Raw genomic sequence first — 117,371 nt, forward strand, 5'->3', positions numbered from 1 at the left:
GAGATGATGGTAGCGGGGCCTAGGGGCAGAGGCAGCAGCATCAGTGTCGGAGGAGGGGCCGCAGTGGGGACCGGAGCCTCTCCTGCCGGCAGCAGTGCAGGAAGCCAGAGGCCTGTGCTGCAGTTCTTCACTAAACTGCGGCGCCATGCTAGTCTGGAGGGGGCCAGTCCCTACTTCAAGATCAAGAAATGGAAGCTGGACAGCAGCCAGAGAGCCTCAAGTCTGGACACCAGAGGTAATGGATACTTGATAGAGTGAGGTGTGTTTCTGGTAAATTATTTTTAGAGACTATCTGTGCCAGTGCAGCAGGGAAGTGATTTGTTCTTTGTGGTTCTTTGTAATAATCGTAAGTGGGAAAATAAAGCTTAACTGTTGTGTACTGTTTCTATGTATTTATATGTATAGTATTTTTAGCAACCTTCTCTCATGGTAAACAGACAATAGTTAAGCAGGGGGCTCCAGCAACCAACTGTGAGATGCCTCTTGACTGATACACACACACGAAACAGATGGCCCAGTGACGCAAAGTTTGATCGTTCCAAGTCAATTTGATTCCCTGAGTGAATCCTCCCTGCCGATCCCCTTCATCCTGTATATACACACTTCTCCATTCGCTAGCCCAGGCTCACTTCTCCTCTCATAAGAGACCGAAAAAGATCCCCAAATCCCCCTCAGAAACCTCAACAGTTGATGGAAGCTTTTCCCAGAATTAAGTGTCACTTCACTGCTGCCTGCTGTTACCCAACTGGTATAACTAACTGGTATAACTCTCTCCCCACGTCCGCCATGGGCCAGGTTCCCCAAAGAGGAGACAGTTCCAGCGCCAGCGAGCTGCCAGCGAGAGCATGGACCAGGATGACAACGACGCACACCACATAGACCTCATCCAGTACATTGCCCGCACCCAGGACATCACCTACTGTCCCAGCCAGCCCACTACACGCCTCCTCTCACCTCCATCCACACCACCCCCCTCCCTCGGCAGGTATCTTTAATTCCCTTGCCATTCATCCTGTCCACTGCTTTGCTGCCTTGCATTCATTTCTTTCCTGTAGCTAGAAAACTAGAATGATATATATATATATATATGTGTGTGTGTATATATATATGTATATATGTGTGTATGTATATATATATATATATATATACATATATATGCATGTATGTATGTATGTATGTATGTATGTATGTATGTATGTATGTACGTATGTATTTAGAAGGGTAAAGCTCTAAGTGCCAATTCTCGATCACTTTGACTTAACATAAAAGTGTACTTTAATAACCTGACTGAAACACTATTGCTAAAAAACATGCCAGATGGACAGTGATACAGTGATACACTGCTACAAATAAAAACTGACTTTGTGAAGAAAATTTAATTGTAAGTCACTGAAAAGTATAGAAAATAATTTTCTTGCATTTACTTGCACTTACTATAGTTTAACCACAGTCTGATCCTTATTTAACAAGATCACTGTAAACAAGATGCTTTTCAAAACCAATTTCATGACTTTAAGCCAGATGCAGGGGATTCCCAGAGTGCACTTTTTTTTTTGAGAGTGGAGTGGAGAATTGGGACACAGGGTTTATATTTGGCATAGGAAACCATTCCATCGCTGACATGATCTGACAATGTCATGAAGTTCACCACAGTGCAACAGTCACCATGATTTTGTTGCTTTAAGACAGCGACTATAGCGGAATATTATGCTATGCAACAAAAATAACCAATCTGCCTAAGTTCTTTCTTATATAAGCATTTATTTTCCTTCACTGAATATTAAACTAAATCAGCATTTCCTGTGTATGTTTGCAAATGTTTGTTGTTGAAATTAATATCAATTTCCTGAAAGCTGCCGTGACCCGAGAAATGTAATGATCCTCATGGTCATTTCCAAGTCATGTTATGCTCCATACATTCTGCATTCTTTAAATTTGCTGTTTAAAGAAGAACACTTTTCTGATAATTTTCTGAGCACACATGGCATCACTATTCAGCTGACTTCAGTGTAAGGACATGCCACAGCAGCCATTGCAAGTCATGACAATCATTCTGTGCACTGTGAACAGAGCTGTGTCTCAGATGAATGTGATACTTAGGGCAATGCTCTGACATTGACACTTGTTTTGTATGCTTCTGTGTCTCTCCCCTTCCCTCTTTCCTTATTTCTTTCATTTTATCTTCTTTCTCCTTCCTTGTGTGCACACTATAGGGTAGAGGTAGAGGTGTTGGTGGAGCCCAGCTGCAGCTATAGTGGACCAGGGGTGATTGGCCTATCCCCTGATCCCCAAGATGAAGCACTGTCCCTGGCAAAGAGGGAATGTGTTGACCCCTTGGACCCCCTAGATCCCCAGGACCCCCAGTCACTTTACAGAGACATCTGGATGTTACGTGCAACACTGGAACAGTCCGCTGCCTCTGACCAGAGCAGCAACAATGACAGGAACTCTGTCTGCAGCGATGCTGAGAGTGTGTGTTCGCTGGGCGGACGCACAGAGGCGGACAGAGGAGGGCTCCCTAGCTACCCATCCCAGGATTTAGGGGATGAGACAGAGGGTGGAGAGGATGAGAAGGATTTTTTGGTGTACGTGGATGAAAAGTTGGGGGTGAAGGCGGCAAAAAAGAGGAAACAGGAAACCACAGAATCAGAGCGAGGGGGCAGTGAGGGAGAAACAGGGTCTCGTAAATTGCTGCAGATGGACAGCGGCTATGCATCGATAGAGGCTCCATCTCGTGGTCCAGAAGACTTGCGGCTGTTTGGGAGCAGCAGCCCCAGTGGCAGCCCAAAGGACAGAACAGCCCACGAGAAAAGGCACCACTTCACCAACGCAGGGCGAACTGGCACTATCGGGGAGAGCTTTGAGTCTCATCTCTTTGAGGAGGGGCCGGAAGATGAGCTGCTATTGGGCGCCAGTGGAGGAGTTTCCATAGAAACTGGTGCTGATTCACTGAGCTGGTTCCCATACGGTCAGATGCTCACACCTCGAGAGGCTGCACAGCCCTCACCTCAACCTCCTAGCCTGCACCGGAGAGACTATAGCATAGATGAGAAGACAGACGCACTCTTCCACGAATTCCTCCGCCACGACCCTCAATTTGATCAACAGGAGTCGCCGCTGAGGAAGCACCGGTCCCGAATCCACCTTCGCAAGCAGTGGCAGCGGCACAAGCAGTGGAGCGACCCTGGTGTCAGACACTTTCAGTCCTCTTTTGAGCGACAACGAACCCCGCTACGGAGGGGTGACAGTGTAAACTACCCACTGGACACAAGCTACCACAGCACGCTCCCCCGCATTGTTAGCGCACCTGATGAGGAGACCAGTGACGCCAGCGCTCCTGAAACTCCGAAGGTAGAGCCTACAACTACCAAGGATGGAGGTAAGGAGAGAGAGCAGGGTGTCACTGCCAGAGACACTGAGGACCGCGCCTCATCTTCTTCCCCACCTCTGGTTGAGCATCCCTTCCCTCAGGAGGACAGCAAACAGTCTGGACTCCCACCCGAGCCCCTGGATGTGCGCTCACCCCCTCCTCAGCTGCCCGACTCATCAGGCTATGGCCCGCAAACCATCACAGCAGAGCTCACAGACAAACTGACTGCTAACCTGGAAGACAGGCTGTACATGGGCCTCCGCAGGACCAAGGATACAGCAACTGAGTGTGTGTCGGTGACGGCCACACACGCTTCTCCAGACCACAGCCCAGTGTAGCAGGGCTCCAGTCGTCCTGTTCGTCACCTTCACTCCTGCTGATACACACTTTTCTTTCTGTTTGGTTTGCCTTGCCTCAGTTTGAATGTGTCTCTGTATACATCTTGAATGGTATGATCCAGACCCATAAAAAAGACCGGGGAGTATGCTTTAAATCAGTTCCTAGTTAAACAATTATTCCAAGTTAAACATAGTTAATTCAGTGGCAATGCGACCAGTCTCTCCTTGTGCTTGTTGGCATTATAAAGCTGGTCAATCTTGCCAATTTTTGCATTGATGAAGAAAGATACAATACAAAATAATTTTGGACACAGCTAACATATCACAGTCTAAAGTCATGAGGTTTTAATAATGTTTTTTCACATTTATTTGTTTTTATGTGCCTGTAGTCTATTTGTTGTCTATTTTGGTGTGTCTGTCAGTTCAGTGTTTGCTCTCCAGTAAGAAACATTGAAGCTAACAGCCAGTTTAGTCGCTACACTTGTTGATCCACTGTGAAACCAGGTGCTATTAGACAAGTGGGCTGCTACAGATCTGGACAACAGTTACATGTTCCTACCAGGCCTAGGATAATGTATTATGGGAAAATAGGTACTTTTATAACTATTCGTGGGTTAACAGATAGAATACCATACTTAATCTATGAAAGCTATCTTTCTGTAGGCCTATTTCAGAAGAGTTATTCAGACTGGTTGTTTAGATCAGTGGTTCCCAATTTGTCAGGTGGGTCGCCAGATGATTAATGAATATGAAATAATGTAACTCCCTAGCTATGTTGGAGAATGCAATCCCTGCAGGGATTGCAAGTAGACATTGCTTCATTTTAAGCCAGAATGGTTGGAAACCACTAGTTTAAATAGATGGACATGAATATCACAGAGAAATGTCTGACTGGTCAAATGCTTGTCAGTTACTGTATGTGTTTGTTTATTATTTTGTTTTTTATTCATGAGTTGTAATATATTTTTGTATGTCTACATTGCTTAAATGACAATGAAAAGTGACATTGTGGCAGGTTTGAAACAACTAAAAGGACAGGTTCTGCACCAAACAGACTCTTTCTCAGTCACAGATATGAAAGTAATTTACAACTACACAAGCTATGAATGTAATCTGCGCATCACTGACATGACCTCTGTCCTGACATGGAGAACAAACTCAGTTTGAGTTTTGTGCACAAGCCATGAGGTGGGCAGTTACATGAAAGCCGTTAGACAGGATGGCTGCCCTCACAGACATTTAGTGTTTATTTAATTTATAAGACAGGCATGCTTTCTTATGCATGGGGCTCAGCAGAAAAGACTTTATTTGTCCGAATCTGACAATTCTTGTTTTTCCCTCTTCTTCCTCTTCGTCTCCTGAGAAAGTTGACAGTGCAATAGATGCTTCCCTTGGGGGCTGAGGACTTCGCTTCCTGCTAGCTTATGAAACCACACTGAACAAAGATGTTATTTGTAGTTAAATCCACTTGTCCCCTGTGTGATTAAAACAAACCAGTGCTGCCATTCAAAATAAACAACATCTGCAGATTTTGTCCTGTGGGCAAAGAATGCAAGTAATGGCCAGCCTGTTGAAGAATTATGGAGAAAATCCATTTTTGCTCTTAGACCTCTGCTTTTACATCCTCAGCAGTAGCAGCAGGTTGATTGTAACCCAGTTCTGCTGATAAAGTGTCGTTCTCAGAGGGGCTGCCGGGCTCTCCATCTCTCCCACGTGTAGTGAGGGGAGCCACTGCAGAAGATGGTGCTGAATATTAATCATAACTAGAGAGGGGAAGTCCTCCTTTCATCCGCTGTCTCCCTTGCCTCTTTCTTTGAGGCTGTTACATTGCAGCAAATTGAAAGAAGCAAATACAAAATCAGAGAAAAAAACCATTATCCTCCTCTCTTTGTTTGGGTGATGATGATGATGCTCCTTTTCCAGCCCAGATTAGATCTTTCTCTGCTGTGTGACACAAGCCTCTCATGTGGCTAAGTGGAATCTGAGGCACAAGCTACGATCCTCATTAGGAGAACAATGGATGGAGATCAAAGGAGGTGAGCTGAAATAAGGAATAGAGAGGATAGTGATTTTTTTGCTCTGTCTTTCATATTTGACTCTACACACACATACAAACATTCAGAGCTCATTATGTCACCATGAAGACAAAATGTGCCCTGTTCAATCAAATGACAATCTTTTCATGACAGCGCTAATCAGCGGAAAAAATAAATAAAATATCAGCAATCCCCCTCTCAGTTATGATGAATGACGCGTCCTTGATGTAATCCTTAATAATTAGTCAGCAAATTTTGACAGTTCTGGTGAAAGGGGAAGACGGCTGCATTACCCTAGAAAAAAGCCAAAATGTCTCAGAGCTGAGTCAATACGAGATGACGACAGTACCATAACCACAAAAATTCAAAGAAAATGGCCATAAATTTGTACAAAAATAAAACTTTTCTGTGTATACAAGCACAATGTCACAGGAGCTAGACTAAATTGATTTCCTTTATTAGGTTTAGACAGATACTGTGTAACTGGGGACACTGTGGTTATTGGTGTTTGTATAATAACCGGTAGCCTGTCAAATGCATTGATGCATAGCTGTGTGTAGGTCTGCATGAGAGTTAACATTTTAGTACAAATATTCATATTTTCTCAGATTTACGGTACAAAATTTCAATTCCATAGTTAATGCTCATTTGTTTAAGGCAGAAGCTCAACTATTGGTATGACTAGAGATTTTGTATTCTATGGAAAGGTAACATTTTCTATGACGCCCATGTCTATAATGCATTATAAACATATTTATAATGTGTTATAAATTGCTTATAGCACTGTATACATTTAGTTATAAGCACTCATACATATTCATAATGCTTTGTAACAATAATCACAACACATTATAAAGCATTTTATAATGACATATAAGGTATCATAATACTTCATAACTGTTGGTCACACATTTTTTGCAAGGATCATAATGTATTAAAAATTCACATTGTTGTAGTACATTATAATAATTGTATAATGTATTATAATCAATGATTTAATGCATTATAATAAGTTACTCTAAGTGGTCACTGGGTGCTTTAAGTGAAGTAACCAGGTATAATACATTACAAGCTGGTTATAAGTCACAATAAGTGGTCATTGTTTGCTTTAAATGCAGTCTAATAAAATCATAAAATCTATGCAAGAACAACATAAAATGTTGTAAAATTAATGTATTGGTTTAATAGGTCATAACAGACAATGGATTATGTTTTCTAATTTTACATAACTTTTTGATGATGAACAACTGAATGATGGAAATTTCACTAATGTAATTTTCCCCAAACTACAGGCTCAAGTGACTCAATTTTTAATAATTAATACCTAAAACAATATCAACTTTACCTGTCACAGTACATTTTACTTTTATGTAAATGTTTGTTCAACAAAAATGACCTGGTAAGTGATAAGTGATTATAATACATTATATATATTATTTTGTCCATAAGTGACCAGCAGTTATTAAGCATTGATACTTGATCTTATAAGTCATTATAACATGCTTTTTAATGTGTTATGATTATTGCTATAAACTATTATTAATATGTATAATTATACAATGCTATAAGAAGATTATAATTCATTATATGTATGTTTATATTGGGTGTCACAGGAAGTGTAACCGTATTCACTTTTAAGAGTCATGCTACGATGCTGTAACTGATGAGATTTTGTGAGATTTATCTCTTTGAGAGTAGAAGTATTTCTGTATTCCTTGCTTGTTAGTAAATTGCAGAATTTCTCAAGAAAAAAAAGAAAAAAAGACGAGCTTTCTAAACAACTTTGCTTTCTATTGAGCCTTGAGGGACCAAATTATCAAAAAAGTGTTATTTTAGGGTTGTTTTCCAATCTGTGAATAAATGGATTAAACAAAAACGGTCCTAACTTGCCTTATTTCAAGGGTATGGTTGGTTATCAAGGCGTGGGAACAGATCCCAGTTAAGTTTCCCTCTCATGAATCTCATTTCATTTTTATATATATATATATATTATATTGATTTTTTGCCTCTTCTCATCACCTCCTCCAAATTAATTGGAGAGAAAAGACAAATCCAGCTTGTGATCTACAGAGGGAACATCTCAAATGTCTGCATTGTTTTTCACACATTATAATCTATTCCCTGTCCTACACCCAAGTTTAGAGGAGAGCACACGGTAAACTATAGCAGTATGGCACTGCTTTATCCTGTCTGTTGCTTGTTTTGATGTCAATCAGAGTGGGAGACACACACTCACAATGTAGAAATCTAAATGGGATCACACTGTGAGCTAAATGATTCAAACAGAGAGAAAAGACAGCTATGGACAGAACTTCCCAAATTCGATATTTGAACATTCAACAAAACGACGAGACTGCCATGCCAGTGGCATACTGGTGCTTGCTTATGTTTACCATGTTTACTATCTTACTGTTTCCCTGGGCCTGCGTCGGTTTCCTCCAGATGTTCCAGCTTCCCCTATCAACCAAAAACATACAGGTTAGGTTAACTGGCAACTCTAAATTGCCTGTAGGTATGAATGTGAGTGTCTGTCTTCATGTGTTAGCCCTGTGACTGGCTGGTGACCAGTACCTTGCCTCTCACCCAGCACCCCACAGTTCCCTCATAAAAGGATAAGCAGTAAAGCTAATGAATGAATGAATGAATGGACAAAGTATTAAAATTAAAATTTGATTTAATGATGGAACTAGATGAGAAATCAGGGCACAGTGATTACAATGGATCCATAGGGGGACATGAATGTCCGATTAATCCAGTGGTTCACTAGATGGAAGAAAACCTGTTTGGTCAGATTCATTTTCTGGGTGCTACCAATGTCCCTACCAAATATGATGGCGATCCATCAGTTAGTTGTCGAGACATTTTATAAGCGAAAAATGTAGACCTGCCGATGGCACTAGAGATGGCCACATGCTAAAAACAATGATGCAATATTCTAGTTTTCTGTTAACCAACGAGCAGAATTGAATTCACAATTGTAATCAGCAAGGTATAATACCTAACAAAAGCTGCAATGACTGCTGGAGGCACAGCTATGTATAAACGTGGGTGTGAGTGCTGCTGTATGTAAAAGAAGACACCATTGCATTGATCTCAAACACTCTCCATCAAACTTGGGGAGGCAAAGAAGTGGTGGGCACGGATTGATCCCAATTAATGCAAAGCCTGATTCTTCCTGTGCAGGAACAGGCTTGTCACAGTAGAAGCCATAGATCGCCATTGCAGATTCTGTGATACTGCCAACCCACCAATCAAAAAGATATATCATAGTCAAGGTGAAGAGAACTGCGGAGTTGCTGGATAAGATAGAGGAGACGGCAGGGAAGAGAGCAGGGACTGCTGCTCCTAATGCAGTAAAGAAATAACAGTCAGGAGTCTTGCATTGATCAAGGATTGAACTGAAAATATGTCAGAGTCACATGTGATTCCACCAGTTGTACTCTTGTGACAAATATACCTTAGTAAAAATAATTATTGATGTTATGTCTCGTCAAATTTGTTAATGTCTTGTCTTGTGTCATGTGTTGGTCCTTTATGTTTTAATTTAGTCAAGTCACTCATGTCCCGTCCTGTCATGCACTTCCTGTTTTATTTTGTACTCACCTTTTCCCTCTTGTTTCAGATCCTGACTTCCTCCCTTTGTGTGCCTTCCCTCCGCTGTGATTGTCAACCCCGCCCCTGATTGGTTCCACCTGTGTCCCCTTACCTCATGTTCAAATAGTCCTTGTCTCCCTTGTCTTGTGTCAGTTTGTTTTGTCCTGTCAGCGTCAGCGTCTTGCAGCCCGAGAAGCCTTGATTCATTCTGTCCTCCAAGTGAGCGTTTTTTGTTCCCCTTTTTCATCCTCCTTGAGAGCGTTTTTTGTTTAATAAATTTCCTTCAAGTTAAGCGTTTGAGTCCTCCTTCCTGTCTGAGGTCGTTACAGAACAAACTGACCAACAATGGACTCAGCTGACTTGAAGAATCTCCAAACCTCCATGGCTGCACAGGTCACAAAGATCCATCAGCATGCAACGCAGCTAAGCACCGTCGGCCGGGGTGTGGAGGAACTGTCCAAGCGTCAGGAGGATTTTCAAGCCTCAGTCACTTCCCAGGTTAACCACCTGGCGGGTCAACTACACCAAGTCCTTTTGCGCCTAGGCGCAGCCCCCCCGGCGACACCACCGGCAGAGAATCCAGCTGCGGCACCTACTGGACCAGTTGCCCCCATATCCCTGCAGTTGGCCCCCCCTGAGAAGTTCTCTGGAAACTCAGGTGACTGTAGAACCTTTCTAGTCCAGTGCGACCTGCACTTTAAGCTCAAACCAGCAGCTTTTGAGTCAGACCAGGCTAAAGTTGCCTTCATTGTGTCCCATTTAACGGGCCGAGCCGCCGCTTGGGCCACGGCCGAATGGTCCAGAGACTCTAATATCTGTCAGTCACTCGCAGATTTCCAAGATAATTTAAGTCAAATATTTGATCACTCCTCACCTGCCAGAGATGCTTCTCGGGTCCTCATGCAGCTCAAACAGCGCCAGCGCCAAGTGGTTGATTATGCCATTGAGTTCCGCACTGTGGCCGCAGATAGTGGGTGGAACACACCCGCACTAATAGATGCTTTTATGAATGGTCTTACTGAGCCCATAAAAGATCATTTAGCACCTTTAGAGCTCCCCCAGGACCTGGAAGCCACCATCGCCATGGCTATTCGGGTGGACAACAGGCTCAGAGAAAGGGAGAGGGAGCGGCGTCGGACTGCAGGTCACGAAGGTTACTCTGTGGGATTCCAACCTTCAAGGGCCACTTCGTCTCCCATGCCAGGAGGTGTTGGGAGAATGCTGCCTCCCCAAGAGCCACAGGAACCTATGCAGCTGGGGGGAACCAAAATCACTGCAGAGGAGAGACAGCGTCGTCTGCAAGAGGGATGCTGCTTCTACTGTGGCCAGCCAGGCCATCAACTTGCCACCTGTCCGGGAAAAGGTCGAGCTCACCAGCCATGAGGAGGGCGCTGGTGAGCAGGCTTACCTCCGCCTTTCCTCCTCGTCAACTGACACAGGTAGAATTCTCCCTCAACAACCATACAGTTACTCATGGGGTTTTAATTGACTCTGGGGCAGACGAAAGTCTCATGGACTGGAGCTTAGCTCGACAGAACCAGGTTAAGACTATTCCTCTGACCCATCCGGTAACTGCCAGTGCCTTGGATGGTCGTCGACTGTTTAGAGTGACTCATTGTACTGAACCCGTTCAGGTGACTTTCAAAGACGACCACACCGAGGTTATGCAGTTTCATTTGTTTAACTCGGCACAGCATCCACTGATTTTGGGGTTTCCGTGGCTTAAAAAACATAACCCTCACATAGATTGGCGCTCAGGGGAAATCAAGGGGTGGGGAGGAGACTGTGCACACTCATGTAAAGTTATTCAGGTGAGGCAGACCAACATCCCTGAGAGCCCAGGAAGTGAACGCAGCAGGGGCATTGACACTGACTGTCCAGATTTATGTAATGTACCTTCATGCTATCATGACTTAAAAGATGTGTTTAACAAGAGGAAGGCCATGTCTCTCCCTCCTCATCGACCTTTTGACTGTGCCGTTGACCTGTTACCTGGTGCCCCCATCCCCAAGGGGCGTCTCTACTCCATCTCTGGGCCGGAAAGAGCGGCCATGGATGAATACCTAACCTCTTCACTGAAGGCCGGAATAATCCGACCCTCCTCCTCTCCAGCTGGTGCAGGTTTCTTTTTTGTGGGTAAGAAAGACGGTTCACTCAGGCCATGCATTGACTATAGCCCTCTTAATGACATCACCGTAAAGAACCGTTACCCGCTTCCGTTAATTGCATCTGCTTTTGAATTGCTCCAAAAGGCCACCGTCTTCACCAAGTTAGACCTCAGGAATGCTTATCACCTCATCAGGATAAGAGAAGGAGACGAATGGAAGACGGGCTTTAACACTCCTAATGGTCATTACGAGTACCTGGTCATGCCTTTTGGGCTATGCAATGCTCCAGCTGTTTTCCAAGCATTTGTGAATGATGTTCTGAGAGAGTTTTTGAACATTTTTGTGTTTGTGTACATCGACGATATTCTAATTTTTTCACCAGATAAGGAGTCACATGTGCTTCATGTTCGTCAAGTCCTTCAGAAGCTGTTGGAGAACCAGCTCTATGTCAAAGGTGAAAAGTGTGACTTCCATGCAGCTACTGTCAGCTTCCTGGGCTACATTATCACGGCCAACAAGGTACAGATGGACCCAGCAAAGGTCAGTGCGGTGGCTAATTGGCCAACTCCGGACACCAGGAAAAAGGTACAACAGTTCCTGGGATTTGCCAATTTTTATAGAAAGTTTATTCGTAACTTCAGCTCTGTTGCTGCACCACTGCATGCACTCACCTCCTCCAAGATACTTTTTCAGTGGACCCCCCAAGCCGAGAAAGCCTTTCGGTGCCTCAAGGAAAGGTTCACCACAGCTCCTGTGCTCACGGTTCCGGACCCCCAGCGGCAGTTCATGGTGGAGGTTGATGCGTCCAATCAGGGCATTGGGGCAGTGTTATCCCAGAGGTCCGCCGAAGACAACAGGGTGCATCCATGCGCCTATTTGTCACGTAAGTTGACACCTGCAGAAAAAAATTATGATGTGGGAAACAAGGAACTGTTGGCTGTCAAGGCAGCTCTAGATGAGTGGAGGCACTGGTTGGAGGGGGCAGAACAACCTTTTATAGTCTGGACCGACCATAAGAACCTTGAATACATCAGGAAAGCTAAAAGGCTCAATTCACGTCAGGCTAGATGGACCTTGTTCTTTAACAGGTTCAACTTCACACTGTCTTTTCGCCCAGGCTCACAAAATACTAAACCAGATGCTCTATCCCGTCTTCATGACCCTGAACCTGTTGCCAAAGAACCCGAAACAATCCTTCCACTGAACCGTGTGGTTGGAGCGGTGTCATGGCAGATAGAATCAGAGGTGAAGCAGGCTAATGATGTGAGCCCAGCACCAAGTGAGTGTCCACAAAACCGTTTGTTTGTCCCTCTGTCATTACGCTCCAAGGTAATCCACTGGGCTCACACGTCCATGCTCACATGTCATCCAGGCGTCAAGCGAACCATCTATGTAATCAAGCAGCGGTTCTGGTGGCCGACCATGGAAAGGGAGGTCTCAGAATATGTGGCGGCCTGCCCCGTGTGCGCACGAAATAAAGCCTCACCTCGGGCCCAAATAGGCCTGCTGCACCCGCTGCCAGTCCCTCAAAGACCATGGTCCCACATCTCCATGGATTTTGTAACAGGACTGCCGCTGTCGAAGGGTAATACGACCATCCTGACAGTGGTCGATCGCTTCTCCAAGATGGCGCACTTCATCCCTCTTATCAAGTTACCCTCTGCCAAAGAGACTGCAGAGGTCATGATGATTAATGTGTTCAGGATCCATGGTTTTCCCAGTGATATTGTTTCAGATAGAGGGCCGCAGTTCATCTCCAGCTTCTGGAAGGAGTTTTGCCGGCTCCTTGGTGCCACGGTGAGCATGTCCTCCGGGTATCACCCACAGTCGAACGGGCAGACTGAGCGCCTCAACCAGGAGCTCGAGACGTGCCTAAGATGCCTTGTCTCCCAAAACCAAACCACCTGGAGCGACCACCTCGTCTGGGTGGAATATGCCCACAACACCCTTCCCTCATCTGCCACAGGTCTCTCACCTTTCCAGTGTGTCAACGGCTACCAGCCTCCCCTGTTCCCTGCCAATGAGAAGGAGGTCACGGTCCCCTCCGCTCATGCCATGGTCAGACGCTGTCAGCGGATTTGGGCCGGTGCTCGGCGGGCCCTCCTCCGGAGCTCAGCTCGGATGAAGGCAGCTGCAGATAGACACAGACAGCCAGCTCCTCCCTACAGGGCTGGCCAGAGGGTGTGGTTAGCCACCAAGGACTTGCCCCTTCATGTCGACTCCAGGAAGTTGGCTCCCAGGTTTGTGGGTCCATTTCCCATATCAAAAGTCATTAACCCTGTGTCTGTGCGTCTACGCCTTCCCAGGTCCTTGAGGGTCCACCCCACATTCCACGTCAGCAAGATCAAGCCGGTCAGGGAAAGTGCTCTGGTGCCTGCCGCCGCCCCCCCTCCGCCCCCCCGGATTGTCGGTGGCGGGCCTGTGTATACTGTTAAGAAGCTCCTGGCGGTTCGTAACCGTGGCCGTGGGAAACAGTTTTTGGTGGACTGGGAAGGTTATGGTCCAGAGGAGCGTTCATGGATCCCTTCACGTTTTGTTGTGGACAAGGGTATGGTCAGGGACTTTTATGCCCACTCTGGGAGTCCTGGGCCGTCAGGAGTCGGCCCTAGAAGGGGGGGTACTGTTATGTCTCGTCAAATTTGTTAATGTCTTGTCTTGTGTCATGTGTTGGTCCTTTATGTTTTAATTTAGTCAAGTCACTCATGTCCCGTCCTGTCATGCACTTCCTGTTTTATTTTGTACTCACCTTTTCCCTCTTGTTTCAGATCCTGACTTCCTCCCTTTGTGTGCCTTCCCTCCGCTGTGATTGTCAACCCCGCCCCTGATTGGTTCCACCTGTGTCCCCTTACCTCATGTTCAAATAGTCCTTGTCTCCCTTGTCTTGTGTCAGTTTGTTTTGTCCTGTCAGCGTCTTGCAGCCCGAGAAGCCTTGATTCATTCTGTCCTCCAAGTGAGCGTTTTTTGTTCCCCTTTTTCATCCTCCTTGAGAGCGTTTTTTGTTTAATAAATTTCCTTCAAGTTAAGCGTTTGAGTCCTCCTTCCTGTCTGAGGTCGTTACAATTGATAATTAAAAATAATGACTAAAATCAATGGCAAACAGTAACAAGGCAAAACAATAATCATGAGAGATTCTTATATAAACACAAACTGAGACAATAAACGTCTGTGTTTCTCTGCATCACTCCAGGTGATTTAATCATTTACAAAAATAACATTTTCATAACAGCAAATGAAATAACTCTTAGTTTGCTGATTTAATACACATCACTTGTGATGTGATGTGAGTAAATAATGCAGTCTAAACAAGCCACATTCATTCAGTGAAAGTGGGTGGGGTGAGTGCGAAGCTTTGGGAAATCTGGCATTGAGCTTTTCTGAAAGAAGGGGGACTGCTATGGTTTCTGTGTTTCACCCTTTTGCATCACCCTGAGCCTTACTCACTGTGTTCATTATCCACCACAGCCAATCACTGAGCCAGACGCCTGAGTAGTCAGCCAGTTGGGAGTTTGTGGAGGGGTTTCCTCTATGTGCGGGTACGTCATCATCTGAGCAGAGTTGCAAATCCACTCTTTGAGGCTGTCCGCATATCTACTTCGAAGTCTCTGTCAAGAATAGCAACCCAAAGGGGGAAGAAAACCTCCTTGCATCCTTTGTGTTATCACATAGTAAAAATAATGATCACATTTACATTTTGCTGATGCAAAGTGGGCCCTAACAGACCCCCATTCACAATGTGCTTTTTGGTCATTTGAGTACTTGCACATTGCACCACTAAAATACAATATCAACTAGCTCCTGGTTTATTATGCAATTAGCTCAAATGTCAAAAAAGTGTCAAATTATTTTAGTTTATATTGTACTCATATGTTGCATTTTCAGAAATAACGTTGCATTTTATCAAAAAAGGTGAGCAAAATATAATGGAGATGCCATCTACTGTGAGCTGCATGTTCTTTGTTGATGATAACTTGGATGCATTTGGATGAGGAGTTACTTTGTATGCATCCCTATGGAAACATAGATTGCTGTGGTGATTCAAATTGTGACCGTGCATTGCTGGATTTCTCGTTGACATTTAAAACTGGTTATGATTTGTAGCCAGTGGAAGAGTTTTGCTGGGAACAACTGACAAGTGGCAAAAAATGAATACAGATGTTGGGAGTTTTTCTTTCTCTTAATCAGTGGTATGTTGCAGCTGCCATAATTTGGAGTTTGGATAATGGAGTTTGCTGCAGTTCCTTAGAAGTCCCATTACTGAGTAAAAACTGTTACTCAGGCTACTCCATTCACAACTAAACTGTTACTCAAATAGTGATGGAGACGGTGTTCCCTGTTTTGTGCCCTTGCTTCACACACTCGCCCACACATGGCACATTTAAGTTCCACCTTACAAACGTGAATGAACAAACATTTGCCTCCGCAATCCCCACTCCCTTCCAACTCCACCTCTCCTCCTGCTCTGTCTCCGACATAAGACGACTGTCACGGAGACGCTCAGTATTCAGGGATGTTTCTGAAAGGAAAACCCCCCTGCCTCCCTCCCTGTCACTTCCTCCTCACCACCACAGCCACCACCTGCTCCTCTGTTCCCCCTCTGCCCACGCATTCCCCTCCTCCCCCCGCCCCTCTCTCACTGGATTGCCTTTTAACAGAGCAGCTCCAGGCGCTGTTCGAATGTGCGAGAGATGCCGATGACTCACCGGCCTCCTCTTTGCTCACGAAGATGATTATGTGGCTAAATAAATGTGATGCCAAAAAGCTGATAAGTGTGAAATAATGTTGACTGAGCAGACTTTAGCTGTGTGTTAGACGGCTATAAAGCTAAAAAGGGTTTTACTATGACACTGGTTTTTGTGAGAGATTAGGATGTCACAGGCAGCTGAATTATTGCAATATTTTGTATTTTTCTTATTATAATGCAGAAAATAGAAGCGGAAGGCAATTCAATTTCATATAAAAATGAATAGGAGTAATATGTCTCTTCTATTAGACCTGTAGTGGCTGTGTGTGTCTGTGTAGATATACACATAGATGGCCAGATGAGATGGGATGGTTTTTCATTATTTTACAAGACAAATAAAGGGAAGGGAGAGTCTATTAAAGCACCTAAATGAGTTCTAAAGAAAAGAGGGGAAAGAAGTACAAATTAAGATGGTGATGGAGGGTAAAGAGATAGAGAGAGGAAAAAAACAAGTACACAAGATGAGCAAGATAGCTGGAGAGGCACAGATAGGGTTGCCGCAGATGAATGGGCCTGTATCAGTCAGAGACAAAAAGAGAGTAAAGAAAGTAAAGATAAAAAGAGCAGGAAAAAACCCTAGAAAGCTGATCATACAGCATCTCCTTCCCACGCAGTCTGCCTACGCTCCCTCTCTCTACGCCTCCTCCTCATTCTCCTCCTCCACATTTTCCTCTTCTCCCTCTTCAGAATTCAGCTCTATCCATCCCTCCTTCCCTTCCTTCCTTTCTCAGCTGCGTCATCCAGCTCTTCATTGTGTGTGCGCCCCCACCCTCCTCCCACCTCTCTAGGGAACAGAGCAGAACTCTCCACTTCTCAGCCTTGCTATTACATGCAAACCAAAGCTTTTGGGCTATTTGTTACTTCATGATGGTTTGAAGGACAAAAACGCACCCACGCGCATTCAGACATAATTCCCCACATGAGAGAGTTATCAGTTATTTATTAACCAGTGTTTAAAATCCCTTTAACCGCAGTCATGTGTTTCATTAAAGCTTGGTGAAAGATCCTGTCCAGGCTTTCAAGGATTTCAATGTCATCCTCGTGTTAACTGCCTGCTGATGACAGAAATAGTATTTGTGAGGCAATATTTGTGGCCATATTTGTATAATATGTGTTGTTGGGGGATTCCTCACCTGCCCAGTGTCTGTGCCCTGAGGTGTAGTTACTGTGGATAGAGTCTCCATCTCACTCTTATTAACCTGAGGGCCCAGCTTGAGTTTAGATAACCCCTGTGACCATATGGATCCAGACAATCCTCCTTAAGCCAACCTAGGGAGAGAGGTGGGTCAGCAGTGAGGTAAATTAAAGACAAGAGTGACTCACTGCATCTTGATACATGCTATCCAAAACATCAACACTTATGTCAACACTACCACAGGAATGTGACTGGAGAGTTACGATTCAAATGAAATACAAAGACAATACTTGTCCATGTCAAATAGGGCCTTAGGAAGTGAGTGGGATGAGCAATGTTGTTAAAGAATTGGCTCATAATAAATTACCTTCACATGCTAGTGGTGTGACTGTAAGGATGACTATATTGCACAGGTGGCTGATTGCTCAGAGAGTCTGTCCATCACTTTGGTCTATTCTGAAATATCTCCACTACCGCAGTGCCACTGTTGCCTTTTTTGATGCCCTGACCATGTAGTACCACCATGAGGTTAATATTTTTTGTCTAAACAAAGGAGCTAAAAACATCATATATTTGCCATTGAATAGAGAGTCATGTACAGATGCTCTACCAAAGTGGCTGACATCATAAAAGTGGGAAAGATGTCGTCCAGAGTATCCGACCTGCTTGAAGACACAGCAGATCTCAGACAGAGGAACTGGATTCCTATATAAATAGAGACAGATCAGATCTTTATGGAAAATCATGTGGATGGCAGTATTGAAAGCCTCTCCTCAGTCCTGCAGCCATCTTCAGGATTCTTCATTGTTATCCGGACACCTGCTGTGGGACAGTCTTCCTCAGAGTCTCTAGTCTGCAAAGAGGAACCAGCTTTGTCATTGCAGGGTGTAGACTCCAGCTCTGCTATCTGAAAGAGGCACTGTACATCATGTCACAGCTCAAGAGACCATCCGACCTCCCATGTTTTTGCCAGTAACGCTGTGGACATTAGAGTACAGCAACAGGACTCTGAGGCAAGCGGGCCTTTTGCTGCTTGAGCTCCTCAGATTGAGGATTCTGCACACAAAACCGTTTTTTCAAAGGATTTCAAGAAATATTAAAGGTTACATTTCTGGAGATGTGCCTGAAGTATGGCTCTACCTTGCTGAGATCCTTAACCCTGTGCTAGATAAGGGAGTCATCTCCATGGCAGAGCTCTTTGGAAAAATTAAGACTTTTGTGCCTTCTGGATCAGCTGGTATGCTGCTGGGTAATATCCTCACTGTGTTGTCCCGCTGCTTTACACAGAAGAAAGTCAAAGTCATGTGGAAAAACACTGGAGTCAAATGGGAAGATTTCCGTCACAGCAGACACCATATGAAAAAGTTTAAGCCTGAATGGAAGTAAAAGTATACTGACGGAGAGAAGGCTGACTATAACAATCTGTTGAGTTATACTTCCTCCACCAACAAAAACACCAAGAGATAGACTTTAAAACTTAATTACATTCCTGAAAACAGGTGCAAAGCATACGGCAGAAATCAACTCCAACCATAAAAGCTCTTTTTTCACTTTTTCAAATTGATCAAAGCTGTGTGACAATTAAGTGACAGTGAAATGTTTGATAATTCATTTCTAAAACAGGGTTTATCGCCTATGTTGCTTTAAACTTGTAAAGTCCTAACATGGGAAAACAGGACATAACTTCCTGTAATGACAAACAAAAAAAGATCTGCTTTATACAAACTATGCCTTCCAAGAAGTAACACGTGTTCTTGGAAGAAAATTAGTGTTAGCGTTCCTCTTTTTTACCTTCCCCTTCTTCTTACACCACCCGTCTCCTTCACAGTGTGCTTTTCAGCTGTGGGTTTACTGATTAGCCTGATCCATGAATAAGTAATCAAAGCGAGAGCAGCGACATTCTGCTCGCCCTTATCATCAACCTACTTTATCATACATCACACACACACACACACACACACACACACACACACACACACACACACACACACACACACACACAATTTTGATTCCCTTTTACTTGGGTTGGCTTTCTTTATGTTGAGTTTAAGGATCATTGGGGGAAACCTTGAATGACTGCAAAACAGAACTTGAGTCAGGTTCTCTACTGGTCTGACGAAACTTACAACAGTCAGAGTAACAAAGAGAGTTGGAGGGATGGAAAGTGTGTGTTTGTGGAGAGGGAGTTTGAGGAGGGGGGCAGAGGGACAGTGAGATGGAAAAAAGAGAGGAAACATACAGTCAGTGTGAGTGTGACTAAACTGACTGCAGCAGAATGAGTCACCCTGTTGCTATGGCAACCTAAAGACACGCTCTCCTCTAATGTGCGATTTAAACGGCTGGTGGAGCAGCGGCATAACGGGTGGAGAAAATGTACGTTTCCGAAAATCACTGAGGGAAAGGGTTGTAGAGGGCAGTGTGCGGATGCACACAGTGAGCATAAATGCCTCTGTATCAAAAAAGGTGAAAAGGTATTAACAAAAACAAAGACAAAATGCTCAGCAACCACACCTCTCGCTCTCTCTCTCTGTCTCTCAGCACTGCAGTATGAAACCCAGCGGCTTCTTTTCCACTGTAGTGGACTGCTATGTGTGGGTGTTAAGCTTGAATGCCCTTGGTAAGTAAAAGCCTTGGTAAAGTCTGGCCTCCCACCACAAAACTAAAACCCCTTTAGACTTCATTAGAAGGCAATGCTTTTATTATTCCAGTAATTCATGTGATCTTTCTGTGATGTGTAGCAACTGGAAATCTTCCTAGTATACATTTCCATTCACTTTCAAGTGAATTTACAACAATAAAACTTCTGTCACCAAACCTGTCAACAGAGATGTATCTGAATTGAGTTGTGTTAAAATACTAAGTGTCCTTACTTCATGTGGAAGGGAAGCACTTCAATTTCCCACCACACCAACATTCCGGTCTGACATACTCAACCTACAATTAATTGTCAGTAGAAAATAAATGCAGCCGTTACCTTCTCCATGTGCTATCATTGTGGCAGTGGAAAAAACACAGAAGTAAGGGGAGAGAAGAATGATGGTCCTCATGTTTAATTTAATTGGGTCCTGTGTGGACACAGTCACAGTTCCAGGCAACTCATTGAGCTCTACTATGGAAAAATAAATGTTCCAATTCAAACACTAACACAATAAAACAAGATAGGCTAATAAATAAATAGACATAATTTCCCCTGCGACCCCAAAGACAGGTCTGACTTCAAGAGAAGTAGGTTTTATACTGTTCTGCTATGAGACAAACATGTAATAATGGGGGAATAAAAGGATTATTCTCTTTAACTTCCGACTGCTTGGAACACGCTGACAGCGTCTGTGATTGAGGAGACTTGACTATAAACGGCTCCAAAGAGGCTGTTACATCTTAGCCTTTAGTCACCTTGTTTGACTCACCAAGAAGTCAACGCAATATGAGTGGGAAGATGAAAACATTTGTTTCATAAAAATGACAAAGGGCAAAACTTTGTCACAACTACTTCAGTTAAATCTAAAAGTTTTTCAAAAAACCTGAAATCGCTGCTCCACTCAGTATATCAAAAGATCCAAAGCTAATTTGCTTTTATTGAATATAAAACCCAAACTGATTTATTTTTTTATATAATCAATTCTGCATCAAGCATAAATTCAGCAAAGGATCATGTGAGATCATGCATATTGATTCTGTATTCAGTCATGAATGAACAATGTGAGTGTGTGTATCTGGATGTCTACATGTGTGTATATATGTGTGTGTGTGTGTGTGTGTGTTTGTGTGTGTGTGTGTGTGTGTGTGTGTGTGTGTGTGTGTGTGTGTGTGTGTGTGTGTGTGTGTGTGTGTGTGTGTGTGTGTGTGTGTGTGCATGCATGCGTGTGTTGGCTTACTATGGGGCTGACAGCGGCACCATGCTGCAATTAGCCAAACAAGAGACAATGACATATTGAGCACTGCTAGCACCTTCTGTTAGTCAGCCTGCAAATCCGTCTTCAGGCCAGAGCTGCCGACACAACTACAGTATCATCCTGAAAAGCATCACACACTATTTCATGTTCTGGCAGGTCAAACCTTAAGAAAACTAAGCTCGACATTGCTGAGTTCATTCTAGAAAGTGCTTAAACAACATTTTTTACAATAATGCATTTTTGGAAGAAATTACTTCATTCATGAGTCTGTAATTTTCTAGTAATTTCCAAATTATTTCTTGGAAAGTTTCATGGAAAGAAGTATGTAATTTGGTACTAATTATAGGGGAAGTGCAGACAGTGTTTAATTGCTACATTTCTAATTAGTTGATTCAAAGTCATTACTAGTGTGAACAGTCTTTTAGTCAGTGCACAGCATGCCTGCTGAACATGTGAAATTTGTTTACAGTCAAGCATATACATTCACATATATTAAGTATAAAGTTTCCAAAAATGAATAAATAATGCATGAATTGTGGGAATTGGGCTTTCAAGGAAATTAAGTAACAAATAATTGCCTTGGATTTCTTTCCAGGAAACTTCCATGGTAATTATTAGGAAATTATAGACCCATAAGATAAAAAGTGTTTAGCATTTTATTCATACAGATAATTATTTTCAGTCCCAAGATTTGAAATAATAATGATAGATTGTGAAGATGGTGAACAATTGCATTCAAACTTCAAGTCCTAAGGGTTAGCACCCACTGAGGGCAGTAACCTTATGCAAATGAGGAGGAAATTCAACAGCAAGTGATGCAGTGAAACTGACGAAGTGGCTTGATGGTGGACTAGAGGAAGAGGAGATGTTTGTGGAGGAGGACAAAATAATTGTTGCCATTTTCGGAATTCCCCTCTTATACAACCCTTCCCTACCAGATTACATGAAAAGGACAAAAGAAATGCTTTTGCACAAAGCAAATTGTCAGAGAAAACAATGGGTTGTTTCCCACATACTGTATTTTGTTAGAGCTTGTAGACATGTGGCTGTTCTGGCACAAACACATTATGCCTCTTTGTATTTTTAAGTCATACTGTCTGATGCAGCCACATCAAGTTTACTAGGAAAATACTGTAGGAAGGAAGAGGCAAAAAAATTTGAGAGCATCACTTCCCCAACACTTGTAAATGTTACAGATTTTCATTATCGGGCTATCATCATGCTTGCTCTTGTACCACCTAACCCTGCCATGATGTAGTGCCTCATCACATCGGAGAAAAAAAACATTTTCCTAAAGGAGCCCCTCTATGAGTCTGTGACGAGCACAAAAGGTGGCTCAGTGAGAGGAAACAAAAGTGTGGCGTGGAAGATTAGAGAAAATTGGAGATAGTACAAGATTTAAGTGAAGAGCGATGAAAACGAGCAGAGGAGTCAGGGATAACTGAAATGGGACAGATGAGGTATATTTGCTGAGTTTGATACAGATGAGTGAGACATGAATGAGATAGCTGAATAAGAGTGGGGAGACACATATTCAGAGACTTAATCTGCTGTATTTATCCCTGAAAAATCTGGCACAAACAGCAAGTCTAGACAGCATTAAACAAATAAGGTCATGTTATGTAACAGTCACCCTTGATGTTGTGTTCATATTTAATGCATCCTATTTCCTTCTGAATTGCTCCCAAATGTTCTCTCACCACTCATGTTTTACATGTTTAAGATATTTTAATTGGTGTAGAACAAAGTAACACTTCTCTAACTGCTCAAACCTGACAGAGAGAAATAATAAACTAATTTTGTTAATTATACATGTGTACTACAGCAACTATTTTAAAATTAGCATTTGTGCAATGATCATACATCAGAAAGCTTAATTCTGCATAAAAGGGATTACAACTAAACCAAAATTATATGCTCATTTGATAATGAAAATATATATACAGTTTACTTTTTTAAATACACATTTAATAAACAGCTTTGTTAAAAATTTAACAGCAGTGTTTACTTGCACTCACATCCCTCACAGCCCTGTCTGTGGCCTTGTCCTCTCATGACTCTCTAGGCCAAGGCCATACGCAACACTTACTTGGGGGTGAATGACATCATTCTCCCCAGAGAAGGCTCGTCTTCTTCCTCACAAAAAAACAAACATCCAGAAGAACGGACAGAGCAAGAAAAATAAAAGCTTATTCTAATAATTCACTTGTGCTTCATGACAATATTTGATTTTCACTTCCTTCGTAAACATGATTTCACCACACAGTCTAGATTTATATGTTATCAGTTATATGTTATTAGTCAGCAGCAGAGGCAGAGATAGTATGCCGATATGACCCTTTGACAGCTTGTTAGCAGATAAGAAACAAGCTCACAGGTCTATAAAGGAAACTGACAAATGCGGGACAAAGATGTGTGTTGATGAGTATGTGTTGTGCAGGCGCTCAGTGACACACACAAAAAAAGGGGGGGGGGGGGGGGGAGGTGGGGTCGTGATTAGTGTCTTCTCATTATGGAGTGTGCCCTTTCACACATTTCAATGAGTCCACTCATCATGACACACACACAAACACACAAAGTAATGGTGCGTCTCTGGTTTTAATTAGGGCCTGGTGGAAACAGTTTGCACCTGTTCATATTCACCCTCCCCACTACTATGAATATTAAGTTTATTATTCATTAATATAAAAATACAACTTCAACTGTAGAGGTGAATCTTAACTGTATAGTTAGACCCCATCAAAAATCCCTGCATCAAAAATGACTTTTTAGTGTGGACACCCAAGCTAAATGTTTAGCCTCATGTTTAGCCTGATTTAACAAACCTTTCAGCACCTACCATACCTAAATATTAGCTGATGAACTGGCCACAAAAAAATGTGAAAACGTCCCTCTTACCTCATTCAGCCACCTGTGACAAAACACAGAAACATATTGCTTAATTTAAAAAAATTATGCAACAAAAAGTTGGGGTTTCAACTTGGTTCAAATGGAGTCACAAAAGAAACAGGGACGGTCTATAAGAGGTGGTTTCATAATGGTTACGTTCACTGTCACTATAATACTCCATGTGTCCTCAGTAGGTGGCTTACTCCTGCTAAGATTATGTATCGTCCAGGAGACAAAAATGGCCCACATGTCCTTCCTGTTCTCTGCCAGAAATATTGAATAGCACAGCCCACTACATGTAACACACAGCATCCTCTCCGTAAGAGCGCTGAGCAATGTTTGGAGATGGAGGGATGAAGACCTTTTGTTTTGTAACACCTCATAGAGCAAGAGTGATGCCAGCTGAGCCACAGGAGCATGAGGTAGGTAGCTGTGACTCTTTGTGTGTGTGTGTGTGTGTGTGTGTGTGTGTGTGTGTGTGTGTGTGTGTGTGTGTGTGTGTGTGTGTGTGTGTGTGTGTGAAGGCTTTTTTATAACCTAACTGTGTGAAGTAGTATGTGTGTATGCGTGGGCACAAGTGTGGAAGGTGTGAGTGTAGTGAAGAGTGTACGATGCGTGGGAGGTGCATGTGTGTGCTTGTGTGTACTGTAGGTCGAGATGTACACACGGGTAAATGTTGGCTTCTTTGCGCTGTTGTCACATGTACTGCCCATGTTTGCTTGCCTTGTTAGCATTCTGCTCTCATAATCGCCAATATACATTATTTCCAGAAATGAGTTTTCCTTCCTTTTTTTCCTGCGACTAAGAGCTGTTCAAAGAGTTCAACAATCAACAGAAAATGGTTGTAGGAGAGGGATTTTTGAGGTGTAATGCTCTACCCAGGGCTTCAAGTTTAGAAACCAAAAAAAATCTTGAATCATAAATGGCCCTTACAGACAGTGTGCTATATGACAGGATTTCTCAACATTTTCTGGCCTATTTTAGATCTCAATTACCAACAATGATGCCAACAATCACAGCTGTCAAGTGCTCAAATTGATTGTTAGTAAGATTCATTTTTGGATTCTATTTTTAATATATATACATACATATTTAATTATTTATTGTGTCCTTCTGATTGAGCAAAGGCTTTTACATCTAGTTAACAATATACTGACACGTTTTATGTTGTTGTTGTAACATAATAAACTTTTAAGGATTACATCTATTTTTTAAGAACTGTGTCAGTTTTTCCTGGAGGACAAATTATATAATCATGTCACTGTCTCTAAACGACCTTCTTTTCTAGTTACTTATCAGCCGACATATAGGACAGCACCCATATAACTATAATAAGCCAATATTAACCATACAAGTTTAAATATACAGTATCATATACGGTACCAATTTTAGAAATATGTTGCATAGTGCTAAAAAAAAAAACTGTTATGCATACCAATGTTCCAGCATTTGGTTCTTACTACTGAATATCGCTTAGAGTGGCATTCTTCCTGATTGCCATATTAACCCTGCAAGGCTTGCATCTGTGGCCCAGTGAACATATTCCACTTGAAGAGGTGAGGTGCTTTTGCTGCTAGTCATTAATACTGCATAGGCTCCAGCATGGTGCCTCCGCTCATTGTAAGTCGCCCTTAATGTTCATATTTACACTGAGAGGAGTAATTAATTCTGCAGACCCATCTGCCCTTTTGCTTGTTTAAATATTTATATACAGCAGTCAGTCCTTTTTCAGTTACCATTTATTCTCAGCCAGTGTCGCCACATTTTGCCTGGCACTATATGGAAGCAGCTACGGCAGCGAGATTGATTTAATTCTCTCGAATAATTCATTGCTGTTGATGACCTGAGAGAGGTAGGCGAAGGAGGCTCGTTAATCAACTTGTCGAACAGTCGTCTGTGATATATACAAAAAGAAAAAAGCAGCTGCATGTATAAAGAGTTGCAATGTGAAGAAATGTTGGCAGGCACAGCTACAGTGATAGTAGTATCCACATGAATGTGCCAGTTTTCACATTTGACTGATTCATTTTCTCCACAATGCAGTGAATCACAGTCACATGGCTTAAGCACTGTCACATGGCACTCAATTTTGAAAGACAGAATCAAAACTTTCCCTCCTCTGTTTGGTTTTATTTATCTGTTTCTGAAAGGTTTCACGTAATAGTGGCAACGGATACACTTCAGTCTTTTGTTTCCATGGTAACTGATGCCAGCATGAGCATCAGCTCTTGTGTAGTCAAGAGTATTTAAAGGGCTAGCTTGCAGAAAGACAGACTGGGAAGTTGGAGGTATAAAGATGCATTTTAAGTCTGACTACTAATGAAAATACTTAGTCTCTAGAAATAGAAAATATTCAGACACATGATGCTTCCTTGTTGGATCTGAAAACTTTTTAGCTTTTTCAAAGCAATAACACTGGTTTAATTTTTTTTCTTCTTTTTTTTACATTTGAGGCACGGGACCCCTCACATAGGCTGCATCACTATATATGTGTGTAATCTCTGCATGCGGTTTGATGAGAACAGCTCTGATGGCAATTCACTGTGTGCTGCCAAGAAATCCATTTCAATAAAACATGCAGGGCAAACACATAAGGTAATGATGAGAAGTTCAAACAAATGTGTTTCATTTCAACACAATACAGACACGACAAAAAAGGAGCCAAAAACACAAAGCTCAATGCAAATGACACCAAACAAAAGCTTGCCACTAATTGTGTACCCACTTCCCCAAAAAACTACTAAAGGCGTTGTTGCATTTCATCTAAAATGTAATCTGCACTTTTTTTTTTTTTTAGAGCACTTTCTCTCAGTCGTGTATGAAGGTTGGATGAAACGGAAGTATGAAAGAGCTGAATTGCTGCTTCAGAGGCGAACAGAAGAATGATTACTTCTTATGCTGTGCAATGTTTTGTATCAAGAAGGGTCATATTCAAGCATCCCGGAACAATTGGAAACAGCCACTATTTTCAGTGTAATTTAAAGCCACATTCTGTACTCTTCTCAGAATCCAGTCAAACAACTGTGTAATGATTTTCCATCAAGCTTTTCAGCAGTTTTGAACATATTTTGCAAAGGATTACGTTACCTTTTTATATTTATTTTCGTAAACTAATCATCATGTTTTCTATTATACTTTCAGCATACCCCAGGGGGAAAATGTGTTTCATAAAGTACTGACGGATGACCCTTTGGTGGTAAAATGGTGCAACCAAAATAAAAAGGAAGCCCTCACAGGAGAGAGAGAGACTCAATTTACACCTGTGACTCATATCTAGTTCACATCTACAGCTGACATTGCTAGATCATATTTACAGTTGGAGGTAACATACATTCCTGAAACAGACTGAAATAGGACTTCTTCCTCTTATAGAAATGCAGATTCCAAGTGACTCCCTAGCATTAATTTATGCTGCAGTGTTTCTGAACACCTGCAGAATCGCATGTGATTTCTACATCATTGGATTTAAAAACAGCATATTGAGAAGGTCAAGAGGGAACTCTACCTTAAAGCAGGTCTGAGCTACAGTCTAGAAGCTGTATTGCTGCATTTTACTTTCCCAGGGTCCTCATGAATGGCTTCAAGGGTCCAAAATGGCTGTGATGTATCTGAAACAAGAATAGCATGCATCAACTCTAATCAATTCTCTTTGACTTATATGTAATTCCTATAACCTCATGCAACAGAATCTCAATGATTCAATTAAAATAATATCTCACTTTTGCAAAGAACAAAATAACATAAACACCTCTGATAAAGCTCAAAAAGTTATTTTTATTCAGACTGTGAGTGGTGATGAATCAAATCAAATGTTTGTTCTGCTGTAAATGTGAATGTATTGCAATGTGTCATTCAGACAGTGCCAGGAAAGTGTCAGCGTATTTTTTTGATTATTGTTCCTCTTTTCCTCCACACTTTTTTGTGTTTGTTATGTATCATCATGACTTTAGAGACTTTTCCCCTTGCCACATAGCATAATTTCACTGTGTGCACGACTGATGCACTGGCAATTCACAGTTCTCGCCACAGTAAGTAATGGCTGCCTGCCTACAGTAAGTGAGTCATATCAAGTTGAATACCAATTAGCAGTACGGAAGGTGGCAGCTTTAAATGAAGTCTGACAAACGTTGTTTTTATAAGTGACTCAAGGCAGCATAAGGCAACCTGAAGTGTAAAGACAGCAGATGGTTGCTGCGGCGGTGATCAGGACACAGCTGGAGTTCATGGTTAGTAATGCAAAAACAGACTTCACAAAAGAATTCATTCAAATTAAATAGTTGAATGTTGCTTTTGAGCCGTTGACTTGATTTATTTAAAGTCCCCCTCCACTTGTTTCTTCAGCTGAATGTTTGAGCTTCGTGCAGAACAACTGCTGTACAACTTGACATCAGAAGGAACTTGACATATTTTCACATTCATCCGGTGAAGGGGGAAAGTTTATCTGTGCTCACTGAAAATCTCAGTTTAAGGTGAGCATGACTTATGACATCACAACTAGTTCAGAGCTAATCGTGGTCCAATATTCAACTAATAAAAGTGTGATGTGGAAACCTGAAGCCTCCAGTGCACAGTATTATAAATACAAGTATTATAAATCAGACTTGAGACAGTTCAATTTAGGCAGAGAAGGCTCTCTGAAGTCTGATACCATCAAGTAAAGATCAGTCAATAGCTGCCTCTAACATACATTGCCTGTGATCAGCAGCAGATTCCTCAGCCATATGTGTTTGTGAACAATGCTCTCACTGTGCAAGTGCTGCAAACAATTTAGCTGCTTGCAAATCTAACAGAGACATGAAAAACCGTTGAACTGAGTGCTTCTCTTGTTTACAGTAATTGTATAATGAAAATACAGTAGCAATCTTTAATGCAGAGTCATAAAGTCATTAGGTATAGAAGAGCATGATTCACTGGTAACTTTTTTCTCAGGAAAGATATCTGGCATTTCCTGCATCCCCCACACTTAACAGTCTATCACCACATAACACAGTTAAAGCAATTACCAGTTCACATATTGCAGTGAGCATACTGAAACTATTGGCTGAGGCAATCTCAGTTCCAGTCATCAGCCATTAAAAAGAAAATGAGATACTTTCATTATCCCATATGACAATAACTTGACACATATTATATTTGTTGTCCCATATTTTGGATATATTGATGTTAATATACTGACTAAATAGCGGCATCAACATATCTGCACAATTACCATTATTTGGTTACTTGGACTGTTCAATTTTGGATAAACTGCAACCAGTTACAAGCCTTGACTCTCTCCGAGAAACCCTGACAAAGGAAATAAAGGTGTGTTTTAATTATATATCTATGTGGAAAGTGTCAAGATGTTTGCTAAAAGTCTGCTATCAAGATGAAAGACACGTCAGACAAGTCTTCATGAATGCCGGAGCATGGAGGAGATGTACATCGGTTGATATTCAAACCCACTTGGGAAAAGCACTCTGACACCTGGGGACACCCTTAGTCACGACCACGTCCGTGTCCTGCTCTGGTTGCAAAGTGAGAGTGGAAAGAGAGGGCTCAAGAGAGCGGAAAGGATGACATGGGGGCAGAAAGGGAGGGCCGGGAGGAAGGGAGGGCGAAAGGTGAAGAGGGAGGGAGTGCTGTTGTACGAGCAGCGCGTGTGCCGACATTAACCGTCCCCATTAATGAACCGCTTGTGGGGACTTCACATAGGCACAGGAAGGAAGGCAGGAAAGGAGAGAGTGAGGGTGAGGTGAAAGTGGAGGAGGAAGAAAGTTGTGTGCACGGGGACAGATGGGGTGATTCTATCAAGCCTCGTCACTTTTCCTGCCCTCATTGCCGGTTCAATCAGTAACACACATTAGGAGTAAATTGAGTGGATAGATGATGCAGCTGCTTTCAGCCGGACTGAGGCAGACAGAGCAATTACCACTACTGAGCCCTGTTTAGCCAAGTGACGTACACACCAACACTATGACTTGAGATAGGGCAGAGGCAGGACAGAAATGAAAGCAGGGGTGTTTCTTTTTCCTCAAATGATTTGATATCAGTGATGGCAAACAATAATAAGTGCTTTCTCGTATCTTCTGTACAGAGACGTAGACTTCATATTGTCAGATGGTCAAGAGTGCAAGTTCTGTCACCTGTGAAATGATGGATGTTATATCTCTGTGCCCACAGAATATGTCATTGGGGAGGATGGGTATGCTGCAAGAAATGAAGAGTAAAATGCAAATGAAGTGAATCCAGTTACTGGTGTGACTCTGCAATCAAAAGGGGAACAGCTGAAATGTCAGCAGTCATTCCTCGGAGCAGACACTGAACACTTTGACAGACATCACATGTGTAGGACATGACACATGTGTCTGAGACATAACAAAAACAAATTGAATTTAGGTCTGCTTTAATGTCCAAAATTAAGGGCAAATTACCTTTTTGATAAATGAGGCCATATGGTGACTTCAGGAGGCTGCAGAAAAGTAACAAACACTGACTGAAAGAATGGATAGAAGATTGAGAGGCGGGTACACGGCGCCCCCCTCTGATCATTTTCATTAATTGCAAATAAAAGTACAGCATAGACTCCAAGTACTGCAGTATGTAGCAACTCCATAACATTTCCATGTTACTGTTAAGTATTGAATGAAGTGTACATGAATTGCAGCTTGGAATATCGTTACACGGTTGAATAAAAGCATGCGGGAATAATGTCAAACATGGGCATTTTCAGCACAAGCTAAAATAAATGTAATAGCATAGTTTGGTCAGAAAATGAAGGACATCAACTGTAACAAGGTATGTTATAACTTACGTGGTCAGTGCAAGCAATTCAGAATAAGTGGCTTCTAAATGAGTCCCTAAATAATATAGATAACGCTGCATTTACCACAATGTTTGTATGCAGTAATGCAATTGAAGCTAACTTACGTTCTGTAGTTATTTTACATGTAAATGGTGTAGAAGAGGCGTTACCATAGCTACGTGGCTAACGTCAATGTTACTTAACGCAGGTGACTTCAACTTCAATTAACTGAGCTAACTAAGTTACCTTCCTTATTTGAAAGAGCTGTTGATATTTGCTGAACTAAATTGCTGTTTGTCCATCTTTTATTGCCTTTTACACTGTGGAAATATATTCAGCAGAGTAGTATTTGCATTTCTCTGTTTCAAGTCTTCCCATGCTGACATAATAACATCTCAATGCAATGACAATAAAGACAATTCAAAATGGTACAAACAAACCCAGCATTAGCACAACTTTTCAGGACGTCAGCTTCCTCCACAAGATGGCAGTGTTGTTTTTCGGCTTGTCTGGTGAATGTACAGTATGAGCAAAGCAGTAGTCCAACACCTGCCCTGTCAGAGATGCACTCTCTCTATTTCACATTAGACACAGTCAACTAGGGGTTTCTTCAATTTCATGCTACCCGTCAAAGTCCTGCCACATGAAAAGAGACTAATATTTCTCAAAGATGGGACACAGTTAGCTTCACCCTAATAAAGATCATATATTTGATATGCTCTAAAGTCCCCACCATGCTGTATTCATTTGTTTGGCTCGGCAGTGATGATCCAAACCATATGAGCAGCTGAGTAGAACTGCAGAGACCCGGTGAAGAGGCAGGCCACCCACAGCCTTCTCTCGTTGCTCTGTTTCGTTTTTCCTCCCCTCCTAGGTCAGGCAGCATTCCTTCGGGGCCTTGGGGATCTCCGCTGAAGAAGGCAACATCATTCAGAAAGACTCAGATACTACAACATATGCTACCTTCATTTTCCCCCAACGATCAAAAGGGAACATACAAAAAAAGCAGTGACAGACAGATGGGCAGACTCACATTACTTTACCTTGCCATTAGTGCATACTTTGCAATGTCAAGGGGTGAACGGGTGCAGGAAGAGAGAAGAGTAGCAGTGTGCCCTTGAGCAATATATCAAACTCAATAAACAAGACTATGTTAGAGCTTATCAAGAACATTCATGTCTCCCCCCTCATTATTAGTCTATGATCAAACACAGACAGCCACAGCAAGTAAGAAAGACAGACAGACACAAAACACTGTGGATATGTACACAGTATCCGTCAACTTCAGGGAAAAGTGTGTTTGTTTAATACCATTCAATTTTTTAAAAAGCAACTCAGAAGAATCTGCACTATTATCTTGTTGGATCAGTAGATCTGCACCTTTACTCTCACTCCTCCCCTCACCTCTGTTTGATTGTAACCACAACTGTAGAGTGAAATATCAGCATTCATTGATAAACCCAGACAGTCAACAAACTTGATGATAACATTGGAAAGGACTGTAGCTGTGGATATTTTTAGACACTTGATGTCAATATGAAATAGCAAACATGTCCAGAAACCTTTTTAAAATAACCGTAGAAGTTTACCACTTTGTTGTGGTGGTCCTTTCCTTCCTCAGCATTTACACTACAAAGACGTGCCATTTAGGGTCCCTGCTGGACCAGGTCACTTCAAAAGATTATTGTTTGTAAGACAATAATGAGGTAAGAAATACATTCAAAGCAAATCATTTCTACAGGCTGTTTTCCTTCCAAACATACAACATATAGAAAGAAAGCTACCGTGATCAAACATGACATGACATCACATGAGCTGTGCCACATTAAAGCAGGAGACGAGACAATACAGAACACAACATTCAGGACCAGATTGTAATGACTATTTTTAAGTTTTGTCTCACAGATTAGGCAATAAAGTATTTTCCCAGATGCTTGAACAGCTAAACTTAAATCAACCAACTGCATTAATAAACTGTAACTGTATCTCACAACACTAACAGTGAGAACAACTTAATTTAAAGTTGAATAAAGAGAAAGCTGACCTAAAACTAACTAACTCAGGACTTAATTAGCCTTTAATTAGTGAAATATGGTGTGAAAATGTTTTTGTGAGGTCATATAAGTGCCCAGCGTCTGGCGCTTGAGGGCATGGATCATTTCCCGACTCTGGAAATTGAGTCAGAGTCAAACTGTGTCCTGTCCTGGCTTATTACTGGCTGAGAGGATCGCCCATCCCAGCAGCATAATTCCATCTGGGCTAAATATTTATACAGAGGGGGAACGACATCACTTATCCACAACACATTCATTCACATAAGGGAGAGCTACTTCCAGAGAAGTTAGAGTGATCTAATCCGTTGCTTAAGGAACATTGCGTCTCACTGATATTTGCCTAAGTTTTGTACTAACCAGAGTGCACAATGAGCTTTTTGAATCCTTTTTTTGGCCTGATTCTCACTTTGTTTCAGTTTGGGAGGAATCCTGCTAGTGGTGAGTGGACTTTTTTTGCACTTTGAAAACATATGACCAAGCTCTGTCATGCCTTTAAAATAACTGCATGAATCATCTCGCTGTTATCATAATGATGAGGTTTTGTTCAGAATTTGTAGTTATGTATTATCTTTATCCTATACTTAAAAATAGAGAGCCTAGCCTTCTGTTTTGCACAAATATGTTTTCTAAAAAGTACAAAATAATTGAGGAATAACCTCACTTATTAACAACAACAGACAGGTGCTATTTATTAGCATTTTATGATAGAAAAAAAACAATACTTTACAATTTTATAACCAACTATTATATGATGTCTCAGTGGATGTTGGCCAGAAGAAGCCAGTAACTCAGAATGATGTAATACACATGTGTTTACTAAAAGTTCAAGTATGAATCATTTAAAAGGTTAATATTTATTTGAGTAACTTCTTTTATGTATATTTATGCTGTTATCTCTAGCTGGGATGTGCTGGCTACAGCAGAGTCAAGACCAAAGGTGCAACATGGTGCTGATGAGAGGGGTGACCAGAGAGGAGTGCTGTGCTGGGGGACGCCTGGACACAGCGTGGTCCAACACTAGTCTGCCCATGAATGAGGTCAGCCTGCTGGGTTTCCTGGGAATCGTCTCCTGTAAACCCTGCAAAGGTAAACAAACAAACCTTATAAAAAACGAATTAAGTTGAAACTTGGATGTATCTCAAGTAGAAGCAGTTAGTTACTTGTGGATTGTTTTGATTTATCACTGCAGGGAACAGCATTAGTCATTGCATCTAACCCAAAAGTAAGTGCTTTACTAAACTCCTTCAAACCTTCATTGAAAATCTTAATAGTCAGACATTCAGCCTCTGTGAAGCTCCATTTGAATTAACGTTACACAAATATTTTAGCAAATTCATGCTGCTACTGCCAAGTGGTTGTTTTAAGGTAAGTACTAGATATACATGTAAAAAAAGTGAGTGTCTTTTTAAGATAGAAACTCACTACTGTTGTATCCTTGACAAACTTAAAACTTAAAATAATAATTAATAAATTGGCTATTCCGTACACAAAATAACACATATTTCCTGGAGATTTAGTGAAAGTTAATTGGAACCATGCAATTTTTCAATTAAGTTATTTACACAATGAGTTCCCGATGCAGCTTTTTAACACAATGCAGACGTGGATTGCGGAGAATCGTTCCACATAACTCCACCCAGCTGTCCTGAGAAGCTTCCTCCTTCTGGAATCTCTGCAAGGTTCATTCAAGTTCACTTGCAGATAAATTCTGTTTTCATAAACAGCAATTGCACTATGTGATCATAGGCCAAACATGTGAATTAATCCATTTTGTTAAGTTCCAGTAAAAACTCAGCTACAGGCATTTTTAGGAAAACATATCTGACCGCAGGCCCAGGTTTTTCTGGCCTCATCAAGTGGCTCAGAGAAACAGAAATGTGGGTTGTATTTAGATAAACTTGAAATAAGCAGAGAGACCACAGGCAAAGGTAGCCTACAGCGCTGTAAATGACTTTGTATTCATATGAAGGTAAACTCTAATCATAGAGCACAAACACAGCCACATCTTAGATAATAACATGTCCATTGCTAAAACAAACATCTGTATGTGACGGCAAATAAATGAATTTGTTAGAGTCGAATAAATTATTCTTGTTTTTCAATTCTACAGCACTATCATCCATCTCTTCCCCCCCTTCCATTGTGCGTGAACATTTTTTCCAAGCTATTTAAAAAAAGGAGCCCTGTTTGCTTCCATGGGCAAAATAAGAAAATAAATTCTTGCAGACTCGGGAGTAAATGTCTGCCACGTGCCCAGGAGTCTGGGACTCATAATGTGCAACAGTGGACCTCTGTGGGAGGAAAACATCAGTATCATGAATGTCACGTAAATAAAAGCTTAAAGGTGGCTCATCAGTTCAGAGAAAAATCTCAAATGACACAGTACTCCCACAGCATTACAAGACTACAGTCTGTGTTCAGACATCCCCTTATTGGGAGAAACAGAGGGGAGAAAGAGACAAAATGTATACACTAGACAGCAAGAGACAAAGTGAGAGATGAAAAGTAAGCAGAAGATAGAGCAGAAGAGTCAGAGATAAAAAAGCTATGAAATAAAACAGGATATTGAAGTGCTGGTAGAGACAGGAAATAAGAAATAAGTTCCTGACAGTTTACTGGACTGAGAGCTGATGAACTCTAAAGACTCAGAGAGGTCCTGGAAGAAGACCTATATGCATTCTCTTATGTTGACTCTGCACTGTGTAGGATTACAGTTCCTCCCTAGCTCTGACATTACGGGGTGTCAGCGGAGCCAGGGGGCTTCCTAATTTCTCAGCCTGTAAAATTCTCTGAAAGCTATTTGAACTCTGTCTACCTCAAAGCCCCTCCGTCCCTCTGCAGGAGCTTAGCCCGGTCTGTGTGCAGCCGTACACATAGATCTGTTATGAAAACACGCCAGCTTCACATTCCACCCGGCGAGACACCCCTGTGTGTAACGGTCAATAAAGAGATGTGATTATTGTAAATATTGTGCAAGGTGAAAATTGTGCTATGGTCTGGGAAAGCCCCAGATTTCAAACGTGTTTTGTATGAAAATGCCTGTGGATCACCTGATATCTGCGGACTTGTTAATACAGTAACATTACACTGACAGTGTGCAGTGTTCGTACACATATGAAACCACTCGCTGTGCTTTTGTAGAGACTTGTGAGGGAGTCAAATGCAGTCCCGGGAAGGTTTGCAAGATGAAGACTGGAAGGCCTCAGTGTGTGTGCTCTCCAGACTGCTCTCATATTTCCCGAAGGCATCCTGTGTGCGGCAGCGATGGAAAAACATACAAGGATGAGTGTGTTATGCTGATGACCCGCTGTATGGGACACCCTGACCTGGAGGTCATGTACCAGGGAGAGTGCAAAAGTAAGCAACATATACACAATCACCCTCTAAGCTATTCTGTATGAAAGTAGTGCATAAAATGTTTCATTAATGTTTGCACATCCTTCATGATTTTTTACAGAGTCATGCTCCAACGTGGTGTGTCCAGGAACTCACACCTGTGTGACTGACCAGACCAACAGTGCTCACTGCGTCATGTGCCGCACTACACCTTGTCCAATACCCATGCTGTCTGAGCAGCCCATCTGTGGCAATGACAACATGACTTATCTTAGTGCCTGCCACCTCCGCCGGGCCACCTGCTTCCTCGGCCACTCCATAGGAGTTCGATACTATGGACACTGCAACAGTAAGGCCACATAAACACCTGTCACCTTCTCTTTTCACATGTTTTTACTCGTAATAATGTAAGTGATAATGATGATAGATGTACATTTTGACGTTGTCTTTTTGTCTCTTCTGTTGCAGATCCCCCAAAGAAATCTCATGATTTCCAAGGCAGCGAGGAAAACGCAGTCTAGATGGAATGAATATGCGTCAGTCGACAAACACACCACGCAGTCTAGATGGATGAATCCTGCGTCAGTCGACAAACACACCACTCGCTTCCCATAACGACCTCTTTTGTGACAATCACTTCCCCTCCTCTTTGTACACAGAATGACGATACATTTGATATGGAAAACCTCTGTTTGGAAGACGCACATTGGTGTAACTGCCTGAAAAAAAGCTACCAAAACTTTTCGGGAATTTGTGTTAATCATGCGTTAGTTTGGGGAAGTAGACACAGATGAACACTAATCTCATGTTCATCTGCCTCTACTTCCCTCATGAGCTCTTTGGGAGATGTGTGCATATTGTAAATAGAATACCACTACTATTTATTGGAGAAGGTATCAAACTCTATTTATGTTTTTATCCTAGTAACAAATCCATATATCCTTGGGAAAGCTGATGCAAAAACAAATGTATTTATTGTGTTTTGTTTATTGTGTATGTACAATAGCGGTCACTGGCATTGGCATTTTATGACTTTTTACGTTTTTTATGGTCTCCATTTCCCACAAACCCTATAAGTTGATGGAAAGTAATCCTAATTTGTTTGGAAAGTTGATACGACTTCATAGCCTGCCAATGTGGTTTCAATTCACCACAAACAACAACAGGACGACTGCAGTTGTACTGTATGTATTTTAGCTCTTGTCTGGAGGTGAGGAAGAGATTCAGCCTAAACAAACCTGTATAGTCTCTCTCTCTCTCTCTCTCTCTCTCTCTCTCTCCCCCCACACATGTTTACTCTGGATCCCGATCCAAACTCTTGGCCACCCGCTGATCACTAAAATTAACAGTTTGGTTGTGTTTGTAGGAGTCTCAGAAGACTGTTGGTACAACCCCAAGCCCTGTACAATACCTCCTCTGTTGAATGCTTGGCTTTGTTTTGTAAATGCATTTTGTAGGTCATGCTAGTTCATTCCAATGCTGTTTTGCTGCTTTTATTTGATTGTTTTCAAAGAACTTACTAGACAGACAAATGTATTTAGCATCGTCTGATTGAAAGGAAAATTAAATTTGTCTAGGAATGAACTGCAATTTAGGCCAATGGAACATACCTGATTATACTGCGATCAGAGCAGAGTCAATCTGTTCATTGCTGGCGCTTGTAAACCTGATAGATATCTGTATAAATGGCCACCTCTAAATGGTCAAGTGATTCAACAGGCTCAAAGCAGATGTCTTTATACTATAAATAATCCTTAAAATGTATTATGGAAGATTTCAATGAACCACACAAACTCCTGTAAATAACATTCATAATAACATCATGTGTACCTACTTGTGTACCTACTGTGAAATTTGAATGATAAATGCATCAACATATTTTTGTATTTTTGTACTGCCATTTCAAAAACAACATAAAGTTTAATATTTGTCACAATGTGTCTTTCTTCTAGAGTAGTTATGTACTTGATTTATGACCATGGAGTATGAACTTACTCTAAGACTATATCTGAATTCAACTATGTACATACTGGTTATTAGCATTGTATTATAATACATTTTATAACAATACGCACTCTACAGCTTTAAGACTGACATGCACTCTGTAATATTTAAACTGTGTCACAAATTCTTAATCATAGCCATCTAGCCAAATGAGATCATGCTTGTACCCTAAAGGGAACTGGACAGCTTTGTTGTCATGCTGTGGTATTAGGGTGGTGGGTCAGGCTCCGGCCGCCAGTCAGTCAGTTTATGCATGCAGTGGTTAGACCTCCTCTCTTGTGCGTGCAGTGGCTGAGACGCCTCACCAACAGGCCTCTCAAGGCCTCTTGTGAGAGAATCAAATCCAGGCTGGGCAGCTTTTCTCCCCTGTCTCCTCAGGGATATCCCCCTACTCTGGCTTGGATGGGGGGGATCAGGGGATGGAGGGCGAAGGGACTGAGGAATTAATGTTTCGGAAGGTTGAGGCCTGGGTACTGACTCACTTTCCTGTGTAAAGTACCTCCCTTGTTTTTCTGTCTTCTCTCCTTCTCTCTCCCTCCTCTGAATCCTACACTCCGACATGCAGCAGCATCTGGTTCAACTTTAGGGAGATGTTTATATTCCTGTCCAAGTACCCTTTTATTACACTGGGAATGGAATTAGATGTTTTGTTAGTTTGAACAGGGCAAATAACAATGCCACTGAGGGATTGTTGCAGTGCCCACACGTAAAACACACATTTGTTTTTTGCATTTTGGGTGTGTTGTGTATAAAATCATATATGATTGATTTGTTGATCCAAAGGAATTTGGAATTTGTCAAGTAACTTTAACACCAGCAATCACACAAAAACATATTGGTCTGGCTGACTTTGCTCATGCCAGTTTAGTGATCATCAGCATTATTAACTAGAAATTGTATTCCAGATATTATTTAAATTTAACTGCCTAATTTACACCTCATTATGTAGGATGTATGTGAAACACGTTACACAATAGCAATTATGTTCATACCCTAATGAAAGCAAGCCATCTATAAATTCCTCTGTGACCCGCAAAATAAACTCACCAAACCAATGGTTTAAAAAGTGTCAGCCCCAGGGGAATTTGCAATGAATACCCATGCATATGTTGAAATGGCTGTGGTCTTCCAGTAAAAATACACACCTAAAAAAATAAGTTGAGACAGCAGTTTTTATACACTTAATGCATCTGGACAAACCATCCAAACAGATACACGTTGTTCAAGACACATAAAATCCCATTTGCTATTGTCATTATGACTGTGTAATACATTCTCCAGGAACAACCTGTATATCATTACCACACAGCCCTCTGAGTGATGACAGATATGATGCGCCTCCGTCAAACCAGTGGTGGTAATGACATAACCACAGGGTTAACCTATGAGCCATTTCAGAGCTATTCTAATTACACTCATCATGAAACTCCAAGAATTCTTTGCCCACTCTGTATTTTATTGTTTTTTCTACATGTTGTCGTTTGTGGTGTGGCCAATGAGGTGTCAGTCTCACATCTGCTGGAACAGGACTTTGTGTGGGTTCCTGTTATAGTACATTTGAGTGTGTGGGTTTGATTATGGGTGCATCTTTCCTGCTGGAGCTCACCTGTTATGAGCATGGGTTCAGTCATACACAATTACATCACAACCTCTGGCTGAGTTGTTTATAACCCCACAAACACACGGTGCGATGACGTGACTCCCACACTGACATTTCACGGATGCGTAATCATCCTGCTCTGATATGTCAAGCTTCTTTCTCAACAACATCCACATGGTATCATTTCCGCAAAGTTACTATACTACTTCCAATAAATTAACAGCCAACATTTAAATCTTAAAATTATGTTGTGATGAAATCAGGGACTGCTGAGTGACTTGGAGACCACCCACTATCTGGATCACGCCACTGGATTGTAAACAGCTTGGTCCCACAGCTGAAACTAATAGATATCAGATTCATCACTCCATCAGAATATATCTGCCTCAGACATAATTTCCCAAACTTGCTTTGTTACATGGCATGTCTTTTAATTTTCCACATGTGCATGACATTTAACTTCTGACAAATGATCATTATACTGACACAACAGCCCACACTCCAGTCTTATAGTTTATACTGGTACGTCATGTTTTATAGATTTCTCAGAAATGTTGTTTCGTAATATTGCATCACGCAAACTGTCATCTTAGTTTAATATTAATTTACTAATACGTTTTTAAACATGCTGAAGGTGACAATAACATGTAATGAAGATAACAATAAAGCTAATACAGGCAGTCCTCAAAATTGTAATTTATGTTTTTGTTTGTTTTTGGGATATGTGATCACAGGCCTAAATTGAAACCAAAATCAACTTTTTTTGTTGTTAATTTTTAGAGCTTTAAGATGTAAATGTTGGAAAATGCCAGTTGTTACACAATGCTTTTCTTAAGTGTTTGTCAGTGTTTTGGTCACGATCAGATCATCAGCAAATCAGCAGAGTTAGGAAGTTGTGCAAATGCTAATTGTCCCCAATTATTCTTGGTGAATTGTTTCACTTCCTCGTCATGACCTCTGGGACGGCTTCTCTACTGGTTCTGTGTGTGTGGTCTGGTCCATATGTACTGCAAGAGTAATAGGTACTGGGAATAGAACATAATACACTGTAAGGCTCTGTAAAATATGCTGGTTATACATGTGAAAAATTGTTATTAGCTGTGTTTAATCAATTTTGTTATAGTATTAAAACCACTGTAAGCATTGTCTTAGACTCCTTAGGGGTTTCAATTTTGTTTGGGAACATGTGTGCCTGGCACTGACATGGTCATTGAATTAACTCTGGTTTCAGTTTATGTTGAAATATCAAACCACATATCTGAAAAAAGTCAATGAAGTGTGATAATTGAGTTACACTTACCTTCCAAATTGAGTCCAAGTGTGCAATCTGAGGCTCAGAAAATTACCAGGCCATGAACATAATTTTTAATAAGTGTTGGCCCAGATACATGCATCTTTATCATTGAAAGTTGGTTTGGTTGTCATGGAAAGTTGGTTGGGCACTTAATATGCTGTCATGCGTTAAGGTATGCCATGCAAATCCACTGAGCAAGGATGAGAGTGGGAAAGTTGCCTTGGTTCAGATTTCATTCGATTTTGCCCAGTCATTATCAACAGCTTCTTTCAGTTGAATAGCTGCAATAGCCACAAGGACAAACCTAATTAAATCATCTGATAGGAGATCCTCTTCTTGCCGAAGTAGGACAGCGTACCACAAATGAACTCAGGAGGCCCATATGGTATCTATTCCCCCAGACTGCAGAGCGGCACATCTTGTACACAGACTGATGGTCAGTTTTAGATTAAAGAAGTAACAGGAGGTTATGCATATAACAAGTGTTCCCTGAGAGAGCGAAATGAGGTACAACACATCAGTGTGGGGATTGCATCGTCACGAGACCAACCTGAGGAATCTTCCTCAAAATGCCTCTCAAGGCCAATGAGACTGTCGCAGGCAGGAGTCCCACCTTCCCCTTGGGATACAAAAGTGCCTCCACAGTCTCTGCTCCTCAATCAAAACTGCACTTCACTGAGCCAAATGTGGTGAGGGGCTAAATTGAGTTGTACCTCATTTCTCTCCTTCAGGGAACATTGGTTGTACACAAAACATCCAGTTCCTTTTTGGCCAATACAAAAGATCAGTATGGGGATATGGCAACCCAACTCAAAAACACCCCTGTGGATAGACTAAGGCTTTGACCACATGTATATGAATATATTTCTAAACAGATATTTTCCCCCTCTTTTGAGAAACAATCTGTTCACTCAGCCTTCGTTTTACAAAATATCTCCATACATACATAATGCAAAAATGACTACAAATGATAAAACAAGCATGCCAGGCCAGTAGGTGGTGATAAAGTCTATATCAACAATACATCAAATACCAGAGAAGAACATTCTCAGCATGCATAGTGGGTTTATTTTCCTATGGCGATATTTGTTCATAACACAAAGCAGCAATGGGCATGCGCGAATTGAGGTGTGATTTTCCCCAAACGCTCTGTTATACATGTTCACACGGCAAGGGCATCTGTGCACCCTTGAAGGTATAAGCATGCAACATGGCCTCTATTGTTCAGTGAGAAAGGAATTAATTTCAGATACAAAACCAGTCAGTGCCCACAGACTGTAATGGCTCAGAAGGTGCATCGCAGTGTATGTAGAACTAGAGCAAGGCTCCACTGGGGAATCACGATTTTGCGCATCGGCCTCTTACGCTGCACACCCTTTATTTTCTGTCAAATACCATGTGGAAGGCAAAGATAGCCAAGAGGTAAACTTTAATACTGGAAAAGGAAAGTCCTCTTTCCAATAATTCTCGGACAAATGTCAAAATATCCACCACAGAGCTTTGGAATGGAATAACATTCCTTTCATGACACCAAACATTGAATAAACGCCACTTGAGCATAGATAACCCCTGCACGGACACTGCTCTGGCACTCTGTGTGTCAATGGCATTCACAGACAACCCCATCACAGTCAGTTTCTCCTTTTCAGGGGCAAAGTGTCCACACTCTCGCCAATAGAAAACCCCTGGAGAGAAGGTCTTCACTGCTGTTCGGGGTTAGGGTATGTGTGTCGCTGAGAGACAGCAGGTGAATGCTACTTCATGGCAGTAGGCTGTGAGACCAATTACGCATGTTTTGTCACTAAATAGTGAGCTGGATACAAGAGGATGCTGTCCTGACAGCAGACCCATACTGTAAAGTTGTTTTAGTGACAGATACAAACACAGCATAGAGCTCCAGCAGATTGATATACTACCTCTCGTCATCTGTTCAGGTCCCATACATATGTGCATTACTGCAGAGGCCTCCCAGCACAATTTTGATACATCTGTTGTGACCAGAACATGTGAGAGAACCCAGCCCAGAGGGGCTCCCTCGCTCAAACGTGCTGGGTGTCTCCATGTGAACAGAGCCCTCAGGCATGATGGTGTGACGTGAATCCTTTCCTCTCTTCAATGAGAGGAGAACACCTGTCTGGCCTGCACCCAACACTGGAATGTTCTCATCATCAGCAAGCCCAGAGGCACCACTGGAATCATAGAGGCCATCAGTCCCAACAGGCACTAGCACTTACGGAGACACACAATGTGATGCGGCTGGAACAGAGACAAACATCAGTTGAAAGCAGTCATTCTCAGGGATACCCATGCTCAGTTGTCTAAAGAATCCAAATCCAGACCAAGAAAACAGATTTTCTGGGTGGGAGTGAGACATTTGACACTGAAAGCATAGTTTCCGGTTCATGACAAATGCCAGAGTCTACGTAAGTCAGCTGGGACATGTATGGATTGCCCTGATACGTTGAGTCCAACAGAATCAGTAAATTGTTCAGGTAGTCGAGGGATAAGCCAAATGGCAGAATCTGCTATTTGTATACTGTACAAGTAAAAAAAATTAGTAAATGGCAGTAATAGCAGAGCCGTAGGGGATCCCAAGAACCATTAAACAAAGTCAGGGAAAACAGGTAATTTGTGTCTCAACCCTGTAAACTGCTGCAGGAAAATAATCTCCTGAGAACTGAGTTAGTTATTGCCGAGGAGGTGGAGCAATGGCTCTTCAAGGCACTCAGCCATGCAGTGGATCAGGTCAATCAAGGCTGAAGTGGTTCCATTGGTCTTGGTTGGACACAAATAGAAGACCTGAGCAAGTGCTGTTTTAGGATGCATCTGTCGTGGAAAGAGAACATCCGCAAGCACTTGGGCAAAGATGGTTTTTATCCTTTTCAGCTTTGCTAGCTTTGCTAGACTGGCTGGAAAGCTCTTCGTTTTGTCAGGTGCCGTTCCATTTGGCAAGTTAGCTTTCCAAACAAACTGTTAGCCTTCCACAGAAGTGTGGAAATCAATTCTGTTAGCAAGGCAAAACAGGTGCACATTAGCTGGGCTAAACACATCAAAGCAGTTACTTAGCGAGCTAAACAAGCGCTGTTTAGAGAGCCTTGGTAGTTACGTCTTGGGCAGCAAACTAGCTCACTTCCAATCAGGTAGTTAAATCACTAACAAGGATTTTCTGAAAGTCAGTTTAAGTAAAGTGCTTTCAGATTGAGGAGCAGAATATGCAGGGTCTTTTGGAACTCCGGGGGAAGGCAGGACTCCCCCCGCCTGCGACAGTCTCATTGGCCTTGACAGGTGTTTTTGAGAAAGCTTCTTCAGGTAGGTCTCACTATACTACTAGGTCTCCCCATACTGATGTTGTACCGAGCGTACTGACTGGAGGGGAACTTAGGCCATGCATAGTGTTATGACTTAAGTGTTGCACGGTGTGAATTACAGATGCTTCATGACAACTGTGTGAGCAAACACATAAACATGCAAACACTCGAAAATATGCACGCAAAGTCTTCTAACAAGCACACTCTCGAAACCCACACACAGAGGGATTGCAGACATGTCCGCAACTGCACTCTTATATAAATACAAACACAGACACACATTAACACAAGACAAATATACAATACATACCAAAAACATTACTCCAAACATTCCACTCGACGCTGCACAATCCTATTCTCATACTCACACTTTGTTGTTGTCCTTTTTTGTCCTTATTTCATTAAGCCACCTGCTGTGGAATTTTCCTGTTAAAATGCTATAGATTTGGTTCTTTTACCACTTTTTCTCATTTTATGTGGAGTTTTTTTCTCGTGAGGTTTGTGGTTGGTGGCGTTGGATAGGATCGTCTGTGTAGGATAGTACTTGCCGTGTCCTTCCAACATGCTATCTGTGTATTTGTGTCTTGTGTAATGTGTACTTGTGTTTTTTAAGTACACATTAAGTTCACATCATTTCTTTGGTGGGTGATTTTTGGTTATTGAGATTTTATCTGCCAACTCTGAAATGTTCATCATGAAGCCATTTATCTTAGCAGTGAGTCCTTATAGTTTAATAATACAATGCTAGCCTCAGCTTTGTGAGTCTTTATACATGCTCACCATCTAAGTTTAATGTGTTAGTAAGCTGACATTGCTTATTAGCATTAAGCACAAAGTAAAGCTGACGCTGATGAATGTATGTAGTTATGCATGTATTTCCTCATAAATTTGATGATGGCTTCAGATGAAAAGTGGAAAGACGATTACCAAAGTTGTTACAAATCATTCTCAAGGGGAAATGAATCCATCTTAATGAGACATTTCACTCAAAATCACAAATGTCTCATGGTGGTGCTAGAGGTCAGGATATTATCCTCTGAGGATCAGAAAAGTTCCATTGCAATCCTTCCAATAATTGCTGAGATATTTGAGTCTGGACCAAAATGTTGAACTGTCCCTAGACCCACACTGCTAGTATGACTAAAATGTGTTTAGCACTGAAAATCTCCTCGTAACACTCAAATAAATACAAAGAAATTACAAAAAACTGCACTGCTCATGACCAGGACAGACCTCCACAATTTAATCAAAGAATGGGTCAATTAAAACAGATTGTCAGGCTCTGCAAAAGTATTACACAGAACATCTGCGATGAGTGACCACAAACACTCCACTATGACAAGGATGGTTGAACCCATGCTGCTAATTGTACACATATGTTCCTCCAGCAGCATCTATATTTTGTTAGCTGTTAAGTGATGTAATCCCAAACACTTATGTACCAATGTAGTACCGAGGGATTATGTTCTGGAACACAGTGCCCGATCACAAGCCGAGCAGAAAAACACTGTACAGAACAGAAGACTACCTGCTGTGATTGCAGAGTATATACATGTTGACAACATTGTTATGTTTATTTTTTTAAGGATTTTCCCCCCATCACTAATGTTTATCTTTTCAGCCTTCTTGCTGTTTGTCCGGGTATCTTATGGTGTGTGTGTGTGTTTGTGTGTCTGATGTACAGCTCTTGTGACACATGGCCTCAGACAGACAGAGTGTGTCTGGAGGGAGAGAGAGTCTTCGATGGGTGGGACTGAAAACAAGTGACGCATGACTAAGAGGCCCAGGAAGTTCCAGCAGGCGGCTGTTATTGCTGAGTGTGTGGGTGTGTGTGTTTCTGAGTGTGTCCATGTGTGTGTGTGTGTTTGTGTGTGTATGTGAGTGCGATTCAGGGGCCCAGAGGGACTATGTGGGGCAATCCCGGCTGGAGTGTCTGGAAAAACTATGGAGTGACAAAAGCAGCAGTGTCCCTTGCAGCATATCTGTCTGCTGCCTTGGCTGCAACCTTTTATTGCCTCTTAGAGTGTAATAGCAATTATTCTGTTAAAAACTAGGCCAGAGAAAGCAACAAATATAGTATTGTGTAAGTATTTGGATGTATGTGTGCACATGCACGCACGTACAATACCACTTAATTACAGTAACAGGAAGGAATACACTACTTCCACTCCTTGAGTTGTTTTACTGCACATGTTCAGTTGACAGAAATAAATAATATGATATATTTATACTACCTCAAAAGCAATGTGATATGTTTTTTGGTCAATATATCACAAATCCAGATTAGCAGTGACCCAAAACTAGCTCACATAATTTTGAAGGTCCCTCGGTCTGGAAGAGCTGTTTTCTGTTGCTCACATGACCTGTCTCTGACCCGCAGTCACTCACTCCCCAGATTGGATTGCTACAATGAGCATTCAACTGGGATGGTGGTGACGCACTGGGCGCAGAGAGACAATGGCTTACCTCAGCCAGGCAGACATAGCAAACCTCGGTGCTATCAGACCCTCTCTAATCTCAGCCCATGGGACAGCCGTGTCTTTCCTGCTCCCACATGGCCAAATCAGACACAACACCAGGCTAGAGGACATTAGGACCTAACTAGGTTACATTGTGAGCTTTGCTGTGTGGAAACATCCGATCTTGTTATAACTAATCATATCTATGTTATGTGCTCCAGGTTGGGGAATGAATCAGTTGTTTTACTGTTAGAAATTTCAAGTTATTTTATTATTAGGCCATAAGAACAAGTGACAAAAAATATTTTGTGCACAAGACTGAGCTTATAGGGAGCAGTGTGTTGGCTGTAGGATATTAGATACAGGCTGTAGCCACACTGTTTTCCATTCAAAACAGTGGGCCTCAAGTAGGAGTTGGTTGCATCCAGGTCCACTTTCCTCAAAAGCATGTAACTGGACATATATATACATAAAAATCATGCTAGGCGGCTTGAGAGATGTGATTGGCTGATATGCAGTCGGAAGGTAACTCCTACATACTTTCAGCATGTGGTGCCAAGCAAAAGAGATAGGTACTCCAGGCTTGTGTGACATGTTTATAGCCATCGATCTGCTGTTATGGTTATCACATTAAGGATACCTGTGAAACTAAATACTGAGAAAATATTCTATTTTACAACTTAAGAAATAAAAACAGACCTGAAAACTAAATAACATCAATCTCTTTTTTTCCCCTCATTCAGTTCTTATGTAAGTGATCACCTTTGCTGCTATCCTAGGGCTGCCAGATAGCCTCCAACAAGAACTTGTTCACAGAAAAGGAGACAATGTCTTTCCCATGTGAGATGCTACTTATTTACTGTTTTATTTCTCGGATGTGACACTCAACTCCAAGCACTGCTGTCAAAAAAAAAAAGGTCAAAGGACAAAATACACATTTACATTTGACAAGATGCGTTACTCAAAAACAGATGCTACACATCATACGACTTCAAAAACACTTAAAGTATGCCTGTTGGGCTTGAGAGGTGGTTGACGGGAATCCAGTGGAAAAGTAACATGTGTCAAAATAAATCTAGTTCGATGCCAGATTGCAAAAACACATCTCTGGCTTTCATGCAAACAGAGCCAAACCTGCAGGGATAACACATGAGTTCAGTGGAGACACAGTGTGGTGATACATGATACAAATTTATAGGGGGTATTACATTAACCAGTTTAGTTCTACAGTTCCCTCAGGCTTTTGCATTGACATGTGAGTATGAAGTAAGAACACATTAACCAACATATAATACCCTGAATTAATTCCAAAGAAAACTAACAAATGCTATATTGTATTATCAGTTCCTGGCCCAATGTGAAATACAGTAACAGTCAACACTTGATACACAAAAGCACCACCATGTGGTAATATTTTATAAGACACATAGTGGTAATGGTTGTCAAATGCAGAGAAGCTAATTATTCAGCTTTTTAAAGTAAAAAAGTAAAGTATTGTTTTGTTTCCTTATGTTTACACCTATTGTAAAACAATTCATTAATTCGATATAATTCATTTTTTAAAGTAATTTAATTCTAAAATAGCCTATGTGTCATCTCTCAACTAAAATTCCACTTTTTTAAACTTCTCGTAGGTAAGATGGACCGTACTTTTATTAATATACTACTTTTTAAATAAAAAATCTATGATGCAGTGCAATCATTTCAATCACATGGTGGTCGTATTTTCTGGGAGGTTAACATTGTCCTCTGCGATGCTCCGTAGCACTTCCTCCCCTCTAGCTTTACTAGTGGCTAAAGATGGCTGAAGCACCTCCATGGCCCAGCCGGTTCTTCTGTCATAGATGCTCAGCAGAGATCAGTCCTCGGCTTCCTGTAAGTACCACAGGCATAAAGTAAAGGTTTGGACAGTTGGGAAAATAAAAAAGAAGTCTGTCGTTGTTTCATTCGTAATGCTCGTTGTAGTAGCGGGGTCAACAGATAGCATGCTAACAGCTATTAGCTCGTACGAGGTACCGTTTATCATTTTAACGCTAGCCAGTTATCTAAATACTGGATCCAGTAGCGTAAAGTAAGGGAAAACGCTTAGTCATGGAGCTCAGAATACTGCTAATTGTCTGTTATTGTGTGTTACAACGTTGGACGCGGTCGATTTTTTATTATGTTTTTACGAGGCATATTAGTGTGTTAGCTAACAGATAAATCCACTAGCATTTACGTTAAATCAATATGTAACACTGTCGCGTCTATTTATTGACGTCGGCGCTTGTTTTGATTAATGAAACGCTATTAACATTAGTCTGCTTTAAGATGAACGTGTTGTCAGTCACTTAAGTTACCTGAATAATCCAGACACTGAACATCAACAAAGCCACTGTGTCCTTTTCTTGTTTTGTCATTGACACAAGTGGCATATCTGTCACAGGCTAGAAAGATCTGTAAACAGTAAACGTACCTATCACAATGTCAAAAATCCACCACAGGCTTCTGTTTTGGTTGAATTAACAGCTCATACAATTGGGACCCAATGTTTTCAGTCTGTGTTTTAGTTCAAATTGAAGTTTTTAATGACATTTCAACTATAAAAAAATACAGCAGATTGGAATATGATTTTTCTCAGGTCAAGTGTATAAATCAACAAAACATAGGACCCACAAAGACAAGGGTGCGCAACATATGAGGAACCCTTTTCAGTATACATCGCCACCACCCACTATGACCTCAGTAATAACATGAATCATCTTTATGGAAATATCAGCAAAAATTGAAAAAGTATAAGCTTCTTAAAAGTGCAATGTATGGCAGAGCTGTTGTATTAGATTGTATTAGCTAGCACAGGTATTCCTAATAAAGTGGCCTGTGTGTGTGTTTAATTTGTTTCTGAGAGAGACAGAAAATCTGTCTTGGAGAGAGTCTAGGACTAATCTGTTGCTCATTCTGATAGTTCTGGATCTGCCAATAGTGGGGATGTTAAACAGTCTGTGAAAGGGTTAAGAAGGGTACTTGCTGGAGGATGTTTGAAAACTTCTCTCTCAGTAGGTATTCTTGATGGAGGGGAGAGAGATCCCAGTGATCCTTTCAGCTGTCCTCACTATTAGAGCCTGGCCGATACATGTCAGGCGATAAGTATCAAGAAATTGCAATAGATAAATGCCAATGACATGTTTGAGATAGTTTAGGAAACAGTAATGCCCCCACATCCCATATATTGACCGGAAAGAACTGAATGATGTTCCAGTCGGTTGATATCTTGGTCACCATCCTTTAATAAACAAATTTAAGGGGTCTTTAAAAAAAATGTTTACGTGTGTGTATTGAAAAATGTATATTGGTTGAGTTGAGTCTTGTTTTGTTTACAGGAGTATACATGTCCAAGATGTGAGTCTGGGTTTATTGAGGAGCTGCTGGAGGAGAGAAGGTCTGTATAAAGTGTATACTGAATTTAGTTGATCTCATCAAGGGTAGCATTTCCCTGCTCAATTATTAGTTATATATGTTGTTTAGACACATTTTGTTTCTTGTGATAATAAATGCAGTTACCTCATAAAGCAGTTTTTAGATTGAGACCAAACATTTTACCTGAATGTGTAACCTGATGATTGGATGATTGTGTAACTGGAAATTGAATGCAGCAAAACATGCTATCATAACAGTTAGCAGTGATGAAAACAAGTAGTAAGTAAAGTAAATCAACACATAACTTGTCAAATCTCCGTCTCCTGTTTAGTGCTGACAATGGATCCATGTCGAACATCTCCAGCGGGCCCCAGAACCAGCAACCATTTGAGGTTTCTAATTAATTCTTTACTCAGACATCAGGAAGTCATTTTTGTTTGGCTTCTTTTGCCACCACATCCTCACTTCAGGCAGAATAGTATGTTGAATAATTAGGGGGAAGTTGACTTTGTCCACTTGAAGATGCTCTAGCTTGATGGATAACAGGGGTGGGGGTTGTCACTATATTGGAAAACTTCACCACAGAATACCGGTGCTGTGATAATAATGTATTACTGTATACTGCATAATACTATATTCTCAGTATAAAGGGAAACACATCTACATGAAGTGTATTATGTTTCCATTGATGTGACAGTTAATATGCTTCAGATGTGATGTATTGGCCATGAATGGTTGCTGATTTAGTAGCTTGGTGTTGTGTGGTTTGTTTGTTTTTTACCATCAAGATTACAGCAAGTACACACTCTGCATCTTTTTCGTCTCCAGAATGCAGACCAGCACTTGTTTACATTCCCTTCTGGCTATGGTCAGTTTGCCCTGGGTGTCTTTGACGACAGCTTTGACTTTGGGGCTGGACTGGGAACCGAGGACAACCGTGATGCTGAAAACCGGCGGGAAAGGGAGACGGCATCTCGACAGCGCTATGGCGCCAGGCAGCCAAGAAGTCGTCATGGTTCAAGACGACAAGCAGGGAGGAATGAGGGAGTTCCCACGTTAGAGGGGTAAGGAGAACAGTGTGTGACTTGTGGGACTAAAGTCTCACTCTTTGATTTATGACATTTGGAACTGATGACTTTTTCCCCTGAGCTTCTTTTCATTTTTGAGATTCTTATAACCCACTCACACACAGTGTCGTCCTTCATTGCATCTGAATCATGCTGCATGTTTTCTCTTTTGTAGAATCATTCAGCAGCTAGTGAATGGAATAATTGCACCCACTGCAATGCCAAATATTGGTGTTGGACCATGGTGAGTCTGGCTATGATAACCCAGAAAGCAAATCCTCAACAATATGTGCTTGGTTTCTTCAAGTGTCTAATGCTTCATTGTTTTTTAAAGGGGTGTTCTTCACTCAAATCCTATGGATTATGCTTGGGGTGCTAATGGACTAGATGCTATTATAACACAGGTATTTTTATGTAACCTTTCTATTGTTAACATTAAATTAGATTGCTATGTTTAATTTGTGTTCAATAAGATTTTAGACATTATGTAAGGAAATGTGTGTTAAACTAAATGCAACGTATCTGTCAATAATTTTATCTTTGAATCTTTTTTCCTCTCTTCTTTAGTTATTAAATCAGTTTGAGAACACGGGACCCCCACCTGCTGATAGGGATAAAATAAAAAGTCTTCCTACAGTACAAATAACAGACGAGCATGTTGGTAAGTTGAAACATGGCTTCTCTTTTTTTCATTTTACATCTTAGATATTCTGTATAATTTGCAAATTTGGACAAAGTATAATTTTATTCAAAACAGATGGTTGTATGCTCTTTTTACATTATATAACGTTATATAATTGCATGCAAGTACCATTTTCCCCCTGATATGTGGGTTTCAGCTGTATGATTTTATCAGTTTCAACTATTATGCTCTGCTGGTGACACATAAGTATTAAGTCTTATCGATATCATCATCTGATAAATGGTTAAAAAAACAACAACTACTTTTTGATATTCCAACATGTATCTTTATTTTTCTAGGGAACACACCCAACACATCAGATCAGGTTTTAAAGTGCTGGTGGTGTAACTGCCACCTTGTATAATGACAAGTCAAACCAGTAGCATAGCCTCCAACCGTCTTTCTGAAAACAAAAAAAGAACTTTAGGCTTTAGGGCTTTACATGATAGTTGTCAAAGACTAGTTCATAATGTCAGGTCACTATGGTTAATAAACCATACTGGTCTTTATTGTCATCTAGTCATTTATCAGTGTTATATTTAACATGTTCTGTCTTTCAGCTTCAGGACTGGAATGTCCAGTGTGTAAAGAAGATTACAGTGTTGGGGAAAACGTGAGGCAGCTCCCATGCAATCACATGTTCCACAATGATTGCATAGTACCCTGGCTGGAACAGGTATTAGAAATATGATGCAACATTTTCTTTCTTTAATTTAGATATTCACCAGTTGTCATCTTGACCTGTGGGGCAACAGCATCAGCAATGAAATGTTTTTACCACTCTCTTTCTCCAGCATGACACGTGTCCAGTGTGCAGGAAAAGCTTGAGTGGACAGAACACAGCAACCAACCCTCCAGAACTATCAGGGATGAACTTTACCTCCTCCTCTTCCTCCTCCTCGTCCTCTTCATCTTCCTCTACTCCTCAATCCTCAAGTTCGACCAGCAATGAGAACTCCACTGATAATTCGTAGAAGAACATTTGTCCATCTCACCCTATGAGCTATCTAGAGCTCATATGTTGCTGTACTTTAGAGCGGGGACCTCCAGTCTCTGCCTGCCATAGGGTAGAGACCTGAGTGCATCTCCCCGGGAGCACTCAGGGGTAAGTGATACATGATACCCATGTATTTCGGCCAGTCCTGTTGCTCCCACCTTCATCAGGAATCTGAACAAAGGAAGGGTGGAGGCCTGGAGTGCAGCTTCTGACAGGGAGGATGTGGAGACACATGGAAATGGCTTTATCTGCCTGAATCACCTCATACAGGAAGATAAGACAAAGGAATCCAAAGGTAGAAGACTTGTGACAACAAGACAGTTGCTGTTCTTTTTTAAAATCTCCAGTCTTGTATGATTTAAGACCCACTTTTGCTAATGAAGAAAATAAGAAATGTACAATTACTCCTTTTTATAAGTAGCATTCATATCTCACAGATAAGATGACTTAAAGTGCACTGTAGTGCACTATTTAAGTGTGCACTTAATTTTCTTCATGGTTTGGAAGGATATTACATGTGAATTCTTTAATTCTCAACAAAATTGCATTTATTTTATTGTCAAGATCCACTGGCAGTTTTAAGGTAACCAGACTGGATAGCATTGTTTGCACTTGAAATAATGCGTCAAATTGCAGTAATTTTGTGTTGTTTAGATAATGATGTGGATAAATAATCATTAATTAATTACACACTTTAGGATTTTATATTTTATCCTGCAATGCTAAAAATGTGGATCAGCTTTTCACATTATACACTTAGATACATTTCAGTGCATTTGTGCATTTTAACTTAAAGGTAAATTAAATATTTTCTAAAGTTGCCAGTTGAAAAACTATTGATTTGCAGTATGATCGTGTACAACAACAAAAAAGTGAAGAAGAAAAAAATAAAGTGAACTGATATTAAAATAAAGATGTTTGGGTACTATCACTCAAAATACATGTACATCTTTTTCATTGTGTGTGTATTTGTACTATTCTCTGAAGGGCTACTTATCATGAATCAGCAACTCATAAAATGGACTTAAAAACATTCTGCAGTAAAATGGACCTCTTGTTTTATGAACTGATTGTAACTACAGACACAAATGTTTGTAAAAGTTGGTTTTCTTCTGCTATACTGGATGTGTGCTGCTGGAGTTAAACACTAGATGGGAGTACAGTAAACAAAGCAAACGGGAAACTGGAAATTGTATGAATTGTTATAAGTAATATGCAATAATTGAGCAAAACAGTCAATTTGACAATAATAATTGTAAAATAAACATTTTATAGCAAACAAGTTATAAGATGTACTGTTAGGTTTCTTAGACCCTTAGTGATGTATGGCAGGTTTTTAGAAAACCACACATCACCGAAGGAACAATAATGTCATTAACAAACACTGCTGAAAGTGATTTCAATGCATAATAAGATTTTGAGAACGTTTTGTACTTTCAAAATAGGGTTTGGTCCAGAGGAATGCTGATAGTAAACAGGGCCTATATTAAATCATTCAATGGTGTATTTGCCTGCCAAATACTATCAATAAGGCAATAAATGCAGCTTCCTTTTATTGTTTGGCCATATGGGTGTATTTCCTCCACATTGTACCTCTCCTCTCCCCTTGGGTTTCGTTTCAAAGGGCTTCAATCTAAAGGGATTGTTGTTATGGACAGGACATTAGTCTAGGTGAAAGGCTAATGGATATACTTGAATTGTGCCTTTTGGTTTGACTCTACAGTGTGAAATTTCTTATTCTTTTTCTTATATTGTGGTTAACAGTACAATACGTTTTTGTGCCCTTTGAACCACCTTTGAAGTATGCCAGGCTGTTTGATATTTAGTTACTCCAGATTCACTGAGCGATTCTAGAACTACCATATTATTTAGTTAATATTGTGAATATGCATTTTTCAGTAGCTTAGCTGCTCTTTGTCTTCTCAGTCTCTTCAGCATAGCACATTTTAGGATTTTCTTCCATTTCTCATACATTTACTCAGGCTTGTTCAAATTGATCAGGAATATCTTGATAATAATCCCAGTTAATTCCACAGAATTTCAACAGGATTGAAGTCTGTCTACTTAATGACTTGCACTCTATCCTTTGGCTATAAAACAGACTGTCCAGAATTTGTCTAATATGCGATACAAACAATGTTCATTGCGTCTTACAAATCTATTTTATCAACGGGGGGTCCATGGCAAGATTTATAAAGTCAGATCATTTTGTTCCAAAATTTTAATTGTGTCATCTGTCTTTATTTTCCTTTTTCCAAACTACAGCGGTGATCCATATGATCATCTGTTAACAAGAAACCTTACATTTTTAAAAATTGTTTCAATGTCATGTTCTATTCACCTTCAGATTCAATTTATTCTAGCCCTGTTGGTGTGGATTACATGGCTAAGAAAGTGTTTGTATTTTCTGTTTTTTCCCCCAAAGTATCCTAAAGATAGAACCTAGACTCATAAGTATCCTGCGCAATTGAATAATTTTTCTACCCCATAATTGTGTCTTTGGATTTTTCAAACAGTTCCCTGCTCTTAATGACAGCTCTGACACACACTGACATTTTGGTGACTTTAGTCACTATCATGTGATGACACGTTAGGCCTGTGAAAGTATACAAGTCTGTAAAAATGTCTATAGAATGTAAATTTAATCCATCTTTGCTCCTTTTCTGCTCAGACATTGCCTGTTAAAATGTACTATGAAATACTTTGTTGTGAATTTAAGTAAAATAGACTTACTGTTTGCCAAATTACATAAAAAATATGATAATTAAATATGTTTAATAATATAGGACTGAAGTGAAGACCAATGCAACCCATGTGACGTAACCACGCCTCTAACTACGTCATGGGTACGTGCTGAACAGGGCGTATGCGTGAGGTGCAACTAGAGGACGAGCAAGAGCAACTACAGCGGTTCACTGTCGGACATTCAGCTCGCACGTCCTGCTGGAAGTTCGCAAGGAGAGAGGGGGATTTCTTCTCGCCGTAACTTTAGTTAACTTATTTATTCGACAGTCTAGTAAATACTAGAATACCAACCATGAAGTTACTATGGGCGATCAGTGCCCTTCTGTTGAGCTGTTGGAGAGCCAGTGCGTCCACAGGTAAGATTTTTGCGTCAGCCATGTTGGTTGAAGATGTAGACTTCACCCTGACTACGGACATTTAAAATGTTCATTCGGGTCCTGGGTTTGTCAACGTTACGATGATTATGTTTTGGGTGTTATGTTTTTTTTTCCGATGTCAAATAAATATTTTCAGCAGATATTAATATGAAATGTTGCATATCGTCTCTCGCGTTAGCAAGAAAATCATACTTGTTTCAGTCGACGCAGCTTCACAGCTAGCGACCTAATTTGCTAATTTGCTGTCCCCAAAACCCTTACGCATGATTACAAGCGTTTGGTGGCTCGCGTTACAACGATAAAACAAGGCTGTGAATGTGTGTTAATTTTCAGGCAACTGTTTCTTGCTATGTCACTCTTCTACTTAAAGGTATTTTTATGTTTTCCAAATGTTAGTAAATGTAATTCGCCATGTAAACCTTCATTTAAAATGTGTGGTGTTTTGCTGTTGTGATGTTGCGTAATGTCACGAAGGCTCGCTATCCGTTCATAGTTAACCTTATCTGTCGTTTTCACTGACCTAGCTAGGCCACGCTCTGTGAAACCGTCATGAGGCAAAAACAAGCCGAGTTATGGAGCCTCATGACTTTCATTATTTGTCAGTGTGTTCAGTCCTGTGACTGCCTGGGCCCCGATTCGCAGTACAGACAGCCCCCGAGCAATATTCGTCGTGTTGTGAATAAACGCTCATCTTTGTATAAACCAGTAGGCCCAAACAACGTCAGCTATCACAGTATATAAATCATTTCGAGCTATCTTATATAACTTGTTTTATTACATTCCATATTAATGGTTTGCAAGCATATTATTGCCACTTCAGCTTCTGCTTCATATCAGCTTGTCGATATGGATCAGCATTGATTAACATTATTTGATAAGGAGATGGCTGAGTTTGCCTTAATTATTTGGCAAATGACGGTCATAAAATACTGAGCTGTCACTGATACACTATTAGGTACTATTAAGAATTAGATAAGAGCAATGTTCAAAAGGTGCTTTTAATATCCCTTAGGATAAATGTTGGGTCTAATTCTATTATGGCTTAACCACTATTGTCTGTTTTTCACCCAAGAGTATCCCAATGAGCTTGTCAGCCTCAAAATATGATCAACATCTACATCTAGGTGGCAGATTCAGTTGTTGTATTTAGTTATTTAAAAAATGTGTTTTTATGACCTTAATGACAATACATTTGTAAGTATCTAAAATTGAGCAAAATATAAATTCCCTTGATAACGTTATATTTTCTTCTGTATTGAGTTTACAAATGTAGGAGTTACCCTTAATAGGAAAAACGTATTAAGTACCCTGAGTCATTTTCCTCTTAGGGTTTCGCCACTAAAAGGAAGTTATGAAAGAATCACGTACATATAGCGGTATGTAGTCTTTATTTGGTTTTTCTTCCTGAATCATGGGTAAAACCTTAACTTAATTTTTCAGAGAATGAGTACCAGCAACCAGAACGTTAATGAATGTTATCTGTTTGTGCACTTAAGCGAAACACATCCAAAGAACCTTTTTGCCATTCGGTCTATCCTGCTTTGGTTTTGACAGCTCAGGGTTGATCAGGAGTAAAATTAGATTTCCCTAGAGTTTCAGCTTCTTCTCCAGCCAGTTAGGAGGCAGACAGGTACACACGGCTACTATTTGTGAAAAAGACAGGAAAAGCTAGTTTGTCCACATATGTAGGGCTATGAAGTACTTAATTTTTAGTCCCAGTAATTAAGTAAATGATGTCCATTAAGGACTCATTTTTGTATTGACTGCCATTTGAGACTCTAGCTGCTTAACCTCCTTTCACTGAAATTATCATTAATTATGATAAAAGCCTACAGTCTAAGCAGGAGCACTGACAGAGGTGTGAGTTAATATATTAATATATAATAATAATGACAAATCTCTGCTGGTCCAGGAAAGATTAATGATTACATTGGACAAAGTTCTAACTTGGTTAGAAGACTCCACATATATAAAAAAAAATAACTCAAAAGGATTTGGTCACATCCAGTGGATTTATGTGTGTTTACAGTGAGAAGTATTTCACCCCCTCACATGAAGTGGTTTATGTCCCTGCAGTAACCTTCATCAATTAACACAAGGCTGAAATGAAGGCTTGAAAAGGCACATTTACACAATGTGTGTTGTTTCCTTGAGTCTTATTTCTTTCATCACGCTGGAACCACTGGCATCCGTTTTCTATATGAAAGGGCGTGACATTGTACTAGTTATTCCTGTTCAGCTCGAAAATGTCAATATAGTTGTTAAACAAGTGTTGAAAGTGGCCTGAGGATTACATGTTTTGCCCTCACCTTCTCAGAAGGCTGTTGTTCATTTACAACAAGCTGGCTGAATGAAAAAAGAACATGGAGATAAAGCATGTATCCTCATAGTGTGGCTTTATTTACCCCTTTCAACACTTTTTTCTTAACAAATCTCATGGTATCTCTTCATCATATAAAATATTTAGTCTTTTTTCCCTTTATGGAGAACTTATTATTTTACAGCCCTTTTTTTGTGCGCTTGTCAGACTGTTCAGCTCGTTGTTTACCAACGGTTAACTAACTACAGACTGTGGAATTTGTCTTCTGAAAATGCTCCAAACACATTGAACAGATTGTAGTGTTATAGAGCAAAGGGATACAGGCAGTTAATCACACTGTCAAGATTCTTGTGGCTAACATCTAATGAGTTTTGCATGGAGCCTTGACTATATTTAATTTTGAACTTTTGAGAAGCATGTGCCATTCATGAATTTGACCTTTGGCAATAGTGAAGAGGCCACCCGATGAGTCAAAGAAGGTTACATGATATGTTACCGGGGCTCCTGTAGACCAGTCTTTGTTTCGTGTTAAATTGATATCTGCTCTGTTTCATAGCAAAGCGATTGTGGAGTTTCATCTCTTATTTGTGCTGGGGGGGTTTCTCGTTGGCTTAGGTTGTGCTCAGATTAGTGTCAGTGCGCGAGAGAAGGGAACGAGCTTGTTGTTCTTTGGCCTGTAGTGTGAGAGTTAGTAATTTCTTTTAGCAGATTCCTTTTTTTTTCATCCCACCCTATTTTTCATGTATAATATTCTGTAATTTCCCAAATATGATCGTTTTTTGGTGTAAATATCAACCCTTGTGTCATTTTGAATAGTGATTTGTAACTCTCTGTGGCTGCAGATTTTTTTACCCCTTCTGTATTTATTTGGTCATCAGATCTACATTAATAATTATTATGGACTTTATGGAATTTAAATGTGTGTTATATTTAGGTTATTTTGGGCTGTCCAATCTTGAGCTGCGTGCACAACGGGAATCATTGTGTGTAAATGTGACCGGCAAAAAATCAGATATTATAGACCGATTGTGGCCGGTCACCAGTCATTGATAATCAGCTGAAAACCACCCTTTTTTGATCAGTGGCTGATTGATCGGTGCATCTCTGTGTTTAACCTCTTGGGTACGACAGGGTGTCAGTATTCATTTTTTTACCAAAATAACCCAGAGCCAAGATGTTGCAAAACTTCTTCAGTGAAATGATGCTTGCTTTTGATCCTTATTGTTCCCAGACCTAGAAAAAAAAGGCTATTTGTATGTTTTTGCTCGCAGCCGGTCACTGCAAACGTTTTCACACAGGATTTGACAGACTAATCAAAAGAACAAACACTTCAGAAGATACTCGGCTTTTCTGTCAATGAATTTGAACAAACATTTTGAAATATAGCACATTTTACAAAAACTCATATTACTTTTTCCCCATTTCCCAGTGATGCATATCCTCAATTAAAGAATTAGCAGAATGGCCTTAAAATTATAGTTTGTTGTTGCCCAGCTTAACACATTAACTACTGTCGGGTGACACTCGGCTCCACATAAAAAGTCTAAAATGCTGGATGCACGTGCGAAAGCTTTCACGTTTGTTTTTTAAAAAAAAATTAATTATGCGAGATGTTTTTCATTTCAGCCTCATCTGCTTTGCTTTTCATGTTTTCTTTCATTCATTGCATATGATTTCGAATTCACACGAATGCTATTCAATGCTTTTAATTTTGTTGTCTTTTGTTCTTTTGCTGTGATCGCCCGTAGGGATGTCTCGATCATTTTGAGTTATTAACTGAGTAAAGTAAGGTTGTCAGTAGAGCTTTGTAATCTAGTATATAACTGGATTTAAAGCCTTTAATTTGATTACAACTATATAGAGGCTCTAAATTTTATCAGTTAAACTGACCATCAATAATATATTCAATCAGTGAAAAATAGGTGATGTATTTGTCATGTCGCCCCAAACCTATTATTATTCTGCCGTCATAGTAACCTTTGGATCTGTACAATTCAAATTTAAAAAAAAAAAAAAAAAAAAAAAAAAAGTACCACTAACGACAGCCTCCAAAATGACACATTGAATCCTATTTAAGTAAAAAATGTAATAATTATAACCTATTTGGTTCGGGTCATCCCTAATCCTCTTTTTGTTGCTTTTCTCATTTTTGTCTTAATGGGTCAGAGTATCAAAACATTTCCAAAAGAACAGTTTGGAAATGTTGCTCTGATCTTTGCCTTTTCTATGTGCTTACTTTCATAATTTCATTTCATTTGTGTTTTATTAACTTTGTTTTATTTTTTCTTTCTCTTTCCTACTCACCTGTTTTTCTTACATCATTGCTCTTTTTTTTTTTTTAAACCACCAATCCATGAAATCATCTGGCTTGCTTTTAAATCAACCACATCCTAAATTCTCCTAAAACCTGTTTGCTGGGCTGACTGTAAATGGTGCTCAGCGGGGTTCATCAAGTCTCCCCTCTCTCGGATGAAGCTGATTAATGACAGCGCAGAGCTGCATTGTGAGGTTATAGGGAGCCCCATTCCCGAGGTGCAGTGGTGGTTTATAGTGGGCAAAGAGCCCAATGAGACCTCCACCCAGCTTTTTGACGGGGCACGGGACAACCGTGTGCAAATAAATGCCACATATGTTACACATGCCACTAGCACCATTCACCTCACTAGCCTCACCTTCGACGACTCGGGCACGTACGAGTGCCGCGCTTCCAACGACCCCGACCGCAATGAACTGAAGAAGACGCCAAAAATCAAGTGGATCCGCTCGCAGGCAAACGTTATTGTGATCGAAAGTGAGTGGCAGAGGAAGCATGAGGAGATTCAGGTCAAAGTAGCTTGACTGTTTTCTCCTCATTAGTGAAGTCCTGGACGCTGAGCTCCTGTTACTCAACTCCCATGCTTCCGGTCCAGTACCCTGCTCCTACTGCTTCACCCCGTATACACACCCCCTCTCCTCTCCTCAAAAAACATCCTGTAGTAGAGCAAAACCTGGTCATCCAGTGTAGCCAGGCTCTTCCCTAATCCTTTGTTACCTGATCTAGAAGATGTCTTCAATCTGATGCCTTTTTCCCCCATGTTAGGTACCATTTATAATCGGTTTCCTGCATATAATACTGGTCATAAGGTTGGAAGTCTGCTAATGGCTCATGTAGGAAAAGTATTATAAGAAAAACAGTTTAATGTTAATGTATAATTATCGAGAAAAGAAAAAAGGGGTCAGGCTATTAGTATTGCTTCTTGGTAGAATTCTCTAGAGCTTTCCTTATTGATACTAACATTGGCAATACCCCTTTTATTTATGCTTGTAGCCCACTCCTTTGGTTTATAGCCTACTAAACTTTAAGCACAGAAGATGGCAACTAAACTAATTGTATCATGGGGCATCTTTCTGCCTTGTGGTCCAGTATTATTTTTGTGACTTTGGAAGAATTGGTCAGTTTCACCATTTGAAGCAAAAATACTTTATTTAAAAATACTTTTATCATGCGACTTCCAATAACTTTTGATTCCCTTCTTGTTGCTTCTTCTGCATGTATTATTAAAAGATCTTTTCCCCATGACCTTGTTATAAGCTACTGTATCTACTAGATTTCCAGTACAACTCCTATTCCTCCCTCCATTGTACTTTTGGTGGGATGATCTCCTCATTTTTGGGGAGCTCTTTCCACCTTTCTTGGAAAACTCTGTGTGTTTGTACAGTAATCGTGTTGCACTGTTTGAAAACATTGGTTTTCCTTCCCAACTTGAACAGTAGGCAAAAAACTGTGTAGGCAGTTTTTTTTGGTGTAATATATGGTTGACCACACTCAACACTTGTCTCAACAAAATGTCTTCTTCTAAATCATATTAATACCTTTTTAGGGATGGTTAGAGTCTAGTAATTGCCGTGATTTAATAGTAAACGTATCAGAGGGTGATAACAAAAAATATGAATACTAACAAATTGGTATTTATTTAGTAAAGTAGTTATACATGGAAAAAAAATGATGATATTTATTATGTCTACCAGCTGTGTATGAGGTGGTGGATATTATTGTGTGAAAGCCCTTCTGATGTTTTGTTCATGAAATACTTCATTTTTAAGGACAAGTGTTGAGTGTCATGATATAAAATGTAAATTAAAATAAGCTAGGCTGAAAAATTATGTGCCAAGGAAATGTTACTGTCTAGTGTTTTTCACCCATGTCGGAAACATTGAAGTACTGGTAGACATGGATGTCTAAATTTGGTATACAATTAGGTTCATACCCATCAACTGAAATTCATATTTTAGGATATTTTAGTGAAGATGATAAATAATGTATTTCTCCCCCTCTCTGTTCATTTTAAGTCCCGAACATCATTGCGGAACCTCTTGAGGTCGTCAACCAGACCTCTGCTAGGCTCAGCTGCAATATGACGGATTCTGGCCTCGTCATCAAGGGCTCCCACTGGATGCACAACGGCAAAGTCATCGAAAATACCCAAACCACAAACCCCAACCCATCCATATCCCTTGAGTGAGTAGCTACATGTACCTAAATGAACACATGTGCAGGTCTGCCTTTCATTTAATAAACCCCAATGAAGGCGCTCCTCTTGTGATCGTAATATAAAATGTCCTTTGTCTTGAATGTGGAAGTGTTAATATGCTGTTTCCCACCAGCTGGTAAATAAGTAGCATTTTTTTCTGTTTATGAACCTAAGCTGAGTCTAAGCCTAGCTTTCTTTAATTCATATTGTTTGAAATATGAAGCATTGTGATATAGATGACATTCAACAATTTCTCCACCTGCAAGAGCATGTCTTCTTTTTTTGATCCTTCATTCAGTTATGTCGTCCCTTTCTGTTACTATGCTGCCATCTTTATCCGCTAATGTTCTCTTGCAGTTCACTTTTCGCTCTTCTGTCATCCCTCCCCCTCTCCCTTTTTTTCCCCTCCCTCCTGCCCTCCTGCCTCCATTAGCAGCAGAGCTAGGGGCACATTCAGGCATTCACCGCTCTTGATTAGCAGAGAGATGGACTGTGCAGACGTGCAGCTTTGCCGGTAGTCTTGGCAGCAGGGATAAGCGCCCCTAGCAGTGTGCTCACTTGCCCTGACCTTAATTCCCCATTAGACAGAGCAGGCAGGACTGTACGGGACAGCAGCACCAAACAAAAGTGGGATTGTCACTAAAAAATGAAATCTGAAATATTTGTTGCATGGACAGGCAGCTTTATTTTTACCAACGGCATGGAGTTCTCAAATACTTGCAGCTTATTTGATATACTAATATTACTCTTTCTATAGGTTGGAAAAGATCATCCACAGCACTGGTGGAAAATATGAATGTGTGTTCCTGACTGATCCAGTGGTGCAGAAGACGATTGAAGTCAAAAGTGAGTTAATTGTTGAATATCGTAGTTCAAAGATGCTTTCACTGGTCATTTAAAAGTTGCTGTCTGTGTTTGCATTTGATATGTAAGTAATATGGTTGCAGATGTTATTTTTCTTTATAGTTACAGATTAGGTAGCATGTAAATAATGTATATATTTATAGAATACATTTGACTGCAAGAACTAACTCTAGCCATTTTCCAGGAAGCACCATGTTATCTGTTTTTATCAATAGTTAGTCCTGATATTAATTTAGTTGATGTCCTTTTGGTCCAGTCTATAATCTGGGTGTGGCCATTTGTTCTTCAAGAATTATGCAAGCTACTAATTTGCATTTAAACATGTTTTTTAAATTGTTTTTCTGTCTGTAGCACTTCCCCATGTTTCAGCTTACAAGCACTCTGAGCATGGCAATGAGAGGGACAAAGGTACAATGGTCTGCGTGAGCCATGGCTACCCACTGCCCACTGACTGGAACTGGTTCAAAGAGAATCAAGATGGCAGCCAAGTGGTATGCATCTCTCAAATGTATAATTTTGATTATAATAAATGGTTATATTTAAAGGGGACCTATTATTGTTTTCCTTGTTTACAGTTATATAATGTTACAATGTCGAAGGTTCATATAAACGTAGCCTAAGTGTCAAATAATGATGTAAACATGTATAGATGTAATCCCTGTGAGGCCCCCTGGTTTCCAACATTTTTTTTTAACTTTTCAGCCCCACGAATCTCTTTATATAGTCATCTGCTCCATGCGCATTCACTGCTCCGCTCATATTGTAGAATTTTTCCATTGTTATATAGAGCTGGTATGCTGTGAGTGTTTTATTACACAGCTGAGCAAAGTAAAATAAATTGTTTACCTATTGGAGGTGTGCTGGTCATCTGATTCTCTTCATCAAACATCTCACAGTGGCTGTTTCTGCTTGTACTATTCCTCCTTGCATTATTTTCAATTGATCCAAATATCTCCATATCTTGTTGTGTCAACCAGTTTTAGTGCCCCTAACAAGGCCCTGCTAATTTGACGAGGAACACGTGTAGTTTCCTGTAAATGCTTTGTCTTCTCCTATTAAGTAAATTAAAAGCTTTTAATATAAAGCAGAAAAGCAGGAAATGTTGGGTTTGTATTGGCGGTAACTTAACAGAGTAATTGAAAGAGTGTGGAGCTCAGACTGTCTGTTGGAGACAGAGGCTACATTAAGGACCAGTATGATATAAATAGGGAACTGAAAATCATGCAAAGCTACTCTATAGTTATACTCATCTTGTTTGTGTTGCTAACTTGTTGTTTAAACCCAACCCTCAGCCCATCATCAACGGTACCGGCACGAAATTTGAGATCAAGAGCACCCCTAACAGGACCTCTCTGATCATTGATGATCTGAGCATTGAAGAAGACATTGGATACTACATCTGTGCTGGAACTAACGTGCTTGGCACAGCCACTGACAAGATCCACCTGCGTGTCCGCAGTCGCCTGGCTGCTCTCTGGCCCTTCCTCGGCATTGTGGCTGAGGTCATCATCCTGGTGACCATCATCTTCATCTATGAGAAGAGGAGAAAGCCTGATGAGGTCAATGACGGTACGTATGCCATGCTGCCTACAAATCTATGTTACATCAACTCTTAAGCTGTGTTCAGACCGACATCAGCACTGCGTGATCAAACGCTGCCTACTTATCGATTTCAATAAGACCACTGTGTTGACACAGTGAAGATGTCTTAGAGTTCCAGCAAAAAAAGGACATCATCTGCAAATGAGTTGAACATCATCCAGCAAGGCACTGCATTCGCCATCATTAAACAAATGATGAACTGATTACAGTTGTGATAACTTACAGTGAAGCTTTCAAATGTATGAAAGATATTTTTAATCATTACCTGAAGCAACACGCCCCACCAGTGCTGTTGTCCCTCACGTTTTTTAAATTTTAGTTTAATTTTTTTTTTTTGCTGTGTTTGGTCTGAACACCCACTTATAGATTTTCGTTTGCTTTGTCAAGTGGCCACAGTGGTTGGTGAATACTGAGTACTTGTAAAAATATCCACCAGAAAGTAAATATATATTTGCATGCAGATGTGGCCTTTTCCAAAGCTGCACTCAACTTTTTTTGGGCAAGGTTTGTCCCATTTGTTGTGGCTAGAAGAATGTTAGTCTCAAGTCATTGAACTTAAGACGGAACGAAAGTATTTCAAACTGCAGATCTTGTTTACTGAAGTGTGAGTTGAGAAGATTTGATGCCCCTCAGTGGCAGGCTGGAGACTGTCAAGGCAAAGCATTGCTGTGGAGGTGGAGATGTGTCTATAATGTAGTTGCATGCATTCAATATGAACCCTTATTGTCTTTATAGTTTTTAAAGTTAAAAGTCAGGATTTGGCTTCCACCTCTGTGTAAACAATTTGTGATAGATTATACTATTATTTTTATTATTTACATTTTTACTTCTCTGTTCGCTGCTGATTTTGCATTTTGGTAAGTGAACAAAACTGCATGTCAGACTGAAGTGGTTGAGCTGAGATGACCACGTGGAATAAGCAATGGAAGTCTGAATGAACTGCTTTCTTGGTCACCACTTCTAAGAGGAATGTGCTCAAAGAATTGGTCACTCTTTCACTGGCCCTGCAATCTAAATATCGAGCAAGCTTGACACATTTTCTTTCCACTTCATTTATTGGTCCGTAACATCATGTGTTTGAGCCAATGAAAGAGTCAAATGAGACAGTCAGTCTAGTGTAATGGTTTGACATGAAATAGGGTAGGTTGAGAAGAGGTTTCAGCATTCTGTCTGCATGTCTTCTGCATCTTGCACTTTATGCATGATAAGTGATAGGCATCCCTTTTTATCCAGATCAGTATACCATTTACCATTTGTCTCATTCACATTTGGCCTCAGGGATAGCCTACACTCTTTGCCTTACTTTGTGAATACATGTTCTTGCTCTGTTGTGAATATTGCAACTACACATGACAGGATGTGTTTTAATAATGCCAATTTGACAGATGTTTACTGTTTTAAAAAAATCTTGATACACCCTTTGCAGTGTTTCTTTGGTGTTCTTTGCTTGTTTTGCATGAGCCTCTGTGATGCTAAGGGGTGACTATGAACATAGTTTTCAAACCGTATCACAGATTTATTAAGGATACAAAATCTGTTAAGAGACATAATTTCATGTTTATAGAGCACAAACAACTGTGTGATTTTTCTAAGGATTTAATTTGTTGTACCATTCATTGACAGACAGGTAGGCATGCTTCATGTTTAGTTGGATTTTATCATAACCTCATTGGAACCATGTTGCAGAAGATGTCATGTTATGACATTTGCTGCCACCGTCAGTGAGGGTTTGGTTGGCATGTGTTTCTCACACCAGTCACAGACATGTAACTACTTCCCTGCTGTCAACTGACTTGTTTTCTTTTGCCTTCTTTTTTATTGACTGTTTACTGCTGTTCAGATGACGACTCAGGATCTGCTCCTCTGTAAGTACAGTCTACATGAGAGCTTAATACCCTCATTGTCACTTTACACTTCATCTTTTGTTACAGAACTCATGTTTTCTCTGTGATGTGTTTCAGGAAGAGCAACTCTAATGCAAATCACAAAGACAAGAATGTGAGGCAAAGGAATTCTAACTAGAAGCTGAAATAGGTGCGTATCTAAGGAAAAAACAACTAGTTAAATACTGTCCCTGAACAATATTCCAGATGTCAGATTTATTATCTGGATTTCTGAAGAGGTTTGAATAATAATAAAGTTCAGTGGAAGTTCTTCACTAATGGCCCCTTTTTTTCCTTCCTAGATAGACGTCCAGATGGCAGTCCAAGATTGGCTATCATGCGGCACGTTATGTTGTGCACCCTGCAATTTTAAGAACCTTTCTGTGCTTGAGTGTTAATGTAATAAGAAGCTGATTTGATTTCCTCGTTTTATTTTCTTCTATATTCTTCTCCACATTGTGCAGCCAGAGAACATGGTGTGAAATACTTCCTGCTTGAGGCCATGGGGCAAATATTGCATGAGTTTAAATGCTGTTCTAGCAAAAGTATGTGTTTGTCGTAAAGTCATGAGAATGTCCACGCGGGAAATGCTTAGTTTGTGGTTGTTTTCTCTTCATGCTAATGCTTTCTACACTGACCTCACAGATGTCAGTCTTTGATTTTATATTCTGAAATTTGGAGTAGTTTCTTGTAAAGCAGGACAAATTATGTTTACAGGATCTGAAACCCTTTTCGATCATGATGCATCACTGCCGTTCTTATAACAACGACTGGAGTGTGTGAATTCACATGTATGATCTGTCACTATCCCATCACAAAAGTCCTTTAGCAGAGTTTTATACTTTGCCTTAACAAGCACCATTTCTCTTTCGTCTTTTTGCATTTTGTTTCCTGCTACATGATTTCAATGTGACTAAAATTAAATGCAGAAATGACTAAGATTTAATGTCTGCTAGGTTTGTTTTTTTGCCATAAGAAATTATAGTTCTTTTGAGTGGGAAAGCAGTGTCTTGTAAATCATGCTTTTTTTTTCCTTTTCAAATTATGTAAATTAAAGATTAACCACTGTTTTCGTTGCTGTAGTCACAGCCACAGTAAAGAATCTCTTGTAATTGTCTAACTTTTAAAATTTGAGGACCAAGTGCAAAAGAAATGTAACATCTGTTGCTTCTGTTGAATGCAACTTTAACATTACGCACTGATGTTTAAATCTAAAAACATTTACTAAGATGTTTTCTTTTTAATTTAACGTGATCTGAGATAAAAACATGTGTGCGATTGTTGGAACATCATCTCTGTTCCCTTTACTGTATAGATGATTCAGAAGCCATATGTTCATTTAGCCTGAGTAGTGTTGTGATTGGATGTTACCATTTCAGAATTATACAAATAAAAATGACCTAGCCAGAATTGTGTAAATCGTTGTACCTTCTTAGTACAAGAAATACCATCTGTTGTACAACTTGCACAAACTGAATAAAGGTATTTGATTTTACATGTGTTGACTTTGCCTAAAAATACAACTTTTGTGTGACTTGGAATGAAAAACCATTCAAGTAACACAAAATAATTATTTTGTAAAAGTGGTTTGTCAGCCTGATATCCAAGTGTCAGATTAAAAACCCACAATCTTAGCTTTAATTCTGCAAGTCCTAGAACTCAACAGCAACTTGTTACTGGGTGTAAACAGTATAACGGGACAGCTTTAGATCAAAAGTGTGTTGGTCTCTTTTTAGAAAATTATATATTCCCTGTAATTTGAGACATGTCATGAAATGGTCACAAACCATGCTTTCTGTTAGATTTTATTTACTTTCACTTGTGCAAATTCTCTCTTCAGGCCAAGACAGACAGCACAGTAACTTTGTGACCACCTTTTTATCAGGCAGGCAGCTGATATATCTGGATATCTTGTGTGTTTCCTTATTGTGAAACCACAGAAGTTTCTCAAAGTACTTGTGCAATACATGACTATGCATTATGGCAAACATTGTAATCAGGAAAAGAATGCATCATCTTGGTACCAGATGTTTCCTTTGGAAGGTCGAGAATGTGCAAGCTATACAGTCTTCCACAAGGTGGAGCCATTTCACCAAGAAAGAAAAACTCAACCACATGTACATGCCTACTATCTGGCTAAAGCGCAACAGGCAGACGCTGCTGATACAACCTCCCAGTCTAGTTAAGAACATCTAGATTGTGTATCATAACTTTATGGGTCATCTGAGCGCAGCAGGTTTATTGATCTAAAGCTGCCTCAGATCAACAGTGGATGACAGCAGAAACAGAACTTTATGGTTTCTTGTGATCTGCAACTGTCACCTTTACCCTGATGGTTAAGTTGCGTTTTATATTTATTATGTATGTACTTATTATATATTTATCCAGCCTATTTATGAGCTAATGTAATTAATCTGTCGTGCTGGGCGTGTCCTGGTTTTCAAAAATGTTTGCTTTCTTTTTTTCCACACATTTTGTCCAATGTTTATTATAAACTACCTGTAGGTGGTTACAGCAGCCCACACCCTCCCTCTCCCTCACACATAAACACACACACGGTAACAGCAGCCAGGTTGCAGCCATGGCAACGCCACCGGTGCGCTGTAATCCTAAAGTGGTGTGAAAGGAAAGCAGAGGGCTGTTGCTGCTTTGAACTCCACACTCCTCCCTCCGCTGCTGCCCAATCTCGCCGGGCGCAAGGTGCGGGAGTGTCTTTGTCTGCCTGTGATGGACGAGGCGGAGGATGGCGAGGAGGAGCCCAAATTCCAGCAGCTTCGACCACTTCAAGTAACCAGTTTGAGCGGATGCGAGGATGGCAGAAGCGTTGGAACCAATATGAAGAAATTTACGCCAGGAGGCGGAGCCGCGTCCATTGCGCGCAAAAACTCCAACAACAATGAGCTGTGGCTCCTGCGAGACGAGGACTCCGCACCTTTCACTGCCTCTGCTCTGTTATGCCAGAGTGAAGGGGTCACACACTCAGAGGCATGCGTGATAGGAGAGGGAGCCATCGGTATGATATGCAACAAAAACGGGGATTGTAGAAGGGACCCCACCAGTTCAGGGAGCCTCTCCTCTCTCATATCAAGACAGGAAAAGCAGACCGATGGAATAGTAGCGGCTGAAGACGTCAAGTGGCAGGCTGCAAGTATGGACGGCTCTTTCACTTCAGCGGGGTCCCTAACACAGGGGCCCGGGGCCGAGGTCAAGTCCGTGGCAGCAACGGAGAAAAAGGACTCCAGAGTTTCCTTCTCCAATGCCCCAACGAGTAAAGGGCAGACCCCGAGTCTGCAGTCGAGAAATTCTGTCACATTCACCAAAGCAGAGGACGGCTCTCAGATAGTGCCGGATGATGGAGACTCCAGGGGGAACCAGACCTACATGCAGCGGCAGTTTAGTTCCATGCTTCAGCCTGGAGTTAACAAATTCTCCCTGCGCATGTTTGGCAGCCAGAAGGCAGTGGAGAAAGAGCAAGAGCGCGTAAAGTCAGCGGGTAATTGGATTATCCACCCATACAGCGACTTCAGGTATGGGTCAAATCGAGTTAGGTTCATTAACAGTGCATACTCTTAAACAGAGTTAGTCTGCAAGGAAGATAAAGAGCATGTGATGTCTGTTTGAATCTGTGGACGTAGTAACACATCATCTGGTACCCCTTCTCCACATCAAACTTTAGATAAGAAAAATTGAAAAGGAGAATACAAAATGAAGGCACATGGAAGACAATATTCAAACAATACAAATGAGAAATTACTGAAAGATTTTAATTATTAATTGATGCCAACATCTTAAACATGTCCAGTTATGTAAATATACTCTTATGATCTCAACAGTGCCTAAAAAGGGACAGAACATGTCTCAATTTTTCAAGAGTATAATGCCATCTTTCACATTTTAAGGAAGAGGTGATTTACTGCATCATGACTTAAGTGTCTGTTCGGACGGGAATTCTTTATTTAACATGTTTTGTCGTCAACATGAACAACATTAAGTTGGAAAAGTGCGTCGTTGAGTTTCAGCACCATGGACAGCTCAGCCACTTGACTAATGTGTAAAATAGAAGCAGTCTGATGTTAAGCCCAACCCTTTGAGTTCTTAACAGCCCTTGACTCTGATCTTGCTATTAAAATATAAATACATATAATATTAATGGTGTTTATGGGAAGTTATGTCAAGTAACAGACATAGTTTAACAGTAGGGTATTTTCTGGAATAAAGGGTTTAAGTCATGACTCAGCAACACTTCAATCAGTTCCTCCCTTTGCATTGCAGTCTTTCACTTACTTTCACCTGATCAGACAGCAGTGAAACAGCACTGGCAAAAACATACAATACAGTTTCGAAAAGCTCAATATGATGTATTCAAATGTGTTTTGTCTGACAACCAGCTCAAAAGATATTCAGTTTATTGTCACCTAAGATGAAGAAGAGTTGACATTCCTAACACTGGAGAAGCTGGAATCAGAGAATGTTTGGCATTGTTTAATGATTAATTGATCATCAAAATAGTTTCTCATGAAGTTTATTAAGTTTCTTTCAAGTATATCAAGTGTCTGATCATTTCAGCTTTATAAACATACGTTTTGCCTTTACAATTCAGTGAATACAACTGTAAACTGCAGGTTTATGGTGTGATGTGATTGGCCAGTTTGAAAGAGTTGTTTTGGACTAATAGATACACAAATATTACTGGGATATGGAAAGCAAACTTATAGCTGTGATAAGTGACTGAACTGTTTCAGGTGCCCGTGTCTGCTCTTCGATTTGGAATGACTTTCACCCGGCTTATCTTTCCTGGAATGTTTTTGTCCCTCTGCTTGTCCTTGGTTTGACCTTGTCTCGAGTCAGATGATAGGATACAGGTTATCTTACAGGACAAGATACAGTACACTTAGTAAAAAAAATAAATCTGATGCTAAACAACAGATCAGCCATTTGTTACTGTGGTTAGGGTTGGTGCTGTTTTCTGAGGGTGTGTATGCCCCACTGAGAGTGCATTGCTTCATGATGCACAGATAGCTAGAGAAACCACACGTCATAGATCAAGCAGCATCAGCATATTTGCTGTCATGTGATATGCATAGCAAATAGCAACACTCTGAGAGAGTCTAGACATCAGTGTTTCAGTTTTTAGAAAATCATGTGTGTCTTAATTCCCTTTCTACTTTATGTGTTCGTGTGTGAAGGATTAAGTGTCCATCCACTCCGTATCTAAACATCTCCACTGCTCCACCCTGTCAGGTTCTACTGGGACTTCACCATGCTCATGTTCATGGTGGGCAACCTGATCATCATTCCCGTGGGCATCACCTTCTTTAAGGATGAGACCACCACGCCCTGGATCATCTTCAACGTGGTCTCTGATACCTTCTTCCTCATAGACCTGGTGCTCAACTTCAGGACGGGCATCGTGTTTGAGGACAACACCGAGATCATCCTTGACCCCAAGAAGATTAAGAAGAAGTATTTGAAGAGCTGGTTTGTGGTGGACTTTGTCTCCTCCATACCTGTGGATTATATCTTCCTCATTGTGGAGAAAGGGATCGACTCGGAGGTGTACAAGACGGCACGGGCGCTCCGCATAGTCCGCTTCACTAAGATCCTCAGTTTGCTGCGCCTGCTGAGGCTATCCAGACTCATTCGCTACATCCACCAGTGGGAGGAGGTAGGCTGAGCTTCAATGATATCACTATCATAGTAAACACACAGTACACAAAGGAAGCACACAGCATAAGCAAGGAACACCTCTGTTTTAGGCTTTGTAACTACTTATAGTAGTTATACTAATCTGTATATCTGTAATAGCCACCTGTACAGCTATCACTATCTATAACACGCTGAAACAATTTTGGCAAGAATGCTTCAAATTTTGATGAGTTAAGATTTGTGTGAAATGCATTGTATTTTACAGTTGAATAATACATTTCAAATTACTTAAACAGCCAGTGGTAAATAGATTGACATACACTGGAAATTGTTATAAATAATAACTATCAATAAAAACAGAAATGGGAAGAAAAACGTTAGTCTTAAAAGATGACGGTTGTCAATTGGTTGAGGAACAGTGTGTAGGCGAGGTTACCGATTACCACAAACCGACATACAATGGTTGTAAAAAAACATGATAGGCCCCCTCTAGGCCCTCTGTTTGGTTTGTCCATTCTGGGCTTCTGTAGAAACATGGCGGGATCCGTGGGAGAGGACCTGCTCCCTATGTAGATATAAAGGGCTCATTCTAAGGTAGTGAAAACACCACAATTGTTATTTTCAGGTGATTATACACTAATTAAAACATACTGATGAATATTGTATTACATTTCTGCCATGTCCATTCTGCTAGATGCCACACAATTCTACACACTGCACCTTTAATAAAACAAAACACACAAACACAAAACACACATCTTAAAACATTTATGTAAGGCAATTGATATTTGTATTTTTATGTTTTCATATCATATATACTATTTCGATCTTATAAGCCAGTATCGGCCAATGATATCTGACTGCTGATATATTGGTCTGGTTCTGTTTTTTCATATTTTGTTATATGATAGCGTCTGTTGTCTTCTTCAGCATTTACTGAAGTTACCTTGAAGAAAGAAACGTACTGGTGTACCAATGTGTAGACCTTCAAAAAACCATGTGAATATTATGAATCCAGTCTTACAAAAGGGCTCATCAGCTTCACCCCTGCCACAGATCAAAGCCTTCAGAGCTATACAATCAATGATTCCCCTAGTAAGACTAGAAGCTGCAGCTTGGATATAATGACATTGCTCTGGCAATGAGAAACTAGTCTGTCTGTGCTGTGATTTTGTGCCTCTTCTAATAATACAATATTGTGTTCCAGTGCGCTGGTTTATGTCAGTATACAAGTAATTCTCTTTGTGTATCAATACAATCCTCCTCTGTATAATTAACTCCAGAAGAACAAAAAAAAATAATTTCCACCATGTACGCCTGATAGCTGAATAATAGCTCATCATAATCCGGTGTACGGATGCGGTTAAGAATTCATGAAAAATTAATTTGTGCTTATCAGTGAGAAAGTAAAAAAGGATTTTCCAAAGAAATGAGCTCAACCACGATGGACACCGATTGCCATTTTCCCCTCATATAAAGAGACATCTGGATATAATGTTTATCTACAGATAGACACATTATTATCTATCGTCTGCTACATTAAGATGTTTACTGCAAATGTGTGTATATTCGTCTGTATATAAACAGGGTATCCCTAGTTTGACTAACCAAGCATCTTTGAATCACTTTGAATCACTCTGAAAATAACCACTGCCGATTACAGAGTGGTAATTTGACCGCGGCGGGAACCATAATTATTGATTCAAACACATACAACTGAATGCTTCTTTGCCTCAGCTCAGCCTTGCTCTGATCAGCTTAGGTCAGCTGAACTCTGCTCGGCTCAGCTCGATCCAAACATGGCTGACTGTGTTTTCCCTCTGCCCAGCTCAGCTCGGCTCGGCTTAACTCACCTCGCTGCGGCGGGTTTCTCCTAAAAGATCCACTTCTGCTGTCTAGCTCAGCAGTAGGCCAACAGAGGGGAGAATAGTGGGCAGCAATATCACTCAAAATTAATAAAGAAGGACAAGCATGTTAACAATATGTGTTTTTGACATGATCTTTGAACAGATGGGTAAATCTGTGTGTGTGTGTGTGTGTGTGTGTGTGTGTGTGTGTGTGTGTGTGTGTGTGTGTGTGTGTGTGTGTGTGTGTGTGTGTGTGTATATTTGTTTTTTTGTTTGAAGCAGAGATAAGCATTGTCAGGAATAACCAGAGCTATTTCCTGAGGCAGGAAGCTTGTCTCATGGTTCTCCACTTTCTAGCATGCTGCGAGGATCCCTTTCTTGTGAGCTAAACAATGATGGTGAATTGGTGGGAATGAGAGTGTATGAATGAACATGGAGACTGGTAGTGGGGGGTAATATTTCACCCAGTTAAGTAGTTGTCATTTGAATCATCTGGATCAAACATCCCCATGTATTTAACCATGTGCAATAGAGAAGAGTAGAAAGTCTTTTATCTGGGTTTTTCAGGCTGTGAGTTCTGGTCACACTAATGTGCCTTGACCCGGATTGTGGTCTGACAGTGACACATAGCCAGGTGCTGTTATGGTGTCGGGGGGAACATTAGTCCTGGAGCCTCATTAATCATGATGGGAATGCTTCCTAATCACAGGGCAGGGTCTCACAGTGTGCTTCCCTTTTTCCTTCTCCAAATTAGCAAAGGCCATTAGCCATTATAGGAGGAGCTCAAAGAAAGTTACAGAGAGTCAGAGTGACTTTTTATAAAGTTGGAGAAAAGAAGTGCCTTTTAGGGTTTTGTCAAGCTAAATTACATTTCTTTAGCCGAAGCATATAAGAAAAAAGGGAAGGATACTGCTTAAAATATGCAGAAGAGTGCAGAGTAAGGAAGAAACACAAGGAACTAGCGAGAAAGTTGAAGAGGATGTAAATTACGTATGAAATACAGTACCAGTCAAAAGTTTGGACACACTTTCTCATTGTTGTGAATGGGAAAGTGTGTCCAAACTTTTGACTGGTATTATATATTATCATGGAGGCATGGGAAACATGTAATTGTTCTTCCAAACACAGACCACATTAGTGAGTGCAGTTTAAGTGTGCTGGGTTGGGTGGAGGAAGATGTTGATGGCTATCTTGCGTTGGCGCCTTAACTAACAAGAGACATGTGCACCCTGGGGTTCAGTAAGAGAGCTGGGTTTGAGCAGATTCAGTGAGAGTAGTCGGTTGAGAGCAGCGAGGCCTCTAAGGTGATGGATGAGTCATCAAATGTCCGGAGCGGGTTGCTCCCAAACTGAAAATCCACAACAGAGGCTACTCTTTCCTCTCTAGACAGACAGACAGACACACACACACACACACACACACACACACACACACACACACACACACACACACACACACACACACACACACACACACACACACACACACACACACACACACACACACACACAGAGAGAGTATCTGGCCTAGTTCAAATGTAGTACAATTCTCGTGTCTCAAGTGAGAAATTACTCTTGTTTTTGATACAAGAAACTGTCAAATTGGCCCACATAGCATGGATTTCCAATATGTGTGCACATATATACCATATGCATATATACACACAGTGTCTGGCCTACTTTCCTTATAGGAAAATTATCTTGTTTACTGCAGGGAATATGCTTTTGATTACAATTTTGCAAAACATCCAGTTGGCCCAGCTAAGCATAGATTTCACACCAGTGCACACACATGCATGTAACCTACTACCCACATACACACAGTGGTAACAGGGCCTGGCCAGTAGCCAGCAAAGCCACAGTGAGTTGTGTTTACAAGTCTGTGACCACAACACCAGCTCCACACAAATGAGCCCTCTTACCTGAGGGGAGATTTACTAAAAAACAGCACAGAGAGGCTAGCCTGGGCTGCTGAACAAACCTTCATCAACACTGGATGAGCTTTTATTATGAATGAGGACATACACCAGAGAGCCTGCGCTTCTTTCTTTTACCCACCTAGCTATAAAGTGGAACCTCAGCCTGACGTAATACTCTACTGAGATTGACGAGGAATGACACAAAATCCAAAATCTGCACTTTTGTTACACCATCATACAGTGTTTAATATCTTGAACCCTAATAACTCTCTCCGCACAAGTAGCTTTAAAGCTAGAAAAAATTATAATAAAACATATAAACAGTATCATTAATTTGATACAACACAGTGTTGAAGCTACATGATGCTTCGATTAAAGGAAATTGTGAAAACCCAACATGTTTTTATGGCTGTACCATCAAATTGAGAAATTATATGATGATTTGCATTATTTTAGATATATTTTTCTAAGATTGAAGCTGACATCATTGATATGTTTGTAGACTTTCCGAGCTTGCTAAAAATTTTAGATTTTAGATTTTGAATGAGTCTGCAAAACTATTTTGTAATGATGGTTCCACCAATGGGTTCTGGTAGAGTTTAAGAGATTAATGACAGTACCTCCTGTAATGTGAACCATTTAAAGGGCATGTACATGTACATCTATGGAAAATACCACAACGGAAAAAGATATCCATCCCTGCATCTCTTCCTCCCAGACTGTTTTACTTAACATGGGATGTTAGTCAAACTATTATTTGGATGAATTCTCACATACTCTGTCATTAGAAATGTGCTTTACTGTTAAGAATTGAGCTGGAGCCAGAAGGTGATTAACTTTGCTGAGAATGAAGACTTCACTGTTTCTTCGCCACATAACAGCAAACAACTTGCATTTCTTTTTTGTGTACAGATCCAAAAAAATGAGGTCTAATGTGTTCATTAGCTACCGTGTTTGTGAGCTTCAGAGGTGATAGTTTCTGGATTTTTTGGAAGAACTTTTACTGAGCCAGACTAGTTGTTTCTCCCTTCTTCCAGTCTGATGCTAAGCTAAGCTAACGGACAGACATGACAGTGGTATGGATCTTCTCATGTAACTACTGGCAAGAAAACGATAATGCGTATATCTGAAAATTTCACACTATTAATTTAACTATGTTACATTTTCTTTTGAATATATAACCTGTTTTCTGTTCAATCAAATACTAAAAAGGAGCTACACAACAGTATCAAAGGCCAAACACTCACGGATTCTCTGTCTCTCTCCTCAGCTTTGCATAATAATATAATAGCTGCACTGTTTTGTTTTGTTTTCCAAACAATCACATTTTCACTCAGTATGTATAAACATAGGCAGACTTTTCATTCTCCTCACATTTCTGTTCCTCACCACATCTGCCTGTCTCCTCTCCTCCTGACAGATCTTCCACATGACCTATGACCTGGCCAGCGCTGTGATGCGAATATTCAACCTGATTGGTATGATGCTGCTTCTGTGTCACTGGGACGGCTGTCTGCAGTTCCTGGTCCCCATGCTGCAGGACTTTCCATCTGACTGCTGGGTCTCCCTCAACAAGATGGTGGTAAGCCAAATGCTCTGTGTGTGTTTTTGTTTGTGTTTTGGGGGTTAAAGGTGTTCGTAAGTCACACAATCACATCAGCATTAGCACACAAAGATGTTTGGCAGAAGCACATTCCCTTGGGAGCTTAAACGTGTGTCGTTTGCAGGCGGATAGGGAAATAGGATATATTTAAAGTTGAGTCTGCATGCATGGTCGCACACACACACACACACACATACACACACAGAGGACCGACCTCAATTAAACCCTCTCTAGTTAAACCCAGGAGACATGCCAGTGTACAAAAAACAACGGGGAGGGATGAAAATAGAGGCTGTTTTCATTTGGCTTGTTCATCAGCCTTTCTCTTCTGAATCTCTCTTCTTTTTTGTTTCTCCTCTCAGATGTCCTTGCCTCCCTAGCTGGCAGGTAGCGTTTGGCCTCATAGACAGACCATTAGGAGAAAAAAAACCCTTAGGAGAACAAGTGGTACAACACAGATCATTAATGAATAGTCATGCCCAGTTAACCACTATTTATTTTCCTTAAAATCTCCTCAAGTTGCTTTAAATCTAGAAAAACATTTTCTACACCATGTGATGATATCACATATGCACATTATAATCAGCTTGTTACAACAATGTGTATAAGCTACCTGATGCTTCTATTAAAGGAAATAGTCAAACCCCACGTTTTTAGGACTGTATAATCACATCTAATTAAGACATTATAGATGATTGGCATTATTTTATGTAACAATGTATGTATACACAGAGAGAGAGAGAGAGAGAGAGAGAGAGAGAGAGAGAGAGAGAGAGAGAGAGAGAGAGAGAGAGAGAGAGAGAGAGAGAGAGAGAGAGAGAGAGAGAGAGAGATACTAGGTTACTCCTTTCCAGTTTTGGTATTTATCAGTTCTTCCAACTCGTCATTCTGTATTTGAGATAACAGATTGGAAGTTGGTGACTGACAAGGCTCTAGGCACAAAGAAGTCAGTGAATATGAGCAGTGTGACACATACAGTACGTCTGCTTGGCCTGTCACTGAGTACCTGCTATTTTCACACTTTTGATACTTCCATACCATATATTACACATACACACATATCGGACAGAACAATATCCTGCTTTCTATAATACTGGCCACTGACCCTGGCTCAAACATTTAATACCAAGTTTATTAATGATTTTGCTGGTGAGTTGATGTAGTTGAAATCTCAGTGAAGGGCTGTTGCTCTACAGTACACAGTGTGTATAAACTGTATATTTGTCCGAAAAAGTTATAATTAGTTTGAGAGCAGCTTTGGGAAAAGAAGAGAGCAAATATACCCAGATAGAAGTGCATTAATATGATAATTGGTTTGAGAGTAAGAGAGGACAGTTTAAATGGACTGAAAATGGAATAACATGCAAGAAAAACAAGGAAAGTGATTGAATAAGCCTACAGAAAAACAGTTGACAGGGTGAGACAGCTGTCCTTATTGAACCTTCGGCCTATGAAATTATGTCATATTACATATTTGCTGCAGTATCAGTAGCTGCGAATAATTTTAACTGGTGTGCAAGTAGCTTAAACAATTTCTTTGCAGTAACATCAAATATTTGTTGCGTCTAAAGCAGTTCAGCAAACTGGATCATTCCCACTGTATGCTTTTATCAGGCGCAGGCAGTTTCCTGAGCTGTCTGTCGCCGCCATCGCTAAGAAATGTTACACATGCCGAGAATGAACCTTCTAATTTTGGCATGTAGACTTGTGATATCCAGGCCCTGAATGTGCTCCTCAGAAAACACAATGTACTATGTCACACTGGTGTGCATGCCTGTGTGCATACGTGTGTTCATGTGTACATGGGGTTTGGGTGTGTGTGTGATCTCCAGGAACAGATGGATGTCACACCAGTTGACCCTAGGGGACAGTGCTGTTGCTTCTCTCTTGTTTCATCACTTGTTTCACATCTCAGCTCTGGCCACCTCTCTACACACACACACACACACACACACACACACACACACACACACACACACACACACACACACACACACACACACACACACACACACACACACACACACACACACACACACACACACACACCACTCATATTTTCTACAAAGGGGCCAGTACTTTGTGCCAACTCTAAACTGTACTTCACCTCTGACTCAGACACACATTTGATATCATAGACTTTGACTTAGTTTGACGGATATAATGAAGTTATCCATTGACCATAATATGGATGCTACTGTCCTCCACTTGTTTGCTGCCCGTCTTGTTCAAACATGCCCTCTCCCCTGGCATCTGGAGTTGTTTTCTTAGTACACAGTTGCAAATATAAATGTGCTTATAGCCCCTTATCAGCATTCAACTCCAATTCAATGAGACATTTTGTGTTGATGTTTTGCAATCTCAGAGAACAGGCCGTTTCTATATCTCACAAAGACATTTGTGTATATATGTTAATTATCGCCAAAGGGTATGAATGCAGGGAAAATACATTCTCCTCATTGCTGTCGTCCATGAATCTTTTCCAGCTGATTTTACTGGTTTGCTTTTCTCTTCAGTGTGTTTACATACAATATTCTCTTTGACGCCTCAGAACGATGCGTGTTGTTTGTGCCACACAATGCCAGATAGCACCCATGTGGCCACGGGCAGCCTGCTGTGCTGTGCCGCTGCCATCTCAGGGTAATCAAGGTCAGGGTTCGTCTTCAGAGTGGCTTTAAATGAGAGACGCAGCGTTAAATGATCCCATCCTCGCTCTTCAAATCAGGTTGCTTCTTGCCTGCTGGCTGTCTGGCTGTCTGCCTGTGCTGGACACTTACTGGACTCCACTTTATACTTCCCTTTTTGCATTATCCATGCACTTAGGCTATGGAGACACAGCCAGAGAGCCTCTGGTGAAGAAACAACACTTGATTCATTCACTCACTCAGAGGGCATTTTAATATGCACTTTCCTGCTTTCATGTACGTGTGTCTGTTGTTTGAGCTTTGTGTGTACGTCAGACTATGAAAGAGAGATATAATCAAAATGTCCCCCTTCAAATCATTTTCTTTCCTGTAATGTAATCGTCTCTGCCTCTTAATACTCAAAAACAATATCTGTAACTTGTAAATGGTAGCAGACTGTGGTGTTTTTCATAAGCAAGATAATCAGGCTCCTGTAGCAGAGTGATCACAGGAGACCAAATCATCATGTCCTGTTATATAAGTGACACTCTGTTATGTGGATGACAGGTGGGTTTGTCCCATCTACCTCAGCCTGATTGGCTCTTAGATCGGTGGCATTAGAATAAAGCCGCTCTCTTCTCAACTTCTGTCTACTCCAGTCTGAACTGTGTTTCTGTGTTTAATATTTAGGCTGCTTTGGGAATATTGTAGTGTGAAAGAAGAGCAGCTGTAACTTTAAATCGCACACCAATATGTCTTTATTATCTTTGCATATGCACTGTATGCATGCACAGAGATGTCCTTAAAGAAACCTTTCTGCTTTGAAAGTTAATAAGGATATCCTCATTGATTCTATTACTGAAGTGATATAACTGACAGGAAGGCCTGTCGACATGCATAAGAACAATGGACATTAGTAGGTTTTTTGGTCAGAAACAATAAATCAAATTTTAACATTGACAATTCTAGAATAATGGTCAAATGATCATCAGTCATTACAATTCATCCTGAGGTGGGCCTGAATATGTGTACCAAATTTCATGTTGATCTATGGAATAGTTGTTTGATATTTCAGTCTGTTGGACTGACCATCCAACCACCCAAAAACAAATGACTCTTCCCAGTATATCAAATGAAACGGCTCCTTCTTCACAAATGAGTCACTACTTGTAAAACCTGAAAACTACTTCTAAGTGCAGTCAAAATGTTTACATTTAGCACACTTAGTCTGCAAAAAGCTTTCCATAGTGAGGCGTTTTGCATGTAGTTCTTTAATATCTCAATAATTAATGTAGTTGCTCATGCTCTGCTGCAACTACACAGAAGACATGAAATATTGTTCATATAACCCACAAGTAAACAGATCAATTCATCTAATTTGTTGCATTATGTGAAAGTTGTTCTTTGGAGAGATGATGTTGAACTTTTTCCTCTTGTCAATGGAGAAATACCAATTAAAAGCTAATGAACTCAAACCCAATAACAGTGGCTTATTGAGCAGCAAGCTATGATCCACTGAGTCAAAATCTTCTTGCAAATCCATAAACTCTTGCCTCATAATTTACAAGCATGCATTTGATGTCTGATGAAGTCAATTAAAGACACACAAGAGTCAGCTGGGTAACTTATTTAAACCAGACAGGATTAAAATAATTAACATTTGCAACGCAAACTGTTCATTTAATACTTTTCTCAATTTATCATGTAATTCATTGGGACAGATTGTATCTTTTTTCATTCACTTCAGAACATTTCTTGTCATGTGGTGCAATACGTTGCTCTAAAGAGAAATTAATTAAATCGTTAACATGATGCTACAGATACAAACCAGCTGCATCTTTCAGAAAATGATTATTACTATCATGACATAAAAAAAACAGTTCCATGTAATCACCAAAGACCTTTTTAAATTACTAAAACTAAAAACAAAAAGTATATTTAAATTCTGAAAAAAATGATATGAAATGAAAAATGATTTCCCACAGTACTTTATGTAAAAGGTACAGCTAATGAGGGAAAGCTGAGATGTGATATGGTTGAGTTGGATTCAAACTTGATGTTGCAGTAACTTTGGCAAACAGATGGGGTTGCTCACAGTGACAAACCCACAGATAATTATCATCCCACTCTGCAGTTCCCCTTCTGCCCTACAGAGGGTTGTAGCATCTTTCAGCTCATTAATTTGGTTTTACAACAAATACTTTAGTATTTTGGTTCAGTCTTGCTGCTTTCATCTACTTTGTTTTCTTTAGAAAAAAGTACACACATAGTACACTACATGCCCAGCACCAAGCACCAAAGTTTGGACACACACTATTATTTAAGGGAATGGGAAAGTGTGTCCAAACTTCTGACTGGTACTGTACATCAGATAGCCAGAAACATGACTCCAAATTAATGCTAATGTTGCTTTATATCTGCTGGAATTATAAAAAAGCAACTGTTTGCCATATCAACTTTCAACTGTTTTCACTGCCTTGAAGTGGCTAAATAAATCTTAAACACAAAGTTATTTTATGTGTATGCTGATCCAGAGAAATATTTTACTGTTAATTTGAACATTCTTCATTAATAATGGCAAGTACTCCAGCAGACACCAAACCATCAGGCAACATCTGCAGTGCTCATTTGGTTTTAAATAATAAATACAAACACATACATGCTGGATCTAAATAATGAATCTTAACATTGCACGTTCTTTATGACTATGAGTCTTTTAAACTTACAAGTTTATATATTAAAATACTAAATGTCAGAGTCATCTAAATGTCAGCCCTCTCAGGCAAACCAAACTCCTCATGTCAGTTTTAGACTGTCAGGGAGGGACTGCACCCTGTCAAAGAGATGCTCAGCAGAATGACTGGCACAAGTCTAACACACACACACACACACACACACACACACACACACACACACACACACACACACACACACACACACACACACACACACACACACACACACACATTCATATACAAGCTGAGACTCAAACGGCACGTAATCCCAGCCGGGTGTGCCAGCATGCACGTAAGCGCACTATTCTATAATTACGGCATCATACATCATAGATGTCCCATACTCCCTCTGTGTTCCTCCCTAAATGTATTATGTACAATTAGCTATCATCCACGCTGCTCAGTGAAGACCAATGGCAAATAAAATGAACACAAGAGCTAATTTCATTTGTTTCCTCTTTCTTTTTCCCTCCTCACTCAGGGGGCTATCTCGGTAAAATGAGTTTATTGTGTTACTATGAAGGTTGTAATTTTCAATAGTAAGAGACAGCTGTGCACTGTGTCAGTTATAATCAGCTATTATCTCAAACTTAAACACATACTGACTGATTACAGCTGGTCAGTGTGACGTCTTGCTCATACAGTCATACGTGAAAGAACAGTTTGACATTCTGGGAAATTGTCTTATTTGCTTTCTTGCAGAGGGTTACAGTAAATGAAAAAAATTGATATCACTCTGTCTGCATCTTAAAATATACTGTAAAGCAGAACTTGGCTAGCTTAGCTTATCATGACTGACAAGACTGGAAAAAGGGAATAACATCTTCTCCATAGTTAACAAAATCCACCTCTAAAGCTTACTAATTAATATGTCATGTCTTGTTTGCTTGTTTCCTGAGGTATGTAGATTTTGTTACATTTGGATAGAGCAAGGCTAGCTTATTCCCCCTGTTTCCAGTCTAAAGCTAAGCTAAACTAATCTGCTGCTGATCTTAGACTTGTTACATATGTAACTGGCAGTCGTAATAGTCTACGGTATTGATCTTCTCAAGGGTTATACAGCTGACAGCAGGAGATTTACCTGCCACACAGGTCTTGACGTCGAAATAAATATTTTTAAGAATACTGGAGAAACAAATTTATACCTGCAGGCATTCACAAACACTCTTACAGTCAAACAGAAAGACTAAGGGTAATGCCTCTTTTACCGCCAGATGAATTCTGCTGTCATATCCTGTATCTGTCCCAGGGTGGTTAAAAATTCACGTGAAGAATGCTGCAGATTTACATTAATGATGTCTTATAAATGCCACAACTGCATGTGACAGTTGTAGATAACCTGTTTTATCGTTTCTAATACAGAATTGTCTTATTGATCCCAAAAAGACAGCGTTAAGGCTTTTTTCTTGATAGATGGTTCCATGACCTGATCAATAATTTCATGTCTATAATCAGCAGTACAGCCTTTTTTTCTGTTCTCATTTCCTTTGCTTAGTACATTGAGGATAAACTAGACATTCTGTGATGCTCGTCCACTGAAATACTGTACATTTACTGTATGTGTATGGTTTGTATGTCTGTCTACAGGAGAGGGGGCCAGAAAGAGAGACAGACACATTCAGCTGTGTATATGAAAGTGTTTATTTCTGGGTTAGGGCCTTCTACTGCTGCTGTTTATCCACCAGCAAGTTTTGCCTGCATGCTTATGGTAACTCCAAATCTGTTCACCACCCGGGGCACTGTGAATGAGTCTCAGACTGGCTGAGTATTTAAATGTTCTGTTAGGGTCTGTTTGGTTTTGCTGATTTCAATGAGCTTACAAGGCTACATAGCATAGAAATAACAACAAAGCTGGAGACATGATGATGGCACTTCTACCCTTGAAGGCTTCAAACAGTTGTATTGAGTTTCTCTGTCTCTTAGCTAAGATTAGAAAGTCCAGTTTATCTCCTCAAACAATTCCAAATGGCTGATATGACTGACAGCTCAAAACAGATATGAAACTTTGCGCCATGCTCGGGGCTGGAGCTTAGCTGGCAGTCTGACACCAGAGAGTTTCTGGTTGCCCCACTGCTCAGGGCTAAGTTGTCTCCTTTCGTTGCAGTTCCTCAAATCATGTTTCTAAACCCTCATTATCAAACATCTGATGACAGTTCCTTGCCAATACGTCCTCTTTCACCTTTTTTGAAACCAACCAAATTTGAATCTCAAATGAAATGCAAATACCCCATTGCAAAACACAAATCAGATAAGAATTCAAGCAGTCAATCAGTGACTGAGGAGGACCAAAGAGGGACACAAGGAGTTTGAGAAGACACACACACACGCACACACATGCAGTGGTAAACTCCGGACAGTGTGTGAGCCACAGCTGTTTGAAAGGGAGGATGTGGGGTTTAGCGGTGCCTCTGGAGGGCTTTCTAATGAATCTAACATGGGAAAATTGGGTTGACTGAGTGTGTGAGCACCAATCAAAGGCACACTGGAGCAGGCAGATGTACGGGCTCCTCATTAACACTCCCTTTTTCCTCTTCTCCTTCTGCTCAGCCAAGACAAGGCAAGGCTGCTCGGTGATGATGATTAGGCCCTCCATCAAACCTGCAACAATCACCCGACTCAGAGGGGTATACTCTGCTTCACTAGGGCTGCCTTACTCTTTTGTCCTCTCGTTCTTTAATACACTCTCTCTCTCACCACTCCTGTCATACCCTAAGTTTAATCAGGAGAGACCAGAGAATGAAGCAAGAAGAATTGTTTATTATACAGATTATATTGATGATTAGGTATTGCCAAAAGTCTTTGGCGCTTGGACTCTGCTGGGAGATGTTGAATCGAAGGTCCTCAAAGGACTGAGCAGCAGCAAAGATGCAGCATAGATTCCCCTTTAGTCCAAACACTAGTGGTGGTAACTGATGATTTCTGCTGAGATTAATCGGGCTGATGAGGTTGATGAAGTGATGCACTGATGGATCATAAGACTGGGCGGTGATAGGGAGAAAACATATTTAAAAAGACAGCTGCAAATGATAGGCTGACAATGAAGGTGTGCCATCGTTTTATAAGTTAGATGTGATCAGTTGATGTGACATCTTAATTGATGCCTCCAGAAATAACAGCAAGGAAATTATGAGCTGTGAGAGGTATCAGAATGACGGAGGATGAGAAACAAAACTATAGACGTGAGCATGCAAAAAGACGGTAAGCTTCATAAGTATACATTTTCTCTGCAGTGTGCCTTAATGGTGTGTTTGACAGAGAAGAAGACAGGCCCAAGTCATCAGATCAAAATCATTGTAGCGTGAAAAATTAGAAAAGTATGGAGCTATCCTAGGACAGAAAATGCCTGATTACCATCTCAAATCTTTGTATCCATTCTCTCCCATTTTATGTCCTTTGTTTTCTCTCCAGTTTTCTAATTCTGTGCCCTCCCTCCATGTCTCCCTACAGAATGACACATGGAGTGAGCTCTACTCCTTTGCCCTCTTTAAGGCCATGAGCCATATGCTGTGCATTGGGTATGGAAGACAAGCCCCCGAGAGCATGTCGGACATCTGGCTGACCATGCTCAGTATGATCGTAGGAGCCACCTGCTACGCCATGTTCATCGGCCATGCAACTGCCCTCATCCAGTCTCTCGATTCATCCAGACGGCAATATCAGGAAAAGGTACGAATCCTGCTTTCTGTCCTTGCATCTGCCACTATTTGAGATAAAGGTAACATTTTTGAGACTGAGATAGCAAATCAAACTAATGCTGATGTCTTGGGGTTGATGGTCAAAGCTGCTCTGTTCAATATTTTTTATTAATAATGGATTAAATGACTGTGTGTATTGAGAGAAGGGTCACTCATGCTAATGATCATATAAAGAATTATCATCCAACAATGCAGTTCTCTCAGCTCCATCAAGAGTTTTAGAGTCTTTCAGCTTGTTGTTTTGGTTTCAATCAACTTTATATTGATTTACTGCTCTTGTGGTGTTCAGCATTGAAAATGTTCACTCCATGAATCCAAAACATTGTGCCTTTCCAGAGACAATGTCCTGGTGACAGTACTCTGAATAATCCTCAGTCTGTGAACAGTTATCATTGGATCCACTTTCTACCTCAGAAATAATCCCTAACTGTCGACTGTGTGATCAGTGGATTATCCGGACAACATATCAATGTTGCTGATATGTTCTAATTCACCTCCACTGTGTCTGGTGGCAGTATAGACCTCAGAGCAGATGCAAAACATCAAAACCTTAAGATATTTGCATGGCTTTGTGACGCATGGGGGTTGGGGTGGAATTTGGGTGAACTGTCCCTTTAAGTCAAACTATCTAGGTAAATACAGCTCAGCCCTTGTAAATTGTTATGAATTCTGTGGCTTTGTGGAATCAAAATGGAAAAACAAAGCAGAGATGGTTTTTACTACAGTCTATATCACTGTTGATATAAATCAGGGGGTCAGCTACAGTATTACCTTTCCAGGTACCCACATGGCCCTTCTGTCTAGAGAATGGCAGAATGCCATAAGGACACTCTGCAGATTGAATCGACACTGGTTGTCCTCTACAACGTTGTGTATAAGGTTATCACATTTGATATGGACAAAGGTTTGCTCATTTGATTCCAACACACTTTGATGGGAACAGCATCTGTTCTATTAGTTCGATATTCATGGCTGCAGCTTGCTGGGCCTCGGCCCGTATGTTGTCCCCGTACAACGGTGGATCAAAGCCTTCGGTGTGTGCCAGCCAGGGAGGGGAGCACGCTCCTGCTTTATAAGGCCACGGTGTCGTTGGTGCTCTGTGTCTTGTTAGCTTCTTCAGATCCTGGATGATGTGGAGATGTTTAATACTTTCTGTCACTTGTACACATGCATGCATGCAGACACGCACATACTGTACACATCAGGGTAATTGGTCAATCTTTGTTGTCTGTTTGATGCCTCTGGCCGATGTTAGGAACAAAGGGTGATCTGATTTGTTTTTGCTCTTGTCGAGTCACATACTGATCCTGTTTATTTCCTCGCTCTTTTGACCTGGTTGCACACCATGGTGAAGAGATAATAATCTTGCCTTACTTTCTAGGTATGATATCAGTTTGCATTCACGATGATGTTGAGTTTATAACAGGCCAATCCTACTTTGGGAGCAGCTGTGGTGGTTTTAAAAAATGTAATGAAATACTATAAGTGTCAGATTCATGAGTGTGGTGAACACAGCAGGGACTGGAAACATGATCAATGGATCTGGGGTACACCATCCTTCAGCACTGAACATACTGAACGCTATGTACTGTATAACTGTAGAGAACTATCTACCCTCGAGAGCTTAACTTATATTTGCTCAGGTTTTAAGACATCAATGTCTGACATTTCTATACCCACTACTATACAAGGGAGGTGAATGGATTTTTTTGTGAAAAAAATAAAAATCTACAGAAACATATTTTTTGGCCTTTGGCCCCATTTACACCTCATATTAAAAATGTGCTCTATGGATAATGACATCCGATCCATGGGTCTTTGCATGTACACCTGGTATTAAAATACGTTCTTGTTTTCTCAGTTGTGTTTGGATGTCAATATGCAAATTAGCTCAGCAGAGCTGGCAAACAGGGTCATGGAAACTGTTGCCATGAAAGGTCGTCATTAATTTCTAAATCACTTTTTACTACCACTGCTACTCACAGCTTTTGTGAGGCTTGCTTTAACCGGCAGGACGAGGCGGAGCTAAGTGACCTTTTAACTTGCTGGCCTAATTTTTTTTCTTACGACTGTGGTCACGCTGTACAGATGCATTTGCATCTGGCTGTGATCCAATCACAATGCGAGCCTGACCACCTCAAATGTTGTCTGGCTGATCCGATCACATTCCAGTCACAATGCGTACTGAGCTCATTTACACCTTGCATTGAAATGTGTTTTTCCTTATCGAGATAGTACATTGAAGTACAGATCACATGTTAATGCCAGTTGTAAACTGGGTATGATACTCTGGATAATCCACAGACTTGAATAGTTAACAGTTTTCATTTGAACTTCTTTCTATTGAAGAAATAGCCACGGCATAGTCAGCACATTCTCTATAGTGGGGACACTGTTTCTGGCAAGAGATGCTTTTTTCAATGCTTTGCGCACCACAAATGAAATTCCACTGTATTAGGTTGAAGGCAAGAATCTCAGTCATGAATCTCCAAATAAAACCACAACTATCTGCATTGCTAGATACCAACAGAGGTATGTGAGAGAACTTTTTAGTAGTAGAAATAACCATTTATCACATGTTCAATAGGATTTGAATCTGAGATCCTCTGGCAGGACCCTCTTGACTGTCCTTCATCCTGGACTACAGCCCAACAGTGATTGCGCTTTTTCATTTAGTGTCCTCAGATCTGTACACTGCCCTGCCCAAAGCTGAACTCAGACTTACTAATTGGGTATCATCTTTTAAATCCACTTATGAAAAATACTCTGTCACAGACTTGCTTTAATGTAATTGCCTTTTGATCTGGCAGACTTTTAACCTTGTGCTGTTTCTCATCTGTCTGTCTTCAAGTTACTTTTCTTTTGATCATGTTTTTTATATCTTCAGTCTTTATTAATTTGTCTTTTCTTATTTTGTTCTTGTCTTGATGGTTTCTGCCTTCAAACTTTTGAACTTTGTTCCTCTAAGTTCAATTAAACACTACTTTCAGAGTTCCTCGTTATTTTCCTTATTACTTCTATGAAGAAGATTATGTTAATGGACATGTTTTGTTTTTTTTGTTTTTTTTCTTTGTTAGCAGTTGTATCTCAAAAACAGATTTTCATTGGAATTTTGGTGGAAGTTCTTAACAGTTAACAATTAGTATGTATGCTAATTACAAGGGCTTGACCTGAAACATTTGAGCCCTAAATCATATTTTGTACATTTCAAAGAAGAAAGAGCCAAGTGTATATTTTCCTGTTCAAATTTGGTACCAAACATATTGTAAACACATAAGTCTGATAAAAGTTTTGATATAATTTCACTATAATTAGTTTCCAGATGGACTGCCAAAAGAAAAGAATCTGTACGTTGAATGCTCTGCAACTAACAATTAAGTTAATAAGTATAAGTCGTCTTGCAGCAATCGCAGCTCATAGCACTGTTTCTATTAGAGTCTAAAGAGAGTAATTGAAAGAAAGGCCAAATGAGCTGCTGACTCTATATGGAGTCTCTGCTTTGTGTCAGTTACTTGTAGCTGTGCTCCATCACTGATGTGATGCCTACAGCAATCAGCTTCTGCTCTTTGTCTCTATGTCCTTTTCTCCCTTGAGACACAACAGTGAAATAATAAACAAAGCGGCAACATCCTGCTAGGCTACTAAGAACACTCGTCCAGCATCCCATCCACTTCTGAATCCCCCGTGACTGTTTGTTCATCATTAACCAATGAACCGAACCATGCTGCACCACAGTCCGCAATAAGTCCTGATAACAGTTTGGAGACGGAGCTATGGGTCTGAACGTGCCTCAGTGACAAAACAGATTCTTTGTATAAGGTAGCCTGAATGCTAGTGACAGCATGGACTTGTATTGACATAACACAGAGTAAACAGTTAGAATCGCGCTCAGTGTTGAGACAGAAATGTCATAATAACTCTGGCGTTAAGCATCTTCTCCTGCCTGCACGCAGAGACCTCCATGACCAAAGATGAGATGTGGTTTCTAAATGTTTACTGTGGGCTTAAGACTTAGAGAACGTATGCAAGTATTTTTTCCTGCTTTATTATAATGGTCACAATTAAAAGGTCGAGGAACAGGGACTAGAAACTGACACACATGCTTTAAGACATGAGAGGGAGATGTTAATAATAAACTCTGTGGAGCATCCCTTATTAAACTTGTAGGAACATTATGCAGAAAGAGTCTGAAAGGGACCACAGTGGTTGACATGTGGAGTTGTGAAGTGATGATGTGTGACTTTTCATTTGTGTCCCTTTGGTTGTTCCTTTGTCGTCCTTCCTTCACGTTGAGGTGACGGCTGACCTCATCCTGTGTTTCCCCACAACACTCTTCACATGTTCATCCCTGCAGCCCTCCTCTGCTTCATCTATCCATTCACCCTTGACTGTTGGGCAATACACCATCTGCCAGTGGACAGTGCACATGGACAGGGGGCATTAGCCATTATGTAACAGTGCTCCCGCTCCTCCTCCCCCATCACTTCCTCCCCATCATGAGTGATAGAGCAGCGTGCCCGTATAGTCGTAAGAGGAGGGAGATGTGACCCCTGGGGCTTGCAGTGATGAGCACTGATCCACTGGGCCTTGACACATCAAATAGTGACTTGAAGAACTGCTCGCTTCATCACTTGGACAATCAGTGAGGGCTGATCTGGACTATCTGGGTCTCTGACACTTAGATTTGATAGATTAGATATATCATCTGGAATCTATTTGAACTAGGGGGTTTCACTTATGTCCTTAAGAGTGTCCAAGTTGCCAGATTTCCTCACTTTATGCATCCAATTTACAGCCTTACAACCACTATACTTTATTGATATTACAATATATTTCAATTTTTTCTGATGGCATATGTGGTTAAATTAAACAACGCAATCTCAGTGTAATACGCTTGACGTGTCTTTGTTGGGGACCCCTGGGACTGCCAGAGTTGTAAATTAAAGCTCCACTAATTGTATTATAAATTTACTATTTTTTGCAGTATGTACCGAGTGTGTACCTAAAAGTTTCTCTGTGTGTGCACGTTTATGTGTGTTTATTTCACTACATCTGTCTCTGCTCTACAGTCAATGTGCTAAAGGACACCGCTGAAGTCTACTAGGGATTTTATTCACTCAGGACATCACACACACACACGCACACACACACGGATATAAGACTTGTCACAGCCTGAGCCCTGACACTCAGTGACATGGCCCATTAATAGGAGGGCCAATTCAATTTCTCCCTTCCCTCTGTGGCAGCTTACATTGACAGCCATGCATCATGCTCACAAGCCACCAACTAGGGGCTTTATGTCCCACAAAAAACCTCTGTGCTGCCTCTGTCCTCCCCCCACCCCCATTAACTAAGTCCAAAGGCTGAGAGGAGCAGATTAGATTTCATACATGCAAAGGATTTATTAGTTTTACACAAGTATTGCAGAGGAATCTAAGTCCAGTCATATCTTCAACCTTGGACACAGAGTTTGACTTTGCAAGATGGACACTCCATTATTAATAGAGTTTAGGGAGATCATGGATGTGCTTATGCAGATGTAAAAACAACAAAAATAGAATTCTGAGAATATTTGAATGTTTGTTCTTTTTAAACTCTCTTATTTGGATGTGGATTTGTTGATGTATACGGATACTATGTGTTAAGGAGTGTTTATGTTTGTCTTGTGTGTACTGTAAATCTGTGTGGCAAACACCCATCATCAAAAACAAATATGCCCATGTGGTAACACAGCATGCGATTAGTAAATCGACAAAAGAAAAAATTCTTGTCTCTAATTGATTCATAGCTTTGAGTATTTTTTTTTTTAGAGAAAATGAACAAATTCTCTGGTTGCAGCTACTAAAATGTGTGAGCAGCTTTTGGTTGTGGACTGTTGGTTGGGACAAAACGAGAAATGTTGGCTTCCTCAGTGGGCTTTGAGAAACAGTCATCAACATTTCTCACCATTTTCTGTCATTTTAATCAAGAAAATGATCATCATTTGAATCAAGAAAATAAAAGTACTTGTTAGTTGCAGAGCATTAAACTTTAGCTTCACTTCAAATTCTGTGGTTAACTGTTTAGCAGTTTTTTTATGATTGTATTTTAAAAACATGGGGCCATTTGATTCTCCGTCCTATTTCATTGACTCTGAGTGACATGGTCACTTATCTAAGTCTAATGCTGAGAAAATCAGAAACTCTATAAAACTCTATAGACTTTCAATGACTTCAGAGAGAGTGGGAGAACCAGAGAGAGAGAGAGAGATGTCATTTCATTTTAATGGAGACTGTCACACCCTGAATCCTGAGGCAGGAAACACTTAATAGGAGCCTCCCAGTTTATCCCTGCGCTTGATTGAATGAGCCGGATACTTTGAAAGTTAGCTGCATCTTTATTGTTATGGACACACTGCAAACGGAGAGAAATGTGTCTAGTTTAAGTGAAACAGTTGTATACTTTTTGTTGTATTTGGTTTTTGAAGAGTACATTCATCTTAATTAAAGTAATGAAAAGAACAGCTTACGAGCGATTACGTGCCAAATAAAGGATCATTAAGAATGGGGGCTGTATATGTTCCTAACTTATGTCAAGATGTATTAGAAATCAGAAGTGATGGCTGAAGATGACAAGCTGTAAGGTTTTCTTATTGTGCTACCACGGCTTTTGATGCTAAATGAGCCATGAGACAAGGCAATTAATTAAGGCTGAAGGAGATTTAGATTAAAATTGGCTTATGTAAGAAAGAAAATAATGCAGTGAATTGTATTTGCAGATGTAATTTCATTATGTACTTCATTAGAACAAGTGGTCCAGTTGAATTTTCATATATTTAATGTATTTGGTCACGCTGTACTAGACGCATGTGTATGTAATACCTGCTACTGGACAATCATTGGGCTGGAGTGGCTGTTGGATGAGCTTCCCTTAGTTATACCTGCAGTCAAAGCTTTCTGGCAATACAAAGCAAAACAAGAAAAGAAAGAGAGTGAGAAAAATGTGAAATAAAAAGCAGGGAAAGACAAGTAAAAACATAAGTGCGGGAGCAGCAGCAAAGGGGGTTTGAAGAAGATGGAGTGGATTTGGAAGCCAAACTAGAAATTAAACTGACACTGGCAAAAATGTGTTCCTAAAAAATAGGAATGAATGTCACTCTGTCCCACCAGTGTTACAGTTCTAACATAAATCTAAGTTGTTTTCCCCCTTTTTTAAAGTATGCTCTCTGCTTTATATGGAGAGAAAATCCTCCTGCAGATCAACAAAATTAATGATGTCCCACTATGACAGCCAGTGTGCGCTTTGTTAAGGATATTGGGATTTGCCATGTTACCCAAGCCACTAGAGTCCAGCCTCTGGCTGCCATCTCTAACCCATATGTCACCTTACAGTGTGACAAAATGTAATTTTCCTGGACAGCAAGCCAGTGTGTGTTTCATCGACTGTTACAAGCAAGGTCATTGTCAGCATCTCGCTGTACGTGGTGTGTCCTTATAAATTGTGATTGTGAGGTCAAGATATTAACTCACAGGCAGGAAAGGTATCAGCACTCTAGATGATTAAAGATAAAAAAAATCCTCTTCATACACACAGGATGTACTGGGAGATCCCCCGTCAGAGTATAAAATATTACCAGCTACTGGATGGATTGCCATAATATTTGCTACAGTTCTTTAAAGGTACTGATAACACGCTAAACCAAGATGGTGAACCTGGTAAATATTACCTGCTAAACATCAGCATGTTGACATTGTCATTATGAGCATATTAGCACACTGATGTTAGCTTTTTGCTAAATGCACAACCTCACTGAGCCGCTGGTGTGGCTCTAGACTCTGACTTAGCAAAAATCTGACTTTTTTTCCCTTGTTAAACAGATGCCAATTGATTTTTTCAGAAAATCCTGACATATATCAATGATGTCATATAAAATACATGCACCAAGATAGAGAATTTTATCCATATTATCTATCAAAACGATCCAATGAGTGAAATGTCAAATGAACATGTTTGGTGAAAATCTTCACTGTACTGAGGCTGAGACAAATAAAGCAGCCTTGTTTTCAGCTTGACCACCATTTATGAGATTATCTAGCTGATAATTAAAAATGTGTTATCAATAAATATTATAATTTTGTCATATTCATTTTTTTTCCTACCATGTTAAAACAATGAAAAAGCGTTGACAGTTACGACTTCAAAGGCAGAAGGCAAAAGAATGATAACTCAGCAGATTAATGTAGACGTTGCAAAGCCACAGGCATCCCTAGATCTGTAAACGAAAGACAGCTTTGCCTGGCAGAGTGCAATCAATTTCTTTTTCACTGTCAGACACTGGCCCTGTAAACATCAAAGGTGCTTATTACCCAAGACTGTTTAACAATGAGCAGAATTTATCTAACATCATTTTTGTTGGCTCTACAGAAGATTGTAGCCTTGTCCTCCAAGTGTGATGTTGGACAGCGGATGCTCTCCCTTTACCCTCTACCTGAAATATACTACTCATCCAAGTGACAGTTTATTCCACAGAGGGATGACTCACGTCGCTTAACACACACCAACACACACTAAAGGAGAGAGAGAAGGAAGGGAGAGAGAGACCTTACGTTACATTTTTAAGCAACTCCAAATACCAGGCCCACGCAGATTTGTTGCATTTCTCACACTATTGATCACTGATTTTAAACTGCTTTTTGGTCTCCGAGTCCAATGCTTATGAAATTCCTTAATATTATTGCTGCGTTTATGATTGCTTTCAACCCAATAAGTATTTTTATATGAAGACCGGAGATTGTGGGTTTTTTCCATGCATCAGTTTTGCATCCTAGTAGTTTGAGGTGGCAGCAAGTCTTTCTGATGTCATGTACAGGAAGTGGAAATCTCTCCACTAGTTTGGGGGTCATCTTGTAGGCCTATCTTTCTAAAACATGAGCCATGTGACCACTTTTTCACCCTCAGGGCATTGTGTGTGAAGTGTATGGATGTGTTTCTTATTGTGTTTAGGATGCAGGAAACCACATAGATAGTCCCATCTTCCGGGTGTAAATAAAACCAAAACCCAAAAGCCATTTGTGTGCTGTGAATAGAGAAGAATAGCAAGATTTATTCCCCACAGTGCCATGCAATTCCATTTTACAGGAGAAGCTATACAGTAGATCCAGCTGCTGCTATTTTCACTGGGAATTCAGGCATGAAATGTGTTATGGAGCGTTATGATGAGTTGAGAGAAGAGGACATTCAGGCTGCATTTGATGTAGATAATCATAACAATGGTGAATATGTGATAGTGTGAATCACTTCAATTTGACCCTTCAGTGAGCAAACATGCAGCCCAGCTCCCTTTTTCAACTCTTTTACAGCCTCATAGTTACATACAACATAAATAACAAACATCTCCCTTTCTCAGAATAGAAACTCGAGCACACATATGCCCATTTAATTATTTACCTGTGTCTTTTTTTTTTGCGTCTTCGCAGATCATGAAAGGGTTGTTTCATATTATTTCAGTAAAAAAACAAAATGTGGAACAATAATTGACATGTTCCCCAAGCGTTTAGTAAACCAAGACCACCAGAGAGAGATAAATAGACTGGCTGTGGTTAAGATAAGTACATTAGCAGCGTCTCTTCCTTCTCTAAACACAGTCGAGCGTGATGAATCCTCATGGGCTTTACAGAGCTGTCATGTTTCCTTAACCGCTTCATCACAGTTTTCCTCCCCTAGCGACAAGGTATAAATGGGTCATAGGATCTTCATGTTTGCATCTCAATAACCTCACACATAGCTGATTACGAGGCTTTAATAAGACAGTCTGACAAGAAGTCATTTTGATCTTCACCATCTTAGTGAGGTCACCATGATTCTGCAGGAATTGTATGATTAATATTATCTCAGCTTGTCTACCTTGAAATTATTGCTAAACTTCTAAAAACTTCTTCCTGTCACAATTAACAAAAGAGTTACTGAACTCTGTTTTCATTGATTTATGCTTCTGTCTCTTCCTCTCTCCCAACACCACCACCTCTTACCGCCTCTTTCCATCCTCTAGTACAAACAAGTGGAGCAGTACATGTCGTTCCACAAACTACCGGCTGACTTCCGACAGAAAATCCATGACTACTACGAGCACAGATACCAGGGCAAGATGTTTGATGAAGAGAGCATCCTGGAGGAGCTTAATGAGCCTCTGCGCGAGGTATGAAAACACCCGAGCATCCACTTAAATGTGATCATTCACCCATAAACACACAAACTTCTTAACTCTCTACCGAGAAAGAGAATCAGGGTAGATTCCTTGTAATGTTCAGCCATCACGGGCTCTCTGTTAATAACGTTTTTTATTTACTCACGTGCTTTGTAATCAATGAAGTCTTCTGTAATTAAGGCTTGCTATTTTAAGGTTCTGCCAATTTTTTGAGTTTTTTGAGGAGCAGATGGTTTCATTCGGATTTTAAAGTGGACTTTATGTTTCCAAAAGTTTTTTTTTTCTTGCTGCCAGCTGACACTGTTTACAGTAAAAAATAAATAATAATAAAAACATAAACAGCTCAGAGTATGCTTGACATAATAGCCAATGAGGAGAAAAATACTCAAATGAGCAGCACTAGGGTCTCTTAAGGTAATTAAAAAAAGAAACAAACAAAACAAACTATTAAACAACAGAGTTTTTGTCATGCAGGTGGTGTTTTTCTAATTGAATTGCTAAACATTCTTCTTCAAAATTTCAACACAGAAGATCCCCAAAACAAAATTAAGCCAAATCAACTATTCTCCAGGACTGACTGTTTTGTTTTCAGAATTTATGCAGTGTAACTTTAAGTAATGGTGCACTGATGTTCTTTTACAATGTGTAACATGCATGCCCAACGATCTGACACATCCAACCCTTCATACAGCATCATGATCAAGCGCTGTCTGATGTCACCATTTAGGAAATTGTAAACTTCAACTGCCGTAAACTGGTGGCCTCCATGCCGATGTTCGCCAACGCAGATCCCAACTTTGTGACAGCCATGCTGACCAAACTGAGGTTTGAAGTCTTCCAGCCTGGGGACTACATCATCAGAGAGGGCACCATCGGCAAGAAGATGTATTTTATCCAGCATGGCGTGGTCAGCGTCCTGACCAAAGGAAGTATAGGCATGAAGCTAATGGACGGATCCTACTTTGGAGGTAAGTCACCATCTTTATCACTTCAGCTTCTATTCTTTTATTATGTTTTACTCTATGCTCTCAGGAAAGTGTTCTTTACTCTTCAAATCCTAATAAAATCCACTACATTTGTAATGTCAAGTATAGACTGTTCGAAGGCATCGCCACCACCAATTTAACCACCAATATACAGTACAGTTTTCTTACAGAGGACCAGCAGAGGGCTTGGATTGGAGGGTCAAAATGGTTTAACCACTGTAACCATGTGTATTTGTGGTAAAATCTCTGAATTAGTAAATAGTAGTGCTGTGAATATTAAGTTGTTTGCTATTTTTGAATAGTTGGTTTCACTGGGTCACATATTTGATACATCTTACACATTTTACCAGCTGTTGTATTTATTGAGAGCAATATATCCTGACAGACTGTAGGGGTTATCTCATCTACATTTAACTGGGCACTATCTGGTCATTTCCATTTTCTGGCTAATTGAATGTTCTGCCACATTTTTGTCCACATTTAGCACATTTGAACTATGGCTGAATTGGCTTCATTATTGTATTAATACATTTGGAAAAAGACAGTCCTTTGTACAATTTCTATGACCATAAATGCAGCTGAGTCCACAGCTTAGCCTTTGGCTATTTTTCAAAGTTGCAGTCTGACAGAACAATAGACCACTTCCCAGCCACAGCCATCGCTGTACTCAGCATTTGTTCATATAACAATTGCTCGATTATAAATTGGGTGTGTTAAAAATATTGGAAACTAAGTTTTTGTACAGCTGCATATTCACTGATGTTAATCTGATTAGATATGAATTTCTGTACTTGTCAGAATCTAGACGAATAGTTTAAAGGAAAGAGCATCAGAGCAGAGGAGAATTTTTGACATGTACATGTACTGTATTTCAGGAAGAGGAAACAATGCAACTCAAACTAAAGGAAAAGGTGGAGGCAGCCAAGTTCCTAGAGCGTGAGAGTGCTATAAATATTTAAATCATTGCTAAAATCCACCTCACTCATCCGGAACTTCTCTGTGTTTTTCATTCCTCAAGGTACAAATGGGTGCTCAGTGGCTTGAACAGCTTTTTATTGCAGCCCCAGTGGTTTCATCAGTATTATCCTCTCCAATCTCTTCCCACATCTAATGATTCTAACAGTGTGCAAATGACTGTTATGCATAACTAAGAAGATGACAAGTTGCCTTTTTGAAAAAGGACATCTGAGGAATATTATGGATTCTGCAGAGAGTGCGTCTACTGGAGAATCTGTAATGCGTAAATGTTAACCGTCATTTATTTAACATGACTGGATGAAAACTCGGGAAGTTACTGTTATTAAAGCATGTTTTTTCTGCTGATGTTTAAGCTATATTCACCAGACTATATAGTCTGAATTGCCAACCTGTTCCATAGACTGACAGATTCTATTGTTGCTTTAAACAGCTCATCCTACAGCTTTCACTTCCATTACAATAGCTGACCATTAGCAATATAACCACTAATGTACAGTTAGCAGTGCAGCATCTATCTGCGTGGGCTATTAATCATTAATCTGTGAAGGAATAGAAATCCTTATCAGATTGGCAGAAAACATGGTCACATTGAAGGTCACAATTAGATAACGTCAGAATAAAAAGCTGCTACCAGTACTGCTAGTCTTACTATTTCTTAGCACAGTAATGATATTTGTAGGCTTCGTTTTTTTTCTTGAAGCCTTCATGCTGCTGGAAGATACAACAGGTCATGAGCAGACAGGGACACTCCTCTACAGTGTAGCGCCCCTATGCGTGTTCTTAATGGAGTCTCCTCGTGTTTTGTTATTTTTCTCCCTTTCCCACAGAGTCAGAGGAGGTCAACCTTTCAGGCGGGGAAAAAGGAGGGCATATGGTTGTCAAGACAACAAGTCAGCCCCAACCCATAGAAGAAGAGAGCTAGAGAGAAGAAGATGCTAGGGGAAGGGAAGGGGAACGGCTGAATGTAATGAAGCTTAGCTGCACATCTCCAAATATAGAGTGTGCTTCCTTAACATAGCTGTCAGTGCTGTGTCAGTGCTGGAGGAAATACTCAGTGTTACTCTCAGTGGGTCATACTAACTACACACAACAACTGCACATATAAACCTCTTTCATTCTTGATCACACTGTGCTTAAACCTTACATGATGTACATGAAATGATGGTTGAATCCAAATATCCAAATGCTCAGGTGACCAAAATAGACCGAGTGGGCCAACGTCTACTTGACATACCAAACTTATTGCATATGCAGTATATACTTTATTTTTGACCATAGGGGTATGAAGTACTCGCTCAGGTTTGATGCATATCAACATTAACTAATCATGTTCAACCTTTCAGTATTTTGTCTTGTAATAGTGCAGTTGCAGTATACCAATGTATTTACTTCTTTGTCCTTTTCTCTGTTGCTGTCTTACGCCAAGAAATCTGTCAGTCTGCCATTTTTTGATTTGTCCGTCTCTTGTCTGGTCTCTCTTTCACCTTCCAGAGATCTGTCTGCTGACCCGTGGCAGACGGACGGCCAGTGTGCGAGCAGACACATACTGTCGCCTGTACTCCCTCTCTGTGGACAATTTCAATGAGGTGCTGGAGGAGTATCCCATGATGAGGAGGGCCTTTGAGACAGTGGCCATAGACAGATTGGACAGGATAGGTAAGACTAATGCTTGTTTAAACAAAGAGGATAAGTGACAGTTGGTGTCTTAAGGTCTCCAAACCTTTTTGGGCATTATTAATGTAATGTTATTATTCTCATGTCTCTGTCATGCAAAATCATTTTCTCATTATTTATTTTTCAGTATTGTCAGATAGATTTATAAACAGCTAAAGTAGCTGAAATTACTGTTTTTATAATATTAAAATTAGGGATGCACCGAAAATTCGGCCACCGAAAATCTTCGGCCGAAAATGGCCCAAAAGCGCATTTTCGGTTTTCGGCCGAAATACTTTTATCCCCGAAACAATACGGCCGAAACAGCTAACTAAAGAGATCAGCTCCTCTGATGCATCTGTAGCAGACATTATTCCTTTAATTGCAGCACTAAAGTGTAGTACACTCTTAGAGTCTGTGAGCACAGGTTTCACTGAGATCTATTTGGACTTCATCGCGACTGTACTTGATCCGCGTTATAAAGATCATTACTTGGATGTGGGATTAAAGCAGCGCGCACGAGAAATGATCCAGGCCGTGATGGATGCGGAGAACCCGCTTGGAGACGGAGAAGCGCACAGCACAGGAGAAGGTGTGTGTGTGTTTGTGTGACTATAAAAGCAGCGCGTGTGAGAGCTATACGGACGCTTTGCTCTCACACGCGCTGCTTTTATAGTCACACAAACACACTGCTTATTAGACCGACACCGATCGCCCCTCCACCCCCCCGGACGGACACCAAGTGTAACACTAAGTGTTATTTTAACTTAATTTAATTCTATATTGTGCATTGTTGTAATGTCATTGCTAAATAAATATTTTCATACTTTTGTAATTGATTTATTCTTTGAATTGCAATGCCTTGATTTTAGTGAGGTTAGTACACAGTCATAGCCATAAATGCAATGGTACTAATAATTGGCATAATAATTTCTTTCGGTGTTTCGGTTTTCGGCCTTGGTTTCCTCCTTTTCGGTTTTCGGTTTCGGCCAAGAATTTTCATTTCGGTGCATCCCTAATTAAAATATCAAATTACAATGTATACCGTCTGAGGCATCGTTCATAGTGATGAACCTACAGAGAATAATCACCTGACTATGCAGCTGCCCTCGGATTTATGGAACTTTATAGTTTCAGCTAAATGTTTAGCTGTGGGCCTGCAGTATTATTGTTTTGGTTCACTCTCACCGCTCTCATAGTGTTGCTTTCAGCCACAGGAGGCAGCTGTTGTTAGTGAAAGAGCTTTAAAAGCCTTCTGTTCATTACCTGCTCAACAACAAAGCTAGCTGTTGGTGTAGCATTTAGTCGTAAAACAACCAGATATTTCCCTCAGGAGTTGGCAGTGATCAAAAACATTCACCAGGTGGCCAGAAACATGACTTCAACTGGATGATAATGTTGCTTCGTAACTGCTGGATGTGTAAATAAGCCGCAGTTTGATTAAAAGTTCATCAACTTTAAGAGGTGATGATGTTGCGGTCCTAACTTCTTTCTGCTGCCCCTAACTGGCCTAAAAAAAATCAGTTAATGCAGGTTTAAAGTTTTTTAACACTAGTTTACTATAACAAAGTAAACTCTTTCTCCAGAACATTATTCGTATTAACATGTATTTTTTAATTTGTATGAGCACATACTTATCCAAACCATAAGACCACAGAGGTTTGGTTTTAGTCTCTATGTTCAGTCAAAAAATGATCTGTGAGCCCATGTGGCGTTAATTTTTAAGCTCTTTATTGTGTCTGTTAAAGCAAATACATAATGTTAATATTTCCTATTTTGGTTTCGACCAAAATTCACCCAGACTTAGATTATATTTTGTGTCTATCTATTATGTGTCTTTGAGATTTAGTCTTGGATAATTAGCATTATGCCTCACTGATAAAAGCCACAGGTATGGTGCCCTGATTAGCATGTTAGTTTTTCACAAGATGAAATGAAGCCAAGGGAAAATTTATTCATTCATTAATGTGATGTCTCTGTCAAAACACTGCGCTATCTGACAGCTGTGATGTACTGTATGAATGATCCTAACAGGGACTATGTGTGGGGAAGAGGAGTGGGGGGTGAAAATGTATTCATGGCTGTGAATCATTTATTATGTAGTTTCTTTAGTGTAAATGTTTCATGGAAATTGAATGCTTCCTGTCTATGTCTGCCATTTTTGAAAACAGTTATTGAACGTATGTGACACTTAAAATATCATGAGACCAAACTGCTGAGCAGGATGGAGCATCCTCAAGCATACACACACACACACACACACACACACACACACACACACACACACACACACACACACACACACACACACACACACACACACACACACACACACACACACACACACACACACCACACCCCCCCCTGTCACATGACTACACTTCACATGTTTACAAAAGCCCTGCATCCGCCACTTCCCAGCTGTTGCCATAGCAGCCAGATTCCACACATGAGCAGCCTTCAGTCAGTCAGCTCACAATTTCGAGGGAGACTGACATGTCTGTTTCAAGACCACCAACCAAATATTCTCTGTGAAATCCATGTGCACATGATGGACATTAATCACTGATAACATTTTCTTTTGATTGGCTTTTTCAGGCCTGGTTGAGTATATAAAATCTGAATACTGGCTCACAAATAATAACACAGCTTTGATCCTTTTAAATGTAAAGAGTCATTGTTGACCTCCATAGAATTCTCATTTCAAAATTGTGTACAATCTAATGCTTCAAATATCTGAATTCCACCACGTTTAAAAGATTATTTTTTTTGTCGAGTATCTGACCAGGGCTGCTTATTTAGGATCAGTTCAGCCTGACAGACCATAGTTACACTTACTGTTGATGGAGCCAGCTCTCCACACATTTTCATAAAAAACAGCCTCTGACCTGTGATCCATTCTTACAACAAGTGGGACTAATCCTTTGTTCATTGTATTCATACCATTTTCTTGTCTTCACTGTTAAAAAGAAGAGGCTGGAGGGTAACCTCACCCCAAAGCCCTTTAATATTGTATATCTATCAATACTGAGCCAGAGTCAATGACACAACTACCCAGAGCACTCTCAAGCAACAGCTTAAAAATGAGATATGATATTAGTGGTAGATAAGTAATAGGAGTAATATATTATTTCACCTCAAAAGAAAATTATGTGCCAAAGATGCTTAATATACTTCAAAAAATATATCAGTGGGTGGTACCAGACAGAGGCCAACTTTACCTGTCTTTTGCTTCTTTTTGAATGCATGATAAGAACAAATCCCACCATACCTACAAGCAATACCTAGTGGTGCTCCTTGAGGAAGCCCTCTTTCAACATTACTCACTTACCACAAGCTTTTCCAGGCTGCAGCACAATATATGGGAACACCTTTGCCAGCTCCTTCCAAATCCTGACAGAGGACATCGTCACCAAGCCTAGGCTACCATAGTGTGCATGTGTGTGTGTGTTTCCCATTCAAAGATTGAACACATGCAACCTGCGAGGATGGCACAGAAGTCACCATAGTCATATTCATTCTGAGGCTGACTATGTTCGAGGGGAACGAGTTGATGACCAGCCTCTTTGACCTCTTTATTATGTGACTATCAGTCAGACTTTTACACTGACTAACAACCAAGCTTTCATGCCAGCTCTTTAGACAACTTGTTGCATCAGAGAACTAAGCTGACTGTCAGAGAGAGTGGAGCTATGCACTACTCGTTGCCCAAAAGCACACCCTCTTTGTCCCGAAGGTACAACAGATGGTGGATCATCTGGATGCAGCTAAGAAACGCTGGCAAAGCAGCTAATTTCTTTGGGTTCCAGGACCAAATTGGATCAAGGATGAATATTTTCTTCATCATCTGATCCTGAGACTGTTTCAGTTGTTGGGAGTTTATAAGTATCTAACACTGAGAAACACCCCACCTGGTTTATCCTCCTTTTTCTCCTTAAATGAATTAAGGAAACTGCTGACACATTAATATATCTGCCTCTCTTCACATGTCAAAACAATCAAATCACTGGTTTGAAAGAATCAGGCCCCAAATAGACTCTGATGTCTCTGTTCTATTCCTCCATCGACGTTCAATGACGTCAGGGAGGGGAAACTTGTAAATTCAACTCAGGCTCCAGTCACACCAGTCATGTCCAGTCACATGTTTATTTTACTCACATTACAGTGCTGAGCACCCGGTGAGTTTGAATCAAAGCACTGTGTGATGCACACACTGCCTCTCCTCTGGCACAGCCATGGCCAGTGATGAACCATGTGAGCTCAGATGCGATGATCTGCTCACACACTTGATTGCTGTGACGTCTGTGTCTCCCCCTATGGGAGGCTTCATCGGTTGTGCTTACTGGTGGAAAGTGGAAAGTCATTTAATTCTCTGTGAGTCATTCACAGCTGGATGTCACATGAGAGTTTTTAATGTGAAGTAACTGTCATGTGAGTTATCTGAGTCAAGTGAATTTAGGTGTGAACTGGTGTAAAAAGGGAAGAGGTGTCTTGATGGCAAAGGCTGCTTTTGGCATCTCTCCTGTCTTGCACCTCCTTGATACTGCACATTTCTTGTTACTGCTCTGCTTATGTTTTCAAGTGTTTGGAGACAATTCAAAGTCCCATTCCTATATGCAAGTTTGGGGTTTGTGATGTACATATCTTTGGAAGTGTAAGCCCACATGATGCTGATAATCTGCTACATCACGAGCCTGAGTTTAGCCTTGAACAACAAAAAAATGATGTTAAATCACAGTTACGTTAGCAGATACAGCCCCTACTCAAACATAAGGTTAAAGCAAGCTAGTTAATACATAGACATAGAAGAATCTACACTGAGGTGACTCTGCAAAAAACACTCACTACTTTTCCCAACAACAGGGAATCAATACAAGACATACGATGCTCTCTGTTGCTCTCTGTGTGTTTGTATGTGTTTGTCAGTGATGAACTTTTGTGTGCAGAAAAATATGTTATACATACAGGCTAATGTACTGTATAGCTTGAAATAGAATAGAAGAGGTAAATGATAGGGCATTATTTCTATTTTTAGTCACAACTGTGGACCTAAGACTGTTTTCTGTACCGTTATCATGTACTTCAGCAACAATGCTACTTTCTATCCCCATGTCATTGCAGGCAAGAAGAACTCAATCCTGATGCACAAAGTTCAGCATGATCTGAACTCGGGTGTTTTCAACAACCGGGAGAATGAGATGATCCAGGAGATAGTTAAATACGATCGGGAGATGGTTCAACAGGTGGATCTACCACGGCCGCGGGCAATGTCCATGACATCCCCTCTGCATGCTGGGATTTTTACTCCTTCAGGTTCCTCTGCCCAGCCTCAGATTTCAGCAATTGCCACCCTTCAGCAGGCTGTAGCTATGAACTTTTGTGCCCCCATGCAAGGGAACTCAGTAGGAGCGGGGAACCTGCAGTCCCCCAGGATGGTGAGGAGATTCCAGGTAATGCAAAATGTATCCAGCCCTGTCTCAGCCTCTCCACTGCAGTCTCAGCTTCTTGCTTCTGGTGCCTTTGCTCCGGTCCTGTCCAGCCCCCCTGTCCAAAGCCCACTTGCAGTAGGAGGACGAGCATTCCAGTATGGATCCAGTGCCCTGGCTGGTCCCACCTCAGGCTCCCAGCTTTCGCTGGTCCAGCAGCACTTAGCCAGCCCTGCACATCGTCCCAGCACACATAAGAGCACCCATTCCTTGCAAATGGGGAGTCTGAGCCAGGACGCCAGGGCACTGTCAGCCTCTCAGCCCTCACTGCCTCATGAGGGGATGCAACCAGTAGCCCCTAGTCCACCTCAGTCTACACAAGCCTCTTCCACTTCCATTGGACCCCCCCAAACCCTATCAGGTCACACAGGTGTCCGGAGTGCAATACCACACAGGGTGGTATTGCCCCACCAGATGTCTGTGGGAGCCTTCCCTGTAGCATCTCTGCCCAGTTCTGTGCAGGGTTTGGGGGCTGGTGCAGGGCTGGCTGTAGGGGGTGTGGGAACAGGTCCAGGGGACTCAGGACTACCCAAGAAAGACTCCGTAGTGAGCCTTCCTGAGACAGACCACATCAAAGTCAGATCAAGGCTATCCTCAAACTTGTGATCTTAATTAAACTCTTTTTGGGGACTGAGTCAATGAGGGGCTTGACTGCAGGAACATGGGGGAGTTTCTGGTGTCCGTCCTACAGTTCTTCAATTCTCTCTATCCACTCCATTTTGACTATCCGAATGTATGTATGTTGAGTGATTAGGAGCAGGGAAAATCTGAGGGGAGACTGTTTTAACATAATAAAGTCTGTATGGTGACTTTTGAATCTCCAGCGTTGAGAAGTTTCTACTCACTGACAAAGTAGATTCACAGAACAGTAGTGGTAAAGTAGCATCTTCCCATCTTCCTTTATTTACTGTATTTCACAACATAGTCAACAATATATGGGCATATCTGCTTCACTATCCTCACATTCACCTCATTTAAAGCAAACATGAGGTCGAATGGGACTAAAAGAAAATCAGGGACCTGCTTCAGATATCAGAAGTTGGCACTTTAATGGGGTTTAACTATTGTATCCACCTGATTTTGTCATTAGACCGGCTGTAAAAGATGATTTCACAAAGGCATCGTAATTGTGATTTTGTAAAAAGTCAGAAAAACTATCAAAATACTGTGTTTTTCTTGTGTTTTGTAAGTATCCCTTCAAATAAAGCTACAAATTAAATGTGTAAGCACAAAATTGGATTATAGTAAGTAGATATAACATTTTAAACTGTATTTCCCCCAGACTATTGATATGAATGGGTGAATGATCATATTTATAAATCAAAATAGCATTTTTATAATCTGGTTGGCCTCTCTTGCAATACCTACCTGCCTCTGATAGTCCCTAGGATTTTCAGATCACTGATATCCTTAATACTGAAATTACAGCCCTAGGACAAATTGTCTTGTTGCAGCCACGCCATCGATTTCTACAGGAAATGTCTGCATGTTTGTTCAATTTAAAGCTGCATTAATCAATATTTTTATATTAACAATGAATCAAATCACCAAGTGTAATCAGAAGGCAGTTGCTCATAGTGATGAACTTGCAGAGAATGGTCACTCAACTCTGCATTTATATGATGCTTTTTAGCCTTTTTTTTTGTTTCTTGTTTTGGCTTTAAAGGAGCAGTGTGTGAGATTTAGTGGCATCTAGTGGTGAGCTTGCAGACTAGCTGAACGCCCTTCCCCCTCCCCTCTTAAGAACCTATGGTGCCTGCGAAACTTGCAAAAATCATGAAAGGCCCACTCTAGAGCCATTATTTAATTTTACCATTTTAGGGCTACTGTAGAAAACATATGTATATTATATTCCATTTCTGCCAGTGGATCCCCCTAAATCTTACATACGGATCCTTTAAGGCCCACACATTTACTGCACACACTTTTCTCATCAACCCTATTTCTGGCCTCAACAAAAATAGAAGCTCCTGTAAACTCACTTTGACCTGCCAGCAACAACAGCAGGCAAGCTGCTGAAAAAAGTCAAACATTTAGCAGCTGACAAGCCAGATATGTTATCTCAGGAGTTGGTGTAATATCAGAGTTACATCAGTCATGAGAGCACAAAGAGTACTCCAATGGGATGATAATGTTGCTTGTGTCTGCTGTATATGTAAGTAGGCAAATGTTGGCTAATGCATTTAACGTAACAACTTTATAATAAAGGTAATATGACAGGGCTGTGTGTCTGTCCCCTTGTTTTTGAGTTCTTCTTCCCCCAAGTGGCTTAAAGTTGATTAATGCAGCTTTAATATTCATGAGTAAACAAGATCCAATTAAAAAAACAACTGACAATTAACACTCTCTTGACAGCAGACTTGATTTCTGAAGATGAATTTATTAATTGGTGAATGGACTGTAGTCATGTGAGTTGTAATATCCTACACTTTTGTGAAAGTATTCTATTGTATCTTAGAAATGATAATGCACTGCCAGTTAATTACGATGAATTTTTATACGAGTCAAAATGTAAAACTATTCAAATTCACATCATCAAAATGTAAATCCAATCTTTTGTAACCCTGAATCCCTCAGCAGCAGTTTGGGCAATGTGTCACTATGCCAAAGTCAGTTTATACAGATAATGAAACTCCTGCAAAGCTCCAGCCAACTGTAAACACTACAGACTTGATCAGCAGCCAAGGACAGTGCAGATTCTTTGCAGGCTGTATATTGCAGTGTGCCTCTGTCATTAATGCCTCAATAAGAGTTCAGCGGATGCCACTGATATGTGTCCAAAAGCATTAGGAAAGGAACCTTTTCTCCTTTTTGGACCTGACATCCTATTCACCTCATCTCACTAATGCCTGAACCATTACTGAGTAATGAGAGTGGAAATTGGAATCCCTCGGGTCTATTTGGGACTGTTCTTCGTCTTCGATTGGATTTCGTTATACAGTGCCAATTTTGTTCTGCTATGATCATTTTAGATTTTCATTTTGTTAGTTTCAGTTCCTGTTATCCACCTTGAGAGTTATGATTGGGACAAAGTTGAAGGTTTATAAGTATTTTTATACAGTGTTTTTCAGGTCTGTCTTTGTTTAATGCCCAAATGATGCCCTGTGGAACCTATTTGGATGCTCAAAAATAATGAATATATGGATTTGTTATAGGAATATTGTTTTGCTGAATTTCAAACAGTGTTCCGCGTCCGGGAGGCACTATATTAGGAATACATATAATGACAAAAGAAATATTTAGACATTTTAGACAGAAAGAGAAATAAGTGTGATATAGGATTGCGAATCCTGTGGATTGCAAAAAAAGTAAATAGCTGAAGCGAAATTGCAATTAAATTAGTAACTGAAACTCAATAATCCCAAAATCATCCTCACAATTTTAATAAGGAATCAAACCAAAGTTCCAGTTTTTCAATATGCAAATGTTACAAACTGTTTGGAGAGGAATGTCAGGACACAAACTGACTCATTAACAACTAAACATGCACATCAGAGAATAATACACTTTACATATTTTAGTCAAAATTTCATATTGTTAACAAACAAAGCAATAACAGTTTGAGAGTCACTTTATGCAGAAATTGTTTTGATGTGTTAATGGAGGTGCAATATTTCACATCTTAGACTGATTTCCCAACGCTACTTAAGAATTTGTTTAAAGTCTGTCTTGAGCATATATTAGATGTAAATCACACTCTTCAATGAAAATAATTTGATTGACATGGCTGTTATTTCTATGTGTAAACATAGTGTGCATCATGTAAACCAGACTATTTATTTATTTAGCCTAGTTTGCTATAATTCTAGACATACAAAAAAAGAAGAGAAAAAAAAGAAAATGTTTGAAAATGGAATATCTTTTTAATCTTTGACGAATTGCATATTATCATCTGGAATGAACTGATATTACTTGAACATAGTAATTAAAGCAAAACAAATAATTTACATAACAAAAGCTGTATCACTTTTTCTACAGTCCCTCACAGTACCACCCACAGTGTGTGTATAATCCTGTGCCAGTTGCTGTGAGGTCTGCATGTTTTTTTTCTTCTATTGTATAAGTGTTTATTTTTTTAATTCTCACACTCCGGTCCATTTGCAAACACTGGCTGTTTGACCATTTCTGCGTTAAGATTCATGTTTCCTTCCATGCTGATACCGCTGCAGCTTCTTGCCCAGAACTCTGTAAATGCAAATGTCCTTCTTTTTGCAACTTTACAAACATGTTTAGTGTTATGTTAATGTTACAACTGTTCAGAATTTTCAGTACTTCCTGCAGGCTTTGGCAAGGATGGCATCTGTGCCACACACACGGCAGCAACAACATTAACAGAAGCATCTGGATTTTCCAAGCGGTGTGCTTTCAAAATGCTTTTTAAAAAATGACTTTCTCTCTTCGTATATCCTGTTGTTCTCTTTCCTGCCCTCTGTTTTCCATTTCCATTTTTATTCAAATGTGTCTTTGGTTTCATAAATTGAAGTAAAGCAAGGAGTGTTTAAAATGTTTATCCACAAGGGCTGATCATTTGAATGGAGAGAGGATGTGCTTTGTTTCTCTGACCTTGCCACGCAAATACATTCATGCTTATGAATTCAGATTATTTCTGTTATTGGTCAACAATAACTACACTAACAAAACAAAATATATAATACACCTTTTCCTTAATAATTCTCTTTCTGCACATTGTTATGTATTTTACAGAATACAATACAATCTCAAACAGCAATCATTCAGATTGTTTTTTAAATGTCTTTACATTTATCTGTCTTTTTTTAAAACTTGATCCTTGCCTGCTTTTGTTTTCAAATCCCAAACCTGTTAGTGAGAGTAATAATCTAAACAGTGACTGAGTACAAAGCCAATACCAATACCAAAACCAATCAATACCTACACGGACAAAATGTCAGTGAGCTAATGCACACTGAGATCTTCATCAGTAACTATCAATTCCCTTGAGGCAAACAGGCGATCTCAGGCGGTTTATGAAACCAGACGCTAAAGTTTCAGCCCAAGTGTTTCTGTGTCAGGGACCTGATTTTCTTTTATTGAGCCACTCCACAGTTGTCACATCCCGTACCTGTGCATACCTAGTGCCTAGCATATACTGTAGTCTCCACATACATGTACTATATTCTTTGTGTGTGTGGCTGTAAAAAATAAAATAAAATAAAATAAAATAAAAAAAAGCAAGCTCCCCACAATGGAAACATCATTGTCAGTTATATCCCACTGCAATACCTGTAAAGAGGAAAACAAAGAAATTGTATTTGAGTACAGTACGATTCCTCTGCTTCATGTTTAGAAAATTCATTTTGGGTCAGCATGTTGGAAGAGCACGAGTATTCAGTTTTGCATATTTTTAATAGAAGCAGAAGCAATAAGCATGTGATGGTTACTTCCTTGGCCTTCTGTTAGTCATGATGATGTTTTACTGTGTCACTTACAATGATCTCCAAATCTTTGTTATTGTTTACATTCATACTGGTTTAATATCAGTATCATCATCTGCCTGGTTATCAAAAAGAGAAAAAGACACACTCAGAAACAGTAAAGGATAACAGTATTTGTGTAGATTGATCTGTTGAGCATTTGAATGCTTTCATTATAAAATACGACATTTTAAAGCTTAATTATGTGCACTTGTCAATATTTCAGAAATGCAGCTGGTTATATGAAGCTAAGCTAAAGATATAACATATTACTCTCTTTTATACATGAATCTGATTTGTTTTATCCATCCCTCTGTTTCATTCATTTTTCACTGTTATATTGTAAAATGAACGGGAATTAATCTTTTATCAAAAGTTTACTCTTTTAATGACTCCAGGGCATTGTGAGATTGTCACTGTGTTTGTGTTGCTGGACAGGCAGCTGCTTTTCCCTGCAGAGTCGGGACAGATGGTCTCCAAAGAGGAAATTAAAAAAGACTTGAGACACAACTGTGTGTGTTTGCCATCCAAATGTTTAAAGGCAGGGGACTGAAGAAACTTCTGCAGGTTTAGTTTATTCTGCCTTTAATGTACAGGCTATTTTTACCTGCAACGTTTTAAATCTCATCAAGATGCTTTTTAAATGAGATTTAAAGATCAAAAGGTTAAAAAACCTACAAGGCACCTACACCTTTCTTTCAGCAAATCTACTTCATTAGCCCATCACTACATCAGGCCCCAGATGTGTGTGTATGTGTGTTCAATGGTTGTTAATCAACCCATCATTGCCTGCCAGTCAGAATAAAGGTCAGGCCAAGGAAACTCACAGTGACATACAGTACCTGACATATACACACACACACCTGCCAACACTATACCACCTGTTTCTTTCTCCTAAACGCCAGCTCTCCCTCTCCTCTGTGCTGACTTCTGCTTCCTCTCCCCTGCTGACAGAGAGCTCTGGCCCCATTTGCTCCCTCCAGGACTGTCTGTACACTCCGCTCCCCTGCTAGTGCTTCTGAGTGCTGGGCACTCATGACGCCACAGGGCAGGAGATAGGCCGGGAGAGCCCAGGAGCCTGGCAAGGAAATCAAAGTGCTCTTTCAGTGGGAGTGAGTGGTCCAGCTATCGAAGAGTGGCTTCCAGCTCTGGCATGTCTGGTAGATAGCAACCAACACTTCTGCAGTGTCCACTCTCTGATGAACCCGTGACTAAACAGAGCTTGCTAAAAGCCCCACATTACTGTCTAGACTTAGTTTGATACATGTACAGGTGTGGTGTTACTCAGAGCCATACAGTACATTTACATATTATCATTTCAGTAAACATGTCATTCAGGCTATGCAAAATATCTACGTTTATTTCTACTGTTTTATAGGGAACTATTTTCATTGTCTAATTCATTGGAACCTATCCCAGCATGCTTTGGGTATGAGACAGGGAAACATGTCCCCACTATATCACAGGAATAACACACTTAAATGCAATAAAAGCAATTTTGAGCCTCCTCTGGACTCAGAGTGGAGGAAAGCCAGCCAGCTGGATGAACATGGAAACTCTACAGAGAAACACAGTAGCCTGGCTGCAATTCTGCTTCATTTCAGCTTTAAAGACAGTAAAATTCACATTTCAATTCAAACAAATTCTTGATTGTGCAGCAGCAACAATAGCAAACTACTAAGAACTGTTGTGGCCTGGAAATGTTGTCCCAACTCTTCCAGACCAGAGAACTAAAAGAAAATACTGTACAAGAGCAAGTGAAGTCTTGCAAATGCCTGAATCAAACACAGATGTTTAGTGAAATTTAGCAATCTGAACAAACTTGCCACGGCTGTTTTGAGCTTTAGACCAATTTTTTTTTCCAAATGGATTTTGCTCACAGGAAAGTCAAGTCAATGTTCATGAATGGTCTGTTAGCTGTTAGAAGAGCAGAATAACCCACTATATTATAACAGTTCACATTGCGTCACATGCTTGCTAACAGTGAGCATCTGTGCATCTGTTTAAAGATCTGACAGAGAAAGTATACTTGTCAGAAGCCATTTCCAAAAATAAACACAGTCTAAATCTAGCTGTTTTAACATTATGATATACTTGACTTATATTAGATGCACATCCAAAGACTTTTAGCAGCACTGCTGAGGACATCAGGCCATTAGTAAATAGATGAGCACATCTATTCAAACATGTTTATTTAATGACTATTTATGACTGTGTTGTTGTGATATCAGCAGTCTGATCCATCTGTCAGGTACAAAAATAAACTGGGCTTGGAGGGGAAAAGACCTTCAAAAGATGCTGAAAAAACACTTTTTCTTCTCTCAGGAGATGCCCTAAAGTGATGGCTTTGTCAAATGTAAAAGTTGTCTGTTTCCTGTCATCCCTGAGCTCCATCACAAGTTCACTAGTACATTTCCCTAATACAAAATCACTATGAAAAAGATGAGTGAATCTCAGGACAGATCCCTAATGGAAGCTATCTGACTATTTCCTGCTGTTGATGCAGGTTGGTCCAGTGCAGCTCTGATCTAACAGCAGACATCCTTGGAATCACCCCAGAGAAACTGAGACAGGCCCATCAAGCCACACGGCAACTGCAATTTGCTGTAAGGACATCTTCAATATCCTGTTTACTGCATCAGTCAAAGTCAACTGTAGTTTACCCCGAAGCACGCGCATGCACGCGCACGCACATCCCAACAAAAATAGACATTAAGTGTGCATGCTCTCTGACCTGCTGCTTTTCACACACAATCTGTAACATGTTCTGCCATTTTAAATTTGGTAACAGCAGCATTTTAAAGCTAACTTCTAACCATCCAACCCTCCCTCAGGCCTGAGTTACGGCTATTGATTGAGCCACTTATACCCCCAGCATCCATCCACCCATTAACACTCATTGGTGTTGAGCTCAGGTCATGTAGTGCTGTACTTTTTTTCCAGGCAGCTGGGTGTGTCAGAAGCTATAAGTTGTGAAATGTGATATGTGTTAAGTATGTGAGATCCTGAGAGCACTTTACAGGAGAGAGCTCTGTCCTTGACAACTGACAACTTGAGGAGACGAGGGGTGAGAAGAGGCACACTGGGGCGATGCCTGCTGTAAGGACACTGTGGCTTTGTTTGCTTTCCCATTCAGACTTTAGCACGTAAAGTTTTGTTAGATGAGTTTAACGTTAGTCAAAAATGGAAATTTTGTGTTTAAAAGTGTGATGTGAACATACTGTAGAGCTGCATAAAATATAATAAATATTAGTATAAGGTCAAGTGTGTATGATTTAGTGGCATCTAGTATTTAAGTTGCAGATGGAAACCAACTGAATACTCCTCCCCTTTCAAGGGTGTAGGAGAAACTACGGTGTCCCAAAAAATGTCAAAGGATGGAGTCAGTGTTTGGTTTGTCCATTCTGGGCTACTGTAGAAATATGGCAGTGCAACATGGCAGCCTCCATGGAAGAGGATCCACTTCCTATGTAGATATAAAGGGGTCAATCTACAGTAACAAAAACATAAGGATTATTATTTTCATGGGATAATATACAAGCTAAAACATACTTGTGAATATTATATTCAATTTCTGCCAAGTCTGTTCTGCTAGATGCCACTATATTTTACACACTGCACGGCACACTTTTATCACTATATTGCATTTCATAACAATATTGAACACAAAATGGCTTTAAACTCACAGGTGATGTTAGCTGTTAGCTAGCCAACACCACGTGTTAGCTTAAAAAAAAAGAAAAGCTCATAAATACGTAGCTGCTGTTTTTATTGAAACTATTTAGCTGTTGACTTTATTTATAAAATCTCTCCATCCGGTGTTGTAGGATGCACTTCAATGCTGCAAATTTGTTTTGACAAAAAATTATAATTTAGCTACTAATAATAGCAAAGGACAATAAGCAAACAGTAATGTTAGTAATTTGTGGGCTATAGTTAAAACCACTGATGTTAAAGTCACTTTAAATAGGGATATCCTGAGGCTCAACAGTAAGTCATTTATTATTAATTCAAGTCATAGGCTACAGTTTTATGGCATGAGCTGAGATTGGCCATTCATACCTAAAACTGCAAATACAACTTCCACAACAACAACACAGCTGGCTGGTATTAAATATGAATAAAAAGATGAACACTATAGAAAATAAGTTTTGTTTGTATACAATATTATTAAAAACACTCATGTGAAACTATCACTAATGAGATCCATCCTCAAATATTCAAGGGGCCATGATACCTCTTAATGCATTCTGAAAGTGACTGAGTTTTAAAGGAATAGTTCAAAATGTTGGAAATGCACATATTTGCTTTCTTGTTAAGTTAGATGAGAAGATCAACACCACTCACATGACCATCGGTTAATGATGAGGCTGCATCCAGCAGCCTGATAATTAAAGTTGAGATGAAATGAAAAATGCCCTTTTAACCCATTTGAAGATCACATTCCCAGTCATATTATGCACCTATGCCAAACAAATACATTTCTTTGTATTCTTATATCAAAATCCAATAAGGTTCTCTTTCTGTACAACAAAATATGTGTTCCATTTCAACCAATAATATGACATCCAGCCATCAATCAGTCTTTTAGCGGCACAGAGCCAAGATTCATTATAACATGCCCACTTTCAACGTTGTTATGTCCAGCCTGTCTATCCTGTTTCACTTGATGGCACGATGTGGAATTTAGATACGCTTGAATGCTGTTTCAGCTGGACTTTAAGCTGGACATGAGGTCAACAGCTAGCATATATCTGTCTTACAGAGGCAAAATCCACCAACCCCTCATAAAACCTCAATATTTTTAGATGTTGGTTTTTGACAGATTGAGCAAGCAAGATATAGTGTGTTGATTTAGAGATGCTAAGCTAACCAACGGCTGGTTGTAGCTTCATATTTAGCGTACAAAACTGAAAGTGGTCTCAATCCTCTCAGCAAGAAAGTGGATAATCATATTTCCTAAAATAAGAAACTGTTCATTTAATACATGCACTGACACCAATTTTATAGTCAGTTATTAACATCCCATTAAAGGTCAGCGTTCATTTGGAATGTCTGAGAAGAAATCTGATCATTATCAATAATCAGCTAACTTTTCAAAGTGAGTGAATAAACCTGTAATTGCAATATTAATGACTCAGAAAGCACAATGAGCATGAACAATACAGTTCAAAGAGGATTTCACTTAAACGTCATTG

At 40.3% G+C, this 117,371-nt stretch overlaps 5 protein-coding genes across 8 annotated transcripts in view; all 5 read left to right on the top strand.

The window, feature by feature from the left end:
• Positions 1 to 3,708, top strand: part of cbarpb (CACN subunit beta associated regulatory protein b) — a 10,102-nt gene extending 6,394 nt beyond the window's left edge. Inside the window, exons 7-9 of the mRNA XM_062424682.1 lie at positions 1 to 235; positions 796 to 985; positions 2,214 to 3,708. The exon at positions 1 to 235 is cut by the window's left edge and continues 3 nt beyond it. Coding sequence (XP_062280666.1) covers positions 1 to 235; positions 796 to 985; positions 2,214 to 3,708 — 1,920 coding nt within the window. The remainder of the gene's footprint in view (positions 236 to 795; positions 986 to 2,213) is intronic.
• Positions 3,709 to 33,203: 29,495 nt separating this feature from the next.
• On the top strand, positions 33,204 to 38,204 carry fstl3 (follistatin-like 3 (secreted glycoprotein)). 2 transcript variants are annotated; one of them, XM_062423919.1, is made up of 6 exons: positions 33,204 to 33,380; positions 33,843 to 34,028; positions 36,084 to 36,299; positions 36,400 to 36,627; positions 36,747 to 36,788; positions 36,834 to 38,204. In XM_062423919.1, exons 1-6 carry the CDS (start codon positions 33,311 to 33,313, stop codon positions 36,842 to 36,844), a joined length of 753 nt encoding a protein of 250 aa, XP_062279903.1. In that variant the 5' UTR covers positions 33,204 to 33,310; the 3' UTR covers positions 36,845 to 38,204. The 2 variants fall into 2 exon arrangements, with proteins under 2 accessions (XP_062279903.1, XP_062279902.1); XM_062423918.1 differs by having other exon boundaries at positions 36,747 to 38,204.
• A 10,523-nt stretch (positions 38,205 to 48,727) lies between these two features.
• LOC133984682 (E3 ubiquitin-protein ligase RNF126-like) lies at positions 48,728 to 54,031 on the top strand. Its single transcript, XM_062424132.1, has 9 exons — positions 48,728 to 48,818; positions 50,303 to 50,361; positions 50,671 to 50,731; positions 51,168 to 51,403; positions 51,582 to 51,650; positions 51,741 to 51,810; positions 51,974 to 52,067; positions 52,649 to 52,764; positions 52,883 to 54,031. Exons 1-9 carry the CDS (start codon positions 48,744 to 48,746, stop codon positions 53,060 to 53,062), a joined length of 960 nt encoding a protein of 319 aa, XP_062280116.1. The 5' UTR covers positions 48,728 to 48,743; the 3' UTR covers positions 53,063 to 54,031.
• A 1,928-nt stretch (positions 54,032 to 55,959) lies between these two features.
• bsg (basigin) lies at positions 55,960 to 68,882 on the top strand. 3 transcript variants are annotated; one of them, XM_062423765.1, is made up of 8 exons: positions 55,960 to 56,186; positions 62,857 to 63,025; positions 63,796 to 63,884; positions 64,254 to 64,393; positions 65,195 to 65,471; positions 67,345 to 67,369; positions 67,466 to 67,538; positions 67,690 to 68,882. In XM_062423765.1, exons 1-7 carry the CDS (start codon positions 56,123 to 56,125, stop codon positions 67,524 to 67,526), a joined length of 825 nt encoding a protein of 274 aa, XP_062279749.1. In that variant the 5' UTR covers positions 55,960 to 56,122; the 3' UTR covers positions 67,527 to 67,538; positions 67,690 to 68,882. The 3 variants fall into 3 exon arrangements, with proteins under 3 accessions (XP_062279749.1, XP_062279751.1, XP_062279752.1); XM_062423767.1 differs by having other exon boundaries at positions 67,694 to 68,882; XM_062423768.1 differs by having other exon boundaries at positions 64,254 to 64,390.
• A 1,232-nt stretch (positions 68,883 to 70,114) lies between these two features.
• On the top strand, positions 70,115 to 107,347 carry hcn2b (hyperpolarization activated cyclic nucleotide-gated potassium channel 2b). Its single transcript, XM_062424037.1, has 8 exons — positions 70,115 to 70,914; positions 72,629 to 73,052; positions 78,219 to 78,380; positions 87,208 to 87,426; positions 97,483 to 97,629; positions 98,366 to 98,606; positions 101,094 to 101,258; positions 106,377 to 107,347. Exons 1-8 carry the CDS (start codon positions 70,115 to 70,117, stop codon positions 107,345 to 107,347), a joined length of 3,129 nt encoding a protein of 1,042 aa, XP_062280021.1.
• Positions 107,348 to 117,371: the final 10,024 nt, after the last annotated feature.

This window comes from Scomber scombrus, chromosome 8 (assembly GCF_963691925.1).
Source record: "Scomber scombrus chromosome 8, fScoSco1.1, whole genome shotgun sequence".
Taxonomy (NCBI): Eukaryota; Metazoa; Chordata; class Actinopteri; order Scombriformes; family Scombridae; genus Scomber; species Scomber scombrus.

What these genes read in the sequence shown, in the direction of transcription:
- bsg (XM_062423765.1), top strand. Translation starts at nt 56,123, where the DNA reads ATGAAGTTACTATGGGCGATCAGTGCCCTTCTGTTGAGCTGTTGGAGA. An exon ending in GAAGACGATTGAAGTCAAAA is followed by an intron (nt 63,885 to 64,253) that starts GTGAGTTAATTG and finishes TTCTGTCTGTAG; the next exon opens with CACTTCCCCATGTTTCAGCT. An exon ending in ATCAAGATGGCAGCCAAGTG is followed by an intron (nt 64,394 to 65,194) that starts GTATGCATCTCT and finishes CCCAACCCTCAG; the next exon opens with CCCATCATCAACGGTACCGG.
- fstl3 (XM_062423918.1), top strand. Translation starts at nt 33,311, where the DNA reads ATGAGCTTTTTGAATCCTTTTTTTGGCCTGATTCTCACTTTGTTTCAG. An exon ending in TGGGAGGAATCCTGCTAGTG is followed by an intron (nt 33,381 to 33,842) that starts GTGAGTGGACTT and finishes TGTTATCTCTAG; the next exon opens with CTGGGATGTGCTGGCTACAG. An exon ending in CTCCTGTAAACCCTGCAAAG is followed by an intron (nt 34,029 to 36,083) that starts GTAAACAAACAA and finishes GTGCTTTTGTAG; the next exon opens with AGACTTGTGAGGGAGTCAAA.
- LOC133984682 (XM_062424132.1), top strand. Translation starts at nt 48,744, where the DNA reads ATGGCTGAAGCACCTCCATGGCCCAGCCGGTTCTTCTGTCATAGATGC. An exon ending in AGAACCAGCAACCATTTGAG is followed by an intron (nt 50,732 to 51,167) that starts GTTTCTAATTAA and finishes TTTCGTCTCCAG; the next exon opens with AATGCAGACCAGCACTTGTT. An exon ending in GGAGTTCCCACGTTAGAGGG is followed by an intron (nt 51,404 to 51,581) that starts GTAAGGAGAACA and finishes TCTCTTTTGTAG; the next exon opens with AATCATTCAGCAGCTAGTGA.
- hcn2b (XM_062424037.1), top strand. Translation starts at nt 70,115, where the DNA reads ATGGACGAGGCGGAGGATGGCGAGGAGGAGCCCAAATTCCAGCAGCTT. An exon ending in ACATCCACCAGTGGGAGGAG is followed by an intron (nt 73,053 to 78,218) that starts GTAGGCTGAGCT and finishes TCCTCCTGACAG; the next exon opens with ATCTTCCACATGACCTATGA. An exon ending in GACGGCAATATCAGGAAAAG is followed by an intron (nt 87,427 to 97,482) that starts GTACGAATCCTG and finishes TCCATCCTCTAG; the next exon opens with TACAAACAAGTGGAGCAGTA.